This window comes from Perca fluviatilis, chromosome 6, assembly GCF_010015445.1.
Source record: "Perca fluviatilis chromosome 6, GENO_Pfluv_1.0, whole genome shotgun sequence".
Classification (NCBI taxonomy): Eukaryota; Metazoa; Chordata; class Actinopteri; order Perciformes; family Percidae; genus Perca; species Perca fluviatilis.
The window spans coordinates 13,539,074-13,649,061 of NC_053117.1; the positions used below are offsets into that span (position 1 = coordinate 13,539,074).

Here is a 109,988-nt window from a genome sequence, read left to right on the forward strand (position 1 = left end):
TAAACCCACCGAAACAATCCTGTTAATGAAACATTGTCGAAATAGATTAAGAATGGCCTTACTGTCATGGTTGCGGTTTTCTGTTATAGTTTTTCCTGTTTTATTGTGTTAATTCATTCCCCATTTCCTTGTTGTTTTCATCCTTGTGTATGTTTTATGCTTCAGTTTCCTGTTTTATTTTGTAGTCTGTTTCTCCCATGTCATGTCTTGTTTTACTACCCGCCTTTGTGATTGTCTCCCCAGCCCTGATGTGTTTCACCTGTTCCTGAGCCCTCGTGTCACCTGTCCCTTGTTTCACCCTCGTTACCTTGGGTAGTTAGTCTCTGTGTTGTCTTTATCTGTTGTCAGATCGTTGTGTGTATTTCTACCCCTTTTGTCTCGGTGTTCCATTTTATTTTGATGCCTGGTCTTTCGTTTCCTCAACGTCTTTTGGAACTATTTTTGCCTGCTTACTTCAGGACTCTTTTTGTTGTATTCCTTTTTGTTTACCGGTATTAAATTCTTACACTCAAAACTGCCCTGTCGTCTCTGCATTTTTGGGTCCACCATTTCTCTAAATCCTGACACTTGGCCTCCTAAAGGTAAAGCTCAATATATGCGTGGATTGAAGTTAACGTCTCTATCTATGTCTTTTTCCAGAGCAAGCCTTCTCTGTACCTGATGCCCCCCCCCGCGCCTCCGCGCCTCTCTGTGGAGGACCGTGGCTGGCCATTGGAGCTCCTTGCAGGTCCACCTCTCATCTATCAGTGACACTACTGGCTGACAGAGCACTTATTCATGCTCACTCATGAATATTCAATTTACTCTTTCTTCAAGGGTACAAAAGACATATCTATACACAGGAGAGAGGAGCGGCATCTCTCTCTCTTCTTGGGTCTTTGCCTCATCTCTCTCTTTTTCCTCCTCCTCTTCCTCTGCTTACCTCTTTACACATGTACAACCTAAACATTGGCGGCAATGTGCAGGCCTTAATTTCATGCGCATGTTTCATTAGAGGTGTCGACCAGGAGACATTTTTTTCCCTGACACTTTGAGCAAGCCAACACAATCCTGCACCGTTTGCGCAAAAGGGAAAAATCCCATTTGTCCTTTGTCAGCACAAACACTTTAATTTGAGGCTTTCACTCCTGAGTAAGCAGCCGATCTCCTCAGAAGCCCGGAGAGACACAGGAAACGCATGTGGATCCTTCAGTCTCTCCCTCATCAGCAGAGGCACACTTCATCCAGCATGGCCTCCATGTTTTTATCAGTCAGCGGGGGCATGCATAAGTCAAAAGGAGAGGGAGAGTGCAGGTGCGTCAGCATATAAATAGCCGACGCGACCAGCGGTCCCATCCTCGTTGTGAAGTCTTAAAATGCTGTCCTATGCGGAAGAGTTTAACTGATGTTTTGTTACAGTCTGAAACACAGTCACCGACATGAGCACATTGTGGCATTTACATTGTGAATAGAGCAGAAATCTTCAACAGGGAGTCCTGTTGTAGTTACTGTGGGGGTCCGACCAAATAATGCATTTTTTGAAAGTTTTTTTTTCTAAATTTAAAATGTCCTGACATAAATCCAACATATTATTAGCAAATATAAATCAGCCTATTTGTGAAAAAAATATATAAAACATTAATAGGCTTACTGGCCTGTAGGTACGAATATAGTCCCTAAGGTAGCCACCCACAGATGCAGTTAATCCTAAAGATTCACTATAATAAATATAAATAAAATCATGACAACTATTTTAACAGCTTAGTATTCTATGCACTTAAAAGGTATGTGTAAAGGCCTTAGGCCGCCCTACACGTTATTGTAGGCCTTGTTTAATATGCAGCTTCATTTTATAGAATATATGTAGTAGGGGGTCCCTTCTATGTCTCTCTTTCAGTTAAGGGGTCCTTGGCTTAAAAAAAAAAAAAAGGTGAAGACACCCTGGATTAGAGCTTAAAACAGATGTAGAGTGATTTGGAGGATTACAGTATACATACAGTATATTATTTTTCTAAAACAGGCCTATGGGGGCGAGTTGAACAGCCACTTAATGCTGTAAATGAACGAGCAACAGACCCTGGAATACTGAAACACCCACTGTGCTCACATGTGGTATGGGCCTCAGAATTCACCAAACAAAGTGCTTGTCGAGTCATAAAAACCCCTTTTCAACGGCATAATCGGGAGATGGACAATCCGACAATGACACACACACACCCACACACTAGTAATTGGCCAGGTGCAAAGGTGTGAACATCTCTCTGTAGCCCTCTTTTGCATTCTTCACACAACTGCTTCCGTTACTTTTCATGTGTGACGGAAGTGGTCAGTGAGTGCGACACCGTGAACGTCTTTGATGAGCGACTGTATGAGAGTGTGCACCGTTATCCCCATTTGTGGGATTACTGTCATAGAAACTGCACGATTTCCTGGAAAGAGATCAGGGAGGCAGTGAGATGCAGCAAAGAGGAGGCCCTGACAGCAGTTACTTGGGTGACCATTTAGAACAGGTAAACAAGACTTTTGTCCTGAGATGTGGTTGGATGATACAACCTTGGTCATTTGAAGCATACTAACACTTAGACATCCCAGCTGGCAATTACTTTATTTGATAGGACAGCTGAAGATGTGAAGGGGGAGAGAGAGGGGGAATGGCATGCAGCAAGGGGCCGCAGGTCGAAGTTGAACCTGCGGCCGCTGGAGTGACAGGACTGAGCCTTTGTACCAGGTGAGTTCAACCCTTTTCACAGGCATACTGTATTCTGTATTCAGTAAATCTCTGTGGTGAAATGTATCAAAATGAAATAAGGTAGCCTACTATGTCCGTTTTGTGGGGCTTAGACTCTTTTTGGGGCATTTTAGACCTTTATTTGATAGGACTGCTGAAGGTGTGAGAGAGAGGGGGAATGACATGCAGCAAGGGGCTGCAGGTCAGAGTTGAACCTGCGACTGAGCCTTTGTACATGAGGTGCACGCTCTACCAGGTGAGCTATCCACACGCCCTAGCCAGCAATGCTGTTGAAGGAACATTGGTATATGATAATAATCTAAGGCAGGAGTGTCAAACTCATTTTAACTAAGGGCCACCCTGGAAAATGAGAATCACATCAAGGGCCAGATATGCTTTTTTTGGGAAAAGTCAAATATCTTTGACTGTATTGCTGCATGTCGCTTTTTTTGTCGGTAGTCGCATTTTTTGTCATTTTTGTTTGCTTTCCCCGACACTTTTGTCACTTTTCCGACTTTTGGCGCATTTTGTCGACATAAAGCTCTACAAAAGTCAGCAAAAAAGTTCTTTAGTCATCGTTTAGTTGAGCAAATCAGTTTCCTGTCTTTGTGGGTTTGGCGTACAACTAGAAAAAAATTTATCGTGAACCTAAGTTGTTATGCGGGCCGTTTTAAAACCTGCGAGGGGCCGTGTTCGGCCCGCAGGCCTTGAGTTTGACACTTAAGATCTAAGGTCTGTGGTGACCAGTGTTGGGCAAGTTACTCAGAGAGTGTAATATGTTACTCTTTACTTATTACTTCTCAAAAAAGTAATAGTATTACTTTACTTATTACTTAGTATCAAAAGTAATTAGTTATGTTACTTTTTATATTATACTATATTGCTTTTGTGCCCCCCCTTCCTAAAAACAATAAAAAACAAACGCACAACCTGCCAGCTTCTTTAGGAGTCAACAATCAGCCAAACTGCAGAACTGCAAACACTCTGCATTCAGGCTGTTACTGTATGCTACGAAGACTATGGCACAAAGACGTAGAAGACCCCTGCTTTATATAAAGACAATACTTCCAGCTGTTGATAGTATTTCTCTCACCGTTATCTTCTATCCTTTATTTAGCTGTTTGGCTAGTAGCCAACGTGACCTGCCCTGGCCCTGACCTGCCGCGTGCTAAATTATGACAAGCCTATTTAAAGGTCCCATGTCATGAAAATTTCACTTTATGAGTTTTTTTAACATTAATATGCGTTCCTGCAGCCTGCCTATGGTCACCAAGTGGCTAGAAATGGTGATAGGTGTAAACCGAGGCCTGGGTATCCTGCTCTGCCTTTGAGAAAATGAAAGCTAAGATGGGCTGATCTGGAATCTTCTCCTTATGAGGTCATAAGGAGCAAGCTTACCTCCCCTTTCTCTGCTTTGCCCGCCCAGAGAATTTGGCCCACCCATGAGAGAGAGACATCATGGCTTTCAAACGAGCAAAGTGGCAGTTGGTCAAGGCCACACCCCCACCCTCCACCTTGCCCCCCTCTCTCCTCCTCAATAACTACAGACACAGAAATGGCACATACTAAGGAAAGCTCATTGTGGGACTGGGTCTAGTGGCTGTAATTCTGCACCAAGGCTGAATTTCGGGGAAGAGACTTCAGATACAGTATTAGGGGACCACTAAGGCCTATATAAAAGCATCCAAAGAGCACCATGTCATGGGACCTTTAAAAACAAATCACATTCGGGTAACGTAGCATTACTTGGATTAGTAACTGCAATATAAATGAACGTTTTGGAAATTGTAATCCGTTACATTACTGTGGCAAGTAATAATATTACAGTAATAAAGTAAACTGCCCAACACTGGTGGTTACACAGACAGGCATTGCTGTTCATACCATCAGAGAATGCAGGTGCCCCATTACAGGTGCTGCTTCCTTCAAAGTCCACATTTCAAAAGCATTCAAAGGCTGTGTCATTCCTAAGGCGGTGGGTGTGTGTATGCGTTTCTGTCTTCACAAATTCCTTTGCTAGGAGGTGGCACCTGAAACATGTCTTTAGTCTCCTGTCCAAATGAGCAGATATAGCCAGACTGTCTGGATTTACCCAGCAGAGATCTGAGGAGCAGTTAACTATAGTCCTCATAAATCCACCGGAGTTTAGAATGCCAACACAAAGGAAGCCCAAGGCAACGGATTTCCGGCCTTAAAGAGTGAAATCTGGCGGAATTTCCGTCGCAAACGGAACAATCCCGGCAGTGGAACGTCGAGGATACAGACTATACCTTCCAAAAAGCACACCTGACTGTGGTAAGACCGCTTCTACAGTGCAAACTGTAGTCAAAAACTGGCAAATCTTTTTCTTCATGAGAAGTAAAATATTGTTATTATCGGCCCTCAGTATATTTCAGAACAGGTACAGCCAAATCATGAAAGCTGTAGCTAAAAATCTTCAAACCTAATTAACATTTTATTCACAATAAGCTTCTAAAAAGACACTGAAACGGCCACACACGCCTTCACCTTCTCAAATCTGGATTACTGCAAAGCTCTTCTTACCTGCTTCAATTAAAGAGCCTTTGACAGGCTACAGACTACAAAATTCTGCCACAAAGCTTTACATAACTACAGTGTGATGGGATTACATCACGCCAGTTGTGGAATGTAACTACTGTAAGTACATTTACTCAGGTACTGTACTTAAGTCCAAATGTTGAGGTACTTGTACTTTACTTGCGTCTTTTCTTTTCATGCCACTTTCTACTCCGCTGCCCCCTCTTAGTCGATCAGTCGACTAATCCGTTGTTTTGGTTTTAGTCGCCTGAGATTTCTTTAGTCGATAAGTCCTTTTTTATGCTTTTTTCATGGTGAAGGACTTATTTTCAAGAAACTTATGAGTACATCTCTGATAAACACAAGATTTAAAGGGTTGCTTTTGCATGATTCTTTGTGGAGAAACTTGGTTTTACAGATCTGTCGATTAAATCAACAATGACAAAATCGTATGATGTTGAGTGCTAGTCGACTAAAAATGTGTTCAATCGATGGCAGCCCTAGATAACTCAAGTCAGCATACATTTGCGGTACAATCCAGCTTTATCCATCTCGCACTGAAGCTAGGTTTGAATCCGCTGGCTGATTTCAGATACGTGTGGAATATGTTTTAGCCCTGTGTCCGGCTGACCTGGTCAGGCAGCACAGTATCAACAGGATTTATGGTCATACTGGAATTGGCAGTGCAATATGTATGACCTATTCTCACTCTCATCACGTAAAATACGGATGTTTGGTCAGGTGCCTTTGGCGTTGTTATTGACACTAAAAGTCTCCTTTAGAGTCATATCTAAACACGCTTTATCTAAACACGCTTGGTCTGGACTATTCGTCAGTCAGTTTTTGAGGCTCTGGGTCGGGACATACATTTAACCGACATTCGGCACAAGAAGGAGACAGGTTTAGGAAAAGATTGAATGTGGGCTGGTAAAAAGTACATTTCCGTGACACGCGGGACAACGGGAAAGTTGGGTTTAGGAAAAGAGCGTGGGTGGTGTTATAAAATGAATGTTTCAGTAACACGTGGGACAAAAACAGGACACAAACCCCGGCCTACAGGGGGAAAGTCCTGTGTTGTTTGACCCATCCACCACCCCAACCACAATTTCGTTTTTTTCATACTGCTCGTTACCATTGTTGCTTTTAATTCTACGTCATCTTAAAGTGTCATGTCTTGTAAAAATAACACAAATAAACAATAATATACAACAATGATAATAATATACCATAAAAACATTGGTGCTGGATTTTTAGAATTCAGTCCAATATCAATGCTCTGGTCTGGTAATAGGGTTAAGGCCCTGACACACAGTCGACCGTCGGTCCTAGTTGGGCCGTGACTGTAACAGGCACACCCACGGGTCCTTACATTTTTCATATTATCTGATCAATCCAATACACAAAGAGCTGTCAAAATGGGTCAACGATTAAGTGCCAGTTTTCCTTCTAAAAACACACAGACTCGAACTATTGGTATAACTATTATGTCCATAAGATGGCAAACGTAGCATACAACAAGATATACATAACAACTTGTTTAGGCATATTTTTTCCAACATAACATGTCTTTTAAAAGATATCTACATACCTACACATTACAAAATAAACTAACGTTAATAAACTTATATAATACACCGTGATATTTAATATAAAGACCGTAATAGAGCTCTCTCTGCGCCCCCTGCACTACTAAACAATTAGCCCCATAGCAAGCTAGCAAGCTAGCTTACCAGCCAGCCTCTAAATTAGTAAAATGTAAGAACTTAATGTTTAATTCACACGCTCTTGTCAAATCCAAGGAAAGCACATTGCTATCGCCAGATAAGTGACACGTTTGTATGGCTTATTTTACGTTAACCAGTGTATGATGAAGACATGTTGGGTGGAGGAAAATAGCAAGCTAACATTAGCTAATGAGCCTGTAGCCCCATGTCACCTCTGTGTCTACTAAACATGTGTTGTGACTGATTGGGAAAGGAATTGAAATGATCACTCGAACTGCTCCGCTCTCTAAACGAAGGGCCTTTCTTGAGACCAGAATTCCCACTGTGGGGAGACTTATTTGCCGAGAAAACGGATGACAGCCCGGGAGAGGCACAGTCCAGTTAGCCATCCCCTGGTACTGCTGTCTTCCCAGCGGGGGGTGAAGCACAGGGGGTACAGCTTTCTTCCTGGCGGGGAGTGAAGCAGAGGGGCAATAGGCTCTGTTCGGTTCTGCCGCTGCTGGCTAGAGCAAACGCTGTTTGTTGTGGGTATCATAGCAAAGGTATCCGGTTTCCCTTGTGTTGTTGAATGATGATTAGATTACCGCCGCCTTCTGGTATGGGGAGTTATTTCATTGCATGCATGCGCAAAACGTACGTGGTACTTGGCAGTCGGATGTAGTCTGCGCTGTGTGATCCAGTGCTAATGATTGGCCCAGACAAAGGCGACGAGGGCCGACGAGAGGCGACGCAACAGGTGGCCGTCGGTGGCCATCGGTGGCCGTTGGTGGCCATCGGTGGCGGTAGTCTGCGGCCGTCGGTGGCCGTCGGCTCAATGTTTCAGGGCCTTTTGTCCAGGGCATAGTCTGCCTTCTGTCCAGTGTCTTCTGGAATAGGCTCAGCCCCCCCGTGACCTTTCATATTGTAAGCCAGATAATATGTATGGAGAATATTAATGTGGAATGATGGTGTAACTACTACTTAGCCTGATCAAAACCACCTTTTCTGTTTGATTTTCACCTATTTGCCATACCCATATGGAAAAGCATGTGATTAAAACACAACCTACACTACAGCAGCTCAAACATGGTTCAAAATAGTTTTTTTTTGTTTATTTGAAAAATAATAACTAAGTATTAATAATGAATAACTAATGTTTTATGCTACAGTTTTCAGAACACCACACATACCTTCCACATCTTGTCAACTACAGCTGTATAACGTTTCTAACCTAATGGCCTTTTTACCTTTGTAAAGGCACAAAAGTGTTAGTACAGCGTTGGAACTCCACCATGGCAGCCTGGTGAAAGCATTATATATTCAGTTTATAGGTCCTGAAAAAAGTTCATCAGTAATGAAAGGTGATATTTGCGTGACGAGCAAAGGATTTGACTCTGACTTGTGTTCGTGATCAGTGCTTGTAGTTCTCTAGGTGTGATGAGGACTTAATTAGCTGTTTGTGGATTTGGCTGCTGTGGATTGCATTGTGTATTGCAGTGACGAGGCTGGGGCAATGAGCGGGGCTAAGTGCAAACCTCTGTTCTCGTAATTGCACATCTGTTTCCCGTTGCTCGCTCCTGTAATTGCCTCCGTCATCTCTACGGAGATCGGCTGCAGGTAAAACGGGACCAGGAAATCTGTCTGCTCTCTGATCAGCAGAGATATGCAGGGACAACTGGGACGGATGTTTTGACAGCTTCTCCTGGGCACACACACACACACACACACACACACACACACACACACACACACACACACATACACACACACACACAGAGTATATACATATTGAGTACACTGTCAAGTCCTACACCAGAGCATCATCTAGTGGTGGAAGAGAGACTTGCAGGGGAGAGTTGTACAAATTAAATGTAATGAGGGCATTGTAGAAAGGTCTCTCTTTAACACACATGCACATCACACATAAACAGAGTTGTATGAGATGTGTGAAAAATACACTCTGGTATATACATTGTATATTTCATCTTGCTAAGTCCCCCTCCACTCAAGAGTTTGTATTGCTAATTGTTCCTGGAGCTGTAACAATTAAAAATGTTGCTGTACAATGAATTGTCTCAGAAAAAATTGCCATTAACAATATAAGTGTGTCTTTCAGTCAAATAAAAGTATATGTATTTATTTATTTATTACTTTTTTAAACAAATTGAAGTTTTGAATGGATTCCAGGGTTACATATTTTGGTTGGTGACCCAGATGATGTAACAACACATATAATACATAGCCTTTGAAGTAAACAACGCCTCTTTATCATCATAAAACATATTTTCTAACTGTAACCCTCCTATGCTGCTATGAACGTGTATAAGGTCTAGTGCCAACAACTAACAATTGACATATTAAATATATACAGTATAGTCCCAGCAATATCGCTTATATAATTACAATTTGGCATATCTAAACAAAATCAACAACTACCAGTCATATGCCTTAGTACCTTAGCTAATGTTTTTTGCAGTTAAACTAAATGTGATTATGTAAAAACAATTGACAATTAGACAATTATGTGATAATTGTTACAGGCCTAATTGCTACTTTAATGCGCAGAGTTTGAGACTAGAAGGTTGTTTTCTTTGTCTGTGCACACCTTAAAGTCTGAGTTTAACGTGGACGTACACGCAGGATTTTGTGACATCACAACTAGTGTGTAAGCCAATCGTGGATCCAAGTGTGACGTGAAAAGCCTTCAGTGCGTCTTGTGATCAGCATTAAAACGTGTCTGGAGGTGGTCTTAAAAATTAAAACTGAAAGTTAAAGAAAAGTACATGAAATTATTGAGTCATTTTTTCTGTATGCTGAACTCCGTCAACATATTCTCCCGTCGCATCAAAAAGCAACGCTTGGTCAGGTGTCTTGGCGACACTTTTTGACGGGACTTTTGGGGTCACTATATGCCGCTCTCGGGCCTCATGTCTAGCCCTTCGGCGTCACATTCAGACGCGCTTGGTCAGGACTATTTACATCATCTTTGACGCTCTGGGTCGGGATGTATGTTTAACCGACATGTGGCCAGAGCTGTATAGTAACGAAGTAGAACTACTTCACTACTCTACTTAAGTACTAAAAGGCTGTATCTGTACTCTACTGGAGTATTATTTTGTTCTCCTACTTCCACTTTTACTTGAGTACATATTTTCAATGAGTTTAATACTTTTACTCCAATACATTTTTTATGTGCTGCATCGTTACTCGTTACAGTTGTGAATTCCTCCCGCTACGGAGACTGTGTAGGTTACAGTGTGTGTAGTTACGGCTACGTTAGTTACGTACGATAATTACGTACGTTATGTAAGAAATCCCAGAGATCGCGTCGTGTTTCTTTTCATTATGGTTGCCCGTTCAGAAGTCAGAGACGATGTAAGTTGTACTCTTTGTATTTAGCTATTGTTGCAGCAGATTAATCTATTCCTGAGTTGTTTCAGTCTGCAGTGAGTACTGAATGTTAACCTTTGGACCCTGTGATGTGAAGCTGCTAGTTTATCTGTATTTTGCTAGCTTGCTAACTTTACACTGTACATCACACATTTTATTTCAGTATTTGTTAATACGTGATTAATAACCCACTGTTATATCAGATAATAGTAGTTATAACAGCTGTGACTGCCTTACTACCAAGTAAAAAGTTGAACTCCAACAATATGATATTCAAAATTTGACTGCTTTCTTTAATAACTAAATAACACAATACTTGTACTTTTACTTTTAGTACTTGAGTAGTATATTTTTAAATAAAATACTTGCAATACTTAAGGCATTCTGGGATGGGAGAAAGCTCTGGTTTATTGGCATTTCTTTAAACAAATCACAATCGTCTTGGGTGGCGCTAAGCGGCGGACGGAGCCATGGTGCCGCTGCAAAATAGCCTCGGGAAGGAACTTGTTTTGGTGGAACGTGTACTTTCAAAGGTTGTTTTAATCGTACAACAGAAACCTCAGATTGGACAGATAGTCTAGCTAGCTGTCTGGATTTACCCTGCAGATATGTGAGCAGCAGTTAAAGGTGCTGTAGGTAGGATTGTGAAGATCCAAGACTTAGCCAAAAAATTTGAACATCAACAACTTCTCAGTCTCTCCCCCCTTTCCGCTAAAGCCCAAAACGGTCTCCTAAGCCCCTCCCCCCACAAGGGAGAATGAATGCATGCGCATGAGCAGTGATTGACACGCAGTTAGACCCCCCCCCCCCAGCCCTGATTGGTGCATCTGAACAGGAAGCGGTGGATTTTTGCAAATCACACTACAGGCTGTAGGTGGTGCCAGAGTTGGCTGGATTTTTTTTTTTATTACCTGCTTCATGTAGTTCTACTCGAACATAGGGGCAGTTTCAGCAAATATGACAGAAAGTTAGTTTTACTGTTGTCTCTCTTAATACTACGTCATCTTAAGGCCCTGACACACCAACCCGACGACCGACAGAAAAGGCAGAAAAGGACTGATCGGTCGGTTCCCCGAGGTCCAAAAACTGCCTTGGAACACATCGAAGCGATGCCGACTTGAGTGTATGTTCTGCGCGTGCGCGAGACGTAATACGTAATAACGCAATAACTGCAGGTGGCGCTAATCTGTATTGTCGCCCAAAAAAATGCAAACCGGAAATGACGAACGCGTCACGTGGGTCTGGCTTCTCCAGCCGACAATAATGGCAGCTCTTTGGGATTATGATCTCGTATTTTACGAAAATAGTTCACTGAAACGTGTTTCTGAAAACATTTTTAAGCAAGAAATAAGCCATGCAGTTGCTGAATCTGTCTTCATTTCAGATCGCCAAAGGTCAGTTTAATAGATTTTCGTCAGATTTTGAGAGGCGTTCGTCAGGCTCATCCCGCTCGTTATTTCCGGGCTAGCACTCCACCAATCAGATTGGTCATTGAGTCCGACTGCCCGCCCTCCGATTCAACATGTCAAATAGGCCAAAAATGAAGGCCGACATCCCCACCGAACAGACTTGAGTCACTGACCTCTCCACACTGTCCGACGGCCGATTATTGGGTTGGTGTGTCAGGGCCTTTTACAGTATTCCTAACTTAAGTATTTTACAAGTTAGGAGTGAGAACGGGTTGACTCAGTCATGAACACCAAAAGGCAGCTGGCTGTCATCTTTGAACTTGATCTAAAAACTCACACACACACACACAAAAGAACAAAACACAACCTGTGGAGTTGAAAGAAGAAATAAAGCATGTATAATGTATAACGTCTCCTTTCAGAATTTAAGAAAATGGACTGTATATGGGTCCAGGTTGTATTTTATTGATCATTCAGTAATACCTCCTGAAATAATCATTAAAACAAAATTACAAGAAATTGAATGCACATAGAAGACACATTGAAAGTTTCAATAGAGCAAAGTAAAAGCATGGAGGAATCCGAAATAAAATCTGAGGCAATACTGTTTTGAATGTAAACTCATGGAACCAGTGGATGAAATTAAGGTGTAGATGTAACATGTAGAGAAGTGAATGTGTATCAGAAGGGCCTGCCTGTGGCATAGGCAGTATAGGCAAATGCTAGGGGCGCTAAGTCGAAAAGAGTAAATAAACGTTTAAGATTATTTTGAAAAAAATGCCAAAAACATTGGAAAAGGCACCAATAAACAAAACAAAGCGACAAAAACGTAGAAATAACATTGAAAAAAGGTGACAAACTTTGGAAAAAACGTCAAAAAAAGAGAGAAAAAAAACATCTAAAATGTTCCCGAATTAGTTAGGGCATGCTCTGTGTATCAGTGCATACACATTGTATTTGTATGTGCGTATAAGTACACATACAAATACCCAATTTATTAATACAAATTCTTACTGGGCTTTATTGTATTTAGGACACACCCCTTTTCTTTCTTTTCCTTTATTGTCTTAAAGTGGTTACACACCAACCAGACCACCGACCCTCGGCAGAAAAGCCAGTGGAAATGATCAGTCGCGTCCCCGAGGTCCAAAAAACTGCCTCGGGACACACGTAATACGTCTTCATAACAGCAGGTGGCGCTATATAATATATATAATACAATCTCATATTGTACTAAAATAGTTCACTGAAACATGTTTCTGAAAACATTTTGAGCGAGAAATAGGCCATGCAGTTGTCTTCATTTCAGCTCAACAAAGGTCAGTTTAAAAGATTTTCGTCAGATTTTGAGAGACTCTAGTCACCTCATTCCGCTCGCCATTTCCGGGTGAGTCCCGACTAGAGCTGAAGATCTTTGCCCGAACCCGATGGGACCCATCGGGACCCGACGGTCTTAATTTCTATTATTTTACACAGGCTCGGGCCGGGCTCGGGCTTGCGCTCCGGGTTGCAATGTCAGCTGATGCGTTTCGATTAGCGTGAAAATGGATCCTGAGGAGGTGAAACGGAGGCTGGTCTCTGGAGGACTTAGCCGGTTTCTTTGTTCCAACTTCCAAGTGGCCTATAGCCTCCGTTAGTCATGAATAAATTATGTTAAAACATGTATAAATGACTCATTTTTTACGAAAGACAAAGGAGCTGTGTTCGTGCGGCGCAGTCTCTTTTTTCTTTCTCTCCCTTTTCCGCCGAGTGGTGCGTGTGCCCGCTCGCGGTGTGAAGCGCGTGTCCGCGCTATTCTCCGACACTCTAATGACTGCTGATAGACGGCCTTTTGTACAGTTGGGCTGTAAACGGGTTCGGGCTTTTAAAAAGCTGTCAATCAAAATGTACTTGTCGGGCTCGGGCCTTTTCGGGCCGTACTTTTAAGGCCCGATTACAGCTCTAGTCCCGACTGCTCTGCCGGCGACTGAACATGTCAGGTCAGCCAAAATGAACGCCGACAGCCCCCCAGACTGATGACGGCACGGGACACACCAAACAGATTCGAGTCACCGACCTCGCCAGACTGTCCAACGGCCTATAATCTCCTTGGTGTGTCAACACCTTTATGCTATAATTTCTCTTCGTAGTTCAGCCTCACAGTTTTAGGTATAATGGTGCAAACTCTAAGTTCACATCATTTCCCCTGCAAAGTTTAAAGCAATTTATTGATAATGACATAATTCATGAAGTAAATCAATGATGATAATGTGATAAGTGATTTCAATGATTTTACAGTGCATAAATAGTAGGAAGAATACAGGTGGTATTGGTGCGGGTGTCTTGAAATGTGTGTTTTTTTTAACTGAGCGCAACGAGAACAAAGACGGTAATGAAGCAGGACTGTGGTCTTTAAGACATATGGCAAGCTGTGCAGCATTGTACCACATGGTGTCAGTGTGCCAAATCGTTACCACCTCTGACAGCCAGCCGCCTGAGGACTGAGCCTGTGGGCTAGATTTATCAAGCCGTTTGCGCCTGTTTCCAGGCGCTAATTGGTCGCAAAGACGGATGTAACCGACGCGGGCTATTTACAAACAGGGCGCACTTGGGTAAAATCGCAGATTGTCTGCCACATGAGCGAGAAGAGACAAGTTGCACTTTCAATATGCGTTGCGGGAGGGTCGTGGGAAAGTGGGGAGTTCCACCCAAAAGGTGGGAGGATAAGCGCAAAGTGCCCCTAATTATATATTTTATATATTCCGTGGTATTTACAAAGACTGTCAGTAAGAGCGGCCTCTATTCTGCGGGGAAATTCTCCGCCTCTTTAAAAGCAGGTCTAAACCAGCCGCAATCGAAGTTGCCTCGTAGACTTTTATGCCGCTTGTGAAATGGCAACAGTAATTTGAGCAAGACGAAGACAAGGCGAGACTGAAAATATTTTTAACACAAGAATCACACTTTGTCAGTGAACACAACATCATTTAGCGCTACGGATCAAGCAGCCATGCAATATTAGAGTTACTGGAAGAAATCAAAGATGAAATTGAATCTCCCACTCAGCGTTCACATCCCATTCCAGCAGTTGTTAAACTCCTCGCTACATTACAAATATTAATCAGGATCATTTCAAACAGTCATAGCATCAGCAGTGGGAATATCGCAGTCTGCACTCGGTCATATCATAGCACAAGTACCGCTTTGCTACAGCGCAATTTACGGTATAGTGGGCGGAGAAAAACGCTGATTGCCTGATGGGTGTCAGGGTTGATAAATACTACGTAAAAATGTGGAAGCATAGCGTGCGCTATTACCGAACTCGCATAAACAGACGCAGTCTACAATTATCAAAAAACTAGCCCACTTTTCTAGTGGCAAAATAGAACTAACCATCTTTTAATGATCATTTCTTTATCATAAACATTCATGACGTGCATCGAAATAAGTACCTGCTCGAGTAAGGATCTGGTGATGCTGTGGCTACCCTCATGCATCTTGTCTCAAAACATCTGGATGCACCGGGAATAAAACCAAATGCCAGGGTGCTTTTCACAGACTTCTCCTCTGCATTCAACACAATACAGCCGGACATACTGCTTTCTAAAATGCATCAGATGGAGATTAACCCAAATCTCATCCATTGGTACTGCTACTTTCTCTTCAACAGGCAACAGCTGGTTCGGGTCAACAATGCCTACGCCCCCCTTATACAATGACCTGCGGCCCTCCACCAGGCTGTGTCAGCTCCCCACTGTTATTCACCCTATACAACAATGACTGTGTTGCCAGCGTGCCTAACCACTACATCATCAAATTCTCTAATGATACAGCACTGGTAGCACTGATGAAGGAGGGGGAGGAGCCAGACCGTTACCTGGACAGCGTTAGCAAAATGGTTCAGTGTTGCGATTCATAATGCTCTCATAATCAATACCCTCAACAAAGAGGAGATCATCTTTGGAGCCACACAAGACACCCATATTGTTCCAATCACAGTTCACATCCAACCTATAAAGCAAACATCATCATTCAAATACCTGGGGGGTGCGTGTACACAGCGCATTGTCCTGGACCCACCGTGTGGATTTCATCATCACTGCTCAACCAACCAAAAGGAGCGCAAGGAGGTGATCAACACCCACCGCACATACATCCCCCATACTTAGAATGTGACCCCCCACCCTCACAAACACACACACACACACACACACACACACACACAATAAAGTTTTATCTTAACCTATCTTATCTTTTGTGAAAAATATTAGATCATAAAATCAGGTACTGGATGTATTAACAACAAACGTAACAAATACATTTTTGGTTTATTTACCTTTTTTCACTGAGAGGAAGCCCCTCTTTTGCAGGAATACCCTGATCACATTCACACATTCAAACCTGGAGTCCACTGGAGCGGTTCGGGTTTATGGGCCCATCATGCAGGAAAGCACCTGCGTACTAATACATACGTAGTATGTCATTGGATGATGGCTAATAGTAATTGTAAAATCCCCATCACAGTGACTCACTGGAGTCTCATAGGGCCAATAGCTTCATGGTTTACATTTCTCCCATATTCCCTTTACAGCTACTTCTTTTCTTTCCCAGGTTTCTCTCTTCGTGGGATTTACTATTGCTAGCCGTTTCCTTTGGGGAATCACTATGAGAGAGACTTACATTAGCTCATATAGTACACACAGACACATGAAGCTCATCTCCTACAAACAGAAAGGTCACAAAAACAGACGCAGGTGAGTTAATGGCGAAGAAGTGGATGGATTTCTATTTACAAAAGATGGTATGTTTCTCTCGGAGCCTCGGCGTACGTTATAGATAAGCTGTTGAAGCTAAGCTCAATATATGCTAAAATGTGTGTATATAAGATAAGATCATTTTCCCTGACTAGGAAAAACAATGTAAGTCTGTCAGTGCCTCTGCCTGTCTTATATGTTATAACATTTATTTTTAACAGGTTTTTCAGGCCTAATGGCCAGATTGCCATTATTTCTGCTGAGAATATTTATTGATATTTTTATATGTTCTGTAAAAGGATGTCACATGAAATGTTAGCTTTGATCTCACAACTTCATACCTGTCAACAGAGATGAAATGAAAACGAGTTACTTTGATCAACCCACTCCTGTGGGATCCTTTAGAAAACCAACATAAAAAGCTCTGCTACATTTTCTTCATCCACCACTTCAGTGCACAGCTTTGCCCCTCCAACAGCCGTACAGTCTTTGCCACTCTAGTCTGTATCCACGACGTTCCACTTCTCAACTGTGTCCCTCATTTTGGACAGATGTCCGTCAACCTCCGCTTTTTTTTTTATTGTAATTTTAAACTCCGGTAGATTCACGAGGACCATGATCTGCTCCTCAGATCTCTGCAGGGTAAATCCAGACAGCTAGCTAGACTATCTGTCCAATCTGATTTTTATCGGACGACTAAAACAACTTTTCGACGTAAACATTTTCCACCAAAACAACTTCCTTCCAGAGGCTATTTTGCAGAGACACCGTTACTCCGTCCGCCGCTTAGCAACACCCAACACGATTGTGATTTATTTATAGAAATGCCAATAAACCAGAGCTTTCTCCCATCCCAGAATGCCGTGTGGACTAGCCAGACCCTCTCTGCAGCAATGTGGAGGAAGTTCTTGTAATGCGAGACTATAACACAAAGAAAGAGGAAGTTAATGGACATCCGGCCGAATAGAAGGACATCCGACGGAATTTCTGGCTGCAATGGAGCAATCCCGGAAGTAGAACGTCATGGATATAGACTATCAAGACTATAACACATTTCAGCAGCATGTCAACCCTAAAAAACAGTCAGAATAACATCGATAAGAATTCTGGTCAATTCTGCAAAAATGTAAATCTAATCAACCCAAACACATATCATATCCTATCAGAGGGGAACAACAGTACGACAGTATTTGAAGTTTCTTCTAATGCTACCCCTTGGCAAACCCATGGATCTGGTGTGAACCTTATTGTGTTGTACTGGATGAACTCTTTCTGCACAGACAGCGGTTGACTCAGCTCAGTATTGTCTCGCTCAAGCTGGAGCCTGCATTCTGTCCAAAGAGGACACAACTGACACTGGACTGGCCCATCCCTCTCTCCCTCTGTCTTTCCCTTTCTCTTTGTTTCACGCCAACACCCTATATCGTTTATGTGACTGCTTTCAAAGGCGGTCTCCGTAGCGACGGCATGACCCCTGCTGCTGTCGCCCAGGTCCTCAGTAGCAGGCCTGATTGATGGCCGAGGGGCGGCCATAAAGACTATCTGCTGTTGCCAGATTAGGCCGGACAAACATGGCCCCCTGATAGCTGACCAGCCAGGAATGTTTATTTACAAGAGAACATTCTGCGTCCATGTTCTGCCCCCAGATTTACAGACATGTATCCTCTTAGCGTTTAATAAGTTATAGGAGGATTGAAAGTGTCAGCTATTTACTCTAGGCAATGATTGGAACATACTGTATGCTTCTTCAGAATTTACTAATTACATTTAAACCATTCCTACTTCATGACGCATATGCAGAACTCACTAATAAGTATTTAAAACAATGTGTTTTCCTCTATACAGACGCTCCATGTTCGCATCACGTTACTGCTCCGTTAGATCATGATGCAGTATATTTCCCATGAAACAGGTTTCCATGCTGGAGGAGTTAACTTTATTTCAAGTCTGTTCTGCAAGCGACCAGCTGGGTAAGACAAAAAAAGGAAGGGGTTGTCACAGTGCTTCTGTCCTGTCCTCTGTTACTGCTGGGCCTGTTCTTCTGGGAAAAGCCTTCATCCTCTCTCCACATGTAGGTCACTGGCCTTTTGTGTGCGACGATGCGAGCCCACCGAGTGTTTGACGTTTCCATTCCGCTCTTACAATCCCCAGGTTGTCATGGAAATACACTGGGTGGCAGTGGCAGCGAAGTTACAGTGGAGGAAAGAGCGAGCAAAGGGAGGAGGTCAATTAGCCCGGCCTCTTTTGTGAGCTTCTGCTCACTGCGGCCAATTCTGTTGATTAAGCGAGCTCTGACCAAAGGCGTTTGTTGACTTCAGGCAAAAAGCAGGACAGATTACTCAAATAAGTGGGAAAGAAACAGAGCACTATTTATCACACAGGAGCCTTAAGTTAAGGACCGCAACTCTTCAATGTGCTCAAAACACAAAGATGTCAGATTTATGTGGCTTTACTGCAGGCTTGTGCACAATTCAGAATTGAATTGAGAATGACTCCTAAATTCCAATTAAATTCTTGAATTTGAATTGAATTTGAATTGATGTCAAAAACAGGATCTAGAATTACAATTCGAATTTGAATTAAAGGAAGCAGAATTGCAGTTTAATAAAAATTCAAAGAAATTCATATACATAATTTAAGTGAAGTGTTTAACAATGAAGCTTTACAATATATGTCAGCTCTGATTGCATTACATATTCTATAAACGATATTAGCTTGAACTACTTGTACAGATTACATTAACAGGAAATGTTTTCCCACAGCAATGAATGTTAAAAGCCCAATCCCAAAGTCCGGACTCACAGACTCACAGACTTTGGTGCGCATTCTTGCGAAATTCGTAAGGGCTTAGGGTTGAGTCTGCATCAATGCAGACTTCACCAAAGGGAATTACCCACAGTTCAAAGCGTTGTGACATTTACTGCGGAGACCGTAGGGAAATCCGGAAATTACAAAGGTAAACAACAGCACGACACACGGCCACGGAACAGACCAACCTGTTTTCTAGCTTGTAAAACAAGAGCTTGAAATATTATGGAATCACACAGCCGTCTTTCAAAAAGGCATCTACAAGTATGTTAACAGACAGACAGTCTTTTATTTTGAAAACCATCTCTTGATGGTATTATGATACTGATACGGAACGTCTGGCTAGTCCACACAGCATTCTGGGATGAGAAAAAAAACATGCTCTTTATACCAATCACAATCATCTTGGGCGGCGCTAAGCCCCGCACGGAGCAATGTTGCCTCTGAAAAGTAGCCTCGGGAAGGAACTTGTTTTTGGTGGAAACATGCTCGTTCAAAGGTTGTTTTAACAGAAAACTCATATTGGGCAGATAGTCTAGCTAGCTGTCTGGATTTACCCAGCAGAGATCTGAGGAGCAGTTAACCATAGTCCTCAGAAATCCACCGGAGTTTAGAACGCCAACACAAAGAAAACGGAAGGTAACGGACATCCAGCCAGAATGAGAGACAACCGGTGGAATTTCTGGCGGCAACAGAACAATCCCGGAAGTGAAACATCATCATTATAGACTACTCCCCTACTGAACTGAAGTGTGCAGAGTGTAGTGTTGACCTGGAGCCAGTAAAAGAGCTCCGAGCAACTGTTTGCACACTGAGCTCAGGGCTGGTAATGCAAAGAAATTCTCTGTATGCATAAACAAACACACTGAACTAACTAACTTTCGCTCCAGCTTCCCGATATGTTCCTGTTATGTCTGTACATATGATAAGAGAGTAGGCATGGATGCATCTAAACATGTTTGTGTAGGCAGGCCCAGGACAAATTTAGACTTCTGCCTTTTTATTTATTTTCACAACAGAAATCTTCCAAACGTTGAATGTAGTTAAGTAGCTCAGGGCCATATCACCATGCGGTGTGAACGTGTTGCTCTGGGATGCACAGGGAAATGCCTTAGCATCTTTTTTTGCTCTGCATCTCTGTTGACTGCTACTGTTTTTATGACCCAGTGCACTGGATTGTAGTTGACCCACTCCAGCACCTCCCTGTTTTCGCCAGCTGTCAGGTTTACAAGGAGTCTGCAACACCACAACCCACGTTGGGGTTAAAGGAAAATCCAGTTTCCTTCTTTCTTTCTTATATTAACAACCCGGGTCGTGGAGTTTTTTAAACCCTTTTCAGGAATCTAAATCTATCTGTTAAAGTATTGAGTTTTTGTGATTCAGACATAGATTATCTTCATATCTGTAACCAGCGTAGACCGATGCGTCGCCTCCCACACTCTGCGGGTTAAGCGAGTTAAGATACCGACCCTATGCCGGACCCTACGGCGTAGCCTGAAGTGCACCTATCAAAAAATGTACCTACACGTCGCACAAGTGTAAACTTCAGGCTACTTAGGTTGGCTACGGCGAAAGCTCTGACTGGAGCCTCCGCAGAACCACATCAGCCTTTAGCCTGGAACTGCTGTCTGCTGGTTTCCTCTGGGGTGGATGTGATGTCTTCTCTAGGTTCTGCACTTTCTAGTGAGGATGAGGGGGCGTCCTCATGACTATTATCCAGTCCAGAGATCCTCTGTCTCTTTCTAGGTCCGTCTCCATTTTCGGCGACTTTCTTCTATGTCCCCTTCACCTTGACAATCCAAGTGCTCATGCTCAGAGGTCCTCTGCCTCTTCCTTGTGCCCTCTTCATGTCGGAAGACTTTAGCTGTGTTGGAAACCGTTCCCTCATTCACTCACTCACTCACTATTCTCTATATAGGGTTTATTAAATAGTGAACTATATAGGGAACGACCAAACGAGATTTCGGACACTGACTGAAAACATCGTTGCGTCAGTAGATGCGCGGGTTATTTGTGTGACGGAGGCGGGCGCGCCCAGCATCATGTAGACAAACGGCAAAACTAAAATACTTCTAAAACGTCCCTGAAACAAACCCAGCACTCAGGAGAATAGTAAAAGGTATTTATATACTGTATGTTGCATGTTACCATTCTACTGTTTAGAAACGAAGGCCGCTCCATTTTTCCTTTCCAGTTGTCACGGGTGCGTCTGGTGGCTTGAGCAATTGTAATTTTGCGGATGTTTTTATGTTTAAAAAAATAATCTTACTCTTTAACAGAAAGGTCGACCTCCTTGGAAATCCTTTCCATAATGTTGTCAGACACTTAGAATATTAATCTGAGCCTTTCAGTGGCAACACAAGCACTTTTGTGAAGGTAATTACAAACACACACACAAGTTAATAGGGCACAATCGCCCTATTAACTTACATTGTAGCTTGTTTCACCACTGCCGACTGCAGCGATCTTGCTTAATACTGGGCCCATGTCAAAGATTGTTGTTCCTATCTGTCACTTAGACACAAAAACATAGGGAAATAGGGTTGAAAAACTTTTGTTACTCTTTACCTATCACTGCAATGTGCTACACTATCAAATAATAAAAAAAATAACTGCTTCCTGGGATAGCATCCACATGGCTCTCACAGACTGTTCCCCATTAAGTGAAATACCTATATTTTTTTCACGGCCACATGCACACACAGCTGGACTGGGTATCACAATAAAGCACAGAGAAACTGGGTTTACAACACACACAGACTTGTGACTTCATGCTCTGCTCTAGATGCCATTACTCCACTATATCTAGGGTTGGGTACCGAAACTCTGTGCCAATAGGGAACCGGTGCCGACGTAAACGGTAGTAACGAGACCGAATAAGAACGAAAGTTTCGGTGCCTCATTTCGGTGCTTGACTTTACACTACACCTGACAGTATGTAACGTTAGCCTACCTTTAGCTAGCAGCTGGATTAAACACCGGTAAAATGCTGACAGCTAACGTTAAACAGTGTAAAGTGTGACTGTATTTCACTGTGGAGGACTTCAACAGCGGGATGTAACAGTCTGCAATGCAGCGCAGCAGCAGCTGCCGTTGTCGGAATTCATAGATATACAGTATGTTTATATGGTCGGAATTAAACAACACAGACGGTGCGTTCACTCGCAGCTGCCGTTGTCGGAATTAAACAACACAGACGGTGCATTCACTTAAAACAGGTAGCCTCGTGGTGCATTCACAGTAATTGTAAAATACCCTTTTCCCATCCGGGGTTCAACAGCAATATACTGGTGAAATAAGTTATTGTTATTGTTATAGTTATTACATTATTATTAAATCTTTAATTTTGACCATGGCCTTAGCAATAAACAAGTCAGACTGTTGTTTTTTCTTCTTCTTTTTTTTTTACTTTATTGAAAAGTACCGGTTCAGGCACCGTTTAGGCACCGGCACCGTTTTAAAAGTATCGATTTAGCACCGGAATTGAAAAAAAAAAAAACGATACCCAACCCTAACTATATCTTTACATGGCAAATACTTGTTTGCTGCTTTATTAACGTTCTGAATGTTGGTTACAGCCCCCTTAATGCAAAGAGATTAAAACAATAGGCAATACACTGTGTATATCTCAGCACATTTTCCTGTGAGATATAAAGGCGTCCTGTGTACGTTAGCGTCCTACTCATGGACCTTCTTCAAATATATGTTGTCCTGTCAGTGTGTAAAGACCAGGTGGCAGGTTTTAATGCGGTGGTTAAGTTTGATGTATTAACCTTTTAATGGGTTTTACCGCAGTGACACACCAGTGGTTTCATGCTCTGTTGTTTGCAGTCAAGCTGAGTTGGATGATTATTCTGTCCAAAGAAATGAATGAGTAACAATCTCTTAAAGTGGACAGTGGACACTGTATCCATTTGCTAACAACAAACTAATTTCTTTTCTTTTTTGGGGCATTTTAGGCCTTTATTTGATAGGACAGCTTAGACATGGGGGAATGACATGTAGCAAAGGGCAGCTGGTCAGATTTGAACCCGCGACCACTGCGGCGAGGACCAAGCCCCTGAACATGGGATGCACACCAAACCAGGCTAGCCACCCTTACCAAAAAACTCAACATGGAGAATTGTTATCTTTCTGTATTCATCTCTATTTATCGTATTATCATAAGATTGAGTAGCCCATCAGCGTTCTGGCTTTTAGCAGGAAGTTCTTCATTTGAAATGATTCAGATTTTGTAATGTCTAAGATTTTCATCAAGTTAATTGTCTGTTAAGTTCCTATCTATCAAAGAGTAAGTTAAAACAATGGTGATTGAGGATATGACCCACTGATGAAAGCCCTTTTATTTGCTGCTTTGCCAAGTAATACAGTTTGAGTGTGGGGTGACTTTCCTGCCCAAGATTTTCCGCAGTGCTTCACTGTGGCAAATTGTGCCTCCTCCAACCCCTCGGTGAGTAATCTCGCTAGCTGCGTTAGCACGGTTAGCCACGTCATCTAGCCACTGCCTCCCCAGCTCTATCATCTTCATGCCTATTCCTGTTCCCACACAGCTCTCATCTTCATGGATGTATTAGCTCTTAGCTCATCTTAGCCTAAACTGCTATCAGTGTGGACTGGAGCATGTGAAGGCATAGTGCAGGTGAGAGCTGCCAATCTAACAATGTTATTTGTATCCATTACTGACATTGTTTAAGAACATAAATCCTTCCCAGGATCTGTTGTTCCCTACCCCTTTCTCTGCAGTCCAAACACAGGCAAGGAAATACTTGTTTTTTTTACGGCAATGTCTCAGCCCCGGCGTGAGTGAAGGAGAAAGTTGTTGTTCAGTTTGATGAACAGGCAACAGGAGAGAAAGGCACGAGGGAGAGCAAGTCCAGGAGTCTCAGTCTGAAGGAGCCTTTGTTGCTATGGGCTCTTGTCCAGTTTTTCACACTGAGAGTGGATACCTGGGTGGAATACCAATGGCTGGCTTTGTCTCAATCAGTCCTCTGTCTAGATCACTGAATTCTGGGCATTAGGAATGTGAAGGCTTTACTCCAGCAGTCTTCCTCTCAAGTACATCAGTCACTGTGTGTGAGTTTAGACAGGTGTGTGTAAAGCCACACTAGGCAAGATGTCCATGTTAAAGGATTATGTCATAGAATAACATACTAACTCAAGTTAATTGCTGAGTTCTACACGGCGACATTGCTAAGAAGAAGTTGGAATGACAACTTGACAGTTTAGCCAAACTTATTTTAAAGGTCCCATGACATGGTGCTCTTTGGATGCTTTTATATAGACCTTAGTGGTCCCCTAATACTGTATCTGAAGTCTCTTTCCCAAAATTCAGCCTTGGTGCAGAATTACAGCCACTAGAGCCAGTCCCACAATGAGCTTTCCTTAGGATGTGCCATTTCTGTGTCTGTAGCTATTGAGGAGGAGAGGGGGGTGGGGGGTTGGGACAAGGTAGAGGGTGGGGGTGTGGCCTTGACCAACTGCCACTTCGCTCGTTTGAAAGCCATGATGTATCTCTCATGGGTGGGCCAAATTCTCTGGGCGGGCAAAGCAGAGAAAGGAAAGGAAAGATTCCATATCGGCCAATCTTAGCTTTCATTTTCTCAAAGGCAGAGCAGGATACCCAGGGCTCGGTTTACACTTATCACCATTTCTAGCCACTGGGGGACCATAGGCAGGCTGGGGGAACGCATATTGATGTTAAAAAACCTCATGAAGTGAAATGTTCATGCCATGGGACCTTTAAGGATTAAATGAAGATGAACAATAAAATTGAATAGTAAATATAAAAAATAACAGTTTTTTACTGTAAGAAGGTGAACAACACGAAAAAACTCAGTTTGTTAACCTCTACCAAAGCCGGTCTACGGAAAGCCTTTCCACTCCCTATTCAGCCCCATTGTACAGAATTTGGTTGCAGTTCCACCAGAGTTCCACTGGGGGTGATCGCGGTCCAGTGCAAAATGAATGGGACTCTATGGAGCTAGACGGCTAAATGTGTCTCTTTCACCTGATTGTCGTTAAGAAATCTCAGATTTGATTGTAGTTTTTGCAAACTCAACATGGATTATAGGTCGAAAGTTGAATGAACGAGTACTTATGTCCTTTTGATTTCTTACAGGGTGAGTCGTTGTTGCCCATAACACACTAGCATTCTGCTAATGAATGCTGATTGGTCAGTGAAGGAGTGATTACGATCGGAGATCCAGCTTGACGGCATCCGAAGCAGAACCAGAATGTCAGAGTGAATATTTCGGCGTGGTCTTTAAAACATTAGCAAATCTCTTTCTAGCATGTGTATTGACAGGGAGAGCCGAACCTGTCAGCTGTGTTGTCGATGCCTCGAGAGAACAAAGGAAGCGACTCGGAGCTTTCTTCCCTTATTAGAAATTCTTTGCCTCTACTTTGTTCTGACAAAGCAGTGATGTGAATTAGGAGAGAGTGTAGATTCACCCGCTAGCGCAAGCATTAGCACCAGCAATAGCTTGGCTACCATTGTTGGTCATGTGACCCTGACCTTGTAGGTCGAAGTAAGTAAGTAAGTCATTTATTTGATATAGCATCTTTCACAGACAGAGTCACAAAGTGCTTCACACAAAAGACATTTGAAAAATATGTAAAATAAACAAGCAACAACAAATGCAATTCCAATGAGGATTAAAAGAATAAAACCCAAAATTACAAACAATTAGACAAAAGCCAGTTTAAACAAGTATGTTTTCAGTTGCTTTCTAAAAGCGTCAATCGAGACTGCAGAACGTAAGTTAACAGGGAGAGCGTTCCACAAGGTCGGAGCTACCACTTCAAAGGAACAATCACCTTTAGTCTTTAAACGAGTGCGTGGGACCACCAGTAGTCCCTGGTTAGAAGACCTAAGTGACCTGTTAGTGATGTACGGCTGGAGCAGGTCAGAGATATAAACAGGCGCCAGTCCATGCAATGCTTCATATGTAAGAACTAGAACCTTAAATTGGATCCTGAACTTTATTGGGAGCCAATGTAACATGGATAACACAGGAGTGATGTGTGACATTCTGTTGGACCTGGTCAACAGCCTAGTTGCAGACGGTCCTGGGATGACTTGCTAAGACAAGTGGAAATGGAGTTGCAGTAATCAAGCTGTGATGAAACAAAACCAAGAATGATCATCTAAAAAGTGGTCCTTCTCTCATTGTTAACATTCCTTAGTACTTAAAATTAAAAAAATATATAATATAATAAAACTACACAACTGGACTGGACTGTTCCAGCAGAAATGTGTTTTGAAATTGGAGAGAAATGAACAACATCACTAACCAAGATTATAGGTTTCACTGGTGTTAGCATGTAGCTACATGTAAGTAGCTGTGGACTGTAACGGAGTATTAAGCAAAACTTTCTTCCATTAAGAATCACCAATTAAAGCTTATAAACCAAAAGCTACACAAATTGGGGAGAAATTAACAACATCTGCAACAAAGATTACAGCTTTCTCTGGTGTTAGCATGTAGCGACATGTAGCAGTGTATGTAACATAAACACTGCGGTAGTGTGCCTGAAACAGATGATTGATGTCACTTCAAGCCGAGAGTAGAAATAGTTGGAAGCAGATTGCTCAGGGTGGTCTGAAATCTGAGGTTTTTGTTCACACGGATTACTTCTACTTCTACATCTACCTTACTATTTAAAACGTTGACCACATTTAATATGAACGTCAACATTATGACGTGGTGTGTTCCCAGACCACAGATTACTTTAGTGAGTAATACTACTTGTAGAAATAAGGACCAAAACTTCAAAAATGAGTAAGAATTAACTGGAGTTATACTATAACAACTCAAGCCATCGAATTAGAACAAGTCTACCAAAATGGTCACGATGTGTCTAAATTGAAGAGTCAAGATAGTATATCAGTAGGGTTGGGTACCGAAACTCGGTGCCAATAGGGAACCGGTGCCGACGTAAACGGTAGTAACGAGACCGAATAAGAACAAAAGTTTCGGTGCCTCATTTCGGTGCTTGACTTTACACTACACCTGACAGCATGTAACGTTAGCCTACCTTTAGCTAGCAGCTGGATTAAACACCAGTAAAATGCTGACAGCTAACGTTAAACAGTGTAAAGTGTGACTGTATTTCACTGTGGAGGACTTCAACAGCGGGATGTAACAGTCTGCAAAGCAGCGCAGCAGCTGCCGTTGTCGGAATTCATAGATATACAGTATGTTTATATGGTCGGAATTAAACAACACAGACGGTGCGTTCACTTGCAGCTGCCATTGTCGGAATTAAACAACACAGACGGTGCATTCACTTAAAACAGGTAGCCTCGTGGTGCATTCACAGTAATTGTAAAATACCCTTTTCCCATCTGGGGTTCAACAGCAATATACTGGTGAAATAAGTTATTGTTATTGTTATAGTTATTACATTATTATTAAATCTTTAATTTTGACCATGGCCTTAGCAATAAACAAGTCAGACTGTTGTTTTTTCTTCTTTTTTTTTTAACTTTATTGAAAAGTACCGGTTCAGGCACCGTTTAGGCACCGGCACCGTTTTAAAAGTATCGATTTAGCACCGGAATTGAAAAAAAACCAAACGATACCCAACCCTATATATCAGTGATGCAAAGCAAGTGATTTGCTTGACTGGCAGGTGTCCTTGGCCCACCTTTGCTTCTTTCTCTTTAGCCCAAATCTAGATTTGGGATCCAATGTTTAAATCTGCGAACTATATAATTACTTAGCCATCAATCTGTTATTGCCTGTGAAAAGCATGTGGCAGGTGTATTGTCAATGCAGAAGCATTTGATATCAAAAGGCATATAAAAGCTTTTCAAGGATGTCGGACAAAATCACAAGATGAAAGACATCCAAACAGACAAACATTACGGGTACACTGATTACATGAGTTGAACTAATCTTTTATTGACTCTAAAGTACAACAATAAATCAGATGTTCTAGTTAACTTAAGAGAGTCCTATAGAAGGCACAAAAAAGGGCTATGTAGTAAAAATTCTCTGCCGCCTTGCTGCTCTTGATGAACTCTCTGTGCCAAATGCTTGACACTGCTTGCGTAAGTAGGCTTCTTTTAAAAAATTACACCATTTGCATGACAAAGGCAGATGGCTACAGGGTACTAAGGAGGGAGGGGTTGGGGGTCTGAAAGGAGGCAGGAGACAGACTGGGACTCTTGGACGGACGCATTGGGATCGCTGGCTTTCTCCCAGCAAGGAGATCAGAAACTCTACTGGATATGCTGGATATTGAAGCCAAGGTACTGGATGAGAAGTCTGGACCAGTTTTAGATTTGATCATACCACACATGGAGTCTGTTCCCAGATTACTGAAAGAGACTTTCTGCTGCTTTAGAGGAAAATGGGGAGAGTGCAACAATGAATAAGGACATTCACTCCAGAATTTTTGAAAACTACCTGTTGAAGAGCGACACACTAATAGAGTCTTGTATTCATTTTGAGACTTTTTTTGAATTGAAGTACATCTGGATCCAGCGGAAATATTATTTTCTAGGTGAAATCAGTGGTTTATTTCAGCTGGAGACTACACTGGCTTAGAGATGACTGGAGCCCTGCACACTGGACTCATACTCTTCTCATTTGTGGTAATAACCATTCTATACTAAATAATACAATAAGCGCCATGCAAATAGTTTCATTTTTTTACTTTCATTGATTTATTTTCAAATGCTACCCTGTACATCAATTTTGAAATATTTTAATACAATGATGACTATGTAAATGTTAACCATCTATTTTCCAAAGGCAAATAAACTCTTTGCATGCTGTTTACAGGCTAATGCTGCACAGCAACCGTTACATAATAAAGTAAACTTGAATGTTTCACCTGTAGGTGGTGTGTGAGAGTGAGCCAACACATCCTGGGCCAGACAGAGTGGAGGATTCACATGGTGAGACTGTTAATCAATTTGCGTGGTTATTTAGTGGCCAGTAGTTTCAATTTGCATACTGACTTCTCTTGTCATCCACTCAATCCATCAAAAAATTATTGAATACATATTTTATTGATGCCTCACTATTTTTCATTCATGCTTGATGTAAATGTTTTCTGTTTCGAATTTTCTATCTGACTTTCTAGGACAATCCAGACTGGTCCATCTAACTTCTCACTGGGCCTTCCAGCTGGTCAATGACTCACTGGCCTTCTCCGGGGCCGACAGATTCTGCAGAGGCCAGTTCAGCTCCCTCGCCACCGTGGAACAGTCAGAGGACCGGGAGGGAGCCTTGGAGCTGCTTCGGCGGACTGGACATCGCTTGCCTATCTGGGTCAGGGACCCAAACAAAGCAGCCTCCAAGCCTGTGGCCCTCTCCAAACAGTGTGAGTGAAATCAGTGGACCTACAAACTAATACAGATAAAGTTAAGAAATACAAAAAGGAAACTGTACAATTTGATAAATGACCTCTTCTTCTGCCTTTTTTAGATTTACATTTCTTAGCTCTAAACTTCCCAAAGGACTCCCTTGAGGGCTTTGCTCGTGTCAACGTGTCCTTTCCAACCCTGTCGTCCATCAGTGTGTGTGTTCGAGTTCAGTGGAACTCAGAGTGGAATCAAGTGTCCACCATCTTCTCGTACGCTGCACCTGTCTTTACCAATGAGTTCCAGCTAAGAGGTCAAGTGGACATGCAGGGACGCATCCTCCTGGCGCTTATCATCCATGGGAAGCACATGCCGTATAAGGCGTCCTTCCCCAACGATGGAGATTGGCATCACGTCTGTGTCGCTTGGCGCCGGAGCAGCAGCCACTGGGCTATCTATGTGGATGGGGAGATGAAGGACATGGGCACAGGCACAGACACTTCCAGGGATATATATGGGGATGGGATTTTCATTCTGGGTCAGGACCAAGATTCATTTGGAGGGAATTTCACAGAGCCCTTTTTTGGAAATATCACTGACCTGAATGTTTGGAATATGTCTCTGGAAACAAGGCATGTCCGTGCCCTCAACGCATGTTCATCCCTGACCCAGGATGTGCTTTTCAGTTGGAATCTTGACCACCTAAGCAGGCACCCAGCGGTCAGAGAGGTGCAGGTCCTTCTGTTTTGCTCAGGTAAGATGACATTCTGTATATACTCATGCCGAACGCGAGGGCTGTCTCTTTCAGTTCTGCATTTCTTAATGGGTGACCAGGACTGATCCTTGCCAAAGTGCCCAACTAAATGTCTGTTATATTCAATCTCCTAGTACCTGAATATGATTAATGTCTATGTAGGTGAGGGACAGGACTTCAGGTGTATTTCAGGTTCCTTGTGTTTAAGGTTGAGCTAGGTTCAACTTTTTTTGCCGGCTGGCACTGCGTTTTTTTTTCCCCTGCCAAAACATTGCATTGGAACCCAGGCATTCATTCAAAAGAAAAAAGAAACTGTATTTTGTCACAAACCATAGGGCTAATGTTGGTCTGAATGTTGCCTCATTTGGAAAAGGCACAAGTTAAGCCCATTAGTCTTCAGCCCAAAGGCTTAGTAGGACAAAGCTTGACAAATTACTATATTAATTGCTGAAAGAAATTATGTGGAGTTTGAAGTAGGTAAAGGTGGGGCGCACTATACTCACTCTAGTCAAGACATTCACGGTGAGTTCACATCACACACGTTTGGAGTTTTTTATTCTTCATGGGGTTTCTTTCTTATAGCATCTTATTGCTGAGATCTGAGTTGGAAGTGGCAAGAAACACTACCAGATCTTAGAAGAAAAAAAAACCTTGGATTAGTGAAAATTATGTCAACGAGACAACAAAAGTGAAAGGTAAAATTATTCATAAAACCACTGAATTACCCAAATAGTTTACAGACGAAATACCTTGTTAAACTTGACCTAATGTATTTACCGTGGACATAGTTTACATGCACACAGTTTTCCTGTGTAAGTAACACCTAATGCAGGACTTTTACTTGTAAAAGAGTATTTTTACAGTGTGGGATTAGTACTTTTACTTAAGTAAATGATCTGAATACTTCCTTCACCACTGTTCCAATATAAGGAAGCAATTCTAATTCCACTAAAATCTCTATCTTGAAGGAGTGAAAACTGCTCATGAGTTTGTGTGAGTTTTTAAATGCTCTCATCTAGTCAGTAAATAAAATTACCACAACATGCTTTATATCAAATGTACTTCAGTCTATAAGACCAATGAAACCAAAAATATGATTGTGCCCCCACTCACCCTGCTTTTAATGTAAACTGAAATTCTATCTCTTCATCTTAGATCAGTCATTCATAATGTATCATAGTTTATCAGCCACTGATAGATTTTGGCCCAAAGCATCCTAAAAAAAGTTGGGTCTATAGTCATATTGTGCAGCCCTATCTTGTAGTACATTTTTTAACCTCTGACCTGACTAATTTGTATGATTCTTGTTAGAGTAGTGTCCATATTTTAAGCATTGATTTCCCTTGTTGACAGCTTCCATTTATTTCTTGTTTTCTTGCCCTGTTTTCTCACATTTTGGGTTCCAACTCGCATCTGATGCCAGATGGGTAAAGAGTAGCATTTTTTATCAACTGGTTGCTCTATGTGTTTTTGAGTCATTCAGGATGAATTCCTCTCTAAAACCCAGACAGTCTCAGATATAGACACCTTTATAAAGACATTACGATGACTGATGGACAGAGTGAAGGGCAGGGAAAGTGAGTCAGAGAAGCAGAGAGAGAGAGAGGGATGGATGGAGGGGATTCCCACAGCTCCAGCAGTGCGGGGGCAGCTTGGGGAAGAACAGAGCTCCATGCAGTGGTGAACAATAACTCCCCCACTGTCTGACTTTCTTTTCCTCTTACAAGATTCATGCAGGCAGGTTTTTTTTTTAGTTACAATAGTACAATAACAATACAAGCTTGAAGAGTTTCTTAGTTTTTAGTTAGCAGTTGATGTTCCTTGAATCAGAATCAAAAAAGATTTATTTTTTTGCCAAGTAAGCCAAACTTACAAGGAATTTGACTTCATGGATGGTACATGCATCAATATGAACATATTGAAAGGAAATACACAATAAATGTAAAAGAAATGGTAACATACATTAACAAATATGTTCAATATAACAGTTTTCTTTCCAGAAAAGACAATACAATGCGCCCCAATACACCAATCCTAAATTTGATTATTCATTTTGATTCAAAACTCATATTTACCTCCTCCATTGTTCATATTTTTCACCAGTGGAGACATTTAGACATACTCAAGCTGACTGTTGTCTTATTGTGTGTCACTGTGTGTATGAATGCGGGATGATATGAATGTGTGAGCAGCAGTGCACCAGCAGATGGAGCTGCAGGGCTGCAAGATGCTCCAGGGCTGGGCTGATCGGCTGCCAGTGTTCGGCCTGACAGACTGCTCGGATCCACTGCCGTTCATCTGCCGGAGCAGCACAGGTGAGCCTAAAGAACAGAGCAGGGCTTGTCTTCTAATTGGAAATATTTTTAATTTTTTGTGGTTAACCATTTCTATTGTTTAACAAGATACAAAACAGGGTGACTAGGATCCTTTCCAAAGGGCCCACCAAATGTCTCTGTTACATTCACTCTCCCAGTACCCAAATATAACTAATGTCACTGTAGGTGAGGGACAGGACATCCTGTAAGTGACAGGCCGAATACAACCCTTATTTAAAAAATGCAAGGGGCTTCGTTGGTGGGGGTGTAGTTCAGGTTCCTTGTGTTTAAGGTTGAGTTACTTTAACAATTAACAATGAACAATTAACAACAACTAACAATTTTTATTTTTATTATTTTTGGGGCATTTTTAGGCCTTTATTGAGAGGACAGCTGAAGAAATGAAAGGGGAGAGAGAGGGGGAATGACATACAGCAAAGGGCCGCAGGTCGGAGTCAAACCCGGGCCCGCTGCGTCGAGGAGTAAACCTCTATATATGGGCGCCCCCTCTAACAACTGAGCTATCCGGGCACCCACAATTTCTAAAAATCTAAAAGATGACAACAAAATAGTAAGAAATAAACAATAAACCAAATAAACACATGTATAAATAACAACACCATAATCCCATCATACCCATCTCTCCCCAGCACAAAGCTTATTTGGAAACCTGTCAAATAAAGGCCTAAAATGCCCCAAAAATAATCTTAAAAAAAGAAAGAAATATCAAAAATATTGATGGAAACGGCAAAAAAATTTTTTTGCCTTATTCGAAAAAGAGAGAATGCGCAAAATGGGAGATCGAAACAGCTTTGCCGAATAAGTTGCAATGTAGCGAACATGTAACTCACATGAAGATAGTCGATATGGGTCCCATCCAGTGCGCTGTTCACTTGTGGCACAAGGTGCGTAGTGGAGTTGCCTCAGCCACGTCGAGTATAAGAGCTTGAATCGTATCGCCCTGCACACCGCGTACACACAGCGGTTAGCGGTTGTCCAGCTCGACACCAAATCTTTCTGCCACAACCCTGTATTCTGCACAGGTGGCCAACTTGTTCAATGCTACCTCTCTCCATATAGCCAAAGAACTTAGCTTCTAAACTCTTTTAATTTAGTAAGCCGCTTTGCAATCTACAACCATGCGTTTTATCGCTCTAAACCAGTTGATGGAAACGCTTCTACTTCGCTTTTTTTTTTCTTCTTTTTTTTTGCGACATTTTCAAAGTTTGCTTAAAATTCGCTTGACAATTAGATGGAAACATGACTTATGAGTACAAATATCCTGGCTGCAAACTGAACCCCAACAGATATTGTTGAACAGACTCAAAATGTTCTGTATTTCATGGATTAAAGTCTAAGTACTGTTTCAAAGCCTCCCCACTGCCAGGAATATAAGGACTGAATTCCATTTTTTCTGTCTGTCTTTACCTTCTTAGCTGTAAGGTATACAGTATAGTATTCCAAAAATACTTGAAATAGCTAGTATTACTATCTCACTACTTATATAAATCAATCCATTTGCCTCTTAATTCTGACTTTTAGAAAAAGTCTATTACGCTTGAGTTAATGAAACCCCAATTAACAAAACTGGTTAAAAAAATAATATTAATATTTACATAAATAACCGTGAGAGTCCGGTAAAGCCAGACTCTCATATTCAAGTTTTCGTCCTGCTTGCTCAACGGTTGTTTGGTAAATTGCTCTTGAACACACATTTAGAGAGGATTTGAATAGCTATTTTTATTCTCAGTTCTTATAATTTTGGCGCTGGTGATTTTCCTTTGGGGCTGGCTAAAACCTCTTTGGGGGTGGCGCTAATAATTCCTCTATGCAGGAAAAAGCCGGCACTGCACATCTCGCTTTATTAACCAACAACACAGTCAACGGGCCAGTCATTACAACTCTTTATCCACTTCTGTTTCTCCCGTTACAATAAAAGCTCTATGGTTTACTGTAACTCCCTCTTAACCTCCAACTGAGAGGTAACACAATAAAATACCTTACAATATGAAGCATTTGATATGTGATTTCATTTTGGAGGTATTGTGTTGACCTGTTACCACTTGAGCGATGGATTAAGAGTACAAATTAATACAATATTTGCGAACTCAATTATAAATGTGAGCCTTAAGTAATGGAAATTCCCCCGTTGACAGGGAGGTCAGAGGCTCTGCTGCAAGATCAGTTTTTTATTCTGGACACTTCAGCAGGCTCAGCATCCTTCCAGCTGAAGGATGAGAGCATCCTGCCATTAAATCATCGAGCTCATGTAACCACTGTGGCTCAGGAGGATTTTTTAAGTGGGGTGGCACTGGGGGGAAACAATCAGTCAGGAGAGGGGTGTGTGTGGGGGCGGGGGGGGGGGAGGGGGGCATCAGAATACAGCATAGAAAATCTGCTTAGAAATATAGGACATTTTGGATAGGATAGAACAACACAATGTAATTCTGCTAAATAAAACATCACATTCATTATGAATTTCACTTGTTCAACTGTGTATCCGTTTTCTATAGGCTCTGTCTGCCACCGTTTTTTAAAAACAACAAACCAGTGCTGGTGCCATGGAATCAGAATTTTGGATAGTCGTCATGGAAACATGAATAGGTCATGTGACAAGAGCTGGGAAGATTGGCCGAATAGGAAATGACAATTGTCAGATTGACAGCACTCTAGCCCAATGGATTGGGGGCATCATATTTCACCCCGTGCCCTCCTTCTAGCCCACCCCCCAATGTGTGGGTCATCCACTAAACGGAATATCGGTGGTTCTATCCCGAACCCAACTCCTCCAGTCTACATGTCCATTGTCAAAGTATTATTGGGCAAGATACTGAACCCCAAATTGCTCCTTAAGGATTTGCCATAACTGTGCGACTGTTACTCTCACGGTGCGTTCTTTTTGTCCACCGAAGTCGTTTTACGAGTTGTTTTCCGGAGTTACGACCCGGAAGTTGCAAAAAGAACGCCCCCGAGGTCGTATTTACAACTCGTCAAGTCGTCTGAACTCAGAGGACCCGAGCTCACTTTCAAAGATGGCTACGTCGTGCATCACACGTAGTAAACATTGTGGTTTTCTACAGTTTTAAGCACTTTTGTCTTTGTTGTAACCAAATGAAGAAGTCGTTACACATAGCACTGTATACTGCTACCTATAGGCATGTCGCTACAGTCTTATTAAGGGTTAAATACCGCCTAATTAGTTATTTTGTAGCTTGTGCAGCTGAGAGCGCTTCGGTTGCTATATGACAACAACGGCTTTAAGCCGAGCCTTGAGCAGAAAGCAGAGCAGTAGCCTAACGTTAACGTTAATCAAAACGTAATTTTCATGCATCAAACTGTGAAATATAGTTGTGTAATATGTCAATAACTGGGTGAATAGAATCCTAAATGTTACTAAAAATGTTACAAAAATCCATCTTTTCTCCAACTCGTAGTATTGTGTGACAAAAAGAACGCAACAACCCACGGTAACTCGTTTTCCGACATGGATGTGACGTCATACTCGAGCTACTAGTTGCGATTACAAGACAAAAAGAACGCAACATCATTCTCCACTGGCCACGTGTGTGCTGCGTTTCAGCTGCGTTCCGGTTTTGTTCCATCCTCCGCCACGCGCCGTTTTGGTAAATTGACTGGATGGCCTCACTGTTTAACTTGCTGCCTGGGTGTCCGAATGCCCCGCAGCTCGCGTAAAAATAGATCTGGTGCGCATCTTTAGCGCGCATGCTTCTGGGATGCACTGTTGCGCGGCTGGTGGAATATCAAGCATTGACTTCAATGGTAGCAACTGCTCGTGGGGGTCGCGGTGCATCCGGCCCGGTGGAAAATAGGGGTTGGATTAGATCCTGAGGAGCATGCCTTGCTATGCCTGTCTCTCTAGGGCTGGGTATCGTACAAAAAAACCAGATACCGGTTTCAATACCAATACCGTGACTTTGATACAGGTTCCTAAACGATAATTTTTTCTATACCAATTTTATAAAATAAAATAAATTACAACGTTACACATTACAGCACAAATCTTTTTATTCACGTTTTATACTTCATGTTCCAAAAACTCAGTCTGAACTCCGAAAAAACTGCTTTGACCTAGTGCCCCTGACTCCTGGAACAAACTACAGCACTTTCTTAAAATCGACTCACTTGTTCCTTTTGGACAATTTAGAAATCCGGTTTTAAACTTGCAGACTTCTACTTGTACATGCTTTACATAACTGTACTTTCTTTTGTATTAAAGGGATACTTCACCGATTTAGCATTCAGCTTTGTATCAGTAGAAACCCGATAGTATTTCTGAATGACCGTGCTTCCCTCCCTCATGTCCCCCTGAGACGAGAGATCTCTGCATTTGGGGCCTGGAAAAAATCTTCCGATGACGTAAAATGACGATTTTTGCGTCATCGGAAGATTTTTGGGCCAGAGGCAAAGGACTACAGCCAGTAGTAGGATCTACTTCCGTATGTTTTCAACACGCCCACAGGGGGTTGGACTGCCGAGTCTGGCCGAGGTATTCCGAATGAAAATGACTGTCAGCCATCTTGAATCTTCGCTAAACAGGCTTTCGGTTTTCAGCAGAAAACATTTACAACAATTATCTGCATTCAAACTACCGGACGTGTTTACCACCGGGATACATCGGTACAGATCGGAGAATATGGAGGAAACGTTATTACAGACGCAATACTCGGCACACTACGTGAGCTTCGCCTGCACGGAGACCAGCGGTGTCGCTCAATGCCGCTAGCCGGCTAGGGGACATCCTCATCGGCTAGGTGGAAAGCTAACGCTAGCTGTCCACCTGTCCCAGCCATCCTGCTTGCAAGTGTCTGCTCATTAAACAACAAGCTGGACTACATCCTCCTTCAACGAAAATCCCAACGTGAGTTCAGTGACTGCTGTGTTTTTGTTGTTGTGGAAACATGCCTGAACAAGGAGTAAGCCCTGACTGCAGTACGCAGATCGAGGAGTGGCTGAATGTGGGTGGAGCTAAACGTTTGACTCCGCCCACTTGCCAAATAGCAATTGGCAGAGCCATTTCTCTATCACTCTGGCAATTGGTGTGAGGGGAAAACGCAGGACTTTCAAGCTGACCGGAGATCTTTTCCCGCGTTTGAAGTTTGCTTTTCCCGTTGTTGTTTTTCTTAACCCAACCGTCCGTTGTTGGCGTCCCCCAGAGACATGGGCTCGTTTCCCGCGAATTACGTTTGCTTTCCCGTTATCCTTTCCTTAACCCAGCGGCGGAGTGGAACCAAAACATCTACCGGGAAATTATGTAGGCCACCGGCCGGCAGGCAGTGTCCGCGGGCAGGCAGCCAGCGTCCGTCCGCGGGAAGCCAGCGTCCGTCCGCGGGCAGCCAGCCGGCAGCCAGCGTCCGTTCGCGGGCAGCCAGCGTCCGTCCGCGGGCAGCCAGCCGGCAGCCAGCGTCCGTAAGCGGGCAGCCGGCAGCCAGCGTCCGTTCGCGGGCAGCCAGCGCCGGCCGCTGGCAGAAGCGCCCGCTTCGCGGGCGTTAGCGGCCGGCCCGGGCAGCCAGCGTCCGTCACGGGCAGCCAGCGCCCCCGCGGGCAGCTAGCGTCCGTCCGCGGGCAGCCAGCGTCCGTCGCGTGGCAGCCAGCGTCCGTTACGCGGGCAGCCAGCGTCCTTCCGCGGGCAGCCGCAGCCGGCATCAGCGTCCGTTCGCGCGGCAGCCGGCAGCCAGCGTCCGTTCGCACAGCCAGCGTCCGTCCCGCGGGCAGCCAGCGTCCGTCCGGGGGCAGCCAGCGTTGCGGGCAGCCAGCGTGCCCAGCGGCCCGCTTTCGCAAGCAACGCCAGCGCGTCCGCCCGGGCAGCCAGCCGGCAGCCAGCGTCCGTTCGCGGGCAGCCAGCGTCCGTTCGCGGGCAGGCAGCCGGCAGGTTAGTCCGTCCAGACTTTCCCGATTGCCACTCCGCCTCTCGGTACAGATCCACTTTTCGCGACACGACTGTCGCGTGGTGTCGCGACGTCATATAGCCATGGTTGATGCTCCACGACCCTAACCAGCAGCTGATTGAACGAACGCGTGACGTGGGTGTGTCTACTCGAGAATTTCAACAGAGTGTCGATCTTGTATTTTACAATAATAGTTCACCGAAATGTGTTTCTGAAAACATTTTAAACGAGAAATAGGCCATGCAGTTGCTGAATATGTCTTCATTTCAGATCAACAAAGGTCAGTTTGAAAGATTTTCGTCTACTTCTACTGGATAGTCGCGTCGCGTTCAACGCGATTCATTTGCATAAAGCTGGGCAAAGGCAAGCTTTTTGACGCGCAGCATTTTTTCAAATGTAGCGCCGCCTTCCCGGAATGCTTTGCAGGAGCGTTGAAGTCGCTTGACGTCACCCTTACGGTGCAGATCCACTTGTCCGTGCGACGCTTCTGTCGCGTCGCGCCCGCTCTATTCCTATGGGTGACGTCAAGCGACTTCAACGCTCCTGTAAAGCATTCCGGAAGGCGGCGCTACATTTGAAAAATGCTGCGCGTCAAAAAGCTTGCCGATGCCCAGCTTTATGCAAATGAATCGCGTTGAACGCGACGCGACTATCCAGTAGAAGTAGACGAAAATCTTTCAAACTGACCTTTGTTGATCTGAAATGAAGACATATTCAGCAACTACATGGCCTATTTCTCGCTTAAAATGTTTTCAGAAACACATTTCGGTGAACTATTTTTGTAAAATATGAGATCGTATTCTCAACGAGCCGCCATGACACTCTGTTGAAATTCTCGAGTAGACACACCCACGTCACGCGTTCGTTCAATCAGCTGCTGGTTAGGGGCGTGGAGCATCAACCATGGCTATATGACGTCGCGACACCACGCGACAGTCGTGTCGCAAAAGTGGATCTGTACCGATAGGAATAGAGCGGGGCGCGACGCGACAGAAGCGTCGCACGGAGAAGTGGATCTGCACCGTCTGCCTTAACAACCGTCAGTTGTTGTCTGGCGTTCCCCAGAGACCAGGGCTCATTTCCCGGGAGTCATGTTTGCTTTCCCCGTTCTTCTTTTCCTAAACCCAACCCCTTTCTTTTTTCCTTTTTACAATTCAAATATCATTGTTTATTATAATCTATTTATCTATAATTCAAATATCATTATTTATTATAATCTATATATCTATAATATATATTATAAAGGTGTTGCATTGACGTTTGAGAATGTGCTGCCTGATGTCCGCCACCAGATGGCGCGCCCACGGAGTCAAACGTTTAGCTCCGCCCACATTTGGCCCAACCCCGATCTGCGTACTGCAGTCAGGTGCAATTGTGAACAACAGTGTACCGGAACCGGGACTATCCAGCTACCAGGCTGCTCTCGCCGGCCCGTGGAGGTGGGCTGTGTGAAACGGACTGGTGTAGAAATAAAATCCAACTAGCTACTGCTAACTGCTGGTGGAGCTTGTGACTGTTAAATGCCGACCATTCGACATTCCACGCTTACGCTAATTCACGGCTGTGTTTATAATCTGTGTTTAGCTACACCAATGTTAGTATGCGTTAGCTGAACTTTACGGATCCTGCTTGGAAGTGTCCGCTCATTTAGACCACAAACTGGACTACATCCAACTTCAACGACACTACCAACGTGAGTTCAGAGACTGCCGTGTTTTTGTTGTTGTGGAAACCTGCCTGAATAGTGTACCGGACTGTCCAGCTACCAGGCCTGCTAGCCCTCCGAGCTAGAGATGCTCTGTCGCCAGGTACAAGAGGTGGGCTGTGTTAACACAGAGTGGCGCAGAAATGTGGTGATTTGTATCCATTTAACTGCTAACTAACTACAGTTTGTGACTGTTAAATGCCGACCATTCTACATTACACACTAATTCACGGCTGTGTTTATGCTCGGTGTTTACAGCCCACCAAGCGCTAATGCTAGTATGCGTTAGCTGAACTTGACGGAGCCTATAAAGTGTGTGTACTAAATGTAGCCTGTTTCGTATGTTGTTTTTATATAATGTCGTTTATATATGTTAAATGTGTAACACCACTTGAGTCACGATGAAACGTTGTTTCGTGTATATGGTTGAAATGACAATAAAACACGCTTGAGTTGAGTTGAATGCCTCTGTCGGTCTGTCAAGCGGTAGGCGTGGCTTGGGAGTGGACTCAAAGCAACGAAGCAGGTGCATTCTGGGATTTGGTGTTTTTCATCCATATAAGACCAAAACACATTTTCTGGCTTTTCTCGGCCTAGAAGGCACCAATTTCAATTTTTTTTTTCACATTTCTACTACATAAGTGACCCAATTTAAAGATATATTCAGCTTTCCAGCGGTGAAATATTCCTTTAATTTATTCATCCAATTTTAGTTTTAAAATTTTCAATTCAGAAAGTTGTAAAGTTGTATTGTCTTTTTATCTTTCTTATGATGGGGTATTCTTTCCTGGGTTGTTGTTTTGTTGTTGTCTTTGTAATTACTTGAGGTCATTGTAAATGATCTCTCAAGTTTAAATAAAGGTTGAATGAATGAGTGAATAATACTAACGTAGAGTTTTTTTCCTGCGTGCCTCGACGACGTGAAACGATAGACAGCCAATCACAAAAACATTATTAGATCTTGGTAGAAGCATGCTGCGTGCTTACTGGCTCACTGACTCTGATAAGATTTACTCCTTAGGTATTAAAATTGGGTATTGAAAGACTAGGCATTTTTTGATACTCAATACTTTAGAGCACAGATCTTCAACAGGGGGCCCATGACTAACTAGAGTTAGTGCAGGGAGGGCCTCCAAATTATCTTTAAAAATATTAAAGTGTCTTCGCAGCCAGGTACTTAAATACAGTTACAACATAAAACGCTACTATTAATACAGTACAATACATTAAAATACAATACAGTCACGATACAATACAAATGGACTTAAAAAGGAAGTATACAAATACAACTACAGTGGGACTGCTTTATAAATAAGGTGCAGAGAGGACATAAGGCAAATATATTAATGTGTTTGTACACAATATACGCGTCCATTCCAACACAGCTCTACACCCAGCATGTTGTCATGGCAACCACCAGCACCAGCAACAATTCAATTCAATTCAATTCAATTTTATTTATAGTATCAAATCATAACATAAGTTATCTCGAGACACTTTACAGATAGAGTAGGTCTAGACCACACTCTATATTTTACAAAGACCCAACAATTCCAACAATTCCAGTAATTCCCTCAAGAGCAAGCAGTGCGACAGTGGCGAGGAAAAACTCCCTCTTGGGAAGAAACCTCGGACAGACCCAGGCTCTTGGTAGGCGGTGTCTGACGAGCCGGTTGGGGGTGTGATGAACAGTGGCGATAGTAGTCACATTAATAATGGAACAGTGACTGGATGTAGCGGGAAGCTGCAGGGTTCAGCAGGACGCAGCATGACATTGCAGGGCATCGCTGACACACATGTTGCATAAATAATTACTATTTATTTTCATCCATTTGGTCCCGTTTAATATGCAACTCAATTGTATACAATATGTGCAGTAGGGGGTCCCTTCTCGGTCTCTCTTTGAGCTAAGGGGTCCCTGGCCCAAAAAACGTTGAAGACCCCTGCTTTGGAGGCAGTTCGGTCGGTGCCTAAAAAGTATTGAACTTGGTATCCAGCCCTTAAGGCAGCCTATGCCATCATAGAACACATATGTGTGTGTGAATGGGTGAATGTGGCATGTACTGTATAGTGTAAAGTGCTTTGAGTGTCAAACGTGACTAGAAAGGCGCTGTATAAATGCAAAAAGTCCATTTACCACACTGATGTTTCTTTCCCAGAGCGTTACCTGAGGATGAAGCAGATGAGTGATTCTCAGAACTCCCAGCCCACAGCCTTCATGAACCATCTGATGAAGCTTTCCAACAAAACCCAGGTACATAACCCATCCATTCTCATTTAGAATAACTTTCTATTCAATTAAATTCAATTCAATTTAATTTAATTTAATTTATAGTATAAAATCATAACAAGAGTTATCTCAAGACACTTTAGAGATAGAGTAGGTCTAGACCGCACTCTATAATTTACAAAGACCCAACAATTCCAGTAATTCCCCCAAGAGCAAGCATTTAGTGGCGAGGAAAAACTTCCTTTATGGCAGAAACCTGGGACAGACCCAGGCTCTTGGTAGGTGGTGTGTGACGGTGCCGGTTGGGGGTGTGATGAACCGTGGCGATAATAGTCACAATAAAGATAATGGATCAGTGACTAGAAATAGTAGTTGTAGTAGTTCATGGTGTAGCAGGGCACAGCAGGGTGTAACAGGACGTAGCAGGGTGTAGCAGGGCACTTCTTTAAAGACTTGACTAGTACTTTATTTTATTTTTAATCAGTATCAGTATCAGTAATAATCAGTATATTTATTTTTTATTTAAGTTATTTATAGCTGTCGGGGTGTAAAGACCATTTCAAAAAATATTAAAAAGTGTATATCGAAAATGTCACACTAAAAAATACTGGGCTGAAAATAACCCAAATTGGGTTATTCCCAACCCAGTACCTGGTTCAATATAGGACAGAACACATGCTGGGTTGTTTTGACTTTTTGAACTGGGTTGAAATTTTAACCCAGTATAAGGGGTTGCTTCGCCTAACCAAAGCCTGGGTCATTCTGACACCAATGTTGGGTTAATGCAACTCATTACTGGGTCAGGCCCACCAGCCCAAATATTGGGTTAAATTGACCCCCTTGTTGGGTTGATATTTGACCCATTCATTTAGTTATTCTTTCATCTATGAAATTCCTATATATTCCTATATATTATTTATTAATAATAACAGACAATGCATACACTTCATTAATGTCACTGATTTTATTGAACAATATTTAATTTACTCATTTAAAGAGAAAAACTGGAATAACAATAACAAGTCCAATTCCCTTATCACATGAGCGTTTCCAAAGAAGAAATGCATGGGGCCACATTATCCCTACCTCATTTTAAAATGAATATCAAATAACTGGACTAATACCAAGCAACAATTAACAATAATTCATTTCCTCCTTATATTCCTCCTAAATATTAGAGAGAGACAGAGAGAGAGAGAAAAAGAGACAGAGAGAGAGAGAATTCCCTTATCGCATGAGCATTTCCAAAAAACAAACGCATGGGGCCACATTACTACCCCCCCCATTCTTTCTGGAGGAACTGCTAAGCAGAGAAACACTGCTTTGGGAAATTGATATCAAACACATAAAAACATTTGACACAAACATGTACAGCTTGGACAACGCTGTCGTGCTCCAGGGCCGGCCCACTGGGAACGGTGAATGCCTGAGAGCAGCAGTCCTCGCCTCCCAACACCAGGGTGCAGGGGTATGGCCTGGTCTGCTCTGCTGCCTGAAGGTACTCCACCATGTTGGCTCCGACCTGCAAATAATAATAATATTCCATAAGTACTTGAATGACAAAGACTCTGACCAGCTGACAGCTAATGTTTTCTAACAGATTTTACATTAAAAGACCTGCATCACTAGATACAAGGGGCTGTGTGAGTCTAGGACTACTCACAGGCTTAAGATCGATGAAGGCCTTCATGGCGTCAGACACTGTAGTCCTCACGGTCTTTCGGCCCATCCTGAAGACCGCAGGTGGAATCAGGCTTGGCAGAACCATCAGGGCAATGTAGTCTTTGGAGCCTGTAAAGAAAGAAAATAGTTTGACATAAGTATTATCATAGTTTATTTATCTATTATCATAGAGTAGCTTATGGCTCAAATAATGCACAAATCCAAATATACAAATCTAAGGGTTATGTTGATGTTATAATTTCTACCTTGAGACAAAGACTCTGTCTCTGTCTGCGATGGAGCTTCTACCCCTCCCACTGGGCCACATGAACAAGCTTCCGCTGAACCTCCTCCAGGTCAAAGATTTAGTCTGATGCCTCTTTATGAAGAACCTCGAAAGTCCTGCACAATCTGTGAGGGGAGATTTAGAATAATTAATTACATCATATATCATCAAAACAAAAATAATAAGATGATAAGTGAGAAAAAAAGATTGAGAAAAAGAGAGAAAGTGTGTGTGTGTGAGATTGAGAGCACATTTTGTAATAAGAAAATTACATTTAAAGTATTGCTGTGCACAATGGTAGACAGAGGTGTAGTGGTAAAATAAGAGGTAGCTAAACTATAAATTCTGTGGCCATGGTAAGGTTAATAAAACCTCATGCCAATTGTTTGCCTTCTATAGTTGTGGAATTTCTGTCACTATTGAAATGGTATTTCAGGGACCTACAATGGTGACCACAGGTGATGGGTAATCAAAATGGGATTCTGTTTAGGGAGGCATGGTCTTCAGTGGCACATATAGAGTGTTGGATTATTTTACATAATGCTCTTACATGTTAAGATGTTGTAAATCTAAACAAAATTGAGTATTGTGTAGCCTACAACTTCATTGGGGATGCATGAGGATAGGGTAACTCATTTTTTTTAATGTTGACATATTCAATAATATTAATAATAGGCATATAGTACAACAATATAACATATTTACCTGCAAAAGTGTCAATCAGCTCAAGAAGTTGCCATTCTGTTAACTTTAGTTTAACAAAGTCCTCCATATTCAATCGCTATAGGGGAGAAGAACAAGATCTGTTAATGTTCAATCAATGTATGGAAGTGTATTTTGCAGTCTGTCAGTCTGTCTGTCTGTCTGTCTGTCTAGTGAAAATATAACGAAGTTGCTGTAATCTAGTGCCATGTAGCTAGCTAGTGGTCTTTTCATAATCACTTAAAAACACAATGTGGTATTTCTACAAAGTGTGTTAACTGCACTAAACACAAATTACTTTGTCAACAGAATGCGTGCAATGCACCTTCAATGCTTCGCTCTGTACTAGCTAGCTTACAGGATGAGTCAGCAATTAGCGCTAGCTAGCGCTAGCTAGCGGTTAGCATTAGCGATCTTTTTAAAACGTTATAATACTTCATATCATAGTGAATTTGTCTCGTGATTTGCCCCAGACACACACACAAATGTTTATAAAGCACTGTTTATGTGTCACTCCCTCAGAGAATTAGAAATAGTCTCCATTTAAATCTTAGGTATCATGCTACAATATTAACCTACTAGCTAGCATTAGCGCTATCATACTTGAACTTGCGCTAGCCTTATAGCATGCATGAATCGTAGTTAGCTAGAAATCACTGTTGCTAACTGGATTATCAGAGCTAAAACGCTCCTCCTATCCGGCAATGAATCAAGATCAAGTAAGTAACCAGTAACCGGAGCTAAAGTCTGCTGTTTGACTGCAATGAAGCAATGTTGTAGTAAGCAACTCCTTGCTAGCTTGCTAGCTGCTTGCTTAATTAGCATCAGTGGTAGCCGTTAGAGGGGCAGTACAGTTGCTTTCGGCAAAGTAAAGTAAAGTTCTACAGGCTGTCCCGTTATGGAAATAATGATTATTATTATATATATTATAACTAACAACTAGCAAGCTCGTGTTTCTGTTGAAGACAGAGGTAGTTTTCTAAAAAATGAGAAATGACAAACCTTCAGCGTTTCCAAAAGTGTTCTCCCGCCTCGGAGGAAAAGAAAAAGACCGTTGGAGGAGGATCCCAAACTTGAATGTAACCAAACCACTGGGTTAAAATGACCATTGGTTGGGTTATTTAGATCAAGGCACAGTCCAAAACCATTAACCCAACTACTGGGTTACTGAAAGTAACCCAATATGGGTTAAATATACATAATACAGGGTTAAACAGCTTCAACCCAGTGGTTGGGTTAATAAAATAACCCAGTATTTTTAAGAGTAGCACACCTAACATAGAGTTACAGTAATACTTATTTTCAATTAAGCCAGAGAGTGTTTTAAGGTCTATTCAGGGTGAAATTACATTTTCCTCTTTCCTTTTTTTTCTTTGGTTAGGTCTACACCATTCCGCATTGATAAAGAATTCAATTGCAGGTCTGACATGTATTTTAATGACTGTTTGATATAGGTTTCTATAGGCTGATGCACCAATATTTTGGTTCGAAAAATAGGTAATCTTCGATCATATGGGCAAATCATGTATGACATTCCCCGAACGCGAACTGTTTTCAGTGAAAGTGCCTTTACATTTTTTGCACCCTCATCCTGGTATAAACTGCAGAATCATCTTAAATTAGACTACCTATCAACATTGATCCAGTTTAAAATTAGGAAAAAGGATTACTTGAGTACTAAATGCACATGTGCTGCTACCTAGCGCTGCTGGTGATTATGTGGAGATGATGTTAATTTGCCAACTTTTTTTCTTTTATGTTGTCTGTTTTTGCTGTATATTTTAAATATGGAACTTTTGTACTGCTGTCTTGGCCAGGACTCCCTTGAAAAAGAGATTATGAATCTCAATGGGATTTCTCTCTAAGGTTAAATAAAAAAATAATAAAAAATAAAAAAAGAAGCCAAATGTTCTGAGTTGAAATGAATTAGAGATGTTCCGATACTGATACCAGTAACAGGGTTATTTTTTCAGAGAGTAACCATTTTCTGGGTTATAGGGCTAATATTTTGACCCAATTCCTGGATTGTTTGGGTTGCTGGGTTATTTTTCAGAGTAACCCATGTTCTGGGTTATAGGGTTCTCTCTCTCTCTCTCTCTCTCTCTCTCTCTCTCTCTCTCTCTCTCTCTCTCTCTCTCTATGTATATGTATAATGTATTTTTTGTTGGAGGGGTGTATTTTATGGAGTTATTATATTATCATGTCAACATAGTTTATAATATGAACAATCACACTTGTGTGTTGTGTACATTATGATAAAATAAAACAGTATCAGCAGTAAGTATTTAACTAAGAAATAGAAAAAATAAGTTCATATATTAAACCCTTGCCCCTATAACATACACATCAGTCTGCCAGAAATTCAGAAGAAGAGGAAGAAGAAACACCTCCTTCCTTCTCTACCCCCGTAGAAGAAGAACGCCCCCTCTCTCAGAGGAGGGGCGGGACTGTTGATACAACGTATGTACATATCGTCATTTCAGAGCGAAGGAACTACTCATCCCATAAACCACCGCACACTAGATGAGTAACTTAGTATTTGAAGTAATGCAGGAAGTGTGCATTTAGTTTCCATGCTTATTGTGTTTCCACAACGATGTTAGTGAGTAAATCTACTGGCCACCACACCATAACAGAGGAGTGGGATGTGTCAGATGAGAATGCAGAGGTTTGCCATGGCTGTGAAAAAAAAAGAAAACAACAATGTCCATCTGTATGTCTTTGTCAAATGCAAACCAGTACAGTGAATTGTTGGGCACGGTCATCCCTTTTTTCCCATATTTCTTTCCCCCATATCATTTTGGAGAAGTTAGTTATTATTTGTGACCCAACTCCTGGGTTAAAAATGGCCCAGGACCAACTAATTTCTGGGTTATTTCAACCCAGAAAATGGGGTTGTTCTTTTGACCTAGAAGTTGGGTTATTTTAACCAAACATTTGGTCAGGTATTTAACCCAGAAGTTGGGTTATTTTAACCCAACATTTGGGTCAAGTATTTAACCCACAGAAGTTGGGTCAAAAAGAGTAACCCAATTTTCTGGGTTGAAATAACACAGAAATTAGTTGGTCCTGGGCCATTTTTAACCCAGGAGTTGGGTCACAAATAACCTAACTAACTTCTCCAAAATGATATGGGGGAAAGAAATATGGGAAAAAAGGGATGACCCTGCCCTGGTCCCTTTTTAACCCAGGAGTTGGGTAAAAAATAACCCATAATGGGTTATTTTAAAGACTTTTTAGAGTGTAGTTAAAGAAACCAATAACTGATATTTTGAACCGATATGCATTTACGGTGAAAATTAAAAGATTTCGGAATGTTATAAACTCCAACACAAAACTTTGTTTCAATGCTTTAGGCAATTATTTAATAAATGAAAAACTTTTAACATAACACACAGTAAAAGAGAGTCAGATAGTGTTGTGGGCGGGACATTAAGTCAGACTCAGTGGTGACTGAAACCGAAGCAGAGGGACAGACACAGAGCTGTAGCCGAGCCAAAGTGGCACACTTTTGAATTCATTAACTTTATCGGTTTATCAGGCAAATACAAAGCAGATACAGATAATCTAGCCTGGCTCCGCCCTCATACGTACTTACGCTCAATTTTCATTTTCCTTCAGTACTCCATCTGGGTTTGCGGTATATTCTTGGGTTTTCTCCATAGACAGTATTCTCCGGCCAAATATTTGGCTGTCCAATCAGCGAAGAGAGGGAGTGGCTGAGAACGATGATATTGAGGACGTGCGCTAGAAAAATGTGAGCGAAGCCATTCGGTCCATTGTGGCAACGCTGCCGAATATCCAGAAGTTAAAGCCCAAGCAAGAACAATATTTGCTGAGTTGTGTTGGTGGCCATGATATTGTGGTCCCCCACGGGGTTCGGGAAAAGTTTGATTTTCCAGCTCGCTCCGTTAGTGGTGAAGGAGTTGGCTAAGGCTAACGCTAACTCTAGCAATGCTAATGCTAAACATAAGCCGATAGTTGTTGTCGGTCTCCCCTCTTGTTGCACATGCGCATGACATACGTCACGTCACAACGTCACGATGAAACATTAGCGATTGGTCATGGCAGATCCAGAGTGGCTCTGGGCAGATCCAATAGTTTTGAACTTCAAAAGAGTACCCGCCTTCAAGGAAGTTAAAACTTGTCAATGGAGAGGGGCCAGACTCTCTGTACAAATGAAATGGACCAGAGTCTGGTAGGACCAGGCTACAGATAATCTGTAAACTGCCAAAAAACGGCCCGATAATTGGCCAGGGACGATAATTGGTCTATACCTAATATCAGGATTTCCACGGGGTCTTAAATAGTCTAAAATTGGAAAATCAAGAAGCCTTATAAAGTCTCAAATTTACTGAAGTATTGTGTTCTAGGTCTTAAATAATTTTAAACAGGTTTTCATTTTCCTATACGTCCATGCAACGCTTTTGCTGTATTAGGACTACAAATGAGACCAACATGCAACTTTTATTGCAGCCAATCAGCTTTTGTGTTATTGGCGCGAGTCTCTTTCCGATTGTACCACAGAGACATAAAACCGATTTTATTCTTCAGCTATGGGGATGTGCAAGTTTAGCGATATTTGGAAAAAAAAAATTAATTTAGGGCTTAGTTGATAGTTATAGTATACTAACTTTCATTCATAATGGTCTTAAAAAGGTTTTAAAAAGTCTTAAATTTGACTTAGTGAAACCTGCAGAAACTCTGAATATGTATGCACCAAACCAAAGAAAATTCCTAGTAAGTGCTACTTACCCAGCAATAAATCTTTTCTGAATCTGATTGTGATTCTCCTCCCCCTCCTCCCCCAGGCGATGCTGGGGCAGCAGCCGTCAGGGCTGGACAGCCTGGCCCAGGCATCCGCCCTGCTGGACATCTCTGTCCAGGCCCTGGAGGACACGCAGCAGGAAGGGCTGCAGCCGACAGACATGGTGTCCCTCATCCAGCTGCTGTCTCTGGCTGCTGACGCCCCCCCCACACAGCCACTCAGCGGGGCCACCAACCACAGCCAGGACACCATCCGGGAGCTCAGCCAGCACTTCATCAGCGTGGCCGACAGCATCATCAGCCAAGACAACGGCCTCAAGTGGGAGGCCATCAAAGAGGTAGCACGTCTACAGTAGCACGCACCATTCTCACGTTGTCTTTCGCCCTGATGCATGTGCTTTGGGTTTTAACAATTTTGATTACAATTCCAATTCTTCCTTTTGATTCCGGTTCTCAGTGGCGCCGACATTATTTTCTTCTTCTGTGAGACGTGCAACGCATCTACTGATAACAATGCGTAAATGTGCACTGGAGCAGCAGCCGACAGCAGCTCTGTTCTGCTCTCTGCTCTGTTCACAGAACCAATTTTTTTCTTTGATTATAAGTTATTTAGTCTATTTGCACGACGTTCCACTTCTGGGATTGTTTCGTGGCCGCTGGAAATTTTGGTTTGGTTTCACACCTGGAAAAATCAAAGTGTACCAAATTGCATCATTACAAATCAGGCAAGAACGTCGAGCCCTCTTATTGGTCGGATATGTCTGGGGGCGGGAGCAAGAAAGTAAATACAGGAAGAAGGTCCTGTGTCCTGGTCTATTGGTCAAACCAGCTCATTTCATTAAAATGATCAGTCTTGCATTGCCAGACCTTATTTCACAGTGCTGCAGAGGAGGATCTGGCTAGTCCACTCAGCATTCTGGATTGGGAGAAAAACGTGCTCTGGTTTATTGGCATTTTTTTAAACCAATCACAATTGTCTTAGGGGGGGCCGGACGGAGCCACGGTGCCTCTGCAGTATAGCCTCGGAAAGGAACTTGTTTTGGTGGAACATGTGTAAGTTCAAATATAATATATTATATAATTTCACAGATAAGAGGAACATTTTATTCTGATTTTTCAACGTTAAAATAAAGCCACACTTTAGAGCTGCGCTTACTGTGCTCCGTGGCTGCAAAACAACAAACGCCAGGAAGGATGGCGGCCTGCCACGGAAACCCAAACTTGCACGTGTTTAATGTGGAACCGATGAACGTATTTGAAACCAAGGTTGCGTCGGAAATCAGTCATTTTCAACATCACTTCCTGATATCCTCCTTGCGGTTGAAGATGCGTAACCATGGTATCCCATCTCGACCTCGGCTCTAGCAGCATCACCAGATAACGCTTACTTGTAAATTACTCAGAGAAGTAAATAACTAGACCATCAGTAAATTAGAGCGTTATTGACGTTACAGAGCTCCTTGGTTGCTGTCCGTTATGAACGTTGTCGTTACTACCGCATTGCATAGTGGGGTATTATGTCGGCGTAGTGTCCAGCATTGAATACTGTAATATTTTACAGGAAATGGTATGGAATTCATGTAGCATTGGTTTCACACTAAGGTTTCGGACATTCAAAAAAATCTCACATACTGTTTTAGCTACTAAATAGCATGTTAGTATGGCATTTTGGACGTAGGCCAAATTTCTGAGAGATTCCAATAAAAAAACGATTCCAATGGAATTGTAATTTTTTAAACGATTCCAAGTTGGATCCGGTTGTTGATGCCCAATCCTTCATGTAGATGCATGTAGAGTTTGCAAATATGTGCAGTTTGTGTATTGTATTTACATCTGAAATATCATAGATTTAGAAATGATATCAATTTTGATAATTTCTCCAGGAGAAAAAAATTATATTACACTACATTTACAGTTAAATAGGCTATTCTACAGGCATACAACACAATGTATTTTAATAGCCATGATCCAGTCGGTCTAGCTCTTAGAGACAGTCAAAAACCCAATTTAAAAATCTTCAAAGGAATAGATTTTTAAATCATAAAGGCACTACAAGTTATCCAAATTAAATTAAAATGATACGTTTACAAGTATTTCTTCTTTTACCCAAGAAGTTGAAAAACTGCTCCTCCTGTATACTGGGATTACTTTCAATGCCCATAATCTCAACACCCTTTCACAACTCTTTGGATACTGCTTACATTCGCTGTCAATCAAGGCAATGCAGGCCTGTTTTAGTTCATATTTCAAGTTCATCTTTTTGATATTTATTTTGTCTGGAAGGCACTGGCTTGAGAGCTTTTATTTCTAAGCTTTTTGTTGTATATATCCTATAATTGTTACTTTATATAGAAAAGGGTTTTCTGAAAGGGGTGCTCCAGCGATGTACTGTAGTGTTGCACTTCCATCGCGTTGTTGGCTGTAAAAGAGACAGATTACAACAGGAAAGGTCCAATTTTATGTCTCTACGCCAGGGGTCTTCAACATTTTTTAAGCCAAGGACCCCTTAACTGAGAGAGAGACGGATATACTACATATATTGTATAAAATGAAGTTGGATATTAAACTGGGCCTACAATAATGTGTAGGGTGGCCTAAAGCCTTTATACCTACATTTTTAGTGCATAGAATACTACGCTATCAAAATAATTATTGTTGGCATGATTTTGAAAAAATAATATTTAAATTCTCAACATAAATGTGGCACAGTGAACCCTTTGGGATTAACTGTATCTGTGGATGGCTACCTTAGTGACAGTGTTAACTATAGGCATGTAAGCCCATCATCAGTGGGGATTTATGCTTGCTAATAATATGTTGGATACATGTAAAGACATTTTTTTAATTTAAAAAAAAAAAAGAAAAATTTGGAGGCCCCCCGGCAGTGACTCTGAGGACCCCCTAGTGGTCCCGGACCCCCTGTTGAAGATCTCTGCTCTACGCCTTAAAATAAGTGCTATAACTGTATCCTAGCAGATAGATAGATAGATAGATAGATAGATAGATAGATAGATAGATAGATAGATAGATAGATAGATAGATAGATAGATAGATATTTCTGCTTTAAAGCACTAGAGGGCAGTATGCTTCTATGGATACACTATTGTAACAGCTCATCATCAGCACCGGAATGATGAAGTTACCACAAGAATAGCAGAACAGAGCTGACAGATGCTATGGTAGCATCTATATGTATTGATTAAGGCATAAATCGTCCAATTTTCACATTCTGAATTTCGGATCCAAAACAGAATTCAGACAGGAAACCAAGCTCTAAGCCAGTCAACAGTTAAAGTACATTGCTTTCTCTCCCAACACCATTACCAAGTCTTTTTTTGTCACTTCTGCCTCTGCACTAACTGATGTGTGCACAGTTTGATGAGGTTGCCTCATGACAAGTGTTGTTTCTCTCAGCGCTTGGCTCCCCCTCCCTCCCAGGCCTCTCAGCGCTCCAAGGCCACCTCAGCCCCAGACTCAATGGAAGAGCAGCACTCTGCTCAAAACCGTGGTTGTACTCATCCACAAACCTCCCTCGCTCTGCCCCCAGCTCTATCTCCAAGGCTCGGCTCTTATAAACAGACAATGGCAGAAGCCACAATTGTACCCATCAATATAGGCCAATCTGTGTGTGTGTGTGTGTGTGTGTGTGTGTGTGTGTGTGTGTGTGTGTGTGTGTGTGTGTGTGTGTGTGTGTGTGTGTGTGTGTGTATGTGTGTGGCCTCAACTGTGTGTACACACTCTGGCAAACAGTTATGTTGCTGAAAGGCACTGTGGCACTTGAATGGCCGTTTTTTGAAATGTACCTTTTCAGCTTTGACGACTGTGTTCAGCAGGGCAGAGTGGATGAGTGTTGCCGCTGCTAAGACGCTCTGTGTGTTTTAGGTGGTGAACGGCCCAATGGATGTGGTCAAGAGTATTGACCGGATGTTGACCAGCCTGAGCCCTCGCTTGCTGGAGGAGACTGATCGCCTGACCATTAACAGACCCAACATCAGTGAGTCACAGACACACACAGACACACACACACACACACACACACACACACACACACACACACACACACACACACACACACACACACACACACACACACACACTAACATATTAAAGCCTGAAAAAAATATAGCAAAGGAATTTTTGTACAAATGGATGACACATTCGAGCCAGCTCTGGGTTCATCATAAAGGGCATTTAGAAAATTGGCTGCACTGAAGATGCCAAATGAATATGGTCCATTCACTAATAGTAACATTATAATCACACAGTATACACCTTAATACACCTGTTTCATGGATGATATATATATATATATATATATATATATATATATATATATATATATATATATATATATATATACACGATAAACATAAAGTTTGGACACCCTTCTCTCTCAATGTTTCATTGTGTTTCTTTTTTTTCATGACTATTTACATTGTAGATTCTCACTGAAGGCATCAAAACTATAAATGAACACATATGGAATTATGTGCTTAACAAAAAGTGTGTGAAATAACTGAAAACATGTCTTATATTTTAGATTCTTCCACAGTAGCCACCCTTTGCTTTTTATTAATAAGGGAAAAAATTCCACTAATTAACCCCTGACAAAGCACACCTGTGAAGTGAAAACCATTTCAGGTGACTACCTCATGAAGCTCATTGAGAGAACACCAAGGGTTTGCAGAGTTATCAAAAAAGCAAAGGGTGGCTACTTTGAGGAATCTAAAATATAAGACATGTTTTCAGTTGTTTCACACTTTTTTGTTAAGTACATAATTCCATATGTGTTCATTCATAGTTTTGATGCCTTCAGTGAGAATCTACAACGTAAATAGTCATGAAAATAAAGAAACACATTGAATGAGAAGGTGTGTCCAAACTTTTGGCCTGTACTGTATGTATGTATGTATGTATATATATGTGTATATATATATATATATATATATATAGAGAGAGAGATTATGGCATGCAGTTCAGCAATTTATATAAAATGTGTTTAGTTCTAGTATATGGAATGAAAGTCAACATTTTTGGAATATATGGAATTAAACCTATATATCTATCTATATCTATATCTATATCTATATCTATATATATATATATATATATATATATATATATATAATGAAAGGAGCTAGGAGAAGGCCTAGGGTAAGACCCAGGACTAGGTGGAGGGAGTATATCACCCTGGCCTGGGAGCGCCTCGGGATCCCCCAGTTAGAGCTGGTTAATGTGGCTCGAGAAGGGAAGTTTGGGGTCCCCTGCTGGAGCTGCTGCCCAGCGATGGAGGGATGGATCCCATGGAATTGTTTCTTTATTGGCATCGTTTCGAATCCGATCATCGGTTCCAAGTTAACACGTGCCAAGTGTTGGATAGAGCAGAGTGAGCGGCGCTCTAAAGTGTGGCTTTATTTTACGTTGAATAAGCACGGTAAAACTGTAAATCATTACCACTGAATCAGAATAAAGTGTTTCTCTTATTTGTGAAATTCTATAACGAACTCTTCTTTTACTGTTACCTGTCGAACATTTTGACTTCAGTTTGGTTTAAATTACAGAGGTTCGGTGATATGGAATGCTTTATCTCCACTCCTCTGGAACCAGATCCCAGTTTTGGTTCGGAGGCAGACACCGTCTCCACATTTAAGAGTAAGCTTTAAAGTGCCCATATTATGAAAAAAACACTTTTTCTGGTATTTGGGGTGTTCTTTTGTGTCTCTGGTGCTTCCACACACATACAAACTTTGAAAAAAATCCATCCATGCTGTTTTGAGTGAGATACAGGTTTCTGAATGTGTCCTGCCTTCAGTCTCCTAGTGAGCTGTTCAAAATCGGCTCGGACTGTGACGTCACAATCCGAAATGAGCTGGCTAACCGCAACCGTTAGCTCGTAGCGTTAGCATTAGCATGCTAACGCTAATGCTAACACTAGCATGATACCTCGTTCTCAATAGCAAAGCACTGCTACAACACACACAAGTTCACCATAATCTACAAAAGAACTACTTACATGTGCGCCCTCATTTAGAAGTCTCCCAGCTAATCCTGCCTTGTAACTAGGGTTGGGTACCGAAACTCGGTGCCAATAGGGAACCGGTGCCGACGTAAACGGTAGTAACGAGACCGAATAAGAACAAAAGTTTCGGTGCCTCATTTCGGTGCTTGACTTTACACTACACCTGACAGTATGTAACGTTAGCCTACCTTTAGCTAGCAGCTGGATTAAACACCGGTAAAATGCTGACAGCTAACGTTAAACAGTGTAAAGTGTGACTGTATTTCACTGTGGAGGACTTCAACAGCGGGATGTAACAGTCTGCAATGCAGCGCAGCAGCTGCCGTTGTCGGAATTCATAGATATACAGTATGTTTATATGGTCGGAATTAAACAACACAGACGGTGCGTTCACTTGCAGCTGCCGTTGTCGGAATTAAACAACACAGACGGTGCGTTCACTTGCAGCTGCCATTGTCGGAATTAAACAACACAGACGGTGCATTCACTTAAAACAGGTAGCCTCGTGGTGCATTCACAGTAATTGTAAAATACCCTTTTCCCATCTGGGGTTCAACAGCAATATACTGGTGAAATAAGTTATTGTTATAGTTATTACATTATTATTAAATCTTTAATTTTGACCATGGCCTTAGCAATAAACAAGTCAGACTGTTGTTTTTTCTTCTTCTTTTTTTTTTAACTTTATTGAAAAGTACCGGTTCAGGCACCGTTTAGGCACCGGCACCGTTTTAAAAGTATCGATTTAGCACCGGAATTGAAAAAAAACCAAACGATACCCAACCCTACTTGTAACTGACTGAAGTTGGAGAAACAGCCTTTCTTTTACTTCTATGGAGCTAGCTAGCTGACATGCTCTACATCTGAGCTACTGAGCATGTGCGAGTGCAATCAAAGGTAGTACAGAAGAAGAAGAAGAAAAGAGGTCTCACTCTGTAGCTAAAACAGGTGAAAAGAGGATCTACAGCAGTGAGAGAGAGCTGTGCAGTACAAAAATATGAAAAAAATTTTTTTTTTTTTAAAAAAAAAAAAAATTTTTTTTTTTGGGGGGGTTTTTTTTTTTTTTTAATTGAGTAGATATGTATTGGAGAATGACCAGATTAAGCCCCTCTTAGGTTTTTCTGCATCTCTCCGTCACCATCTTTTGATTGATTATGTGTATAGTAATCTGTAGTATTTGTATATGTGTAAAACAATAAACTAAACTATTAACTAACTACTAAAATAAGCATGTGACCCGTTTCAACTCCACCTCTCAAAGAATCGGAATCGAGAATCGATGAAACTGGAATCAAAAGGAAGAATCGGAATTGAAATCAGAATTGTTAAAATCAAAGCGATGCCCAACCCTACTCACTCATAATGTCACACTTGTTGTAGCATCAACATCCGTACGGACTACATTCATCATCGTTTTTATTGAATATATTCTGACTTTGATTCCGTATATTCAGACTTCACGTTTATATTCTCATTTGCTGATTGGCATGCCATAATCTTGTTTATCCAGTTTGGTTAGGATATCAATATCAAAGTATATTTACGTAGCTCTGGTCATTAGTTCTATGACCAGAGTAATTGCAATATAATGTGGAACCAATGTTGTTGTGTTACCAATTACCAATAAAAGCAATAAAACCCAATAAAACCCATGTTGTGTGTGTGTGCGTGCGCGTGCATGTGTGCGTGCGTGCAATGACAGAGCTAGGCTCATAGTTCCATTTATACATATAAATTGTATATAAGAAATTATGAGTTCTGAATGAATGAATTCCTTTCCAAGGTGAGCCCACAGTTGTATGTTGTTGTATTGAACTGGATTATACTTCAGGGTGTAACTTTGGTTCGAGAAGTGTGTGTGTGTGTGTGTGTGTGTGTGTGTGTGTGTGTGTGTGTGTGTGTGTGTGTGGGATGACAGAGCTAGGCTCATAGTTCCATAGATACATGTCAATTGGATACAACAAATTATGAGTTCTGAATGAATGAATTCCTTTCCAAGGTGAGCCCACAGTTGTATATGTTGTTGTATTGGACTGGATTGTACTTAAGGGAATAACTTTGGTTCGAGAAGTGTGTGTGTGTGTTTGTGGGGGGGGGGGTGGGCAAAAGCAGGGGTCTGGGGGTCCTCCGCCAGAAAAATACGGTGGCCCTGAGAGGCCACAACACGCAACATTAAGAAAACGCACACAAATAGACCACAGCACTCAACAATAAGAAAACGCACGCAAATAAACCACAGCACGCAACAATAAGAAAACACACACAAATAAATCACAGCATGCAATAATAAGAAAACACATGCAAATAGGCCACAACACAACGGAAGTGTTTTCAGGGGACACTTTTAAGTGATGCACACGCAGCTGCAGAGATGTGGCGTTTCTCAATCTCAAGAATGCAAAGAAAGGACTTGTGTTCTTGGGGAGAACGTTCTTGCTGGTTGTTCTTGGAAGATTGAACTTGCAAGTTTACAAGCACAGAAAACGCTGTTAACACTTTTAGACAATACGTTATTTCTGGTTTTGCGCAACATCCCCAGCACAGAGGCTACCTGCAGGGCTCCAAAATACCAGCTAGAATTAAAAACCACAACAATATAACCACTTTGTATTTAAACAATCTCCGGACAAGAAAACCTCACAATGTTACAACTATTGCAATAATATTGAAAACTAAAACTTATTGAGCTTTGATTTTATTGTTTATGGTTTAGCTCAAACACCCCTAACTTATTCAAAAGAGAGGAACGCGATCCTGACTATTAGTTTATTAGTTTAAGTCAATTTAAATTATAAAAAGAAGCCTATGCACTGGCGTGTCCTAGGTGTCCCTATTAGTGTTATGTGGAATTATCTTTTCTATATTATTGTAGTGCAATGTAAATGCCTAGGGACAACAGATGGAAATTATCAATTCAAATTGTAAAGGTTGGTGTCTCCCCTTTAGTCTACATAACATGCCATAGCATGTTACCACTTTATGTACAACTGTTCATTTATCATACAGACTGAAACTCAACTTGTAATAAATCAGAAAACAAACACACCAAAAAAGTATGAACTAAATACTAAATATAATGTATATAGCCTATGTCATAATTTAAACACGTCTCCCGATGAGTGTGTGTGTGTGTGTGTGTGTGTGTGTGTGTGTGTGTGTGTGTGTGTGTGTGTGTGTGTGTGTGTGTGTGTGTGTGTGTGTGTGTGTGTGTGTGAGACGGCCCAGCCAGCGAGGTTGTTAAGCCTGGAAGGCTTGTGGAGTTTAACTCCGAAAAGGCAGCTAACCACAGGTTCCCGTTAATCTTATGATGGACATGTGTTGTGATATTTAAACAAACGATCTGTCAACGGCAAAATAAAAGCCTTTTATTTACGAGAGCGGTCTGAGAAACCTCCGGCTTACAGTGGGGTCTCCGAGCACGACTGTCCGAGCGACGAGCTAGCGGCCCCGACAGGCGCTAGCTGGCTGTCGTGTCACTTTATGGAGCTTCTCAATTCCGAAAACTTTGAAGCAAATTGTCAATTTAGCAATGATTTTCGCAAGACTGCCTATATTCGAAATCTAAAGAGTTCATTTCTCGCCTAAAACTTTCTCAGAAGTGAATTTAGTGATGAATAAAATTCTTTAAATTGTCCTGTTGTTGGTCTGTCTATGTACCGGAAATGCCAATGGTTGAGGCACGTGTGCATCACTTAAAAGTGTTCCCTGGAAACACTGCCGTTGTGGTGTGGGCTATTTGCGTGTTTTTTCTTATAGTCGCGTGCTGTGGTTTATTTGCGTGTGTTTTGTTATTAGTGCGTGCTGTGGTTTATTTGCGTTTATACCATGGTCTGGGTGAATACTCGATTCTGATTGGCTGCAGGGTGTCCATTAAAAAGTGATGTAGGACACCTAGTAAAGGAGTTCCGGTGAAACTGACTGTTTACTGTTCTAAATGCGCTACATTAAATCAATAAGGAAATGTGGATTTATTATTTCCAACTCGTCCTCTGAACACCACAGGATGGCGCTAATTCTTCGTTTACTGTTCTAAATGAATGAACACCACAGGATGGCGCTAAAACACACAGGCTGCAATAAGTAAGTTATACTGGCCCTCTGGACTGACTGTTTCACAGCGAATAACGTTATCTCACATCCCGTTCACTGTTCAGCTCGCTGCTTCAGGCTGCGCCGCTGCAGCCGACAGTAAAGTTACACAACGCAGATCAAATTCTTCGTAAAAGTCGTTATATTGTTTTGGGGACAATGACATGGCTGGATAGCTAGCTTGTCTTGTTGTTCAACATACTGTCAAATTATTTTTACTGATTGCCAAATGTACACAATGTTATTGACTTTGGATCTTGCTAGGATAGCGTTAGCTTTCTGGCTCGTAGCTAAACTGAAGGGTTCTATCAGCTGAGCGGACTATATAAATATCTCCGGTTGCTAAGGGAGGCAAGTCGTATCTAAGGTTCTTCCTAATTCCTGGTGGAGAGAACAACGTTTGCATTGCATAAGAACCTGATGGATGGGAATGATTGTTCCAGGTATTAGTCAAACCGTCCGGCGTAACCAGGGAAACGGAGTTATTGTTTGGATAAACTTTAGATTTCGATTGTAAAACTAATTAAAATGTGAACTAATGTTTTAAAAATATATTATTTGGCAAGTGACCATGGTATAAGCGGGTTAATGCCCTTCGAGGTGTCCATTGTCAGGTATTATGTCGGACGCGTCGGACGGTTCACGCCTCGCCGTCGTACATTAATACCTGACAATGGACACCTCGTCGGGCATTAACCCTTACGTATTTTCTTATTATTGCGTGCTGTGGTTTAGTTGCGTGTGTTTTCTTATTATTGCGTGCTGTGGTTTATTTGCTTGTGTTATCTTATTGTTGTGTGCATTTTCACAGTAGAAATGTTTTCTATTTGAATCCCATTTCCTGCATTTCTACATAAGTTTAGAGACTTAAATTATATATATATATATATATATATATATATATATATATATATATATATATAAATAAAATAATAATTAAGTTGATCATTATGATAAATTCTTTCAGAAAGAATAGTACTAAACTATGTATAAGAAAAAGATGTCTTACTTTCTTTATTGTTTAAAATAGGGGCTGATCACCAAGGAATAATATAATATCAAACGGATTTGAAAGTGGGGCGAACACAAACGGGATTTTATAAAGTGGGTGGGGGGCATGTCCCCATCTGTCCCCAGTGGAAATTACACCTTAGATCATACTGAAAAGTGTTCCTGTGTTTTGTCCACCACCACTTACATACAATGAGGGAGGCAGAATTTGAGAAAAACCTTCAAAATGAAATCCAACATACCACACCACTAGCCACTTGCATTGTGATGATTTGTTCATAGAACTTTTAAACCTCAATTTTTCTTTTAAGGTGTCCAATTTTTAAACAATCAAGTAGATTTCTGAGATAAAATAAAGTACTGGCTTCGTAAAACCCAGCAGAACTATGCTGAAGTTGCCATGGCAACACTGTTCCAACTCAGATTAATCAATCTTGATTAACATTCAAACCATTACTGTTATTTTCATAGGGTTGTTAGTTACAAAAATGTCTGGTGAGAAGCAAAGAAACCTGACATGACATGAGGAAAATATATATTTTAAAGGAAATACGATTTGACACAATTAGTTTTGCTCAAATCTTTTTATTTATGTTTTCATCTTTCAATGTCAGTACGAAACAAAACAGAGCATCTCTGAACCGTCATCCCACCCTCACGCAACTCATGAAACACAGAAAGGGAAGAGAATGTTTTTTTTTCTTTACCATCAACAAAGAAAAAATGTCAGAAAAAGGATGCAAGAGGAGTTAGGAGACTTTCAGTTGTGTGTGTGTGTGTGTGTGTGTGTGTGTGTGTGTGTGTGTGTGTTGCGGGGGAAATGTTGAGCAAGTTGAGCGAAAATCTAACTTTCTAGAGTTTAATATTATACATAGAGCGGCCTTTCCATTGGGGTAGTGAGAAAACTTGCTTTTGACAAAATCTTTCATTTAGAAAAAAAAGAAAGATGCGAAAGTTAGATAAGTGATATTTTGTGCAAAGCTCAGTTAAAGATGAGCAAATCCTGTCTTCATACAAATCCATAATAATTTAGTTCCTAAGCCATTATTGAACCAAGTTCTGAATGCTGAGCCTGTACTTGGAGGTTTAAAAAAAGCTGCGTTGAGTATTGGAAGATTAGAAGGTCTCTGCAGTCCAAAGTCTTTTCTAAATTCAATCCATCTTTTGAGAGAGTTAGTCACGACTGGATTGGTGTTAAATGTGGAAGGGAGAGAGAGTGGGATCGTAGCATAGAATGTAACGAAATTTGTGAGACTGCCTTTTCCAAAGAACTCCAAGCATTGTCAGAACTGCTGCCCATCCATTAGGTTTTTCAAATGTTGGTTGCCCAGTGTAGGGCTAGCCCACCCGTACGTTTGGGGAGTTGCAGGTCTGATTTCCGGGTGTGAACAGGTTTATTTCCCCACAGGAATTCGGACATTGTTTTGTCTAATTTAACAAAAACATGCTTTTGTAATGAGTACAGGAATATGCTGCAAAATATATGAGAACTTGGGCATAGAGTGCGGATCGGGCCACATTTTTTTGTCCGAGCCCGGCCCGCGTCCAGCAGAGCAGTAACCGAACCCGACCCCAGCCCGACAGGCATTAAGATATTTATGTCCGAGCCCAACCCGAGCCTGACACAGTTCAAATCTCGTTTTTTTCTCATACTAATGTACTAATGTAAGTTTGTTTGTGCGGAAAAAACGCTTTTATTAAGCAACTGTAGGAAGGCATTCGGAAATGTCAACAGATGAGCGCATCAGCGCACACTGGGCAACAAGCACACGTTAACACACCTACATAATAAGCTGTTTTAAATTTAAAATGTTCAATGCCTTATCGCGCTGATGTGACTGATCCCGACCCAAATTTTTAAATATCTGTCCGTCAGGCTCAGGTCGGGTATGCATCCTCTACTTGGGCAAAACAATGATTTAAATTAAGCTTATTTGAGCGGTCAGTGACAGAGGCATGGCACACCAGCAGTCTAGATCCTCTTCTGCTTTATTAGCCAAAGGAGTCTTTACCAAAAACATCAGACACACTTGTAATGAAGCCGTATTTTTCTCGCAAGCTTTTTGGGAGGGGGGGGCTTAGTGATTGGATGAATGATCATGATCTGTCTATCACGTCAGACATCGTTTTGAACAAACAGTCCCGGCCATTACACACGTAAACAATGCCCCTAACTGCCAGTAGCTCCTCTCTAAGCACCGATTGGTTTCGGTAAGCTGGAAGTTCAGACACAAACACATTACTGAAAGCAAGGCAAGATGGATTTTCATGTGACGTGATCCTGTGATTCTTGCATGATCTCGTGATATCACGAGAATCCAGCTGCCGTGCAAGGTATGAAATTTGTAAAGGGAACACTTGTCAGTGCTTGTGCAACGTAGCTTGAGAGCTACCTTTGCAAAGGCGCGCCATATTTTTCTCCCAAGCCACTCTTTACAAGCTTTTCAGGAGGGGGACTTAAAGAGAGTTTTAGACAGAGGGTGGATACAGGTAACCTTACACGCCAGATGGTTTGTTAACCCAGAACTATCTGAGAAACTATCATTGGAACCTGTGTGGAAAAGGGCAGGCACCTTACAAAAATACCTGACAAGTGAATGGATTAACCATCAGTCTATCACGTCAGACATTGTTGTTTTGAACAAACAGTTCTGGCCATCACACACCTAAACCACGCCCGTAGCTGTTCGGTATAGTGTATAGTTCGGTAAGATGGTAGTTCAGACACAAACCTATTACTTAAAGCCAGGAATCCTGTGTGATCCTGTGATTTTCGCATGATCTCATGATATCGTGAGAATCCAGCTGCCGTGCAAAGGTAGGGATGTAGAAACCCAAAATGCAGGTATGAACCTAAAAATGTCTCCTTTAATAATGTGACTTAAGACAGTATGCACTTTCTTAAGACTCTTCATGCAGAGAAATTGAACATTAACTCTTTTCTCTTTGTTGTCCTGTCTTCTTCAGAACTGGAGATGCAGCAGCAGATGCTGCAGGAAGGATCCAGAGGCTCAAGTTTCTGTGGGCCTGAGACAGGGAAACACACCAACCTAGACTGTATTTCAGTCCCACATCAGAAGATACAAGATCTCCGTAACAATGGTAGGATAATGCCATTAAATTATCAATTATCCACTTGCACTAATAATAATTTATACTTTATTAATCTCCTTAATCCCGCAGGGGAAATTAAAAACAATTCACACATTAGAAGACACACACAAGAATTACACACAGGCCTGGAATAGACACACATGTGCTGTACCTATTAATGCACAAATGGAGGGATGTCAGAGTGACGGGGCAGCAGCTGTCAATGGACAGTTCCAGGATTGTTCAGGTGCCGCAGGAAATTCCGCCAGATGTCCTTCATTTTGGCCGGATGTCCGTTACCTTCCTCTTTCTGTGTTTTGGAATTTTAAACTCCTGGGGATTTATGAGGACTATGGTTAACTGCTCCTCAGATCTCTGCGAGGTAAATATGCTACAATATTAACATGCAAACTGGACAGTGCTAAACTAAGGATGATTTTGGAAACTCATTTAAATATTCCATATTATTTATGTTAATGAGATTTTGTCTAATTATTTGCATCTGGTGGGTGGAGCTGCAAAAAAGCTAGCATATTGTGTTTGAAACGTTTTTTACGTATATATGAAATTTAAACAAATCAAAGGACTGTTTTTATGAGGATATAAGGGAACCTTCAGCTAATGAGAAACCGGAATCATTGTGTTAAGAAATGTGTTTTCAAGGAATAACTTACTAATAAGTCTATATCTAATTATATAATATATATATAATTCCGCCGGATGTCTTTTACCTTCCTCTTTCTTTGTGTTGGAATTTTAAACTCGGGTGGATTTATGAGGACTATGGTTAACTGCTCCTCAGATCTCTGCAGGGTAAATCCAGACAGCTAGCTAGACTATCTGTCCAATCTGAGTTTTCTGTTGCACGATTAAAACAACATTTGAACGTTCAACCAAAACAAGTTCCTTCCCGAGACAATTTTTTTAGAGGCACGCCAGCGCTTAGCACCGCCCAAGACGATTGTGATTGGTTTAAAGAAATGCCAATAAACCAGAGCACGTTTTTCCATGTAGACTAGCCAGACCCTCCTCCGCAGCGTTGTGGAGGAGGGTCTGGCAATGGGAGACTAGGGGTTCGGTGCCTTACTCAAGAAGAAAGACAGTTGTGTGAACTGGCACCTCTCCAGCTACCAGTCCACACTTTGGTACCCTCCAAAAGTACCCTCCAGTTCCCAACCCATCTCCCTACAGACTCAGCCACTCCCATAAACAGACTCATATATCACAAGGATGAGTGTTTGCAAAGAGAGGAGACATTTCATTAACCTATGTCTTGCAAGTCAACGACAAACTTGAGGTGAATGCATGTATAGCATAATTACACTCCCAAGGTCTTGCTGTAAAGTGTAGATGGAGGCGCATTGTTGGGTTTTGAGGTAACCATTTATCTTGAAAAATGAGTGATCCTAAATTTCTTAACTCTGTTTTTTTTTGGCTGTCTGTTGCAAGCTGAAGAAATGCCTCATCTTGCTGTTGTGTTGAATGTGCAGGCTTCCATAAGCTCACGTTGGTCAACACGTGGTACGGCTCTTTGCGGCCTTTCAATCCGGAGGGGAACCTCACCATGGTCCCTACTGTCACCGATGGCAGCCAGAGGTAACCTACAAGCATGGAAATGAACGCTTTTTGTTTAATTCATGTCATTTTCTACTGTGGGCCTAACATTCCCACACCTGTCACAGTAGTGCATGTTTTGTACACCACATAATGAAAACTGAAAAGCAGAGGTGGGTAGTAACGAGTTACATTTACTCCGTTACATTTACTTGAGTAAGTTTTTGAAATAATTATACTTCCAGGAGTAGTTTTAAATCACTATACTTTTTACTTTTACTTGAGTAGATTTGTGAAGAAGAAACTGTACTCTTACTCCGCTACATTAGGCCACAATGAGCTCGTTACTTTTCTTTTTACCTCTTTGGTATTCTACTCGTCAGTGTTTTTATCCCCCCCGCGTTTCCCTCATTTTAATGTTTTATTTTGACAGAGAGAGAGACTTCCGCTAAAGGCTCTACCACGTGGCTGTGTTTCACCAATCAAACGTAGTTGTGCAGTCTCGTCACGTGACCATACTCAATCTCATCGGCAGGATGGGTTAGATCAACACGTCCTGGATTTCTTTCAGTTACCCGGCTTCACCTAACCTAACAACCGTGGTCCCGCAAGCTGTGTCACGACCACTGACATATATAACGGTGTTTAACAACTAGTTCAATCAACTCAGGGTTTCCCAATCTAGCGGCGCGTGTTTACATAAAAGAGGCGATGTTTGCACAACATGACCAATAGCCACATATTTTACATAAGAAGAGCAAACTATAATTCTACATAAATATGAAGAACACAGACACGGTTTTACAGACAAAACGCAATACAGTCGCTGCTTCCTGAAACAGGAGGACAGCTGGCAAAAAGAAATAAATAGGCGACGCTGTAGATGCGTAGGCTAGCCTACATCACAACGCTTATCAATATCACTTCCCCATCAGTCAGGCACAACATCTGACCATAATTACACTTGTGCTTTCCATAAACTGTCGTTGCTTTAGCCTATTATTTCAGTTGCAACCCTGGCAGTGGAAGCGATTATGAGAGCAAATAAAAAATATAAAAAACATAATTCAAACCGCTGTGCGCATTGGCGACACACGGCTCAAGAAGCCGACAAATAGCCCATATGTAATTAAAATCCCATTAAAATCTATATATTTCATAAATATACCCATCAGGGAATGTTAACAGGGTTGTCGGTCTCTAAATGTTTTTTGTATGAGCGCACTCTCTCTCTCTCTCTCTCTCTCTCTCTCTCTCTCTCTCCTCACACCGCCGCCTGATCTTCTAAGAACGGTGATTCCCGTTATCAATCGAGTATTGATTGGTCAGTAGGCGGTGCTTTTACACCGGTTGATCTCTGATCTCCAACTTAACCTGCTCCCGACCAGGTTAGGCGTCCAGCATGAGTTACCACGGCGACTGAACCCGGTAACAAGTGATCCACCTTCGTGATACAGAAAACCAAATCTTGCTTCGTAGTACAGGCCTCTGGCCTCATAATGAAAGCATGTTTACCTTAGTAAAAGTGCCAAACAGCAGCTACATTACCTTGTTCTAGTTCTGCCTGCAGAGCCTGGTAAAAAAAGTATAAAGGTTTGGAAATTTGTGTTACTTGTGCTTATTTTTTTTTTCATGTATTATTATTTTATTGATTTTATTTTTTATGTATTTGAATTTACCTGGATTATTTGAATTTAAGATATTTTGTAATTAATTAATTAATTTTAATTTATTTTATGGATTGGATGAACTATAATTTCCCTAAAGATGATTATTTTGAATTTTTGTCTGTCTGATTGAATGTTTGTGTTAAAAAAAAATAAACCAGACATTACTCAACAGTTACTTAGTACTTGAGTAGTTTTTTCACCAAGTACTTTTTTACTCTTACTCAAGTAATTATTTGGATGACTACTTTTTACTTTTACTTGAGTCATATTATTCTGAAATAGCAGTACTTTTACTTGAGTACAATTTTTGGCTACTCTACCCACCTCTGCTGATAAGTGGTTTTGTCCACCAAAATATTGATTAGGCCTTCACTTTTTTCAAAACTGATCTGAAAGAAATAGTTGAAATGACTACGACCTCTTATCACCGCATTACTGTATGTCTAGATGTCATGTAATGTGATAAAATGACATGTCCACCACGGAAACAATTTAGGTTTAGGCAACCCAACTATTTGGTTAGGTTTAGGAAAGGAACATGGTTTGGGGTCAAAATAAGTACTTAAGTTAAGTATGTTACCTTGGCTACGTGTTACATATTTTGATTTACCTTTGATTTAACAAAAGGTTAATCAAAAAAGTCAACGTTGACTTTTGGTTCCACACGGGACATGAACAGCGGCCTCTTGGGTAAAAGTCCCGTGTTTGTTTGACCCATTCCTACCAACACAGACTTTATCGCTCTTTATACAACTCACCTGACGTTGAGAAGGGGCTGTGTTGAACCAGACATAGCCTACTTATGTCCACCACGACAAAGGATCCTAATTGACTTTCCATTAGCATTGTTTCCTTGGTGCTGGCACGTAATTTTAACACATGACTTGCTACCACCATGTAATGCACAGTTAAGAGTAGGGTTGCACAATTAATCACAATTTTATCGAAATCACAATATGGACTAGTGCAATATCCAAATCGCAGGTGGGGCGCAATATTTGTTGAAGGCAATTTATGTGTCAAAGCATACGTCCCAGCCAACAATTCGTATCCTACAGGCTAAAGAAAGTAGTTTGGTACAGAAAATCACACTATAATCATTTTAATTATTTTAATTTTAATATTTTTCAATGAAAATAAGAATAATGATATGAAAATGATGATTCCCTCCAATATCGTAAATCAAATTGCAATATCAGTAAAAATAATCACAATTAGAAATTTCCCTCATATCGTGCAGCCCTAGTTAAGAGGTTGTGGTCATTTCACGTATTTCTGAGACTTCAGTCTGCTCATGTCCCAAAATGTTTGTTGTTGTCTAGAATCAGGCACTATATGTTCCAGAACTACACTGACTTTCTGTTTAATCCACCTCCTTACCTATTCTGCCCTACAAAGCCAAAAGACCTTAACTCGCCAGAGTGTGAAATTGGGAAAATTACTTTAAAGTTATCTTACTGTCCTGACAATTGAGTTATAGGTATAATATTGTAATTTTCACATTTTGTAGTGTATACCTGTATTAATCTATCTACAAAAAAATTTGACCTTTGACCCTTTTTCGGAAGTTACTGTATTCTGCCTTAGCATTGCCCACAAAATGACAATCGGTCATACCAAGGCAAAAGACCTTAACTTCTATTTTGTAGCACAATGTTATGATAACAATGATAATTTTTACTTAAAATGTAAACAATATTAATCCTATTGGACTCAGTATGATACAAATGGCTTCACATTTATCAACATCATATGAAAATGATATATCAATAAATTTTTTTCTGTATTTCATACTCTTACTACCACACAGGCAGTCGCATGATTGATTCGCACACTCTGACAGACATTAGAATTAAGAATGAGCGTGTTTTGATGTTTTAATGCATATAAAGCATCTTCTTCTGTTTGGATATGAGGCACTAATTTAGACTCCTTGCAAGAATGAAGACCTGAACATAAAGATGCCGTCATTCACGTGCATATTAAGTAGCCACGTTGGTTTGTTTTGATCTTATAATACATTCATAGATGCTCTGCAGAGAGGATGGTTAGTTTAGCCAGCAGTTATCATAACAAGAATGTGTCCACATTTCAAGATTTGTGGCAAACGATAAACAGTTAGACTACAAATCGACAGCTTTTGTCTTAGCTTGTTTGTCAAAATTCGCTATTTAGAGTAGAGTAGAGCTGTGTTTGTGTAAAGAGCGCGGTGGACGAGAGTGGACCCAGACAGAGATTGAAGTATATCGCTTCCTATGCCTGTAGACAGGTGTGTGGATATTGATATGTATTTACTTTTAGGTTTTATTGTAGCCTACTTACATTAACGAGCGTAGCGGTATTTTTCCCAAAGGTACATGTGCGTCGTCCTCTGCTGTGTGTGTGTGTGCGTACGCGTGTGTGTGTGTGTGTGTGTGTGTGTGTGCGTGCAGCGCGGGCAGCACATTAACAGAGTACCTTAACTCTTAACCATTCTGAAGCGCCATGAAACTAAGACAAAGAACCGTAGGCTTAACTGATGTTACGATATTCTGCCTTGGCTTCTCTACGGCTTTTGAAGTTACGGCAAAGACAGCACACAATTTTCTCCCCAAAACAATAAAATTGACTCATGATATTTGTCCACATGACAAAGCAGATCTTTAATATTCCAAAAATGACAATAACTCATTTTCGACCAAAATTGAGTTACGGTCCTTTCGCTTTGCACGGCAGTATTGTCATCATAGATAAAGCACAAATATTGAATAACAATGGCTCCATTTAGCCATTTAGCTGTGCCAGTAAGTAATGCTAATGAGCTATCTTAAATCTCATGCAGCTATGATTCATTTTATTTGTTCCACCTATGTTTGACAAGTTAGTATGTCTGCTCAGACAATGGTCCATAGTCCATTTCATTACTTTGTGGTAATGTCTGAAGTTCTACCATGGACTCTGTAACATTTTTTGTAGAAACAATGCCTTGGTTACCTTGTTTCAAGCCATTCTAGCGTGGTATAGAAAGCCTGCAGGAAGACTCAGTTCGATTTGTGCCAGTTCTCCTTAATATTCAAAGAGCTAAGCTGCTTGACTCTGAGTGGCTAACAGCTAGCCAATGAGAGCCTGGCTGTCAGAATCCTTTACCCAGCGCAACTGGGCGAGCTCATGAATAGTAATGAGCTCAGGCAACATGATGTCAGACTGACCAGCTTTTGCAATTGGCCTGATTTCTGTGCTTATTTCTTTTCAGTGGCTAGAGCTGACAGAGGAGGTAGCAGTTCATTTTCACATTCACCACATAACACAAAACACATATGGACCTAACATATTTTAAAAAATACAAGTAAAAACGGTTTTGTGTAGCAGGGCATCTTTAAGATGCTTGGCACATTTTCAACACCTCGTTAAAATAAAGTTCTACTTGAGCTTGTGGAATAAAGGTATCAACCTACATAACAGGCTAAGAGTTAAGTTACTCTATGCTACAGCATTAGCATGCAAACTGGACAGTGCTAAACTAGGGATGATTTTGGAAACTAATTTAAATATTCCATATTATTTATGTTAATGAGATTTTGTCTAATTATTTGCATCTGGTGGGTGGAGCTGCATAAAAGCTAGCATATTGTGTTTGAAACGTTTTTTACGTATATATGAAATTTAAACAAATCAAAGGACTGTTTTTATGAGGATATAAGGGAACCTTCAGCTAATGAGAAACCGGAATCATTGTGTTAAGAAACGTGTTTTCATGGAATAACTTACTAATAAGTCTATATCTATATCTAAGTCTATAATTCCGCCGGATGTCCTTTACCTTCCTCTTTCTTTGTGTTGGAATTTTAAACTCGGGTGGATTTGTGAGGACTATGGTTAACTGCTCCTCAGATCTCTGCAGGGTAAATCCAGACAGCTAGCTAGACTTTCTGTCCAATCTGAGTTTTCTGTTGCATGACTAAAACAACCTTTGAACGTACACGTTCCACCAAAACAAGTTACTTTCCAAGGCTATTTTGCAGCGGCACCGTGGCTCTGTCCGGCGCTTAGTGATTGGTTTAAAGAAATGCCAATAAACCAGAGCACGTTTTTCTCCCACCCCCAAAATGCTGTGTGGACTAGCCAGACCCTCCTGTGCAGTGCTGTGGAGGAAGGTCTGGCAATGAGAGACTACTTACTAATTTACTTGCAAAAACAAATGTAAATTATATTTTTTTCTTTCTTTCTTTCTTGTTGTTTCTTATAGTAAACCATATTCTAAATATTCGTCCATTTGGGGGTATAGCTTGCTCTTTGTGTTCATTTTTTTAATGTGTGAATTTGTGTCCATAACCAGGTATTTGGGCACCATCCTGGGCTCTTCTGTCATGTCCACCACAGTGCTGGGAGACGACCAGCCGGTTAGCACAGCAGTTCGCTTCCAGCTCCAGCACAGAGTACAGGTTAGCAAAATCTCCCAAATCTCAACCATTCTTTTTTCTTAATTCAATATCATATTCCTTATATACTTTTCGATATTTATTACAGAATCCCGCTGGTACTGTGTATGATCCAGTGTGTGCCTTCTGGGATTTTGATCTCACGTAAGTATCAATGAACGTTTTGAAAAAGTGTGGGCAATTTGGAGGCCTCATATTTATCTGTAATACCAAAGTTATCTTACCTGTTTCATCAAAAGAATGGGACAAATGCTGCAAAAACCTTTGGACAGGAGAACATTGTCATTTTTGGCATTCCTGTGTGCATGTAGATATGTAAGAATGTGCTGTTTGTGTCTCACTAGTCCCGAGGGCGGTGGGTGGTGGAATACCAAAGGCTGTGATGTAGTCTCCAAAGAATATGGATACACTGTGTGCTACTGCAACCACACCACCAATTTTGCATTGCTGCTGCAGGTTTATGAAGCCCAGGTAACATTGCTTTCTCCAATTATCATTGTGTATTTTGTGTAGACTTTCATCTACAGTATGCGCTGCAATTTATAGCTCATCCTTTGTGTGTTTGTGTGTGTGTGTGTGTGTGTGTGTGTGTGTGTGTGTGTGCGTGTGTGCATGCCAGAGGAGCCCGGAGAACGAAAAAGCTCTGCAAGTGCTGACGTTCATCGGCTGTGGAGTGTCTCTGTGTGGCCTCCTCTTCACCTTCATCCTCTTCATCGCTGTGGGGTGAGTCACTCACATCTCAGAGTGCACTCTGTGAAGCGCAGAGGGTGAAAAGCATTTCATACAACCCTCGCAGATTCACATCAATAAAAAAAATGAAAAAAAAAACAGCACCGCAGTGACAACATTTTTGAGATGGGAACTATTACGAGATTTTCACTCAAATATAGTATGCTGAGTGTGTTTACATGGATGGATGGATGGATGTGTGTGTGTGTGTGTGGTGTGTACTTGGGTATTAAGTGGCTAGGGGAGAGTAGATATTTTGTGAGGATTTGTGGACCACAGTCAAATTGTTTCTCTTTATTTACCAATGGACTGCACTGAGGTGTTGCGTAGGTGAAATTGAAGATGATGTCAGATTTCACTCAATATTCTAAAGTGTGTGCGTGTGCGCATGTGCGTGTGTGTGCAGTGTCCCTAAATCCGACCGTACCACCGTCCATAAGAACCTGATCGTGGCTTTGGGCCTAGCTGAGTTGCTGCTGATGTGCAGTGACTGGGCGTCTGCCAATGAGGTGAGATTCCACTCATGACACATTTGAAGTTCTTCTCAAAACAAAAATGTGCTTCTAGACAATCACATTTCTCAGCCCGAGTTTAGAACAAGACTGGGCTGGAGGCAGTGGCGCCGGCAGGATTCTATTCCATAGTACGCACAAAACCATACGCCTGCTGCAACGGTTTGCTACGCCTGAAACCAGCTGTTCTTATCAGGCTACATTTACATTGCTATGTTTTGGTTTAAAAACGAATATCTTTTGCTACGTTTGCCCCTCTCATACCCCCTGCTCTGGCGTTTCAGAGCCCCTAAACCGGAGTCATTTGGAAACACTTCTGACCCCAACAAAAGATGGGATAGAAGTGCAATGCCTCACTCTGTAGCAAAAACAGAGACCTGAACACACAGGGTGAAAAGAGGAGCTGCAGCAATGTGCAGTACAACAAAAATATGGTGTTTTTTGAAAATTAAACCATGTAAACCTATTCTGGTACAACCTCAATATAAAATTATGAACCTGAAAATGAGCATAATATGAGCACTTTAAACAAAACAAGACATTCACCGTTACATTAATACTTCCACATTGTCAATACAATAAATAAACACATAATTCAACATTATCAATAAAATATAGTACATAAACAACACAAAATTAACCCACATTCACAACCCTACTATCATATGCAGTTTAAGATGATATCTTTTTGAGTAATTGCTAATTTTAGTCTCTTATTAAAACCGATCTCACTTGTTATTTTTTTTAAATGCAGTGATAATATGTTCCTATACATTTCAGTTTTCTTCATGGCATTCCCATAAAGGCATGTCTAGTGTTGTGATAGTGCTTGTCATGTGTGTGTTAGCTCTGAGTATAAGTGTGTAGGTAGAGACAGATTTTTCTTTAACTGTATACTGGACCAGGCTATATGTCAGTTTAGTTTTTCTTCTAATGTTAAAATATTATGCTGAAGCATTTTGTAAAACCCTAGGCTTCAGGCTGTTGCAACAGTTAAGTAGTGTGATGGCTGAAGGAGACACATCTCTTATTTACTGATTTACTGATCTGTTATGTCCATGACAGCTATTCAAGTGTTATTCAACAGAAATGCATGAAAACAAAAGCAACACGGAAGAAAATTAATGATATAGAGTAAGAAATAACGGCATGTTCCATGCAGCATCTGAGCAGCTGACTTCATATGCAGCTAAACAGTCTGGGAGAGACAACATGTTCTTTACTCAGCGTAAGAAATAACTAAATGTAGCAAATCATAATTGCCATATTTGCAACAAGGCACCATTAAGTATCAATTTGTGGTAGACAGCGTTTCACAAAGTTTATAGAGCTTCCCCTTAACCCCCAACTTTCAAAGCGGCGTGACTTTTAAGGGAGTCTGGGCACTGGGGTCAATCCTCTAAGGATCAAATTGTGTTCACTGTTCAATTAAATTAAATTTTATTTATAGTATCAAATCATAACAAGAGTATTCTCAAGACCAGGCTCTTGGTGGGTGGTTGTCTGACGGTGCCGGTTGGAGGTGTGATGAACTGTGGCAATTACAGTATAGTCACAATTAAGATAATGGAACTATGACTAGAAATAGTAGTTGTAGTAGTTCATGGCGAAGCAGGGCACTGTAGGGCGTAGCAGGGCGTAGTAGGATGTAGCAGGACCACGGTGACAGCTGCAGCAATGATTTAGGTGCATCCAAGGAAAACTGCGGGGCGAGAAAACATAAGGGCTCCAGGGAATAAGCTTCTGAGAGATAAGTTAGTAACAAGCATTTCTGGGACGTGACTGTTAAGGCTACTGTTAAATTTGAGGTGTTTACTGATAAGCCTACTGTGAACATAGCAGAGAACAAAGCAGATCTGCTGCCAGCTGCTGCTCCTCTGTGCCCATTTACAAATTATTATCAACAGATGTGTTGTAATGTCTGACAAAAAAATGTTACTCATTGTGGGAACAGGATAACATTACTTAGTTATTGTATCCACATAAATGGTGATTATTTCTCAATACTCTCATTGTGTAAATATTGTGCGAAAGTACAAAGAGTCAACCCTCCAATATTGCCGCAATATCGACATCAATGTATTTTGTCAAAAATATTTGATTTTCTCCATATAACGGCCAGCTCTAGACCCAGTGCACAAAACACCTTTGTACTGTATGTGTTTAATCCTGTAGGCAGCGTGCTTCGTGGTGACTGCACTACTCCACCTCTTCTTCATGGCCTCCTTCTCCTGGATGCTGGTGGAGGGCCTGCTGCTCTGGAGCAAAGTCGTGTCCGTCAACATCAGCGAGGACCACAGGATGAAGCTCTACTACATCATCGGCTGGGGTAAACTCTCATCTTCCTTCACTGACTTGTCAAGTTGGAGTTTGAATTATGATGTGGTAGTCTATATCGACGATGTTTAATTCCCGGCATTGTTCTGGTGCCCAAACAAGAATCACCCGCCCACGGAAGCGGTTTACTGCACCAGAAAGCAGCTGTTCTTATAATATTCAATATGTATGAGAGTGTTCTCCTAGCTTACTTTTATCACATCATAATGACCAGATCATTACAATATTTCACTGAAGCGTTTTGTAAGAGAGAGAGAGGGAGAGGTGAATGCGCTCAGAGCAGATAGCTGTCGGGGAGCCTGTATGGAGATATGAATAACATGATTTCTCTGTGTGCCATGTAAACATCATATCCTGAAAATGATCAAAAACTGGATGTGCCTCATAACTGCAATAATCATGTCCATGTTACCACACATGATTCAAACAACATGCTATAGCTCCGTCCGTGGGTTCAGCCATACTCAGCGTCCAGCAACTAGTTTATCTACGGATCGAGTCATAAAAATAAACATTGCGATTAATAGTGGAAGGGTTGTTTGTGAAATGAGAAAAACGTGCTCTGGTTTATTGGTTCAAAACCAATCACAATCGTCATGGGCGTCGCTAAGCCCTGGATAGAGCCACGGTGCATCTGCAAAATAGCTTCGGGAAGGAACTTGTTTTGGTGGAACGTGTACGTTCAAAAGTTGTTTTAGGGCGTTTTCACACTGACAGCCTTTTGTTCGGTAAACTTTGGTTGAATCGAACTAGAGTTTGTTTGCCCCGCTGGTGCGGTTCATTTGGGCAGGTGAGAACATGGCCATCGAACTCTGGTGCGCACCAAAAGTGGACCAAACAAGCGTACCGAGACCTATTGGAGAGGTGGTCTCGGTACGCTTCCAATCGAAATCTAGAGCGGTTCGTTTGTAGTGAGAACGTGATCTGTACGCGAACCGCACCAACTATAAATACTCCATAAGTCTGAGCTGATGTCTCCTGTAGTCAGGTGTGTTTAGCAATCTGCGATGCAGCAGAGCAGCAAACTGTAGCAGCGTGGGGTGTTTCTATCACAGAAACAGACTGCGGTCAAGCTTGCTGTCAGTCACTCGTATCTCCGTGGTCAAACCAGCTGCCGCTAAAATTGGAGACAGACGCCGGCAGAGCAGAGCGAAGTCTCGGTGACCAGAGCAGACGTGGTAACGTCTCTCGCGAAACAATGTCTGATCATTTTGATGAAATGAGCTGGTTTGACCACTAGACCAGGACACAGGACCTTCTTCCTGTATTTACTTTCTTGCTGCCGCCCCCAGATATATCTGACCAATAAGAGGCTGGACGTTCTTGCTTGATTTGTAATGGCGCATTTTGGTACGCTTGGATTTTTCCAGGTGTGAAACCAAACCAAACCAAACCGAACCGAGGGCAAATCGCTCCATGTTTAAAAACTCACCAACTAATTCGGACCAAAGCAAACAAACTACAGGTGTGAAAACGCACTTAGTTGTGCAACAGAAAACTCAGATTGGACAGATAGTCATTCCGGGGTGTGAGAAAAACGTGCTCTGGTTTATTGACATTTCTTTAAACCAATCATTAAGCGCCAGTCGGAGCCATGGTGCCGCTGCAAAATAGCCTCTGGAAGGAACTTGTTTTGGTGGAACGTGTACGTTCAAAAGTTGTTTTAGTCGTGTAACAGAAAACTCAGATTGGACAGATAGTCTAGCTAGCTGTCTGGATTTACCCTGCAGAGATCTGAGGAGCAGTTAACCATAGTCCTCAGAAATCCACCGGAGTTTAGAACGCCACCACAAAGAAAGCGGAAGGTGACGGACATCTGGCCGAAAAGAGTGAAATCTGAAATGAAAATTGTAATTAACATTGCAGCCTTTAGGAGCTGCTAGTGGGGCTCTTAGACTTTTAGGCTTGTTTGTCCCATCCACTGATGATTTATTGATGTTAACTTATATCACTACTTAAAGAAACATTGTGTGGTGGACATGATGTGATGTCAACCCTTAACCCAGTTTCTTTTTTAAACATCCTGCAGCTGCTACTGTTCACGTTCCTCCAAATCCATCTGTGAGGGTGTGTTATGTCGATGAGAACAGTGTGTGAATAAGCACCACAGACACTCAATATTACAGTAAGGTGGCCCTCTCAGCTTTCCCAATGGAGATGTGCCCAATGTTCCTCTTCAGACTAAATATAAGAGAACAGAACAGACTAAATATGTATTGAAACGCGCTGATTATTTTGTTGTCATAACACTGCCACTGTTCATTTTCTTTTATCATTTGGTTTTCCAGGACTACCTGTTCTGATAGTTGGTGTAACAATGGCAGTATCAGTGGATGAGTACAAGGCAGATGATCACTGCTGGCTCAATGTGAAGACTGACACCATCTGGGCCTTTGTGGGACCTGTTATATTTGTCTTAGCGGTATGTAATCACTGCACTGTGTGTGTGTGTGTGTGTGTGTGTGTGTGTGTGTGTGTGTGTGTGTGTGTGTGTGTGTGTGTGTGTGTGTGTGTGTGTGTGTGTGTGTGTGTGTGTGTGTGTGTTCACCTGCCTCCTGTACTTTCTTCCCTACAATTCTATGTACTGTAACTGACATACAATACAGGCCAAAAGTTTGGACACACCTTCTCATTCAATGTGTTTCTTTATTTTCATGACTATTTACATTGTAGATTCTCACTGAAGGCATCAAAACTATGAATGAACACATTTGGAATTATGTACTTAACAAAAAAGTGTGAAATAACTGAAAGCATGTCTTATATTTTAGATTCCTCAAAGTAGCCACCCTTTGCTTTTTTTGATAACTCTGCAAACCCTTGGTGTTCTCTCAATGAGCTTCATGAGGTAGTCACCTGAAATGGTTTTCACTTCACAGGTGTGCTTTGTCAGGGTTAATTAGTGGAATTTTTTCCCTTATTAATAAAAAAGCAAAGGGTGGCTACTTTGAAGAAACTAGAATATAAGACATGTTTTTAGTTATTTCACACTTTTTTGTTAAGTACATAATTCCATATGTGTTCATTCATAGTTTTGATGCCTTCAGTGAGAATCTACAATGTAAATAGTCATGAAAATAAAAAGGAAACGCATTGAATGAGAAGGTGTGTCCAAACTTTTGGCCTGTTCTGTATGTATAGGTGTTGTGGTCATGTTTATTTGTGGACCTTTTTGTAACAACCTTTAGCCTTTGTCATACTCTTTAAATCCAGGAAACCTTGAAATTGTTTTGTGTTGCGAGTATCATGGTGTTTGAAATGACTATTAAAATATTTGAAAACTAGTTTATTCAAAACGTTTGAAGGAGGAAGAGGAAAAAGAAGGGGCCGTAATAATATATTTAATCAAGCCTACATTCATACAGGGACAGCATACACTTTGTGTTAAAGGATAACTTCATTTTTTTTTTCAACCCGGACCCTATTTTCCTTTGTTTTTGTGTCTAAGTGACTGACTTGAGCAACAATCTTTATTTTTTATTAGTTGTATTTATTATTAGTTGTATTAAGCAAGAAATAGTTAAGTTATTGGGCAATTGCACATGTTCAATTTCTGTCCACTTAAAATGCTGTTTTTGCCACTTACAGTACATGCTCATATTGTTATTCCAAGTGTCTGACAACATTATGGAAAGGATCCCTACAGAGATAGACCTTATTTGTTGAAGAGTAAGATCCTTTTAGTTTAACATGAAACAGCCCTAAAGTCACCAAACTCACAATAAAAAAAAAAGAAAAAGAAAATTATATATATATATATATATATATATATATATATATATATATATATATATATATATATATATATATATATATATAAATAATCAGTCCCTCCAGAAAAACGTGATTATGTGATCGCATAATTCAATGCATAATCAGCCTAAGTCCGCATATTTATGAATAAAATGTTGTGTTTACTTCACACAAGAGCAGCCATTTTCCCCTGATGCCATGGGAACGTTATGAAGTGACGTTATTACGCAAACATCATTGAAAAGCAGGGTGTTGGAGAAATCACTTGTTTTCTATTTTTCATCAAACCGCAGTTTTTGCAAGTTCCCGCAATTTCATCGCATAAAATTGCATAAATATCCCGCATTTTTTAAGAAAACGTGCCGCATAATCAAGGATTTTTGCCCGCAACAATCACAAAGAAACTCTGCATTTTTCTGGAAGGACTGATATATATATTTCATCTAAAGCACACTTCATTTAGAGTCGACGCTATCAAAAGCCGTCTTGGTTCGTCTTTCCACAGTTCCATCAATCACTCTGGTTTGGTTGAAATAAACCCTTTAATTCACCCGTTTACATTCAAAAATATACTGGCTCTATACACTCTAAAAGTATTGTTTTGTTTAGTATTGTTTTATGTAATGGAGTCTGGCGGGTTTGGCAATGGCCATTTCGTAAACAAAAAGAATCTTACTGTTTAATCGAAAAGGTCTATCTCTGTAAATGCATTTAACATTTTGCTGTGAGGCGACGGTGCTAACCACTGACTGCACCTAGTGGTGGAAGAAGTATTCAGATTCTTTACTTAAGTAAACATACTAAAACCACACTGGAAAAATACTCTGTTGCAATTACAAGTCATGCATTGAAAATGTTAATCAAGTAAAAGTATGTAAGTAGCATCAGGAAAATGTACTTAAAGTATTAAAAGTAAAGAAAAATCCTCCCATTTTAGAAAGCTTAAAGGATCCAACCAGTTGTGTGTTTAATGGTCTAATCATTCCAGCTGGACTTGGAGGCCGTTATATTGTTGGCTAGTTTAGATTATAATAAAAAAAACAGATTTTATAAATTACGTGTTTGGTGTGCAAAAATCTTAATGTGTAAAGTAACAACACGATCTCACGGCAGTTCATGAAATGGTCACGTTATTTTGAATTTATTGATTCGTGTACAACAACACGTTAATCTCGGGGTGGGTTTTCGTGGAGGCCAGCACAAAATGGTCTATATGGAGATTAATGGGGAAAGCAAACGTCACACCCCGGGACACGGCCGCGGGGGAGGACGCCTCCCACGCCAGGACACGGCCGCAGGGGACGCGTGACAATAACGGGACGGTCAACGGGGAAACAAAACACCACACGCGGGACGCGATCCCCGGCCTTCGGCTTCCGGCTTCCGGGGTGAAAGTCCTGAATTGTATGACCCACCCACCACCCCAACCAACCTCCTTACGCGGGTTTTCGGCATTTCATACTACTCGCTAACGTAGTCATTCTTTGATCACGACATATGCTTCCCATTTAAATACATTGGTTTACATTTTCGTGCTGGCCACCACGAAAAAAAAAAAGAGAAAAAACGGCCCCGTGAATACGAATCAATAGATTAAATAACGGGACCATTTCGCGAACTGCCATGAGACTGGGTTGCAAGTAACTAGTAACTAAAGCTGTCAGATGAATGTAGTGTAAGTAGTAAAATGTACAACATTTCTCTTTGAAATGTAGCGGAGTAGAAGTAGAAAGTGGCATGAAAAGAAAAGACTCAAGTAAAGTACCTGAAAATCAGTACTTGAGTAAATGTACTTAGTTACTTTCCCCCACTGACTGCACCACCGTGCAGTCAGCACACAACACAAGATGAGTCCAAAGATCGCAGAAGATTCTATCATCAACATGAAGACTGGGCTTCCATATATTTTCTCTATATTCTGTTTTTCCATCGCAAATAGGCGATGAGCAGAGATAAAATGAAATAAAGGGATAAAATGAAATATCAGCTGAGAAGTGTTTAGCCTGAGGAGGAGGGTAAACGTGCCCTCCTCTACATGTGCCTTGAGGCCAAGTGGATGTGCAGCGGCACGTCTCATGTTTGCTGGAGGCCATGTGTGATGCTGTTGTCATCCCCCAGGTCAACGCAGTTGTGCTGTTCCGGGTTGTCATGGTGACCGTCTCCAGCGCTCGCCGCCGCGCTAAGATGCTCAGTCCAAGCTCGGCAGCAAAGATGCAGACCTTTGACCTCACCTGGTGAGATACAATGGCTTCTCTACCTTTCTCACTCCCCCACCCACCCCCCTCTCCTCCTGCTTTTTGTGCGCTCTCTTTCATGAGTCTTTTTTTTCTTTCTACCGCGCGCCCACACTGTCTCTCTCACGCTCCCTCCCTCTCACACAGACACACATACTTGCTTGTTTCCTTTTCAGTTCGAGCCAGCCACAGTCAATAGAGACAGTGTGAGCGTTTGGGAGTTTACGTCGGGAGTCTGCTGTGGGAGTTGGAAGGGCTTATCAGCTTAACACCTGGTCCCAACACAACTGCATGCAAGGGCGTAGGTTTAGTTTTTATCATGGGGGGGCGGACACACACACACACATTATAACCGGGGGGTCTGTGGGGTCCTCCTCCCCAGAAACCTTTTGAGCGTTAACCACTTCATATCCTGTGTCTGAAATCGTTGGAATTCATATATTTACTGGTAAGAAGGGCTGGGTCCGAAAATCCACTTTACGGATATTCATTTGTTGGGTAGCCGTTTGATTTTTGATTTGGGGATTTGAATATTCGTTTTCAGTTTTGTCATTCCTTCAATACTGCAATAAAGTTAAGAGAGATGCAACTTTTGGGGAAAGTCAACCCTAAGAAGCAGCCCTAATAAGGATATATGCATGGTTTGAGCCCCCTTAATGGTTATTTTTACCTCTTTTTGGGGAGTGGTTTGTCTTTCATATTTTTTTGAGGGGGGAGCAATCTACCTCTTATCCCCTGCATCCCCCCTGAAATCTAGGCCTATGAATGCATGTATGTGTTGTTTGCATGCTGCATCTTAGTCATTCAGCCATTAATCATGTTATTTTATGAGTGCTTTTGTGTTATAGCTTCCATCTAGCAGTGTTTTGTTCTTTTTAGGCTCTTTACAACATGAGTGTCTGAAACATGATGTGGGATCAACAGTGAAGTTCCAATAAGAGCTACAAAGATGAATCGATAAGTTGTCAACTGTAAAATTAATCTCCCACTATTTTGATAATTGTTTAATTGGTTTGATTTATTTTTTATAAAAAAAATTCTGATTCAGCTTGTTAAATGTGAATATTTTCTAGATTCTTCACTCCTCTGTGACAGTAAACTGAACGTCTTTGAGTTGTGGACAAAATTAGACATTTGAGGACGTCATCTTGGGCTTTTTGGGAAACACTGAGTCACATTTTTCACCATTTATGACACTAGCTGTGTTCGACACCGTTCCCTATCACGGAAATAGTGCACTATATAGTGTGTTCGCTATTTTGTAGAGGTGTTCAAATTCTCTGCGGTTAATTTCACTCACTATACTGTATATTCCACTATAAAATACCCACAATGCACTGCTAATTTAAGTGTACATACAATGTTCCCTACATTTTACTCCCGTATACCACAATGCAACCTGGTCATCTTATCCCAGAGGAAAAGCAGAAGCAGAAGCAGCCGCGAAAACTGAAAAGGAAAAATGGAGCGGATTTTGTTTCTCAACAGTGGAAATGTAACATACAACATATATACAACCTTTTACTATTCTCCTGAGTGCTGGGTTTGTTTCCGGGATGTATTAGAAGCATTTTTGTTTTTCCGTTTGTCTACATGATGCTGGGGTTGAAAGCATCTTTTCAGAGAGTGTCCAAAATCTCGTTTGGTCGTTCCCTTTATAGGGACCAGTAACTGAGCTGTGAAACGGTCTCATTGGTGGTGTTCTACGGTGGCCGGGAAGTGCAATGCAACATTACAAAGAATGAAACACTTTTACATTTTGGAAAACAAATTTACATTTTGGAAAACAAAATAACATTTTGGAAAACAAATTTACATTTTGGAAAACAAAATAACATTTTGGAAAACAAATTTACATTTTGGAAAACAAAATAACATTTTAGAAAACAAATTTACATTTTGGAAAACAAAATAACATTTTAGAAAACAAATTTACATTTTAGAAAACAAATTTACATTTTGGAAAACAAATTTACATTTTGGAAAACAAAATAACATTTTAGAAAACAAATTTACATTTTGGAAAACAAAATAACATTTTAGAAAACAAATTTACATTTTGGAAAACAAAATAACATTTTCGAAAACAAATTTACATTTTAGAAAACAAATTTACATTTTGGAAAACAAAATAACATTTTAGAAAACAAATTTACATTTTCGAAAACAAATTAACAAGATGCAAAACACTTTTACCAGTCCCGAAACAAATTTACAAATGACAGATTCTTCAGCGGAAGGGAATGTACCACATACCGGAAGTGATGAGGTTTTGTATACATGTCGCCTTGACTACGGCAGTTATGGATCGAATGCGTCAATAGAGCCCCCATCTTGGAACAGGGAGGCACTGCCTTATATACTGTCTATGGGCCGTCCTTAATGCATCAGCGTCAATGTAGGCAAAGGTCTAACGGAAATAAAATCACTATAAATCGTCAAAATCTCATGCGATGTTCTTGTTTTTTTAAACAAAAAGACAAAGAGACTAATTAATGTGTTAATACAAAGAATATTTATTATAATCAGTTCACAGATATGAGTACAAACGGAAACTTCACCCTTCTGAACTAAGAGGTTCTGCTTCAAAGTGAAGTTTAAACAGACTGAAATGTCCAGGCTCACTCCCCCACTAATGATTCATTTATTTCTGCATGTATTTATTTATTTAACGAGACTTTAAGTCGTGTTTCGTCGTCCACAGTCCGAGTCCCGCCAGACTCCCTTTAGGAAACCTGTGATTTAAACTTCAGCAGGCTGTGACAGTCCGCTCCGTTTAGTCCTGGATCTGATTCTCCGGGCTTCCCTTCCGCTCCAGCGGCGCAATACGGCTGGCCGGTCTCCAGCTGCGTGGTGTCGGTTTTGGCTCCCAGGAATGGGCAGTGAGCTCCAGGTCCTGCAGCTGCAGACGGACTCAGCTGCCCCCTGCTGTAGCCCGATCCGGCCGCGGCTGTCGATACGTTCCCTGTTTTTCCAATGTTTCCGTCAGGTCCGCGTCATATAAAAACTCCAAACACCGACCACCACGCTAAAGTCACCATAAACTTCATTCACGCCATATACTCACTCACAACAACACAAATTGACTGCGCTCACCAACAACACCTCATCACTTCCGGTATGTGGTACATTCCCTTTCCGTGAAGAATCTGTCATTTGTAAATTTTTTTGTTCTGGGACTGGTAAAAGTGTTTTGCATCTTGTTAATTTGTTTTCTAAAATGTAAATTTGTTTTCGAAAATGTAAATTTGTTTTCGAAAATGTAAATTTGTTTTCTAAAATGTTATTTTGTTTTCCAAAATGTAAATTTGTTTTCTAAAACGCGTAAATTTTGTTTCGAAAATGTTATTTTGTTTTCCAAAATGTAAATTTGTTTTCTAAAACGTAAATTTGTTTTCGAAAATGTTATTTTGTTTTCCAAAATGTAAATTTGTTTTCTAAAACGTAAATTTGTTTTCGAAAATGTTATTTTGTTTTCCAAAATGTAAATTTGTTTTCTAAAATGTTATTTTGTTTTCCAAAATGTAAATTTGTTTTCTAAAATGTTATTTTGTTTTCCAAAATGTAAATTTGTTTTCCAAAATGTAAATTTGTTTTCCAAAATGTAAATTTGTCTCGAGCTTTGTAAAAGTGTTTCATTCTTTGTAATGTTGCATTGCACTTCCCGGCCACCGTAGTGTTCCCTTCTAAAATACAGATCTTAATTAATTTGATTAATTTATCTGGTATCTTTGAAGGAACAAAAGAAGGGGTGAAATTCGAGCACTGACCTGTTTAACCAGCCCTTATTACAACCAGTGTTGCCACAGTTACATTGAAAAAGTAACTTAGTTACTTTATAGATTACTTGATTATAAAAGTAATTTAGTTACTTTACAGATTACTTGATTTTAAAAGTAACGAATTTAGATTACAAGTTACTTTATTAGTTACATTCAGCAACTGCCGACAACACCCCCACAGCCTCAACATAAAAATGACAACCGGTTTACTGTGAGGCAGCTCAGCGTTGCCAGTAGTAGGGATCTGGTTTATTATGGCACAAAAGAGAGCGAGTCAACCGTGTTTAAGGGCAGCATTTCCGCTACAACATAGGCCTACTGCCCGACCAACTTCTTCAACTCTCCCCCACTTACTGGTTTTGCACCGATGTCCAGGTTTTGTTGTTTGGGTGGTGGGGGGCCTCCTTCTCTCTGCTTCACACCACCTGCTGGGACTTGCTCTGTAAGTTTGACTGCAGTGCTGCGACTCCAAATGTTTCTTCAAATTTGACAGTGTTTTCGTAGCTAGATAGCACTTTGTCGCCACCAGCACAGAGTGTACAACGAACCTTAATATTGCCGTCTTTAGCTGACACAAACTCAAAATAGTGACTGTATTTCCAGCTAGAAAGCGCACATCTCTCTCCTCCCTCCATTGTTGTTTACGTTTGTGTTGCTGCGTGGTACATGTGACCTGTCCTCATGCTGAAAACGTGACTTGTCGCATACGTGACTTCACTCCCGGAGACGCAAGAAGAAAGCAAAAATATATATTTTTACTAAGGAAAATGACAAAAATAGTAACGCACAGTGACTTGGATAAGTAACTTTAATCTGATTACTGGTTTGGAAATAGTAACGCGTTAGATTACTCATTACTGAAAAAAGTGCTCAGATTAGAGTAACGCTTTACAAGTAACGCGTTACGTGGAATCACTGATTACAACAAATATACAAATAATCACAAACAACTGTTTAAAGTAATAGAATTTATTTAACTTCCAAATAATTAATTGTCAATCAATAGTTCTTCAATCAATAAACCTACATACTTGTTACAAACTACAACAAAACAAAACAGCAAACGTGTGGTGAGCGTGTGTGTGTGTGTGTGTGTGTGTGTGTGTGTGTGTGTGTGTGTGTGTGTGTGTGTGTGTGTGTGTGTGTGTGTGTGTGTGTGTGAGGAAAATCAGCGGGGTGACAAGATCATGTGGGTACGAAACCCAAAAATTCAAGAAAAACTCCACAAGCACCCATAAAAGGGTTTGACGAATTAGTAATTCAAGTTGTTACCGTCACTAAACTCAACCTCTTCGTTCAGGTTCTGGGGTTGAAAACTTATTATTATTAAAAAAAAAAAGCTTCTATAGAAGAAAAGTCCTAATATATAAGAATATATTTAAAAAAAAAAAAAAAAACAGCAGCACAGCGCACTAAGAAATAATACTGCGTTTTAATATTTAATTGTGAAAAGTGTACAGTTTGAATGAAGCGTGGAGGACCGGAAGCTGTCATGGCGGTTTCTGTCGGTGCTCAAGTGATTTTTCGTCATCTTGAAGCACCGCCGGATGTGAGACCCTGTAGTTTAATACAAAAACATCAAAAATGGCTGCTTGCGTGAGCTGCACAAAACTATTTAACCCCAAGAGGGCAGTAGTGGTGCTGGGTTGCAGCGCCACGTAGCTATTGGCTAGCCGTTAGCTAACGTTTGTTTGTTTGTTTGTTTGTTTGTTTGTTTGTTTGTTTGTTTGTTTGTTTGTTTGTTTGTGTGTGTGTGTGTGTGTGTGTAGGTTAGCATGCAAGGAGAAAGAAAGAACACATTTAAAGATAAAAGAAACACTTGGAGTCTTGATTTTCGGGGCTAAACACTCCTCTCGTTCACTCAGGATTCTGTGCCTAACGTGATGTTACGGCCGAGGTCTGAGAAACTTGGCTAACGAGGGGATGTTTACATGTTTAGCCTCTCTGGTAAGCTAACAGCTGATCTGTTCGCTGAAAGAGTAACCGGTCTCTTTGCTTGCACAGGGCCGCGAGGCTCGTCTTGTTCTCTCGCTCAGTACAGTGTCTAAGCTCCGCTGCGGGAGCTGTGTAGCATTTACAATAAAGCTACAGTCTCAACACAAAATATTCAACGTTGTCCCATGATCTAGGACTTTCACAGAAATAGATTGGACTCTGCGGTCACAATCAGATTAATAACCAAGGCATTCAACAGTAGCACTCAATCAAATCATATTCAATGTCTTAACACAATTGCAGCATTAGCAGTCACTAACATTAATAAACACACATCAATATCTCTCTGCCCAGAAACCTCAAGCCTCTTAAACGTGAATTATACTAGCCGCATCCAAGGTGGAGCGCGCCATCGCGACGTCAAAATTACCTAATATCCTGCCAACGCGCACAATTTATGGCTCCCGAGCAGAGGTCGCGCACGGCTCTTTTTTTTCCAGCGGTGCACGACAAAGCGGAAACAGGAGGCCTGAACGAGTTCACCAACAACCGGATACCAGGTCTCTCTGGTAAACTTACTGGGTTAAGATGACTTCTTTTATGGTGAATGAAAGGCTTGATCCGACAAAGTAGGTCATTGAATCAAATCGAAGCATTGACGGCAATGCTGCTGCCAGTTGTGCCGCTGTTTACCTTTTTCTTCTTCTTCTACTCCGTAGAAAGAGCAACGTCGGTAGCTTTTGCTCATTAGCGCCACCGCTGTTCAGGAGAAGACTGCAACTAGTGTCGCGAGCACCAGCGCGGGTATAAATACGCACGGCGATTTCATGACGTCACATATGTGCGAGCCATCTGGGCTGCGGTTACTGTAAAGCACGCATAACTTGTGTGGTGGGAAGTAGTAGTAGGGGCAGTAGAAAAAACGTTTCCTCTTCTGCAGATATGAAAGCACAGGGCGCGTGTTTCCCAGGATCCAAAATAGTCCACTTTCATCCAGAAAATGAACTAATATATATATATATAATATATATATATAAACACAGCACAAACGTTTCTCGTGCCACCAGACATGGATTCACGCTGCCTTTGGGTTCCACTTAACCAATGGGAATTCCGAGTTCTTTAGAAGGTGTGAACAACAACGTCTGTAGTTTTTAGACCTCCACAGTTTGAAACGCCCTCCCCTCGTGGAGTTCTCATAGAGGTAGGAACTTTCAGGCTGCTACAGTTACAGACAGGCCTTTCTCTTTGTTTGAAAAAGCCGCGTTTATTTGTCTCAGAAAGCAGTCAGGCTGTGGAATTGCGTGAAGGCTGCTATCCCTTTGTTTGTGGCTACATGTCTCTCAGAGGTCAGTTTAATCCCCTTTCTGATGGTCCCAACAAGGGCTTAAGGCTACATTTACATTGCTATGTTTTGTTTTTTAAGCGGAGTTTTGAGCCAAAAGCTCCAGTCGAAGAACTAATCTCCGTTTAAAGTAACACGGCCAAACCATCAACATTCTCGTATACTGGGTATTAACAGGAGGCAGCATGTATACTCCGCCAGTTGATGGTAGTTGCCATGGTAACGTTGGTAAGTATTCAATTCAATTCAATTCAATTTTATTTATAGTATCAAATCATAACATAAGTTATCTCGAGACACTTTACAGATAGAGTAGGTCTAGACCACACTCTATAATTTACAAAGCCCCAACAATTCCAACAATTCCAGTAATTCCCTCAAGAGCAAGCAGTGCGACAGTGAGGGAAAAACTCCCTCTTGGGAAGAAACCTCGGCCAGACCCAGGCTCTTGGTAGGCGGTGTCTGACGAGCCGGTTGGGGGTGTGATGAACAGTGGCGATAGTAGTCACATTAATAATGGATCAGTGATTGGGGGGGGGGGGGGGGGGGGGGGGGGCGGGGGGGGCGGCGCAAGACAATGGGAGGCAACGCTGAGCTCAGCAGGGAATGCAGCAGGACCACGGCGCGACAGCTGCAACCAGGGTCTTGGTGCCAACGTTCTCCAAGGAAATACGCTGGGGAAAAAAGCATAAGGACTCCGGGAGTAAACTCCCCAGAAGCTAGGATTAGTAACAAGCATTTCTGGGACGGGCTGCACACAAATAGTAGTAGTAATAGTAACAGTAATAGAAACAGTAATAGAAAGGGAGAGGAGAGAGCAGCTCAGTGTGTCAAAGGAAGGAAGTCCCCCGGCAGTCTAGGACTATAACAGCGTAACTATAACAGGTAACTAAGAGAGACAGGTCATAAGGAGAGGTAGCTTTTTCGGGCTTAGAACTCTCCCCCCGCCGATCTGGCTTGGCTGGCCTGCCTCCCCTACTTTGTTATGTATTATTAATCTAACAATTATGAAGAGAAGCAGTTGGGCCAGTTAGGTGAACACTGCAACTCCTACCCCCTAACTATAAGCTTTATCAAATAGGAGAGTTTTAAGTTCATTCTTGAATGAGGTGACAGTTTCTGCCCCCCGAACCCAGATCGGGAGCTGGTTCCATAGGAGAGGAGCCTGATAACTGAAGGCTCTAGCTCCCATTCTACTTTTAGAGACTCTAGGTACCACCAGTAACTCTGCATTCTGGGAGCGCAGTGTTCTAGTGGGACAATAGGGTATTAGGAGCTCTTCTAGATATGATGGTGCTAGACCATTTAGAGCTTTGTAGGTCAAGAGAAGGACTTTAAACTCAATCCTGGATTCAACAGGAAGCCAATGCAGAGAAGCTAATACAGGAGAAATATGATCTCTTTTCTTAGTTCTTGTGAGAACACGCGCGCTGCAGCATTCTGGATCAGCTGGAGAGTCTTAAGAGACTTATTTGAGCAACCTGACAGTAGGGAATTACAATAGTCCAGCCTGGAAGTAACAAATGCATGGACTAGTTTTTCAGCGTCGTTTTGAGACAGGATATTCCTAATTTTGGCAATGTTACGAAGATGAAAAAAGGCTGTTCTTGAGGTTTGTTTTAGATTGGCATTAAAGGATATATCCTGATCAAAGATAACTCCTAAATTTCTAACAGTGGTGCTGGAGGCCAGGGCAACACCATCCAGAGTAGCTATATCTCTAGATAATGAAGTTCGGAGGTGTTTAGGGCCCAGCACAATAACTTCAGTTTTGTTAGGGTAAGTATCTGAGCGATATGACTCAATCAGGCATTGGCGTCAGTGTCGGTGTTGCCAAAGGTCTCCGTTTGCGACCGTTGAGACTGCAACACAACCCCGCAGATTCCAACCCAAAATGGGGTCAGAGGTGTTTACAAATTTCTCCGGTTTAGGGGCTCTGAAACGCCAGAGCAGGGGGCATGCGAGGTGTAAATGTAAATGTAGCAAAAGATATTCCTTTTTAAAACCAAAACCTAGCAATGTAAATGTAGCCTAAGAAGGTGGACTACATGACTTCAGTTATGAGTTCTTTACACTGTCTTCCTGTCTTTCAGAGAATTGAAAATACTGCAGTTGCTTAATAAAGCACTGAATAGTTTAGGGGCAAAATACATTTGCACGTCACGCTCTTTAATGTTTCATCTATTGTTGCTAAAATGTGCTATACAAATAAAGCTGCCTTGCCTCAAATGAGCCAGCTTGTAGTAAAGAAACATTGTGCTTCATTAAAAAAACGTTAATTTCCTCTTTCAACCACTTCACCTCAACTTATTGCCAGTCAGAGGTCTGTCAGGTCTGTCTTGTTGCTATGGTTACAGGATGATAGTACAAACATGTCTAGTAATTCTGCTACTGTATAGTTATGCAAGCAACATTTCCAGCAACTTAGCCACAGATGCCATAATGGTGCAGATGACTTCTGCCCATATGCATATGCAGGTGATTGCATTTCTGACAAAATATATAAATATGCACAGGCATCAAAGGGGCATTAATCATATTAGCAGACATCTCAGAGATGTCTCTAAACCTGGACAAATGCATTTAAACTGTCCCTTTAATACAGTTAAGATAACCCTGTAGTTGATCGACCCTGACGACACGTGCATTAAAACGTTATCTAAATCTTCCTGATATTGTACATGTAATAGGATTATGTGCAAATGGATTATTAGAAATATGCAGCGTTTGGGGCATTTTTCTTTCAGTATTATGAGTACTAATGAGGTCAAACCAGTTCAGTACACTAGAATTAGAAAGTATTACTAATAAGTCTTATGACTGAGGAGGGACTGGGATTGCTTTTTATTTTTAGTCCTTAAACCAGCCATGCAGCAGAAATGCTCAAACTGCTGGTGGGCTTGAACCATACACTGTAAAAATAGTGACATCCATCATTGTTTTGTGGACTGCCGTTTTGAAGTCTTGAATTTGGCGTTACGGGTGTCGCCATTTTGGATTTTTGCAACCAGATGTGAAGATTTTTGACGAGAGGGCTGAGCTGTGGAGGATGACGCGACCAAACCAGTATTGTTTATGGTTGCAATTGCGCTAAGCTAAAAGCTAAAGAGGGAAAGTTTCCGATTTTCACCCTTCTGAAGTGACTCATCGAAGGAGTTTTACCAGCAGGTAGTCTATATCGACGACGTTCCACTACCGGGATTATTCAGGTGCCGCTGGTAATTCCGCCGGATGTCCCTCTTTTCGGCCAGATGTCCGTTACCTTCCTCTCTGCAGGGTAAATCCAGACAGCTAGCTAGACTATTTGTCCAATCTGAGTTTTCTGTTGCACGACTAAAACAACTTTTGAACGTACACATGTTCCTCCAAAACAAGTTCCTTCCCAAGGCTATTTTACAGCGGCACTGTCATTGTGTCTGTGGCTTAGCACCGCCCAAGACGATTGTGATTGGTTTAAAGAAATGCCAATAAATCAGAGCACATTTTTCTCCCATCCAGGAATGCTGTGTGGACCCTAGCCAGACCCTACTCTGTAGCGATGTGGAGGAAGGTCTGGCAATGCGAGACCTCCGGGTACTGGTGCCCGGCATCTGCATATACAGCAGAACAGAAAATCAGCAAACTTTCTCTTAGCCCAGTTTAGACCCAAAAATTTGCGAGTTGAAACTTGCAACGTGCCAGTCTGCAACATTCTAAAACCTGTCAGTTCCCACCAATGTGACGAGACGGTGTGTCATCTGCATAGAAACAACTCTCCTTTAACTATTACTTCTTAGGCTTTTTTGTGGCCGGATATCATATGTTCATATGAATATGAATACATAGAGAGATGCTTGCTACAGTTGCATTTCTAGTGATGAATCGGCAAAAACAGCACTTCATTTATTTATGTCACTGCTTTGTTTTAACGCGGCTATCTCTCTTCAGTCACTCTCTAGCTTGCTTGACCACGTACCGTGCTCGTGGGCACTCGTTGAGGCTCCATCTAAAATGTTGCCATTTTGACCAGTTGACAGTTCATAACATTTAAATTAAATAGATTATGGATTTTTGTATTTCTAGTTCAGTAGCTGACTTTACAAGCTGACTTTGGTATTGGCTGTTGAAACAGGTGGCTTCCCTTCGTTCTAAAACCAGCCTCTGAGACCTGACCAGCTGAGTCACAGCGACATCATAAGCTGGCTTTAGTCGAGCTGAGACAGGCCGGTACCACTCTACATCCTGTAAACGCCCTGCAACGCTCTGATATGACATGAACTACTAAGACTACCATTTGAAGTCACTGTTCCATTATCTTTATTGTGACTATTATCGCCACTGTTCATCACATCCCCAACCGGCACCGTCAGACACCGCCTACCAAGAGTCTGGGTCTGTCTGAGGAGTTTTTCCTCGCCACTGTCCAGCCCGGTCTCATGGAAGTTCGTGTAAATGTGACGTTATTTGAATCTTTTGATACGTGTTCACAGAGACGTTTTTGTCGTTTTTTACGTGGTGGACAACACGAAAATGTGAACTAATGTATTTCAATGGGAAGCATATTTCGTGGCCACAGCACGAAATTGTAGGGAGTAATATAAAAAGCCGAAAATCCGCGTAGGGAGGTTGGGAGGGGTGGTGGATGGGTCAAACAACACAGGACTTTCACCCGGCGAAGCGGATCGGCGTCCGTTGCGGGCTTTGTTTCCCGGGGATGGCGTCCTTGCGTGTGGCGTTTTTGTCCCGCGGGTACTCTGCTCGCCTTCTCGGGCGTTTTAAGGCCCCTTCTCCGGCGTTTAAGGCGCCCTTTCCCCGGCGTTTAAGGCGCCCTTTCCCCGTAAGTTTTTTCCTAAACCCAACCTCCGCCATCCTGTTATTGTGGGGCGTCCCCAGCGGGCCGCCTCGCGGGCCGTCTCGCGGGCGAGAAAAACGAGTCCGTGAACACGTATCAATAGATTAAGAATAATGTGGACATTAACACGAACTGCCGTGAGACCGGGTTGCACTGTCGCACTGCTTGCTCTTGGGGGAATTATTAGAATTGTTGGGGCTTTGTAAATTATAGTGTGGTCTAGACCTACTACCTTCTACCTACTATCTGTAAAGTGTCTCGAGATAACTCTTGTTATGATTTGATACTATAAATAAAATTGAATTGAATTGAATTGAATTCAGACCGCTGCAACATTTACCTGCATCATTCTAACACTGTTTAGTATCGTTGCAAATTTTTGGTCTTGCAAATTTGCTAGCTAGCTTGGCTGGCAGAATGCTGAACATTTTTAGGCAAAAGGTTCCAATTAAGTTTGATGAAGAGACAACACACATGATCAACAATTAAGATGAAAACATGGACAACACCCAAAAATAAATGTAGTAAGGCTATTTTAATGTACAGAGGGCCATGTCGTGATTGACAGGTCGGCGTATAGCCACACCCTAAAGCATTCCCTGCGATTAAAAACGATTGAGATCATCAACGCATTATGAAAACATTTACTGAGGTAATAAATCAGGTGAGAAGTAGGCTCATTCAGGGGCGTAGCACAAAATTCTGGGCCCTGTAGAAAGGCATTTTCTATGGGCCCCTCCCCACGTCCACAGCTATTCATTCTAGCATCTTTTTGGGCCCTCCTCACATGAGGGCCCTGGGTACTCAGTCCCCTTTTTCCTCCCAGTCCGACGCCCCTGGGCTCATTTTCCTATAGACTTCTATGGAAACTGACTTCTTTTTGCAACCAATGGAGTTGCACCCCTGCTGGAAATTAGTAGAATGCAGGCACTTTCAAGGCACTTGCACATTGGTTTCACTTTTCAGGCCCGGAAGCTTGAATCCTTTATTTTAATAGTCTATGGTTTGAACCTTCGTGCTGTGGTGCAACAATGTTAAACAGTGCACCGCCATGCTGCCGATACATTGGATTAGTTCAAACAACACAGAAGATTCAAGCTCCCACATGAAGATTGAACTTCTGCATTTCCCTTCTGTATTTTCCCATTCAGATTTTATTTTTCGCACGTTTGTCTATGACTGATGGAAATGCCACTGCGCTCGCTCCCCACCCCCACCCCCATTCCCTCGCAGAAAGTACATGTCTGTGCCAGCTCTAGAGTGTTTTTCAGAAGATTAGTGGGAAAAATTACTTTCACAAATAAAAGGGAAGAGAGGGAATTGAGTGCCGGCTTTGTCCTTGCAGACACAGTGCACTCTGAAAACTCAATCTATATACCCAGGTGCAGCAGTGTGACAACAATAGTGTTTTGAACAAAGGCAACCTTTACTGCCTTGCCCCATGAAATGGTTATTGGCCGTATAAGCACCAGGATCACTGAAAGGAACAGAGGTAGAACTGTGATAGGCAGTAAAATCTTTTGCTGTGCAGAGATGTTTGATGAGGATTCAAGGAGGAAATATTCGAAAAGAAAATGTCATTAAAATACCTTGGAAAATCCACTTTGCTGGCACTTTTTTTCAGTCTATACAATTTTTTTTTTCTAAAAGGTTTGACAACTAGAAGTTATACAGTAACAGAGCACTGAGGAATCATGAGGTGCCACAGTGGTCCGTTAGACCAGATTCTCATGCATCTGTATTTGGGAGTGTGTGTGTAATTCATGCATAAACTGTATGTGCATTTATGATTCATGTCTGTGCATTCTGTGTGTGTTTTGCAGGGCTGTGACCCGTCCAGTTCTCATCCTGCTGCCAGTTCTGGGTCTGACCTGGCTGTGTGGCGTGCTGGTCCACCTGTCGGTAGTAGTCGCCTATGTCTTCATTGCTCTCAATGCCACCCAGGTAAACAAACAAACTCTCACGGCGTGGTTTTCTGAAACAGGAGACAGCTGAGTTTTTAATCAAAAAGAACTCTACAAAAGAAACGTACGTGCTCTGCATCAAACAGCTGCCAGACAGCCAGAAGCTAGGTTTAGGTTTAGGTTTAGGTCCAGCGCGGAGGCTCGGCATGCCTCTAAATGTTTTGTTACTTGTCGCATACTGCGCAATCCATTTCAACATGGTCGGTTCAGAAGACTGCAAACATCTGTATGGTGCTTCATGTACAGATCACAGGGACAGTTAAATGGCTTTAAATTGTTGGTCGGAGAGAGACACCACACTGGGAAACAACGGAAAAGTATTTGGCTGGAGAGCATGGAAAAACAGAGATCGCTTTGTCAAAGCTAAAAACCAGCCTGATGGTAAGAGTGTTCGTTAGGCCGAGAGTAATTTCGACTTGGAGATAGGCGACACTACGTCGGTGTTTATCGTGGATGTGTTTACTACTTTTGCCATGTTGATATTTCGGAGAATACTGCAAAAAACACCACTCACTTGTTTCTCTTTCTGACCAGCTGGGCTCAATCAGACAGGAAGCTCAACGTTTAGGAAGCAGCAGCCCAACGCAAGGCAGGCGGCAGTGCGGCTTTTTATTATTTATTTTTTACAATATTCGAACGTAGTCTGAAACATGCTATGATCACACAAACGTTGTACACATTGATGGGGTTTTAACTGACTAATGTTTATAGTTTGAAACAGTTTATAATTCACTTAAGCCTTTTCTCATTAGTTTATTTAAATTTTTCTTGATGTTCTTTCCTTCTTGACAGAAATGAGAATATGGAGACCTGTGAGCCTGTTTGTGTACGTGTGTGTCATAGCTTTGTGTTGTGTGTTTAAGGGCCCTATCTTGCACCAAGCGCAATTGCCTTTGTACACCGACGCATGTATCATTCCTATTTTGCACCTGACACACAGCGGACTTTTCCCTCCACAGACGCACATCAGTAAATTAGGGAATGTATTTGCGCTCCCGGGGGCGGTTCGCGAAATGAGGAGGCGTGTTCAGGCGCAAACGTTGCCTGGTGCTATTTTGCAGTTTCAGAAAACAATTCCGCCACTGACCAGGAAAAACCTGGTCTAAAGTCAATGGCGCTAGTCTGAAGTCAGTGGTGTGCGCATGCTTGGCCATAATGTAGCGTGTGCACAACGCACATACACTTCTCTCATCTAAACGGACGCAGCAGTTCCCAATTTTGCAAACCATACATAATTACAAAGGAAAATATTACTGAAAATGCGCTTCAGGTGTTTGGATCGGTCAGGAGGCACTTTACAGTACAGTCCTCAAAAAGTCGCAGCATTCTTTGTGGCTTGTTGTGTTTTACACATTTCCATGAATCATGGATGTGTTGATGACATAAATGAGGAAATATTAGAGGACTTAAGGAGACGTGATGTTGAACTACGGCGGGATTGGACACTCCGGCGGAATCTGGCTCAGGAGTGGCAATGCGCGATGCGCTCCTGATGGAGCGAGTGGACGGAGATGGAGTGGGGGGAGGAGGAAGGAGCACAACAGCACAACAGGAGCAGGTGGTGCGTTTGGAGGCCCACGCTGCATGGCTGCAGCAATCCTCTCCAGACTTGAGGAGATGCGCCCGAGAGGCTGCAGCAACATCGCCACCTGGCCAAGACGGACATTTGTTACTTTGCCGCATCTCGGACAGCTCGTGCGCCAGGCAAATCCGCCGTCATAATAGCAATCCGCCATGGAACAAGCGCGCCTGCTCTTAAAGGGAATGTGAGATGACGCTCTGATTGGTTTATTGCACGTTACGCCCAAACCACACCTAGCTACTTCAGACCAACCCATTTTAGATTTGCGTCGGGCGCAAGAGTCATTTATCCCGCCAGTATCATTGCAACAGCGCCCGAGATCCGCTACTTGCGTTTTGCGTTTCATACTTGCGTTTCAGATCGTTAAAATAGGGCCCTCAGTGTCGTTATTCAGTGTTGTATGTCTAAGTGGATCTTTGTGTGTGTGTGTGTATGTGTGTGTGTGCATGTATGTGTGTTTGTGTGTGCGTGTTTGTGCATGTGCGTTTGTGTTCCTGTGTGTGTGTGTGTGTGCGTGCGTGTGTGTGTGTGTGTGTGCGCATGTGTTCAGTGTGCATTTATGTGTGTTTGTGTGTGTGCGTGCTACGTTGTGTGTGTGTGTGTGTGCCTGTGTGTGTGCAAGTGTGCACGTGCATGTGTGCACGTGCGTGTGAGCATGCGCATATTTGTGCGCGTGTGTTTGAGCTCCTGTGTGTGAGTGTGTGTGCGTGCATGCGTGTGTGTGCCTGTGCATGTGTGTTCCTGTGTGTGTGTGTGTGTGTGTGTGTGTGTGTGTGTGTGTGCATGTGAAGAGTGTGTGTGTGTGTGTGTGTGTGCGTATGTGTGCCGTGTGCGGGCGCGTGCCTGTGTGTGCGTGTGTGTGTGCGTGTGTGTGTGCGTGTGTGTGTGTGTGCGTGTGTGTGTGTGTGTGTGTGTGTGTGTGTGTGTGTGTGTGTGTGTGTGTGTGAGAAGGCAGTGAGTCCTTTGAAACAGCAGGTCGTACCACATCTACCTCCACCTCTCCTGTTCCTGTGTGTGAGTGTGTGTGCGTGCATGCGTGTGTGTGCCCGTGCGTGTGCATGTGTGTTCCTGTGTGTGTGTGTGTGTGTGTGCATGTGAAGAGTGTGTGTGTGTGCGCGTGCCTGTGTGTGTGTGTGCATGTGTGTGTGCGTGTGTGTGTGTGTGTGTGTGTGTGTGTGTGTGTGTGTGTGTGTGTGTGTGTGTGTGAGAAGGCAGTGAGTCCTTTGAAACAGCAGGTCGTACCACATCTACCTCCACCTCTCCTCCCCTGATAACACCACAGTTACTTCCTCTCTCAGACACTCTCCCCTCAGTTGGACCCTATTACTTTACACTGTCCCTGTTATTCTTATACTTTCGGTCCATTGTGTACATCTCTCTCCTTGTCTTTTCTTATCCCACCCACCCCTCTGTGCTCTCCCTTGGTCTTTAATTAATCAAAACGAACTAGCCCCTGGGTGACCCCCAGAGAGCTGCTAGTTAATTTAGATTTACTGCCAGTGTCCAGCTGAGGGCAGATAACGCTACAGTAGGAGTTCTTCCTCATGTAAGTAGGAGGATAATGCTGGGCCAGCCCATCTTCTTCTTACAAAAGAAGTTATTTTACTGGGCTGCTTCAACAGTCTGCTTCCAGCAGAGGTTTAAATTCACTAAACTAGCCTTAGTCTCTGATATCACTCAATCTTCTCCTTCTGTCCACTACATAACTGTATCAGCACTGATTTATGAGGGCTGTCTGATTTAACACATATTTTTCAATTATTAGACATAGTTGTGTGGTGCGTGTTAACACAAGTATACACAGTGCAATATAGCTATTATATTTATGTTATTTACATGCACATAACTATGAGATTCTACCCAATAATTCTTGTTAAAATAATGAAATCTTTTCATCAGCTTTTTCATTAAAGGTGCTGTAATACTGAAAAGAAAGTGGGCTGGGATTCCCTCCTCATGGCTCTCACAGACAGTTCTCAAATACCTACACTTTGCATCGCACTCGACGTCTGATACAAACGCACAATGCACTAACATGCACAAAACACAGAGGGAACGTGACTTCATTCACTGCCCAGGGTGCCATTACTCCACTATATCTTTGCTTAGAAAATATTTCTTCACTGCTATATTAATCCTCTAAAGGTCAAGTACAGTCCCTTTAAAGGTACAATATGCAGGATTTGTCTAAAAAAATAATGTATAATTCACTCACTTATGACTAGAAGTGTGTGGCGGTGTCTGTATCTGCAGAGACCCTGCCATCTCCATGGATTTTCTCTTTTTGCTGTGTGTGGGACGTTTCTGGGCGTCAACAGAGAGCCTTTGGGTGTGTTACCACCAGCCAATAACAGTGCGCAGGGTTTTACAGCCCGTTTAAATTCTCAATATCGCTGCTGTGTCACACTGATACTGACACACAAGGCATCTATGGCACCTAAAAGTCAGATGCAGAAGTATTTCTTATAGCCTAGTCTTAATAAAAAAACAAGTTTTATAATCTTGGGATAGTGTTGTTTAATACAATAATTGTGACAAAGTACTGTTACGGTAGGCTATGGCATCAAGTAACAAAAGACACACAGGGGCAGTTTGCTGACTTGATTGAAAGAAACCGGACATATGTGAAAGTTATCATTTTTGCTTTTCCTGTCCTGTGCTTCATTAGGTACTGTAGTTGAGTGCTGTGTCTTTCTCTGGGAAGAACTTTTGGTTACACTCTACTTGAAGGTATCTACATAAGAGTGACATTACACTGTTATGAACACATGACGCTGTCATGACACATGAACCCTAAACCTAACCCTAACCATAACTTGTCATGACAAAAACCGAATGACACTTAATGACAGAAGCGTTTATGACTTGTTTATAATGTTTAAGACACATTCATGACAGTGTCATGTCTCTTATGTAGATACCTTCAAGTAAAGTGTAACCAAAAGTTCTTCCTAGAGAAAGACACAGCACTCAACCGCCACTACAGTACCAAATGAAGCACAGGACATTTGTCTGTAGCCTGGAGAGCATTTATAAATAACTACGCCATAAAAACTCACATGGAGTTATAGTTAGATTACTGTAATAATGTATTTGTAAAGTCCTTCAATAATAGTCCCCATATCTGACTGTGTTTACAGTGTTTAACATAATTGCCCAAACTGTGTCTACTTGGGCTCCACCTTACTCACATGACTGCCTTATATGCCCACAGCATTATGAGAACATAGCCGCACATGCATAATGCATCTACTCCAAAATAACAGACACGGTAGGCCCTGAATTCCTGTGATCTCCAGTCTCTCAGCGGTGTTCAGTAACGTTACAACAAACCCCTTCCCCCCCCCCCACCCCCCGTCCCGAAAACATCAAAAAAGTGACCAGACTGACGTGAACTATGTTGTGATATTGTGGTTTTGGCTGCTGGCTAATATTAGCTTGCTTGCTCCCTAACTGGTCAAATAACGTTACAAATACAAATCAAATCAAGAAAATGTAATAATGTGGAGGAAACTGCAGCTATTTTATCAGAATGATAGTAATAACGGTTACTAAACATAACGTAACGTGGATAAAACTGTAAATCCATTTGTGAATACATGTATTTTAATCAGCAATTGTGTTAAACAATGAAAACTACATCATCAAAAAGTCTGCTTTTACATCCATTGTTTTGATTGAGAGAACCCTAGTGGCAGAATGTTACATATTGTATGTAAAAATGTGAAAAGAAAGAAGCTTTTAATAAATCTTTTTAAAGTATGTGAATAAATCCAACCGCCACATGACAGATTTAAGTTTCACTTTCCATGATCCGTGACCGATGGAGGAGCATCTTGGCGGCTTGGATTTAAATCCTCAACTGACAATGTCTAGGAAAGGAAAATCTAAAGTGTCGGTGCACTTTGAAATAGTAAAAGGTGATCCAAAAACAGTAAGCTGCAAGTTGCGTCAGAACTAAAATAAAAGTTGACTTAACCACCTGTTGACTACCTACTTTCTTTTTTACTGTTAGCTATAGTATGCCATCCAACCTTTTGTATTTATTATATATTAGAGAGAGTAAGCAGGGTAACTGCAACACTATGATTATCTTCCAGGAGAAACTGTCCGAAAATGTGCACCGTTATCCCAGTATTTAAAAAAAAAAATGATGCATCTCACCCCTCTATACAATGGCAGGCTTTGTGCACCGCGTTTGAGTGTGGCCAAACACTTGCACGGCAGCTGGACTCTCGCAATATCACAAAATCATGCTAAATCACATATTACACGAAAAGAAGTCTCGCATTGCACCACACAGCGCTGCGGAGGAAGGTCTGGCTAGTCCACAAAGCATTCTGGGATGGTAGAAAAATGTGCTAGACTATCTGTCCAATCTGAGTTTTCTGTCGCCAAGACTAAAATAACTTTTGAACGTACACGTTCCACCAAAACAAGTTCCTTCCCGAGGCTATTTTGCAGAGGCCCCGTGGCTCGGTCCTGCGCCCAAGACAATTGTGATTTGTTTTAAAGAAATGCCAATAAACCAGAGCACGTTTTTCTCCCTTCTTGGAATGCTGTGTGGACAGCATTCTGAGTCAGACCCTCCTCTGCAGCGCTGTGTAGGAAGGTCTGGCAACGCGAGACTAGGCTCCTACTGCAGTGGAGCGTTTACGGTTGGGTGAAGGGTTCCCCCCACTTCTTCAATACATCACTGGATATACAGGAGGTCAACAAACCTCTTCTTGGTGAAAACACTTTTCCCAAAGTACAGATAAAATGGAGGGATCCAATGTGGATTCAGTTCATCTATGAGTTAAGTGCCACACCGTGCTCAATCCGACTCAAGTTCATGCCAAAAGGGAGTAGAAAACCACACACATTGAACACATGAAGAGGTATTTTGCAATACATGGTTCCATTTTTGTTGGTGAGGAGAAAAGCAGTTTGTCTAAGAATGAGTGAAGTGCTAAATGGATTTGATGAGGAATTGTTAATAAAAGCTGTATGAATAGAATTGGAATTTATTTCTTTCCACTTTTCACACGCGTCACATCCCTCTCTCCTCTCCGCAGGGCCTGTACATCTTCTTAGTGTATGCTGTTTACAACAGTGAGGTAAGGCGGCATTCAGTCCATTGTCAGTGCTGCTGCATGTCTCCACTGTGGCAGAATATCAAAATGTATCTTTGTACGGTATGTGAGGCTGCAAAACCAGTGGGTGTAAACGCTGCTTTTCATTTAGGTGAGGAATGCCATAAAGAGGATCAAAGAAAAGAGAAAGGCCTTATCTTTCACGGTGAGTGAGTAAAAAGCACACAGCAGTGATCAGGCCCATTAGTACGGGACAGAAACACAACTCCCGCTTTCATTTTTTTGTTTAATAGCAGTGTAGTAGACTAGTCCATATATTATAATTTATGATAATAGTAATACATTTTATTTATGAGGCACTTTTTACAACACTCCAAGAAACTTTACAGAGTTTAAAAAAAAAAGCAATCCACATAGTACATACATTTAAAAGCAGCTCTAAAAAAGTGAGTTTTGACATGTGATTTGAACATGGACATTTAGGATCAATTCCTCACTTTAAAACACTTCTGATTGGGTTGGGATGTATTTTCAGAACTGTTCCCAGCCAACCAGCTTCCTACCTTCCCAGAGGGCCCCGATCACCTCCTGGGGCCGCAGTCCACTGACCCCCTCCAGCCCTGAGACCAGTGAGACTTCTGGACCGCCCAGCTCCACCTCCACGTCATTGGTCATCAAGAACGGTAGGCTGCATAACCTGGGGCTGGTGTGTGTGTGCGTGCGTGTGTGTGTGTGTGTGTATATGCATGTGTGTGTGTGTGTGTGTGTGTGAGACCACAGTCAAATTGTGTCATTATTTACCAATCGACCACAATGAGGTGAAATTTGTTGTTGTTGATGATGTCAGATTCACTCAATATTCTACAGTTTAATTATAGACTTTAATTCAGTATAGTCAAGTTTTTATTGACTATATCCAGGCTTTGATTCTATATATTCAGACTTCACATTATATATACTGTATACACAGAGCTATGAAATAAAACCCAAGGCATTTTTTGTTCTACTACACATTTACACAAGCCCCAAGTTTGACTTCCTAATAATGGGAACATGCATTTTAACTTTGGCAAAACAACCGTGCAGCCTGAATTGTTGAATAGGGACACAGCTTACGTTCTCTACGAGTCGCCCTGCGACGTCTGTTTATGTTACGTTATGGAATATTCTAGTAACTAAGGTTACCATCGCCAGCGTCACGGTGATGATCTGTTGGACAGTAAGATGATTCCCACTTTGTTACAAACTGACATGCAACCATACTGTTTAATTTACAGTGTAAAGCTGTTTTAGTGAATTATTTTGTAGATCAACAACACATATTTGTATTCATTGACACATGAACTTAGACAAATGGAAATAAGATGATATGTTTATTTAATTTGTTATATAGAAAAGTGTCTGGAAAGTAGTAGAACCGAAAATATCCCACCTGCCGAAATTCTTCCCCGGCTTCCCCAGGTTCGTAGCCGTCAAACGGTGACTATGTCCTGGGTACAGACGGCCGCAATGTCGCAGTCTTTTAGCGGTTGTTGCAGTAAGTTTAAGCCGAGAAAGGGTGACTGTCAGTCGGGCATTGAGGACCGCGAGGATGCGTTTAGCCGACAAACGGTGACTATGACCTGGGTACAGATGGCCACAATTTGTCGCTCATATTATGCTTTTTGGCTTTTCCCCTTTCCTTTATAGTGGTATATATCTTTTTTTGTGCATGTTAATGGTGTACTAAGTGAAAAAGCCCAAAGTCCCCCCCAAAGGGACTTACCATCTCCAACAGAAAACACTGTTCACAAACTGCTCCAAACAGCTCTGTTGTAGTCCAGCCTTTACTTTCGTAACACACGTTATAATGCTCGCCTAGCTGCTAGCGTGGCACGCCCTCACACTCTGCTTCTGACTGGCTAGTAGTCCTTACCTAGGTACTGCACATGTGCGTCTCCCAACAAAGATGGAATAGAAGTGAGATGCCTCACTCTGTAGCTAAAACAGAGAGCTCAACACACAGGGTGAAAAGAGGAGCTGCAGCAGTGTGCAGTACGACAAAAATATGTTTTTTGAAAATTAAACCACGTAAACCTATTCTGGTACAACCTCAAAATACCATTATGAACCTGAAAAGCCGAGAATGGCTGGCTGTCGGTTGGGTAGAGAGAACTCCGAGGATGTGTTCTTCTTAGCGCTTGTTATTGTTCCGTTTAGCCGACAAACGGTAACTATGACCTGGGTACAGACGGCCACGACGTTGCGGTTTTTTAGCGGTTGTTGCAGTAATTTTAAGCCGAGAAAGGCTTGAGAAAGTCGGTTGGGTATAGAGAACCCTGAGGATGTGTTCTTCTTTGCGGTTGTTGTTGTTGTTACGTTTAGGCGATCAAAGGTGCAGGGTACAGAGCTCCGCGAGAGCACAGGCTTTTACAACCGTCAACATAGCAGCATCTAGCAACTCCGCTGCGCTGTGGGGTAACGTTAATGCCCGGCAATGCCAGACTAGCATCTAGCTAACATTGACATTGTGAGACGTTGGGTTCAGCACTCTCTACCTGGCAACCCCCGTGAACTTTGAGTCTGGGGAGGAGGGGCTCTCTCCAGTATTTTCAATTTGGACTGCAGTAACCATTTTAGACGCTAGCTGTCAGTATTACATATTGGACCTTCAAAAAGCTCGCTGTAAGCATTTTCTGGAACGTCAAAGGAGACATTGTATGGGGAAAATCACCTTCAGAACCAGAACCGTTCACTGTTGATCTATAGCTGGGACCAATTTACTGACATGTCCACCTCTGCTGTGAATAAGACTCTATCCTGCACTTTCACTGCTTTTTGTGGCTGAAATAAGTGAATCATGAGTGATAAGGATAGACCTCAGATTGCAGATGATGCCATTTGACATTATATCATATTTTGGTATATCCCATCACTCAGCAGCAATCTGTCCTGAAGAGACAAGTCTATAATTAAATGACATTAATTGTTTAGAAGGCCAAATAACAGATGTCTACATGCAGAAGGACCCAAAAGATTTTATACTGAAAATTCTGTTCTTTTGTCATTCATATTGTTTGCATTTGTGTTTCTTTGTATCGTGCTTTGTGTTGCTTGCATGTTTTTGTCAAACTTTAAATACAAATAAGTCTGTTTTTTTTTTTGTCTTACAGAGAGCTTCAGAAAGGAAAGCCTTGTGAGTTTCTCTTTGAAACCAGCATCAGGAAACCAAGTAAGTAACATGTATGTATTATCACTCAACTAGGCATGTGGTACTGTTTCAATATGACTGAGTATTGTGTACTGTATGTCTTTTCAAACAGGTGGTCCAGCTGACTGGGTTCAAGCCATCAGGTACAACTCCAACACCGCTTGATACTGGTCTTGAATCATTGATTGTTATAAGTAAAAAATGTAAATAAGGTGAATGTTACTGAGCCCGCATAGAGAAAGTAAAGTGTCACAGAATCACAAGAACAAGAACAGATTTTCCAAAGCTGTGAAATATAGGCAGGAAACCTTTGCTGCCTTGTCAACTACCAGATTTTATAAGAAGAGAAATCATCACTTTAGCCATTTTTTTTAAATAGGAAACAGTGGCAGTGAAAAATGTCAATCAGTATTTGCCAAAGCCTAAGATGACGTCCTCAAATGTCTTGTTTGGTCCACAATTTAAAGATATTCCGTTTACATTCAAGACATCATCCACATTCAAGAACCTGGAATTGTATCATAGCTGGCAACTAATCAATTTCAAGATTCAAGATTGCCTTTAATTGTCATTCAGCAAAACCCAGAAATGTAAAGCATTACACGATTAATCTCTGCAGCTCTACATTTGCTCTTAATTTTCACGTTCTCTGTCGTGAATTAATATTAAAAGGCACTGAGTGTTCGAAGAAAGCGCCATCTAATAATGACTTGAATCTAAACGATTGACGACTGACCGGAGGAGAAAGAGCTTTTGTATTTTTTTTCCCCCCTAGGTTGTCTCCATTTACCTGCACAGTGTACACAGCATTAGACCTGTGTGAAAACTGTCCCCGGTGTCTTTTGTTGATTTGAATGTGCAGGCGAACACAACAGATGGTCCCCATTTTTTTCTCCCCAGAGGGTCAAGTCACTGTCAATGTCTCTAAATTGCCCGGCAGTAGGGGAAAAAGGAAGTTTTTTAGATTCATTAAATGTTTAGCCGTCTGTGAGGAGCGCCTGATGGATGGCGTTTGAGTGCTGCTGGGTGTTCATTGTTGACGGACGAGACAAAAGGAGAAGTTCGTTCCCTTAATCAGGGACGGACAGGGCTGGCTATTCACGCTGTCAGCCATTAAACCACTCCAACACCTGCTCTCTCTCTCACTCCGCCTTTCATTTCCCTCCTTTTCTTGCTTTCTCTTTTGTACACAAACACACTTGCACTCCTGTCATGCGAAAACATTACACATCAGATTCACTTTATCCCCGCCGAGGTTGCTGATGGAGTGGATCCTGATACTTGGCTACAATACGCACGCATCCCGCTGAAAAAGAATGGAGAGCTGGACACAGACACAGATCCCACCTTAAGAAGTGCACTGCCGACACACGCACGCACGCACGCACACACACACACACACACACACACACACACACACACACACACACTGCGTTGCAACACATTCACACTCCAATTGCATCAAAAAGCGACATTTTGGCGTTTGTTATTGACACGCTTGGTCGGGACTCTTGGCGTCACTTTTTGACGCTGTGGGTCGGGACGTCCGTTTAACTGACATGCGGCACAAGAACGGGACGGTTAGATTCAGGAAAAGATCGTGGGTGGGATTACAAAATGTACGATTCAGGTCTCCTGGGTGAAAGTCCTGTTTTGTTAGTCGCCACCCCAACCTGCTTCCCTTACGCGGACTTTCTTACTACTCGCTCGCGCCGCTGTCGAGCTACTGCTCTGCCCCGTACAGACGCTAAAAAGGGGGATTCATGCGTCGGTATCTGACGCTGAGAGCCACTGACCAAGCGTCAGGATTTCACGAGTTGGGAGTGAGAACGGGTCTCTGCTGGGAGGGAGAGGGCAGAATAAAATAAGCATGAAGGAAGGATGAAGAAGCCCGCGCCACCTTCTCTCACACTGTCGTTAGATCAGATCATTTTCCCTCAACTCCTTTTTTTTTACCTTTACCTTTTACCATGTCATTAAATTGAGATTATTATTTCCAAAGGCGGCCTGATAAGTGATAAAGTCACTTAGGGGGAAGGGAAGGAGGGCTAGGAAATCAGCAGTCAACGTGTACAAATGCATCACATTGCATTTGATGTGTGTTTTTGATCGCCAATTAAAATGACACATTTCACTCTTTTTCGGCTACCTTCCTCTTTCTTTGTGTTGGCGTTCTAACCTCCGGTGTATTTCTGAGGACTATGGTTAACTGCTCCTCAGATCTCTGCAGGGTAAATCCAGACAGCTAGCTAGACTATCTGTCCAATCTGAGTTTTCCGTCGCACGACTAAAACAACTTTTGAACGTACAAACGTTCCTTCCTGAGGCTATTTTGCAGAGGCACCATTGCTCCGTCCGGTGCTTAGCGCCGCCCAAGAAGATTGTGATTGGTTTAAAGAAATGCCCAAAAAAAACAGAGCCCGTTTCTCTCCCATCCCGGAATGCTGTGTGGACTAGCCAGACCCTCCTCCGCAGCGCAGAGAACTTGGCATCAAATTGCTAAAGGCTGTGGACATGGGTAATGTAGTTTTCCTTGACATTGTGCGCGTGGTGCTATCCCCACATAGCGCATGTGAGTCAAGTGCATTGAAAAAGACCATTTGAAAACTATTCGATCAGCCACTGATCTTAAACCGTAGAGTAATGATAAATAACAGCAGCAACCAAGGATTTTCATCCCATTTTATTCATTTCTGTGTTACCACTTGAACCACCCCCTTTTTTGCCCAAAACGTCCCCTCGCCTTTAGTTGTCAGACATCGTGCCGTATTCTTCAACATGATCGACACGTTCTACATTTAGACATTTTGTAGCTGGACATTTGAGGAACAAATCAATTTCCCTCTAAGAACTTTTGTTCCGCTATGAAATGTAATCACTCGCATGTAATCACATATGAAAACAATAAAAAAAATAAAAATAAAAAAACTCTTTAATGGCAAAATGACAGATGTCACAGTAAGACTGATTGAATGATGACTTTCCATAAGGATTTGTTTGTAAAACTGATGTTTAGTGTTTTAGAATGTAACTGATGTGAATAATGTTTCTAAGTCAGACTAAGGCTAAATAACAGCCGCACAATGACTGCTGTAATGAATCTTGTATATATGAGCTCTGTATCATTTGTGCACAACTGATGAATGTTGTTGAAATAATAGCCGACACACAAGTGGAGCATTACTTCACTGGAATTTATTGGTTTGATGCTATTACAATAAAATATATTTAAAGGAAAAAAAAAATATTTTGGTCACTTTCTCTTTTGGGAGAAAAAAAGAAACATTCTTAAGTTTAAGACAGGACTGTCAACTCACAGGAAAATAATTAAAAAAAGTGAACAAAGAGCAATAACAAAGGCAATATCAAGAGAATCAGTTCCACAACAGTAGCGATTTGACCTCGACATAAAGCAGAGAACTTTTTCGGTTGAAATGTTTCTTCATCTTGCAGTAAATATTCACTTCACAACATAAATATACTGTACAGAGTGCTAACACACAGCTATCTCAACTGGAAAACCAAGGTGTGTGTGTGTGTGTGTGTGTGTGTGTGTGTGTGTGTGTGTGTGTGTGTGTGTGTGTGTGTGTGTTTGTGTGTGTGTGTGTTTTCAGGCAGGCGTTAAGTTAAGGCAGGCGGAGTGATTGTCTACAATACCTTGAAATGGACAATGAACGATGAATGCTTTTTAAATGGCCACAGTGAGAAAGTAGAGCTGCACAATATTACAAACACTGCTTTGACTGTGTCTCTGTTTTCAGATCTCACGTCTTAGAGACTGTGACGTGAATATCGGTTACATTGTCATCATCGCTGAGAGTCTGTGCTTTTTAAAATAAAAATTAAAAAAAAATACCTTTCATAAATCTGGGAGTCCAGTTTGGGACAGAATACATTAGTGTTACTTTTCAACATAGTTAGTGCCACAGATAAACCGCTGACTGCTACAAACACACATAATGCTGTTTTAGACCCATAGTTTCTGTAGGTTTCTGGTACTGTGTATGGGGCTGATAAGGCCTGCAGTGCTGTCTACTGCTTGTCTAATAAGATATTTTTCAAATCTATACAATATGCAGGAATATGCCAGACATTCTTATCCGTGGAGAGTTTTAGTAACCCATGATGGTAACACTCATCAACCTGACAAGAACAACACTCTGCATAAAAACACCAACTTGTTTATTCATTTAATGATTTACAGGGGACACTCGTTGGTCAGATAATATAGAAATCGTCATGTCTTAAATATTGTCTTTTCTACACTGGTTCCAGAAAACCTGACTCATTTTTAAAGCGATTCAAACAGGGCATGTGTCAAAAGCCACGCCCAGCGGAGGAGAAAAGAACTCTCCGCTCTCCATCGACTTGTATTGCGTGAAGGTGCATCCTCGTCAATTTCGTCTGCAAGCAAACAACAGAAAAATGCCTAAAAGCTGCTGTGTGCTGATATTCACTACCAACAAGGTAGATAACTTAAGTATTTAGAAGCTGGCGACCCGAAAAACTGAGCTTTAATGAAGTTAAAAGTGGAAAGAGACGAGAAGAATCAGCAGGGAGAACGGGGAGACTGCCCTGACACTAAACTAACGTTATGTCCGACGTAGTCTATATCCACGACGTTCCACTGCCGGGGTTGCTCCGGTGCCGCGGGGAAATTCCACCAGATGTCCCTCATTTTAGCCGGATGTCCGTTACCTTCCTCTTCCTTTGTGTCGGCAGTTCTAAACTCCGATTGATTTGTGAGGACTATGGTTAACTGCTCCTCAGATCTCTGCAGGGTAAATCCAGACAGCTAGCTAGACTATCTGTCCAATCTGAGTTTTCTGTTGCACGACTAAAACAACCTTTGAACGTACACACGTTCCACCAAAACAAGTTCCTTCCCGAGGCTATTTTGCAGCGCCACCGCGGCTTTTCCCGGTACTTAGCACCGCC

The 109,988-nt window shown here is 41.7% G+C and overlaps 1 protein-coding gene across 2 annotated transcripts; it reads left to right on the forward strand.

Moving 5' to 3' along the window:
* Positions 1-28,485: 28,485 nt before the first annotated feature.
* Positions 28,486-107,277, forward strand: adgrd2 (adhesion G protein-coupled receptor D2). Of its 2 annotated transcripts, XM_039804374.1 has the most exons (25): positions 28,486-28,886; positions 29,135-29,192; positions 29,381-29,620; positions 29,725-30,354; positions 32,547-32,669; positions 42,440-42,534; positions 49,972-50,265; positions 53,810-53,921; positions 64,014-64,148; positions 65,630-65,735; positions 71,679-71,784; positions 71,870-71,925; positions 72,126-72,252; positions 72,401-72,504; positions 72,917-73,019; positions 75,198-75,351; positions 77,648-77,781; positions 81,231-81,346; positions 95,063-95,183; positions 101,843-101,884; positions 102,012-102,065; positions 102,396-102,543; positions 105,013-105,071; positions 105,163-105,193; positions 106,306-106,431. In XM_039804374.1, exons 1-25 carry the CDS (start codon positions 28,842-28,844, stop codon positions 106,311-106,313), a joined length of 3,201 nt encoding a protein of 1,066 aa, XP_039660308.1. In that variant the 5' UTR covers positions 28,486-28,841; the 3' UTR covers positions 106,314-106,431. The 2 variants fall into 2 exon arrangements, with proteins under 2 accessions (XP_039660308.1, XP_039660307.1); XM_039804373.1 differs by lacking the exon at positions 105,163-105,193 and having other exon boundaries at positions 106,306-107,277.
* Positions 107,278-109,988: the final 2,711 nt, after the last annotated feature.

Bases quoted from the DNA above. Each gene is read 5' to 3' on its own strand.
- adgrd2 (XM_039804373.1), top strand. From the start codon at position 28,842: ATGACTGGAGCCCTGCACACTGGACTCATACTCTTCTCATTTGTG. The intron at 42,535-49,971 runs GTACATAACCCA...CTCCTCCCCCAG, and splicing joins AGCTTTCCAACAAAACCCAG to GCGATGCTGGGGCAGCAGCC. The intron at 64,149-65,629 runs GTAGGATAATGC...TTGAATGTGCAG, and splicing joins ACAAGATCTCCGTAACAATG to GCTTCCATAAGCTCACGTTG.